The sequence below is a fragment of the Rutilus rutilus genome (genome assembly GCF_951802725.1).
Source record: "Rutilus rutilus genome assembly, chromosome: 16".
NCBI classification, from domain to species: domain Eukaryota; kingdom Metazoa; phylum Chordata; class Actinopteri; order Cypriniformes; family Leuciscidae; genus Rutilus; species Rutilus rutilus.
In genome coordinates, this window is record NC_140224.1 from 29,894,220 (window position 1) to 30,024,826 (window position 130,607).

At 38.6% G+C, this 130,607-nt stretch overlaps 6 protein-coding genes across 9 annotated transcripts; all 6 read right to left on the reverse strand.

Moving 5' to 3' along the window:
* Positions 1–1,234: 1,234 nt before the first annotated feature.
* st6galnac (ST6 (alpha-N-acetyl-neuraminyl-2,3-beta-galactosyl-1,3)-N-acetylgalactosaminide alpha-2,6-sialyltransferase) lies at positions 1,235–20,439 on the reverse strand. The gene is made up of 10 exons (XM_084433918.1): positions 20,329–20,439; positions 18,685–19,050; positions 11,036–11,300; positions 9,449–9,614; positions 5,563–5,737; positions 4,480–4,618; positions 3,786–3,889; positions 3,508–3,591; positions 3,013–3,112; positions 1,235–2,364 (listed from the first exon to the last, which is right to left on the reverse strand). Exons 2-10 carry the CDS (start codon positions 18,834–18,836, stop codon positions 2,197–2,199), a joined length of 1,353 nt encoding a protein of 450 aa, XP_084290044.1. The 5' UTR covers positions 18,837–19,050; positions 20,329–20,439; the 3' UTR covers positions 1,235–2,196.
* Positions 20,440–23,984: 3,545 nt separating this feature from the next.
* cep131 (centrosomal protein 131) lies at positions 23,985–48,490 on the reverse strand. Of its 2 annotated transcripts, XM_084434040.1 has the most exons (27): positions 48,334–48,490; positions 47,309–47,497; positions 46,465–46,559; positions 44,409–44,520; positions 44,091–44,218; positions 42,202–42,306; positions 41,891–42,067; positions 41,614–41,731; positions 39,273–39,389; positions 39,028–39,181; positions 38,792–38,889; positions 38,522–38,701; positions 37,741–37,932; positions 37,515–37,652; positions 37,228–37,353; positions 36,507–36,623; positions 36,091–36,120; positions 34,253–34,355; positions 33,456–33,657; positions 32,436–32,543; positions 31,462–31,579; positions 30,815–30,889; positions 29,593–29,735; positions 28,921–29,098; positions 25,819–26,015; positions 25,616–25,676; positions 23,985–25,507 (listed from the first exon to the last, which is right to left on the reverse strand). In XM_084434040.1, the coding sequence occupies exons 2-27, from the start codon at positions 47,495–47,497 to the stop codon at positions 25,436–25,438; spliced, it is 3,333 nt and encodes a 1,110-aa protein (XP_084290166.1). In that variant the 5' UTR covers positions 48,334–48,490; the 3' UTR covers positions 23,985–25,435. The 2 variants fall into 2 exon arrangements, with proteins under 2 accessions (XP_084290166.1, XP_084290167.1); XM_084434041.1 differs by lacking the exon at positions 36,091–36,120.
* Positions 48,491–48,815: 325 nt separating this feature from the next.
* Positions 48,816–81,736, reverse strand: rnf213b (ring finger protein 213b). 3 transcript variants are annotated; one of them, XM_084434151.1, is made up of 63 exons: positions 81,511–81,736; positions 80,014–80,762; positions 79,741–79,896; positions 79,415–79,575; positions 79,043–79,326; positions 78,714–78,952; positions 78,382–78,600; positions 78,070–78,277; positions 77,917–77,972; positions 77,672–77,834; positions 77,456–77,599; positions 77,218–77,316; positions 77,005–77,133; positions 76,673–76,829; positions 76,353–76,520; positions 75,769–75,918; positions 74,493–75,109; positions 74,243–74,402; positions 73,935–74,152; positions 73,521–73,664; positions 73,182–73,334; positions 71,824–73,000; positions 71,321–71,505; positions 71,040–71,189; positions 67,011–70,922; positions 66,791–66,927; positions 66,588–66,686; positions 66,292–66,425; positions 66,094–66,210; positions 65,617–65,666; positions 65,353–65,509; positions 65,084–65,219; positions 64,482–64,670; positions 64,248–64,381; positions 63,929–64,104; positions 63,618–63,821; positions 63,215–63,402; positions 62,943–63,063; positions 62,652–62,752; positions 62,299–62,481; positions 62,079–62,224; positions 60,804–60,903; positions 60,522–60,633; positions 59,945–60,143; positions 59,645–59,835; positions 59,207–59,329; positions 57,334–57,444; positions 56,863–57,105; positions 56,687–56,768; positions 56,557–56,591; positions 56,216–56,464; positions 55,862–56,027; positions 55,072–55,157; positions 54,728–54,964; positions 54,465–54,597; positions 54,275–54,358; positions 53,927–54,107; positions 52,857–53,058; positions 52,680–52,757; positions 52,289–52,486; positions 52,077–52,166; positions 50,273–50,448; positions 48,816–49,422 (listed from the first exon to the last, which is right to left on the reverse strand). In XM_084434151.1, the coding sequence occupies exons 2-63, from the start codon at positions 80,727–80,729 to the stop codon at positions 49,287–49,289; spliced, it is 15,249 nt and encodes a 5,082-aa protein (XP_084290277.1). In that variant the 5' UTR covers positions 80,730–80,762; positions 81,511–81,736; the 3' UTR covers positions 48,816–49,286. The 3 variants fall into 3 exon arrangements, with proteins under 3 accessions (XP_084290277.1, XP_084290278.1, XP_084290279.1); XM_084434152.1 differs by having other exon boundaries at positions 80,014–80,756; positions 81,511–81,707; XM_084434153.1 differs by lacking the exons at positions 77,672–77,834; positions 77,917–77,972; positions 78,070–78,277; ... (5 more) ...; positions 80,014–80,762; positions 81,511–81,736 and having other exon boundaries at positions 77,218–77,276.
* Positions 81,737–88,156: 6,420 nt separating this feature from the next.
* Positions 88,157–89,233, reverse strand: LOC311305698 (uncharacterized protein). Its single transcript, XM_084433507.1, has 4 exons — positions 89,213–89,233; positions 88,952–89,044; positions 88,635–88,764; positions 88,157–88,456 (listed from the first exon to the last, which is right to left on the reverse strand). Exons 2-4 carry the CDS (start codon positions 89,040–89,042, stop codon positions 88,186–88,188), a joined length of 492 nt encoding a protein of 163 aa, XP_084289633.1. The 5' UTR covers positions 89,043–89,044; positions 89,213–89,233; the 3' UTR covers positions 88,157–88,185.
* Positions 89,234–90,471: 1,238 nt separating this feature from the next.
* On the reverse strand, positions 90,472–105,770 carry nploc4 (NPL4 homolog, ubiquitin recognition factor). Its single transcript, XM_084433919.1, has 17 exons — positions 105,612–105,770; positions 104,521–104,601; positions 98,901–99,010; positions 98,550–98,777; positions 98,309–98,357; positions 97,455–97,549; positions 97,247–97,370; positions 96,912–97,091; positions 95,892–95,978; positions 95,265–95,336; positions 95,053–95,179; positions 94,687–94,847; positions 93,690–93,761; positions 93,285–93,377; positions 92,805–92,924; positions 92,436–92,538; positions 90,472–92,299 (listed from the first exon to the last, which is right to left on the reverse strand). Exons 1-17 carry the CDS (start codon positions 105,624–105,626, stop codon positions 92,142–92,144), a joined length of 1,875 nt encoding a protein of 624 aa, XP_084290045.1. The 5' UTR covers positions 105,627–105,770; the 3' UTR covers positions 90,472–92,141.
* A 1,513-nt stretch (positions 105,771–107,283) lies between these two features.
* On the reverse strand, positions 107,284–110,739 carry pde6gb (phosphodiesterase 6G, cGMP-specific, rod, gamma, paralog b). Its single transcript, XM_084433899.1, has 4 exons — positions 110,528–110,739; positions 109,268–109,454; positions 109,060–109,100; positions 107,284–108,791 (listed from the first exon to the last, which is right to left on the reverse strand). The coding sequence occupies exons 2-4, from the start codon at positions 109,411–109,413 to the stop codon at positions 108,715–108,717; spliced, it is 264 nt and encodes an 87-aa protein (XP_084290025.1). The 5' UTR covers positions 109,414–109,454; positions 110,528–110,739; the 3' UTR covers positions 107,284–108,714.
* Positions 110,740–130,607: the final 19,868 nt, after the last annotated feature.

Here is a 130,607-nt window from a genome sequence, read left to right on the forward strand (position 1 = left end):
AATATCTTCCTTTGCTTTGAACTTTGAGCTTCATAACTTTGCAGATGCTGTTTATGCTCAAACAGCAACATTACACACTAACTAAATTTAAAAAAGTTAAATCATAATCAACCACCCCTTTAACAGAATTATAAGAGACCAACACTAAGTTTCAGTTACTTTAGAAACTTTACAGTTAAGCACTTTGTCTCAATTACTTTAGAAACAACAATTCCAATACAACTCCCACACCACTCTGCTTCGGGCTCATTCAGTTACGTTAGAATCTTAAACAAAATCGTACGGAATAGGCTTAACATCTCCTGCTAATACTGAATAAACCAAATTCTCTTCTGTCCTTAAAATTTTCCTTTCAAGATTTTTTTAAATGAGGGGGTTTCCAGACAAAAACCAGCATAAATGAAAGAAAACAGCTTTTTCTTACCTTTCCCCACTTTTTGTTTGGAATTCCTCGATGTGTGGCTCGCCAAAGTAAGAAAAAATGATGTGGACGTCGAAGATCTCAGTTTATTACAGCATAGCAGTGGCAAGGTACACAAAGCACCTTGGGTTCACCGGCGTTAGAATGAACCCAGAACATCCAAATCTTAATCCTGTTCTTAATGTAAATTAAGTTGCTCTTGTTGCAACAACTGTGGTCTGTATGTTAATGAAGTTGTGACACCCCATTGTCTGAGAAGGTTCTCTGTGTCCAACACCCAGTCCCATTCTACAATTGACTACCATTTGTTCAGGATGTGATCAACCCAAATGGTGAAGAAACAATATAACTTGACTTTCTTTCATCTCTATGATAATTAAGCCATTTAGGGGATGAGCTCTTTCTAAAATATATTTTGGAGTGGAATCTGGGTCGAGGCAGACTACAATTTCTTACACCTGTAAACACTGTAAAGTGGTGCAAATATTTAGCTCCAATAAGCAAATTGACATTACATTTTGTCAGCTCACACCATAGGTACATAGATACTTAAAATGAAGATGATGAAAAGTAAAATAATACCGGGATGGATGCTGAACAGTAGATTTGTAAATCTCTAGAGACATCTCTCTAAACACACAAGCACCTTCTTTTTTCATTTTAAAGGGTTAATTGAGTTAACTAACCAAAGTTCTTTTAAACCAAAAAAATAATATAAAATTTACTTAAAAAAAAAAAAAAAACACTATACAAGTGAGGGCATATCCAATGCATTGTGAACAAAATGGAGGCATATCATTTATAACCAACAAGACTATTTTAAAAGATTTATTCTGAGCTTAAAAACCTGTAGGACCATCTTTCCATTTTCGGCCAGTTTCCAAAAACCCTTAACCGTTTTATAAAAGTGAAGCAATTTTTAAACTCTAAACATGAGTGTGGTGAATCACTAAACCAGTTAATTTGACCAGAATGAACATAAGTTAAATTATTCGGTAATAAAAATTATTAAATACAATCAAGAGATAGCATCAAGTGACCAAACAGACCTTAACAGGATAGATACAATAAATCATAAAAGAAATTCACATTTTGATTCAAAAAGCTTGTGAAGTCAACATAAGATATTGCACTTTAAAACTTCCAAGTAAAGCAAATTCCTTTGAAAAACAGAAAACCCTTCTTGATTTCCACATGATGCAACACGAAGTGCATTTTGGATGAACCATATATAAACACATACCTGATTAAAGGAATATGATTAAGAATATGAAATGTAAAATATTTCTCTTTGGTTGATTACTTTTGATTTAGTGTGATGCTCTGAAGCCTTTAAACTCTGTTTCTCTCACACACAATGGTAGTCCATCGTTTGAGAAGTCCTAAGGCACGTATTACATTAATTCTTGTACGTGGTCGAAAGCAACATCTCGATTAATCTCGCCCAGCCTTTATCTGAAATGAATTCATATCTGTGAACAAATAACGGCCAAGAACAAAGAGTTACTTCTGAACTTTAACCATGTTTACAAGGCCTCTCCTCATGACACATTAGCCAGTTATTTGTCTCTTGTGAATTGACTTAAAAGATAAGCAATCCAGAGCGTTCACTACGTAGCTGTTGTACGTAGTTCCTTGTTGAACAACAATATATGATCTTTACCGTACAAAGCAAAAATGCCTCGTACAGAGGGTAGAATAACAGGTTTGTACTGCACACGCTTTCCACAGTAAAACATCTCATACAAAGTGTGACGTACATCCATTTGTGCTCACTAGCGCATGAAAAGATTCATCAGTCCAGCCTGATGCAGCTCTTGCCACAACTTCATTTCCATGCGCATGTCATGGTTGGCATAAAAACGCACTGGTTTTTTCTGTTTGTCATAGTAGTGGTCTGAATACAAGCTGTAGTCAGGGGTCATGAACCCATAAGCATCAACCTGTTAAAAACACAAACATCATATAATCACAAACTTTCACAAAGACAAATAAAGTATGTTTTATGCAACCCAAGCTCATTGGAAATACAAGCAAAGTGGCATTTCTGTAAAAAGATGTTTCAAAGTGAAATGTACAGTAAGTGGAGCTAAAAGCGCAGTTGACCGTAAATCTGGCAACATTTTATTATTTTGGTTTTGTGCATTTTGCAGCAATTCTTTAGTGTTCATTTTTAGCTTGAAACTGCAGGGAATTGTATATTGTACAACAATGCAAGTAGAGGGATGCACTTCCAATAAGCCTGAGTTTTTTTTTTTATGACGCCAATACAGCCTGTCAGGTGAGTCTTTAATATGTAGTTACGGCGGTCAGCTGTCTGGTTAGACCACACATCTAACATATGTGAAACAAATGTCACTAAAACAGCGTTCAAACTTTTTACAACTTTTGCTACTGAAGGTGTTTCCATACAATTTGAGGTATAATGTTTTACTCACTGTACTAAACTGTCATTAGGTTCTTCTCAATTGTGACCTCCTCTAAATGGATGGATGAGGATATATGGGTGTTTCTACTCATTTTACAGCAGGGCACACTCATAAGACACATATTTGATGTCATTAAAATCTCAATAAAAAGATTAAACAAACCTGGTCACATGTATGAATGGCAGCCAGGAGCATTACTGCTCCTGTGGACGGCCTGTAAATTCTTCTCGCACCTGTTTTCAGAAGATTCGAATGCAGGAACCTTGATGATGAAAAAGAAAAAGTTATACACTTAGATATTTACATAGAAATGAAGACAAAACTAAACAAAATATACAACATTTATAACATGCCGCTTTCAGTTGATTGCAGCATTCTGTGGTCATATGTGTGTGTATAATGACCACTGAACTATATAATTGACCGCTGTCTCCTGCAACGGATTTCCGCTATAGCTGTGCCAGATTAATGCGTCTCGTTTCACTCTGCGGGATCTTTCTTCTCATATAATTTCAACTCAGATCAAGCAGTCATGTAATAAGCAGGATAATGTGCAGTCAGCCGCTTTGTGTTTCTTGATCTCCCTGTCTGGGATTAATTTTGCAATAACGACTGGCTGAGTGTACCTTATCCGTAGTCTCTGTTTGCAAAGCTTACCTGTTTCGGAGGTAACGGATAAAGTCTGGGTGGTAGATTTTGAATTTTTCTACTGTCACATCTTCACCAAAGTATGTAGGGGGGCTGAGAGAGATATACATTACAATTAAATTGAGTCTTAATTGTGTATACAATGTACTGTATTATTTAAACCCAACTAACATTGTTTATTTTGACTATTTATTTTCAATAATGAATAAAAACATTTGTATTTAGGTTGGACTGTATCTGTTATAGCGATCAAGGATACGTTTAAGGAACTTCTTTTTTATATTTACTTTTTGCTGCGCTCAGGGCCTTTATCAATTACTGTGTGTGTCGAAGCCGCCCTCATAAGAATGTAATCTCGGTCATGATCTGGGAGGAATATATATCTGGTCTCCTGAACAGATGGAGATCAAGATAAAGAGAGAGTTAGCAAACAACAACGTGACAACTCAACATACACATCCGGGTGTTGGATGAACTTGATCAGATTGTAGTCAAATGACTATTTAACGCTATAATAATTTTGACAAACAGTGGAGTTACTTTATCTGGTCAGTGTAATTCTAGATGTAATTACAGAAATTAATTTCATACGTTTTTTTTTTTTTTAGGTTACACTTTATTTTAAGGTGTCTTTGTTACAGTGTAATTTTATATTTAAGTACTGAGTAATATTAACAACTACATGTACTTACTATAGGGTTAGGGTAGGATTAGGATTTGGTTGAGGGTTAGTTGCATGTAATATGCCTAATTTACAGTTAATACTATGGCAAGTACATATAACATATGTAACAAGGACACTAAAATAAAGTGTTACCTTTTTTAAAATACAAGTACAGTGTAAAAACATGCATGTACACAAGTCCATTGTATCAAATTATTAATTTAAATGTTAGTACATGTGTAAAGATACTTAATAATAAGCGGAGCACTGCGTCTTATCATTGTGTGGACATATAATAGTCTGACATCATTGGTTACCTTTGAAATGGGTGGACCTCTGTAGCCTACGCCAGCATAGCTACGCATGGAGTTTCGCATGGTGTTGGTTGAGAACGTGTAGAATGATGTCCGGGATCCCACATCTATCTCAAACCCCTTAAGAGCCGCACCATTCACCCTGAAGATGGGAGACAGAAAAAGAGAAGCATTGGGATATTGATCAATAAACCGTTATTTTCTCCCAAAATAAATAGCCAATTTTAAATTGCCTGAAATGATTCGTCATTAATTCCAGTCTTATTTTCTGCCTATGGCCTTCATTGGTTGTCCGCGAACAATGTCTACTTTGACCCGCCCTTAAACACTGTAGTTGTAGTTGAGGCCAGGAAGAGTTTAGTTTATGTTGTAGAATAGGCTTGCAGCAGTAGTCGGTGTTACCGGAGTTACACTGTGTTCGGCCATACAATTATTACATTACTTGGCCACCACGGCACGCCACTGTCATAAACTCTCCCCCTCCCCCTGCTCTTATCGGTAATACAGGTGTTGTCTTAGGTTTATATACCCGTGTGAAAATGTCCTCACTGTGACATCCCTATTGTCAACATGTTGAGAAGATGCTGTTTCTATGCTGTGAAAGCAAATCCACTTTGTTGGCATTACCAAAGGATGAGGGCTCGCGCTCAAATTGACACGGTTAAACCAAAGGCATCTTAACTGTGTGTCAAGTTCTGAGGAAGCCTCTGGAGCTGAAATTCAGATATGGTAATGAGCGTTTTGTTTCCGACATGCGCTGTAAGTAGTAGACCAATCACAACAGACTAAGCCATCTGACCAATCAGAGCAGAGTTGGAAAGGAGGGGTTAAGCGAGACCAGATCCTTGATCGAACCGTTTCAGACATTGTGAGAAAAAAGGTGATTCTGCAGTGTATATTATGAGAAAATTTGCTTTTGACCGTGGATGCATGTAACCTATTGTAGAAGACCTCCAATGCAAAAAAAATATACAAATTAGTAAAAGACTACCAGACATGCAAACTGCTTTCTTTATAAGATTTGCATCACTCTGAGGAGCACTGATATAATAAACATCTGTATCTCTTAATGATCAACCTCCTCACCTGAAGACATAGTCATGTTCATCGATCTCCTTGCCTTTTCTTGAATCATTCAGTATTCCGCCGTTTCCCACCACAGCACAGCGGATACACTGGGATCTGTTCTTTCTGTTCTCCCAGTCATCAAACATCAACCGATTTGCGGTTGTATTTAAAATTCCCAGTGAGCTCTTCAAAACTGTGAACAACACACACACACACAACTAATCGTTTTGGTCCAGCATGTTACACACATCACCTTAATCTAATCACTATAGAAATTACATTAAATAATTACAAGTAACACCACAAATCAATTACACATTAAATATATTTACTTCATGAGTATGAAGTCAGAAGAGTCAAAAGGAAATTAAATCAATAAATCTTTTAAATATTCAAAAGAAAATGACAATTTAAAATCAATTGAAAAACAATTGAAAAAAAAAGTAATAATTAATTAGTCATATTTAATGTAAATGATTATCTTTTAAAACATTTCATATAATTTGGCACAAAACTAGGTTGACACTGGATTTTTCAAATAATAATAACAATAAAAAATACATGTAATAAGTTTAATTTCTTATTTCTTATTGATTCTAGAAATGTTTTATTCTATGCAGTCTGTATAAAATGTACCATCAGAAATGTAACAAGTTTTTTCCCTCTATAATGCCATGTTACAAGTGCTTTTTTTTTTTTTTTATGAGCAGTGGCATTTTCCATCCTGTTTTCATGTTTGCAACAAATATGCAATCAAAACAGCTAAATAATTACACTGTAATCTGAACAATTAAATTTTATATATATATATATAATAAATGATTCAAAATACCGTCAATACCCAAGCACAAAAGTAATGGCTAATGGTTATATCCTCCTGAGACCCATAGAATTTTTTTTTTTTTTTTTACATCAATACATTGTTTGGAGTGTAAGAAACAAATGGAGATTTTTTTATTATTATATATATATACATATATATATATATATATATATATATATATATATATATATATATATATATATATATATATATATATATATATATTAGTATATATCCAATGTAAGGAACATGAAAACAATAATAATAATAATAATAATAAACATTTATTTATATAGCACTTTTCACACATGGAATGCAACGCAAAGTGCTTCACAAACACAAAAACAAATTCACACAATGTCAATATAAAAAGAAAATACATATAAATAACAGTTTAAAATAAAAGACTTATACACAACTTCACATAATATTATTGTACTCATAAGCAACTTTAAAAAGGTATGTCTTAACCTGACTTTTAAAAATATGAATGCTAGTAGCCTCTTTCACTTCATTTGGTAAAGCATTCCAAATTTTTCCAGCATAGTGGCTAAAAGAAGCACCACCTGATCTTTTGTGTTTAACTGTACAATGTTCCAGAAGATTAGCATTAGAGGATCTTAATCTACGGTTAGGAACATATCTTGACAAACAGTCTGAAATGTATAAAGGTGCCAAATTGTGCTGAGATTTATAAACAAATAAAAGAACCTTAAAATCAATCCTTTGGTGAACTGGTAACCAATGTAATTCCATTAAAACCGGTGTAATATGTTGTCTCCTTTTTAATTTCATTAGTACTCTGGCTGCTGCATTTTGTATCAATTGTAACTTTGCTATAGAGCCCTTAGGAAGGCCAGTGTACATAGCATTACAATAATCAAGATGAGAGAAAATAAAAGCATGAATGAGTCTCTTCGCATCATCCAAAGACAAAAAAGGACGAATCTTGGCTATATTTCTCAGATGATAAAAACAATTTTTTGTCACTTGATTAATATGAGACTTAAAATTCAGGTCACAGTCCAAAATGACACCTAGGCTTTTTACTTCTTTCTTAGATTGTATGGCTAAGGGACCCAATCCAGCTTCTATCCTCGCCCGCTCATGGTTTGGGCCCACAATAAGAATTTCAGTTTTGTCTTCATTCAATTTAAAAAAAACATTTGTTCATCCACTTTACAATGCTGGACACAGGCAATCAGCCAGCCTCTCTAATACAACAGTATCTCTTAGCTCAACTGAGATGTATAACTGTATATCATCAGCATAAAGATGATAATTCATGTCGTATTCCTGAATTATGCTGCCCAAAGGGAGCATGTATAATGAAAATAAAACAGGCCCAAGAATTGATCCTTGTGGAACACCATGTGTTATTTCATGCGTCTTTGATATACAGTCACCTATATTAACTAAAAAGTTCCTTTGTGTTATGTATGTTTTGAGCCAATTTAAAACATTACCAGAGAGACCGACAAGCTTTTCCAGTCTGTTTAGCAGAAGACAATGATCAATTGTGTCGAATGCTACACTTTATACAAAACTGAGGCATTGCCTTTGTCTGTATTTAATCTCAGATCATTTATTACTTTTAATATTGCAGTTTCCGTATTATGACCTTGTCTGAAACCTGACTGATATTTCTCCCGAATATTATATTCATCTAAATAATTATTAAGCTGCTGCAATACAACTTTTTCTAGAATCTTACTTAAAAATGGTATGTTAGAAATTGGTCTGTAATTATGAAAGAGAGAACAATCCAGGTTTCTTTTCTTTAGAAGTGGCTTCACAACAGCACATTTAAAAGCATTAGGAAAAATGCCTGTCTCCAGCGAACAATTAACTATATCAAGGATGTGGTTTATCAGACAGTGCGATACCTCTTTAAAAAATACTGTTGGTATAGGGTCAAGATAGCTGGAAGAGGAATTTAGCTGAGAGATAATTTGGAGAAGATTTTCTTTATTAACTGTCCTGAATATTTCAATTTTGTGGTTTGGAGGACTTCCCAGTTCATCCATAGGTAAATTATCAGTATGATCAATGGCAGATCTGATCTGTATTATTTTATTATTAAAAAACGTAGCAAAATCTTCACACATAGTTACCGAGGGCTGATCTAGCCAAAACAAGACTCTATAACCAAAACAAAACTGTATATTCAGTATACTAGTTATTGTTTTCTATAACTTGCTCTCTGTAAAACAGATATGAGAATAACGTTGGAGAAGATTTTTCGAAAATGTTTATATTTTCATTTTGTATGCCTACTAGTGCCTGCATTTAATAGGCGTTTTATGTAAATCAGGGTTTTCAGGACTTCGACAGCTCCAGGAAACTTTTACCTGAACCAAACTATGCACAAAGATTTCGACAAAGATTTTCAACTATGGTATGAAAGATATTCTATTAATATCTAAAATAACCTATTCATTGTCTCTAATTAGCATATGAATTAGCATATTATTTGGGCAACATGTAACAAAAACGAAGTAGCTATAATTATTTGAGTAATAACTTGGCAACATTTTCATAATATCTCATATCATGAAAATAAATAAATAATTTCTTCCCTAAAATGCCTAATAAGCTTGCAGTAAGTCCTGGTGTCCTCTACAATGGACATGTGAACTGATGCATGCCTCATAACAGAAAGTCATAATCTGATTTGAAACCCCACTAGAGTTGTCTTGAGAGGTTAATTTACGACAAACAACATGAAAATTAGTCAGGTTTAAATAATTACAAAACATCATATTCCCATAAGCATGCTGAATTTAGTCATTCAGTCAATGTCAGTCAAAGACCAAGTAGAGGGAGTTGTCATGGTGAAACCTCCAAATATTTTGTATCTGTATAAAAAGCATTTGAATGGTTTTCTTTACAGGAGATCTAGACTTAAAATTGTGGCTGATATGGTCTAAAAAGATTTTTTGTCAAAACAATGTCCTCTACAAAGGAAAAAACTCCATTGCTGGGTCTCGGGAGGATAAAACACCTTGGACAATAAAAATACTCTAGGCAAGTACATTTGAACTTTTTGGAAGACTAGCAGATTCTTAAAAGACAACACACCTTCAATATCAACGCTTCCCCAGCCATGTGCACCACCGTAGTGACTCAAGCGTTGGTACTGGTCTGGGGTGAAATGTTTTGCCCATTGAAGCACTGGAATCGTGTGTAGAAACATCTCAGCAAACTGAGTCTGAGGCACACGATTCCTAATGTTGTTGGGACAGTTCTGAGAGAGAGAGAGAGAGGGGGAGAGGGAGAGGGAGAGAGTGTGTTAATATTGTTAACATTGACAATCTTCAAAGTTACTTCTAGGCTGTGGTAAGTTGCTGCATTTCTTTATGAATTGGAAAGACAATAGCCAGGGTTCCATGTATTTTTACATGTCTTGTTAAAATAAAATGAATATATATTTTTTTTAATGAAACATGATTGCTTGAGATAAAACATGTTTGCAAAGGGCACTGGTGCACTACCATTCAAGTTTAGGGTCAAGTTTTTGTGAATGTTCTTTTTTTTTTATCCAGTAAAAACTGTCGTTTTCTCAAAACATCAAGATAATACGTTCTTTCTCTGAAGGAGAGCTACATTTTAGTCTAACTGGAAAGTAAGGCTTTAACAAGGAAATGGTCCCTTAAATTATCGGCTTCAATGACCCCTACATGTTTTAACACGTTGAAGACCTTCCTCAAACACAAAAAGGCACTATTTCATTTCTGGAAGCCGGCCTAAATAAGCAAGCACTGTTACTGCATTCAGATATCAAATACAGACATTAAAGAATACATGAAAATAATATTTCAGTAATCACACTTGTAACTTCTATAACAAAGTAAAATCTCCAGAGAAGTCATTCAACTCATTTGATATTTAGAAGGAAAAATATTGATTAATACCTTGATTATAATCACTCATTACATATACATTGAAGCAGCAGTGGATCCCTTCACTGTAATATAGTGACATTTTATTACAACTTAAAATACGTTTTTTTATTTTAATATATAGTATTTTAAAGTGTAATTTGTTACGGTGATGACAAAGCTGAATTTTCAGCATAATTTCTCCAGTCTTCAGCGTCACACGATCCTTCAGAAATCATTCTAATATGTTGCTGATTTGGTGCTGCACAAACATTTCATATTATACATTTTGGAAACAGTTGTGCTGTTATTTTTGTGTAAACCACACCAAAATTTTTCAAGATTCTTTAATGAAAAGAATTCAAAAGAACAGCATTTATTTTAAATACTTTTAAAGTCTTTACTGTAATTTTTTATTTAAAGTCAAATGCATCCTTGCTTAATAAAAGTATTATTTAAAACTTTTGAATGGTAGTGTATGTATTTTTTTTATTATAGAGCATAGATGGGTTTCACCGGTCACAGATATTTTATTTTGGGTCATTTATTTTAGTATTTTTAATCTGAATAAAATACTGCCGTTTTGTTGTGATAAACTAACCTTTACTTACTACAAACTTCCGCTGGCTCTTCGCTGAATTTGAATGACCATTAAATTTGATTGACCACTGCATTTGTACAAACACTTGAATAAAACAGGTTCTTCTGGAAATTGCACTCACTCACAATACTAACACAGGCACGATAGTTCACAATACTAGGCCAAAAACCACAAATAGACACTCACTGTTTGTGATGGAAGGTCATCCGTGGCATACCGGTCACCAAAAAAGTCTGGTTCAGTGGGTTTTATATCATTTTTTGGCATTGGCTTTAAGGAGTTTGTGTTTAAATTAGATTGATCAGACTTTGCGCTGTTTTCTAACACCGATGAATCCTCAAGATCTGATTGCTGGGCTGATTTTCGCTCCAGTTCTTCAGCAGTGTCTAGTTCATTCTCAGCAGACTGTTGATATTCCATAGAGCTGTTGTCACTCTTGACAGAATATAACCTGCGGGCAAGAAAGAAAAAAAAGCAATGTTTTTCACTTTCTAACAGTAAGAATGAAGCTAAGAACAACCAGCTCAAGGCCATTAGTAACAGCCCATCCACTAAATCATACATCAATATTCCACTGTTTTCCATGGAAAGACAGAATAGAGCTTTTATCACCTGTCTTGATATCTGATACATCAGCAAACACATCCTGAACAAACATGCAGCATATGGCTGCCAATGACTTCATAACTGGGGCAAGCATAATTGTTCAAGACAACAAAAAGCAAATTACTGATGAGAGAAATGTAATCAAACTAAATGCATATTAATATCTCGCAGAGGTTTAAATCAAATGACAACACAAGAAAGAGAAAATATCTGTAAATGTCTGAATGCCTTTTTTCATTATTGCTTTACTGTGTGTAATCATGTAAATGTGTTGGGAAATTATTACTTTCATCATACTTCAAAATCCTAAAGATCTTTCTGAAAAAAACAAAAAAACAGTGATTAGAAGCAGTACTATGGAAGCTTGTTTCCACCACTGAATAAAAAATAAAAAAGGTAATTGCGACTTTACTGTATCTCACAATTCTGACTTTTTTTCCCTCACAATTGCGAATTTACATCTCGAGTTATGAACTCAGAATTATGAACTATAAAGTCAGTCTTTTTTGCTTCAGAATTTGTTGAATTTGCTCACAGTTCTGAAGAAGTCAGAATTGCGAGATAAAACTTGCAATTGCAAGGAAATAAAGTCAGAATTGTGAGATATAAATTTGCAATAAAAAGTTGCTATTTTCTTTTACATTTTTCTTACTCCTTGGCGGAAACAAGCTTCCATATAATACTAACACTTCACTAAATAATAATAATAATAATAATAAATCAATTACAAACACTGTCACATTATTGAACACTTAACAAGAGCTCAATATCTATCCATCATTCTCACACTTGAGTTGTTATTATTATGACGTGGCTACTGGCTCAACAGGTTTTCAAAGTGCAATTTTAAAAGGCCCAAAATAACTTCTACAGAATCACAAGTTGTAATGCCAGCTAGTATAATGTGTAATTTCCTGACATTCTGTTTTTTTTTTTCTTCAACCATGTCTGTGTTAAAATTAAGAGCTTTGCCCTTTTAAAAGCATCTGGGCTACATTTCACATAACAGACTCTACTTTCAGAGCAATGATTGTGCACTTCTCTAGAGAATCAAGCCAAACCATGATTCTATGCCTGACTGATTTAAAGGAGCAGCAGTAAATCTCAGGTTGTTTGTTTCTGTCCCTTACTGGAGAACAAAGTAGAAAACTTAGGAAAAGGGATATCCAAACTCAAACTCTGTCTCTAATGCTTTTAGCTGCTCGCTTGAGGGCTTATAAGTCGCTATTCTCTGAGAAGCTGTTTTTTGGAACAATACCTATTTTGGAAAGCGCTGTGCAAATAAATTGAAATCCAAAAACCTCCCCCTCCCCCTCACTACAGAAAACAAGGGCCGAGAGAGCAAAAGGACATGAAATCACTTTCTTAGCTTCTGACACCCGTCTCCATAGCAATAGCGAACATGCTGAAATAATTAGCAGAGGAGGAGCACTGTGATCATGGCTCTCTAGAGATAACATGCGGACTGTGACATGGCACATTTGAAATTAGTCCGAGAGTGCTCAACTTTCCCAATTATATTTTATGGATTTGACATGCATTAAAATAGGGCTGTCAGTCAATATATTTATTTTATATATATATATAGTATACATATTATTATTCTATAGTTTTAGGTCTTTAAGCCAGGATTAGGCCTTTGTTCAATTAGGACATTTAAGTAGCTTTTATAAATGTGTATTAGAAAAACACATTACTTTATTTTAAGTTATGTCACTGCAAGCTTTTTTCAGTTAAAACAGCTCAAACATGCATTTTAGTCTGAAACTAGGTGTAAGCCTTGTGTTACGCTGCGGCTGAGACAAGGAGGAAGCAGGATCCAAATGCAGCGTACTTTATTCAATAGACTCTAGACTTTACAAACACAGATTTAGGGAACAGTACTCAGGACAGGACAACCAACAATAGCACTCAACAGAACCAAGAACTCACAATGACTGAACTCAAACACAGGGCTTAAAGGCAGGGTAGGTAGAAATGGTCTAAAAATTCTATTTTTCAAATTTGTTTAAACTTTATGTACATATCAATACATAATTAAAATGTAAGTACTCTGAAAAAGAAAGTATCAAAATCGAGTGTCTGTAGACCTCTCACGACTGTTTTAAAGACATCTCATTATTTCCATTCACTCCACCCCCTCATTTCTGTGCTTCTTCCAAAGCCACGTCCCCAAAACACATGAACGCGCGACTCCGACCGCTGAGCTAGAGGACGCATTATTTACCTGAGACAAGCGGAGGGGAAGGGGCATTTTTTTGCCTGGTTTGCCTTCACTAACTGCATATGCCGGGACTGTAAATTTAGATTGCTCTTTCTCTGCCATTGTTTTGGTATTCCTAGGTTCAGTGCCTTCTTCTTCTTCTTCGATAGATTTTATTGGCAGCTTGCAAACATAGTGCATTACCGCCATCTACTGGACGGAGGTGTGATCAGGTTCCGTGCCTCTCGCACTCCTCAAATCAAACGGTCGCGCGCAAGTGGGCAGGTGCTGTGTGGCAAAAGGGTGGTTGCCATGGTTGCGAGAGAGTGACAGTCGCCTAAGCTAATCCTTTGATTCGTCCCGAATCGAAATAATGAGCTGTGTTTAATACAGATTAAACGGTCTAGAGTCACTTGATTTTTATACTCTTTTTTTCAGAGTTCTTACATTTTAATTATGTATTGATATATATAGAAAGTTTTAACAAATTTGGATCTTTAATTTTTAATAAATCCTACCTACCCTGCCTTTAAAGGGTAGGTAGGATTTTTCTAAAAAAAAAACATTCCAAATTTGTTTAAACTGTCTTTATATACCAATACATAATTAAAATGTAAGTACTCTGAAAAAAGAAAATATAAAAATCGAGTGACTGTAGACCTTTTAATCTGCAATAAACACAGCTCATTATTTCAATTCACTCCCACCCCCTCCCTTCTGAGCTGCTTCCAAAGCGACGCCCCCAAAACACATGAACGCGCGACGCCAAACGCTCAGGCTCAGCTGGAAGACGCATTTATTACCTGAGACGAGTGGAGAGGAAGGAGCGCAGTACATACAGTGACATCATGTCAGAATCACATGTAATAAAATACCTAACTTTATCACTATGAATATAAACAAATAAGATTTCTTTTAGTACTCACTATCAAGCTAGCATATCGATAATGGTAAAGTTTCATTCGGTAACGAGCTATATTTATAAGGCAAAACTAAAAACAGGTTGCATTGATACACGTTTTTCCATTACCATCAGTTACACTGTGATGAAGGTGAATTTCGTGTAAGATTCATAACATATACGGTGTTTTGCATGTAAGAGTTTCCATGATGAAAACATTGTTGACTCTAATGAAGATTAACGTACACTCCGAGTCCGGAGACAAGTACCGCATCGTCGGTTCGAGGACAGGTCCGGGGTTGAGGGCGAAGCAGAGGAGGTCGTTCAAGAGGTGCGGGCAGGGTCCGAGGAAGTAGTTTTTGCCTTGTTTGCCTTCGCTGACTGCATATGCAGGTGCTTTGAGCTGAATATTTCCGGGAACGGTGACATGTGATGAGTGCACGCAGGGCAGCGCGCGCAGTGGGGCTCGGGCACGAGACATGAAGGCATCTGATTGGTTCTTTACATTCGCACCGAATGGCAGTGATTGGTCAGAGTTTTTACTGTCCTGCAACTGCTACAGAGGTCTGATTTTTTTCATTCCTTTTTCAGAACACATAATGTATTGACTACTCTCAGGATGGAAGGACCATTTCACCCAGTATAAAAAAAAGTGTTTCTGAACAGGATTACCTACCCTACCTTTAAATACAAGGACAAACAAGCTAAACAAGATAAAAAGGGGGCGTGGTCAATCTGAAACACCTGGGGAGACTAATCAACATAATGGGGAACAGATGAACACGGGACATGACAGAGGAACACAGACCTGAATCATTACATAACCCCCCCCCCCCCTTAAGAGTGGCTTCCAGACACTCCCCAGAAAACAAAAGTCCAGGAGGGTGGTGAAGCGGAGGCGGTCCCGGGGGAGGGATGGAGGGCCAGACCCGCGCAGGGAATGGGACCAGGGCATTGCAATGGCGGGCCTGGGCCGTGAAACGGAAGGGGGACCAGGGCCTTGCAATGGCGGGCCTGGGCCATGAAACGGAAGGGCGACCAGGGCGGAGCAGGCGACCCTTCGGGCGGCCACGGCGGAGAAGACCCTTCTGGTGGCCATGGCGCAGGAACAGACACATGCTCAGAAATCGACAACGGCTCAGGAATAGGAACAGACACCGGCACCGGCTCAGGAACAGGAACAGATACCGGCTCAGATGTCCATGGCTCAGGGACAGGAACGGACACTGTGGCAGTGGCTATCTCTGCTGAGGGCTCAGGTTCAGGCATGTCGGCGGCCATCTCTGCTGAGGGCTCAGGCGACTTGGCGGCGGCCATCTTGTCCGGAGACACTGGCTCGGCGGCAGCCATCTTGTCCGGAGACACTGGCTCGGCGGCGGCCATCTTGTCCGGAGACACTGGCTCGGCGGCGCCCATCTTGTCCGGAGACACTGGCTCGGCGGCGGCCATCTTGTCCGGAGACACTGGCTCGTCGGCAGACGTGGCATGAAGAGACTCAGACTTGGCAGGCATGACACGAAGAGACTCAGACTTGGCAGGCATGACGTGGAGAGACATGATATGAAGCGCCTCTGGCTCGGCAGGACTGACGTGAACAGTCTCTGGCTCGGCAGACGTGACGTGAACAGTCTCTGGCTCGACAGACGTGACGTGAACAGTCTCTGGCTCGACAGACGTGACGTGAACAGTCTCTGGCTCGACAGACGTGACGTGAACAGTCTCTGGCTCGACAGACGTGACGTGAACAGTCTCTGGCTCGACAGACGTGACGTGAACAGTCTCTGGCTCGACAGACGTGACGTGAACAGTCTCTGGCTCGGCAGGCATGACGTGTGCAGGCTCGGCTGGACTGGCGTGAAGTGCAGGTTCGGCGGGACTGGCGTGAAGTGCAGGTTCAGCTGGACTGGCGTGAAGTGCAGGCTCGGCGGGACTGGCGTGAAGTGCAGGCTCGGCTGGAAGATACTCAGGCAGGACGGTCTCGGCAAAACAAGATTTAGGCTGGATAGTCTCGGCGGGACGAGACTCATGCACGATGACCCTTAAGGCAACACGTGCTGACCTCAGCGGGGAATCGGCCACGCTGGATACCAGTCCTTGACGGTAATAGACCGATCTGGTGACTAGCTTGATGGTTGGCATGATGAGAAGCTTCTCAGGCTGGACGGACGGGACGTGAACTGACTCAGGCTCGGGGGGTACTGTGAGCTTGCAGGGTTCTTCATCAGCCAAGCACACAGTAAATGCCGAACTGCTCAAGGAAAGGGCCAGGTTGATATACCCTTCTAGGGTCCAGCTGGTATTGTCATCCGGCATCCTCTGAGCGATCTCCTCATCCAGTCCACTCCAAAACAGGTCCATGAGCTGGGTGTCATCTAATGACGCTAAATGACAGCAAGCCAGAAAATCCTGCACATACCTCTCAATAGGTTGACCATCCTGATACTTGGAAGATAGCCATCTTATTAGAGCTCCATTACTGACAGCTGCTGGATCCATATTTTGGTGAGTTCTTCTGTTACGCTGTGGCTGAGACAAGGAGGAAGCAGGATCCAAATGCAGCGTACTTTATTCAATAGACTCTAGACTTTACAAACACAGATTTAGGGAACAGTACTCAGGACAGGACAACCAACAACAGAACCAAGAACTCACAATGACTGAACTCAAACACAGGGCTTAAATACAAGGACAAACAAGCTAAACAAGATAACAAGGGGGCGTGGTCAATCTGAAACACCTGGGGAGACTAATCAGCATAATGGGGAACAGATGAACACGGGACATGACAGAGGAACACAGACCTGAATCATTACACCTTGTCTGTGAAACTGGGGGATAAACATTTTAAAGAAAGAAAACAAAATATTTTGTGTGGATTACACATGTAGCAGAATATATGCACATATACAAGGAAACCAGACAGGGGGGTGGCAATGTCAAATAGCTTGTTACTCATCTGACTAGGGGAAATAAAATCTATACACGAACATTTAAAAAAGTTTAGGGTTAAAAGTCTTTTATGCTTGCCAAGGCTGCATTTAATTTAACAAAAATACTGTAAAAATAGTAATATTGTGAAATATTATTACAATTTAAAAGAACTGTTTTCAGTTTTAAAACATTTAAAAAAAAAATGTATTTATGCAACTGCAAAGCTGAATCTTCCGTGTCACACGATCCTTCAGAAATCAATCTATTATGCTGATTTGCTGCTCAAGACACATTCCTTATTATCAAGCTTTGAAACAGTAGTGTATAACAACAACAACAACAACAACAGTGTTTCTCAAAAAGAAATAAACCAAAATGCAACTGAGCAACTTTTTCACCACATTGCACGCCACTTAAGTGTACATAGAAAAATTTAAAGGCGCATGCACGAAAACAGCCTTCATAAGTGATCTATGAGGTATTGTATGTGTAGTAGTAGACGAAACTGCAGCGCTCATTCCCACAGACACGGCAGAACATACAGACTTCAGATTTCAATAGCAGTCTTTTTGAGCTTTAATATTCAGACACTAGTCCGTATCGATAACTGATTTATTGTACAGTCCTACTTTTGATTTAATCATCCAAAACTTGCCAAATTCTGTGATGTTCCACTTTATATACTAAGTTCCATTTGTGATTTTTTTTTTTCGTTATTTATTGTTGTGTTATAAAGTTGTTACCATTAGTGTAAGAAGGGTATGCAGTTAATAGAAGTCCGCTCTTTATACACTCTTCATGGCCATTGAATAGATACAGCAGCTGTTTCACAACGTATGACGTTTTTTGAAAAATAAAAATCAGTCTCGAAATTGAAACCGGTTTACATTTTATATATATATATATATATATATATATATATATATATAGTGCTGGGCGGTAAACCGGTTTCAATTTCGAGATTATATGTATGTATGTATGTATGTATGTATGTATGTATGTATGTATGTATGTATGTATGTATATATATATATATATATATATATATATATATAATCTCGAAATTGAAACCGGTATATTGAAACAACATATATGTATGTTTGTATGTATGTATATATATATATATAAATAAACAACCTTTATTTTTAAGAGTGTAAAGAAGTCCATATGGCATTTTAAGAGATCTGTCTTTACCTGTAATGTTTCATGGTGAAGCTTTGGAGGGTCATCATGTGCCATGGCACTTGGATCTGCAAAGCCACGCACACCACGATTAACGTCAGTATCGCGATTCCCAACAACCCAATGAACCACAGCAGAAGCCTCTGAGGCAGCTGGCCTATCATCGTGCTACTTTCCTCGCGCACAAGTTGCTGAGAGTTCCCCAGAACGTCTGGCTACCATGTAAGCACATGAGCGTTCTCCTGAGGAAGTGGAGCTTTGATGAAATAGGGGTTTGAAAGCGCTCCTCGAGGGGAAGGGTTGGGAGGCTCGCTGCTAGTTAACTCATTTTGAGCTCCGGCTTTCACACGTGGGAATCTCCAGCACCACCGAGGATATCTGTGAGAGGAAGAAAATAAATACAATGGAGTAAAACTCCACATGGCGGTTTCTATGCTATTAATCCTGTTTTAATTAAAGGGTAAACCAGGAAGATGTGATCCTAGTTTCAAAGTGCACCTTTGCTCAAAGAGCATTTCAGATGCTAATTAATGGTGTCAGAAAGACTGCAGGATTTGACAAAGGAAGAAACGAGAGGGAACGGGTGAAAGACGGAAAGAGAGAGCGAGAAAATACCATACAGACAGAAAATGGCTGTTTTCGGAGTTGTGTACAGAAGAGGGCGAGGAAAAGCCTGAGCTATTGTGGCAAAATTGCTTGTTAGCAACTCTCCCCCGAGTATAGGATTTTTTTCTAGGAAACCAGCATTACTCCCTCAGGAAATATTTCCTCATGACCACATCTCCTGCTGATGAGTCTGGAAACACGTAACTTCACAAATCATTTTGTATGCCGACCACCAAATATGCAACAAGTAGGCCTCGGTTTTAGCACATACATTTCTTTTAAAACATCTGAAAACCAGTTTTCTCTAGAGTTCACAGTCAGGCTTTGTTATTCACTAAAAATAAACCGCATTAATACAAATAGAACTACATTAACAACTATTTGAAAGTTGACTTGCATTGACCTTATGCTATTCAACATTGATGAACTAGTCATTATCATACCTTGAAGGTTCACCAACCACATCTAGAGTGAAAAATCTGAATAAGGAAAGAAGTTTCACTTGGGTTGTTTAACAAAGTTTAATTCTCCAATTCCGTCTCAAAAACGAGAGAATAAAGCTGAATTCAGAGGCACAAAGCCTTACATTTTTCTTTTCTTTTGAGAATTCCTGCTTTTCTTTTTCTGACATTTGTGGAATGACAAGAATGCTAGTTGTGTGAACCAGTGTTTTAGTGAATAGAAATGCCCCAGAAACGTGCTGTGCTTATAAACTCAGTCTGAGTAATGTCTAAAGATTAACTTATAAACTAAAATCCATCTCCTTTAGGAAACTGCATACATTTCTCTTTAAATGCATTAAAGGTAGAATTAAATAAAGAAAAGAATACAAAATCTCTCCCAAAATGCATAAAAGCCAATGAAACTTTTAAAAAGTTGTCAAAGCACAAAAATAGCCATTTTCCCACTACATCAGACAAAGTAACTGTCACCATAAGTAACGTTCAAAGACAGCCGACTCGCTGCAGTACTTAAACTCAAGAAGAACTGACAGAATATGTCAACAGACAGAGGAAAGAAGAACTGTAAAAGAAGTCAAAAAAGTCGTACCTGAAGGGAAACTCCTGTCAAGCGATGAGAGGGGAAGTCGAGCTGCAATGTGCCTAGTTTAACAACACAACTCTCAGTCACTCTCACACACACACACACACAGGGCTGGAGAGGCGGGCCTATTGTGAAATGAGTAACAGCTGCTAGCAATTGGTCAACTCCCCTACCCCCTCCCCCAAAGGAAGACATAAAATACGAGGAAGAGAGATGGCTACTTCAACTCAGAGCTTGGTGATAACAGACAACAGCAAACAAAACAAAGTCAGCTGACGTTCAAAGACAGACCCTGGAATGTGCAAACGTGAGCGTTCAGGCATCAAGGAACAGACATAAGGATGCATGCACCAGTGCAAAAACTACCCAAAAAACAACATGCAGTGACATGCTGAAGGCACCCCATGTTCAAAGAGCCTGATAGTCTGCCTTATCACAACTTACAGCTGCTTCATTTACATACAAGGCAGTTGTCATCACACCGTCTCACAGCGGGCCCTCGGGAGGGCAAAAACAGTCACATTAGACTGATACAGAAGTAAATAGGCGTCTCACACAGCGGGCCCTCGGGAGGGCAAAAACAGTCACATTAGACTGATACAGAAGTAAATAGGCTGCATGCAACTTGTGGTTAGCAAGAAGCTGCAGAAAACAAATGCAGTGCAAAATGGGAAACACCATATGAGGGAGTAAGAGATAAAACAGGGGTAAGAAATGTGGGTCAGACTTTCCTGCAAATGGATGTGACTCGGATTGACATTCACATGATTTATTTCGCAGACACTTGTATACAAAGTAACTTACAAATGACAAAGCTGAAACGATTTGAATTGGGGAGAAAACAGCACAAGAATAGCACAGCTCTAAAGCTGAAGTGAAAGTGTTAGGTGAGATGAAATGCCTGTGAAGTTTTTTTTTGTGTGTGAATGTTTGGTGTCAGTAAGATTTTTTTTTAATTATTTTATTAAATAGATCAAAAGTGATAGTAAAGATATTTAGGCTTGTTACAAAAGTTTCAGACAAATGCCGTTCTTATGAACTTCCTATTAAGCAAAGAATCCTTAAAAAATGCATCACAAAAATATTAAGCAGCACAACGGTTTACAACATTGATAATATGTTTTTCTTGATCACCGAATAAGCAAATTAAAATGATTTCTGAAGAATCGTGTGACACTTATGACTATAATATTACTGCTGACTCTAAAAGACTTTCCAAACTTTTGAACGGTAGAGTATGTATAGGGAAAGAACATAATTGATGTGCCATAACTGGTTTTTCATATTCACTTGATCATTTTAAAAAGACAGAGGTGTGTCAAATACATTTTTACAAGTATAAATATTCCTGAACTTGTTTCATGCACAATGTAGACAAGAAAAATGATGACTACACTGTAAAAAATTTGCTGTAGTTATGCAGCTGTTTGCCAGTAACTTACTGTAGATTTAAACTTATGCTATTTACTGGCAACAGTTTGTTCAAAGTTAAATGAACATTAAACATTAACAAGTCTTTGTCTTTACAGAATAAAACTATAAAATAACAATCTAATGCAAAGCATTCTGGGAACCAGAAATCTTCATCAACCTTTTTCTGTTTTTCCTTCAGATTTTGGTTCCCAGAATGCTTTGCATGAGGCTGTTATTTTAGTTTTATTCTGTAAAGATAAAGACTTGTTAATGTTTAATGTTCATTTAATGTTCATGTTTCCAGTAAATAACATCAATTTAAATCTACAGTAAGTTACTGGCAAGTAGCTGCCAGTAATACTGTAATTTCTACAGATTTTTCTAACAGTGTAATATTTAGTCAACTATCAGAAGTGCAGAACAGTAGCAAAAGGACTTTTATGTGCAATTAAAGTAGGTTAGTTTGGAAGTTCATTCCACCAATCATTGTGGAACAATTTGAATCAACAGTTTCACATGGAACGAGCTTTAAATGTGAAGAAAAGAGCTGGTTGAAAGAGGACAATTTCTGCAGGGGATAAAAACCAAGCAAAAAGCACCAGATCGGAATGCTCAGGGAGTGGACTGTGGAGAACGGGAGTGATTATGTAATTGCTGGCTTTTGCCAGAGAGAAAAAAAAGAAGTCAAACAAACTAATTTTCAAGATTTATTTTCATACTGACAAAATTCGTTACTTCACTGTACGAAAAAAAAAAAAAAAAAAAAAAAACCAGCTATTAAACTCAATGATGAAAATACAACATGTGTGTAAAGAAATCAAATTAAGAGCTACATGTTAAAGGGCACATTTAATTTATTTAAAAGCTCAGACATGCAAAAACAAACATTTTAAAAACACAGAGGGAGAGTAGTTTGAAGGCGAAATGATCCGGACATTATTTAAGATAATAAAAGTAGTGTTTTTTTCAGACCACAGTTACAAAAGGCCAGGAAAATGGCGACCGGCGCTTGGCTATTAAACACTACACACAAAAGAATGGTTCATTGGCACGAGTGGGACTGACACGCACTGGCCATGCCAACCACGCTGCCATTCAAAGGCAGAAAGTCAGCCAAGGACCTGCATCTGCTGCCAATCTGCATCTGACCTTCACCAAACGCATCTGAAACATTCTCAGAATGTTTTAACGCTTTGAACCTCACACTAGGGTTCGCATAAATTGCATCCAACTGACTTTGGATACATACATTTAAGTGTGATGTCTCATGAAATTATGCCTCAGAGAAATCTCAGCATTTACGCTTGAGCCACATGACAGAGCCTCCTGTATTCTGCAATGGGTCTGCAGTTTAAGCTTACTCTGGCGTTCCCTCTCTGTCCTCAAATGAGACACCTGATCCTCTCATTAGAGAACAGGAATGAGGCACTTTTCACTCTGACCTTTTCGATGTGGTTCCGTTGACTTAACAGCTCACAAATCAGTAAGAATCTGATATACAAAATCCATCAAACAATGGTACAAGAAAGCATTGTCTAACATTGGACAGGAAGTTACGGCTCGCACGTGTAGTTCAACTTTCGATAAGCAATTTAATTTGCCACATAAATCAACTTCTCTGACAAGGGTTGTGTTTTGTAGATAAAGAGAAGTTTTTAAATAGAAGTTCTCTTTTGAATACAAAACCTAAAGTTGCCCAAACGGGATAAACATCTGGGTCAAACATTCCCAAGATAATAGGCCAAACATTCAATGATTTTCTGGACTGTGCCATTTTCATTGGCTCTAAATGTTTTAGATAAGTGGCTTCTAATAAAACCAAAAGGAAGGGACCTTGTAGGAAGAAACAATGGAGACTTGTGGTAGTTTTGAAGCACCACCCCCCAACCTGCCACCTCAACTCCTGCTGAATTGCATTCATCTCTGTTCCTCTCTTGGATCGACCGCTTGGTATACATTGCAGTGAGAGAAAGTGATTGGAGGATTGGCGTTTAGTTGTGCTTGAAACCACAGACTGAATAACATGCATGCTAGGTCTCCCCCGACTCAAAGGAATTTCACCAAGAGAGAAGTGTTCCAAGATCAACATTACAGTACATTCGTGGAAGAACAACACTCCTGTAAATTTCCTGGCTTTCCACGACTGTGGGAACCCTGTATGTTGATTCAGGAACATCCTTCTTGGCAAATCACAGTCATCCAGAAACCCAGCTCTGATATCCCAAATTATACTCTTCATTTTCTATCCATCTGATATTTTTATCTACCCAACTTTCTACATCCATCTCAACTCAACCTCATCCAGGTCTCTCACTTCAGTATGTGCAAAATGAATGCATATATACGTTCCGTGAGAGCCGCTAAATCTACTGTCAGTCCCTATCAATCTAAAGAGACACTCCATACTTAACTTCTCCACTTACTGCTTTACTGTCAACAAACCTTCGAAAATCTCTATCGCCTAGCTGTGCTGCCATCATTCACTGACATCCGAACCAGAACTGGGCTTCACTGAGGGCTCTGTGCGAGCATGTTTGGGTGTCCTGGGGGCTTCTGGGAAATCTCCTGTAATTTAGAGATAGCCTTGAGGGGGATCGGGACAAAAGGCATCTGTATGCAACACACAAAAGGCAGGGGAGTGGGGATGTTTGTGTCAGTGGGGGGGGACAGGCCTCTCCTCTTTAATGTGAAGAGTTAACTTCTCTGCTCAGTATCAAAGCCTTTGCTCTTCCCACTTCTCCTGTCCACTGTAATCTCCACCCATTCCAGCGCTGGAGAGAGACGGGAAGAGGGTATGAAGTAACAGAAACATCTGGAACAGTTTACTGTGAATGCCTTTGTGCCCAGCAAAAGGGGCTTTTCCACTTCTTGGGTAATCTCACAAATGCATACAGATTTTACCCTCAAATCAAAATAATAAATGCTAGAAAAGCTTATTTTTAGGACCATTTTGCAGTGACAATTTCCATGACAATCAATGACATTTTCCCACAATGTGAACCGTCATTATTGTTTTACTTTTGAGGGTTTTGCAATTCACATTAATCTCGATTGTGATTCTCATCAGATTTCCATTTTTACTATATTATTATAAAATGACTATTATAAAAGCATAAATTAAAGTTAAAATAACATAAAAACACCATGTTGTATAAATACTTTACAACTTAAATAATATATTATTGTTTTGAAACTTTTTTTGTTGTTGTTGGTTAATGAGCCTAATTTTTTTAATGAAAATAAAGAAATTTGTCATTTATATATTTTGATTCTGAGGTGAAATATGCATGAGTTTATGAGGTGAGGTTTTGTAAGATTCAACAACATAATAGATCTAAACTCTAGTGAGAAAATGTTTCAATGAGTTCATTTGTCTGGCTGTGTGAAAACAGTGGCTGAAAGGAATCTGTAATTTGGTCATATCCATGCAAGAGAGACCCACAAAAGCCTCTCCTGGAATCCCGGAGAAGATTAAATTCCTCTCTTATTTCTTGCCTTGTTCCCATGGGAATGCCAAAGGCCACCTTTCTGGATGAAAAATCTGGTGGAACTAAAATGTCCACCTAGAATCCATCAGTTCATCCAAACAAGCAAAAAAAAAAAAAAAAAAAAAAGGTGGATGTTTCTTTGTGCAGGAGGACGGTATAACACAAGTGACGGGGTTATGATGGTGGGAGGGGTCAATGCCCTAACTTGTCAATCATTTCCCTAACAGCTGTTTTCTCTGCTGTTCCAACAAAGACTCAAGATGATCTGCTCTCTTCACCGCAGCCTAAAAGACAGAGGAAAAGACAAGTTAGTTGTGAATCAAAATGTATGCACAACAAGCATTGCATTTACTGCAAGGCAAATATATTGAATCAAATGTGTTGCGCTATACCTCATGCTGCTTCCGCAAGTTATTAACAGTCTCTTCCTTCTTCAAAATAGCTGACTTTACTCTATTAAAAGAAGAGAGAACTATTTTTAATGTGGATGAGACCAGAACCTTAATTCAAACATAGTAAAACACCTCATCTGAAGGTTTAAAGCTAATCATATCAATGACACGGCACTAAAGGAAAAATACTCTTTGCCTCTGACCTCTGATGCACTTCTGCAAGCTCCTCTTCTTTCTCTCTGCTCACTCGCTCCACCTCTAAGCGGAGTCGTGCTTTGGCTTCAGAGATTTCCATCTTCATTCTCCTATTCTCTTCCTCTGTTTCTACAAGGCGCTCAGCAAACTCTTGTCTGATCACTTCTGCTAGGCTGCGGCGCTCATCTGACAACTTATCACGAGCCTGTAGCCATTTCATGAAAAGAGACAGAGGCAAAGCATGAGGAGGGTAGTTGATTGAAAACCCAGCTAAACAAATCACAACACTCACTGATGCTTTTAGACATTTCATTCCAAAATAAATAAATATGCAAATAAAACAGTTTAAAAGTATTAAAATAGGCTTAAATTATAATATAAATTATAATGTTGGGGTAAAAAAAATGACTCTTCTTGGCAAAAAAGACATTTCTTGGCAGTTCTGTGACATTCTCTGCTGTAGTTAAAGAGTGAAGCAACTGGCCTTGTGTGTCATGTGCAAACTCTAATCTTGGACATCTTATATAACTACAATGGGTAATCTATTTTCAGTCGTTTCACACACATGCATTTACAGTTAGGTGTAACATTAAATAGAAAGTGTCAAAGGTCAACCAGTTTATCACACTTTTAGAGAAACAAGTAGCCTAGCTTTTTACCTGAATGATCACTGAATCCGTCTGAGGACTTCCTGTCTTACTAAACTCAAGTTATTATTTTTATAAAGTCCAACTCAAAAATATATCATTTTTGAGTATATCATACCATCTATATATCTATATATCATACCATCTATATATCTATATATCATATCATACTATATACCATACCAACTCATCAATATATCAGGGGCCAAGCCCCTGAATCAACTCAAAATGAATAATTTTTATATGCACATGTCTTATTTATTGAGTTCCTTCTCAGATAGACACCATATGTCTGGAACCGAAGCATCTTTTGCACCACTTCTGGCCACAGTACCTATTGCGGCCTGGGCATGTGCCACACAGGATTCGAACCCACGACCTGAATGGTTCGGAGCTCGTGGCACGTGGTTTAGCAGCTTGCGTCACTCAGTTGACGCTGAATTACCAAACTGCCAAGGAGAGGCTTTAGTATAAGAATTAGCACACAAAAGCATGTTAACCAGATTAGCATGCTAAGCTTTCTTAATGTTAATGTAGCTTATGGTTAACCTGATAGCTGAAGAGCCACAATGCATTCGTAAAGTGTAGCATTTAATATCATGATATTATATTGTAATTAATGGCAATGTCCTTGTTTTGTTCTATTATAGCACCACCAAGTGGTGCAGTTCCACTGCTTTTTTTTATGTGTTCTCAGAGAGCGCCCATACATGTGTATGTCAAATTTGGTGAAAATATCTCATTTTGTTTTAGAGTTATAGACATTTATATGTATGAGACCATAAAAAATGCCCCATGGGCGACTTTGATTGGATTTTTTTTTGCCACTTACTATAAATTTTTTGACATTTGGGCATTGGCATGTAGCCAACAACCTATGTTTCCAAACTTCCTACGGTGGTTTTGTCTCGATCGGTCTAACGGTTTCGAAGATATTGGCAAATGTTTTTTTTAAGCGCTAAATCACAACGCTACACAAACAGTAAGGCGAAACCTAGCATGTTTGGTATCATTGGACTCGGCAAGGATTCAGGAACCAAAGGAGATGACTTGCGTGAAAAGAATTTTTGGACAAATCGTTCAGAAGTTATAAGCAAAAATAGCAATTTTTCTTATCTCCGGACCAGTAGGTGGCGCTGCGCCGAAACGCAGCATGTCGTCTAAGGTCATGCTTGTGATGACATGTACCAAGTTTTGTCTGAATACGATAAAGCGTTGCGGACATACAGCCTTAAGTCTGTTTTCGCAAGCGCTATGTAAAATTAGTTTGAGAGTATTCGAGAATGGTTTGACGAATCAACTTGAATTCCATAACTTTTTTTCGGCATGGTCTGAAGATGATCTGGTAAAATTTTTGTGAAAATCCGAGCAACCGTCTAGGAGGAGTTCAAAAAGTAGGTTTTTCTGAGAATTCAAAATGGTGGAAAGATTTCCATGACAGAAAATGACTTCATAGGGTGCAATCGAATCGTCTTGAGCCACGTAATCAGAGGAAACAAGATTGTTTGTTTCTAGCCTTTACGGTTCAAAAGTTATTAGCATAAACATGAGTGAAACTTTGGACAGTTGGTGGCGCTAGAGGGATTGAGTTAGAGACTACAAATTTGCTATGGTGACTGTTCAGACTGTCCTCTATCAGTGTGCCAAATTTCATAACATTCCCGCAAGCGATTCTATGGGCTGCCATAGACTTGGAAGAATAATAGGAACGCCAACAATTTCAAAAGGTGCATATGCACTTTCAGTGCTTGGCCCCTAATAACTGAGAATTGTTACAGTGTTGTGTATTTAGAGCTTGTGAAACGTGGTGCTTTCACACTAGCACTTTAGGTGCGCTCTCGAGTTCGATTGACGTCAGGGTTCGTTTGTTTGGATGATGTGAGCGGTGTTTTCCGAACTTGGGTGCAAACCGTACCCGAGTCTGCATAAAAAGGTTGGTGTGGGGTACGGTTCATGTGATCTCCGGTAGGGTTCGCTGCTGATATGAACACAATCGTACAAAATCGTAGAAGTAAACCGCCATTGATGACATATGATTCAATAAAACTGTGTGAAGCAGAGAGAATCTATCTCATTTCTGCTCGCCTTTTGCAGAAATGGACTCCCGTGTTCTTTAGAACATTTGCAGTACATTCGTGGCAGATAGACGCAAGTGCCGATATGTGAAAACAAAACCAAAGGTAGAAATACCAAAATATAAAAGAGTTGTGAGAAACAAAATACATTTTTAAACTTTATTACCCAATACAGTGGAATTAGAAGTACTGACTGTTTTTGTTTAGTATAAAGTTAGGACCAATTATCACTAATAAAATGTTAGGGAGCCGGAATCGTTACGTGAAAATGGAATCCTTATGATTCCCATCTCTGCCGAGAAATCTACAATGGAGTCTGTAGATTTATAAGTCACCTATTAACTATGAGTGAGGACAAACAAGGCAGCGTCCCCGTGACGGCGGTTACCTGGGTGAGGTCGCTTATCTCTTGCTCTCGTTGTCGTAACAGTGACTGCAGTCGGAGGAGCTCTGCCTCCATCTCACTGTGTTTCTCTCTCATCTCTTGCTGTTTCTGCAGTGCCGCCCGCTCCGAACGCTCCAGATCTCTGATCTCGGCCTCGTATTTCTCCCTCACGCGCTTTATCCTGCACACGACATACACATTTACATTCAGGTTGTAAAAACCACAGTTCTTCTGCCATATATGTTAAATGGATGGGCTTCAGTGACTTAAATGTAAATGGCCACATATCCTAAATTCAAACTATCCAGGAAGAGCCTAAATATGTGGCCCACAAGGATATTGTTTTATTCAAAACCCTGCTGGAAAAAAAAATCAGCATATGAGCTGAATGTAAATTTTTTTTCAGATTTGAAATTTGAATTACACACACAGTATATATACTATACATATATATATATATATATATATATATATTTTTTTATAATTTAAACTCATGATGAACAGTATGGCTGCACTGGTCAACCAGCAAGTTACTGGTCAGCAGGGACATTTGTAGCACATACCAAGTCTTACCATCAGTGGAAATAAACTGATGTGAGCAAAACTGTAACATCCTGTGCTATCCAGCTCTCCACAGACACACAAGTTCACATAAACAGGAAGGTGGAAACACACCGGTTGTCAGCCGCTCTCTCACACTCCTCTCTTGACCCTCTGGTCTCCTCCTCTAGTCTCTGAATGGCCAGCTCAATCTCTTTGTCTCTCCCTCGGCGCACTTCCTCTTTAAGCTCCCTCTCTCTGCTCAGCAGCCACGCTTCCTGTGAGAGGAAACACCATGTTTTGAGAGGACCTTAGAGACTTTGTAACCGTTGTAAAACTTTTTTGACTTTGTTAATACAGAGATGGTATGGTTGGTATCAGGGGTGGGTAAACACACTAAACCTGAAAACTTACACCATAGCAAACTACTCTGTTATCACCTTTAATTCTTGGGACAGGTGGATTATTACTAACCTCGACCAGTCCAAATAGCCTATTAGTGGTACACAGAGGTTAGCCAATCAGGTAATTTGCATTTGCTATGAAATTCTGACTGGTTTAGAGCAAAAAAGCTTAATGCACAAAAGAGATATTTGGAATCTGTCATTTTTTTTATGTTTTTGAAATAAGTCTCTTATGATCACCAAGTCTGCACTTATTTAAAAAAAAAAGTTTTACTTTACATTTTATTTACATTACTCCAGTCTTTAGTGTCACATTATCTTTCAGAAATCATTCTAATATGCTGATTTGCCACTCAAGAAACATTTAATATTTTTTATTATCAATGTTGAAAACAGTTGTGCTGCGTAATATTTTGTGGATACATTATTTTCAGGATTTTTTGATGAATATCGTAGAAAGTTAAGAACAAAGAATAGAACAGCATTTATTTGAAACAGACATATTTTGTAACAATAAATGTCTTCACTATCACTTTTGATCAGTTGAAAGCATCCTTGCTGAATAAAAGTGTAATTTCCTAAAAAACATATATACTGCCCCCAAATTGTTGAAACGTAGTGAAAAATGAATCGATTAGCATTAATGATAAACCTCAAAGCCAAGAAAATTCAGTATATAGTATTTTCTTGTTGAATAATAATGAACTAAATGTAATCATAACAACTGTTAGTGATCTTAGACGAGATCTTTATGTGAGATCACCTGACATTAATCATGAGAGAATGAAATTGATAAGTAGATGTACATTTAGGCACAACTATAACATATGCATATGTTCTAAACATATGCATACATCCATACAATTGCGTCTTACTCTGTAAACATGTAAATAAGTGTAGTACAAGATAAAATATATAAACTAATTTCAAAACATGTATACATAAACACTTACCTCTTTTTTCATATAATTTTCTTCCCATGTCTGTTTCTCAATTTCGAGCCTTTCCTTCAGGGCCTTAACTTCAACCTAATGAAAAATACAGACAAAAACACAATTAAAAGAACCAAAAGAATGAGACCCAACATTCTATATTGCCACAAAAATGTGCTTTCTTGTGACCTCTGCAAATATTGCACCACCAAATACAAGACAGGCAATTTGAGTTCTGGTCTGAAAGTCTCAGGCAAAAAAACAGCATGACAGGTTAGACAAGGAATGATGTACGAAGGGCAGGAGATGAATGCTGCACAGAATGACATCTTTAATCAAAAGACATTTCCTGAGAATGCTAAAAACGTATCAGTAATACTTGGTATCAATTCAATAATACTGAAAGTTGCATTTACTGCTGGCTTCCTTTGTTCATTGTTCTTACATTTCTTTGGTACTACTCACAAGAAAGTATCAGTTATACACACAGAACTGTAACCAAAGCATGTGGCTGGTTGCAGCATCTGATGTTACAATTTCTGATTGCTAAACATCTCCTTTTGTGTTCGATGCAATTAAGAAGAGGCAGAGTCAAATGATGGAAGAATGCTTTACTTGAATACATAACAGTTTGTGTGGACTAACATGACTAGATGTGAGTGTGTTACCTGGTGACGTCTCTCCTGCTCATCTCTGCTCTTCTCCAGTTCTTCTCTTAACGCTCTTCCTGCCAATGAGCTGTTGTCTTCCAACTGCTTCCTTAAGTCTTCCAGCTCAGCATGCTGCCTATATCACACACACACATTCACATTTAGTTTTAACGTAACTTGAATGTTTCATCTCGTCCCTCTCTTTTGAAAGCAACTAAAAAAAAATAATAATAATATAAAAAAAAGGTAACACTTTACTTAAAGCCTTTATTTATAATGCATTATAAAGATCTCCATAATAAACATTACATAAAAATGCATTATATTATTTGCAGATCCCTTGTTGCATCTGAAATTTGTTGTTTGCCATGTGTTTTAATGCTTTACACTTTATAAAGGTGTGTTCAGGGAATAGACAAGTATTATAATGTATTATCATTTAATTATATATACGGTGAATGGTTATGATTGTAACTGTGGTTTCAATTATTCATGAGACCATACAATGCAACATAAGGCATAATTAATGCATTAAAATACTTTTAGAATGCATGATATATAAAGGTTTTAAGTAAAGTGTTAAATATTTTCAAATCAGTATTTTTTTAGTCTACTAAAAATCACTTGAAAAGAGTCACTTGAGAAGCAAAATAATTTTGTTTTAAGTAATATACTTTTATTTTGCTTCATGTAATATATCTTATAGCTATTACTCCATTGGATTTTTTTCTTGTTTTAAGCATTAATCAGATCATTTTTTTGTGATTTTTAATAAAAAGGACAAATAAACTCAAAAGACTCAAGATGCATTCTCTGAAAATAATGTAAAATTGTTTTGTTGATATTTTTACTTGAACAAAAATCAACCATCCCAACAAGGAAAAGTATTGAAGTTTCTTAGTGTAATTATTTATGACAATTCCTAGCTAGCAACTTTTGGCACCCAATGGTTCAGCCAGATAATGTGACCTTAAACATCCTTTAAACCTGACCTGGCTCCCAGCTGTGTGATTCGCTCTTTCTCCTCGGACACTTCCTTATACAGGCGCCTCCTCTGCTGCTGCAGCGCGTTCTCCTCTTCCTGCAGCTGTTTCTCAAACCTGACACACAAACACACATTCATTTACTCAGTTGTGTTCTCATAATTCAATGCAGGTGAAATTAAGACTTCATCTTTGTCTTACGTATACACAAGGATCTGAGGGATGAAATTACTGTCATTGTGAGAATATGTAATCCTGTAATCAATAAAAAAGTAACTTTAATCTGATTAAGAGTATTTTAAAAATGTAATATAATCTAATTGTAAGTATGTATATATCGTTTTATAATCAGATAAATGCAGCCTTGGTGATCTTACCAACCCCAAACTTTTGAACGCTATCCAAAACTGTATTTCAGTCTGATCTTCACACAAAGCTATCATGTGGCTTCAGCATCATATGGGCCACGTTTATGGTGCTTTTATTGTATTTACATGTCTTTTTAGGAGCTTGACCGATGTGGTAATTATGAACTGTTGTTGTAGAGAAAGAGCTGCATGAGAAGTGTATGACAGAAGTTTGTGTGTGAAATAAAATGATCTTTGTAGCAAATTATGGTTCACAGATATAAACCAATGGTTATTGGTAATTTAAAAAAGAGATAAGGCCTTTGACATGTTCTACTTCAACATCCTGTTTTAACAGGAAATACATAAACACAGGGAAGAAAACTACAATTTCACAGAACAGCAGGGTTAGTCTGAAATAATTATAATTAGCTTTATATAAAAACAGCACTCTATATTCTTTATTCTCATAACTAATTAAATGTGTGTGTGTGTGTGTTCAAAAGCTGTATTTAGCTTTGAGCTCATGTCTAGCCAGTTTCCTCTGTCACACTTTCCAGGCCAGTTTGAGTGTGTTTGTGTTTTCTAACATCTGTGAACACATCGTCTTGGCTGCCCATCTCTGTCACTGGTTTGATCTCTGATGAACAGATGTGCACTGGACACATGTGAGTGTGTGTACCTTTGCTTAGCCAGTTCTCTCTCTCTCTGGCACTGTTCATCTCTTTCTCTTTCCAACTGCTGTCGTAACTCCTCGCTCTGCCTGACGTAGCGCTGAGCGGCCCTCTCGTCCGCCTGAAGCAGCTCTGCCTCGTGAAGAACTCTCAGTTTCTTCAGCTCCTGCTTGTGTTTGGAGATCAGCTTCTGAATCTCTGGCTCCAGACCTGGAAGAGTCAGTAATCAAACATTATAAAGAACTAACATAAATATTTGCAGTATAGCATTCAAATAATCATGGGAGTTCCAACAGAATTTAAAGGAGGAAAAGAATAAAACAATCACACTATTTGCTGATGCAAATGTTTGAATTACAATGGGATACAAAAGCCTACATTGAAAATCTGGGATTTCTGGTGTCACATTATTGCGGAAAGGTATATATATATATATACACACATACATACATATACATGTACTGTATATATTAAAATCAAAACGGGTGTCAGATGAGTGATATGCAGTTTGACCAGCTTGAAAGTCTTGAAAGTCTATTCTCATTATTATGTTAGCAATTAAAAACCAGTTTGCTCTGTCTCCAGGTTACGCACAAAGGAAATTATAGAACGTGAATACATGTTTCACAGGTGTGTCATATACAGTAACAGCCATTTTATTTTTGTCTTTAGGGCACAGAGACAAATCATACACATGTGACACATTTTGGCAGAAACATGCAGACTGGGCTGAAATGGATACTGTTGAAGCATCTGGTGATGTGGCACTGGTACAGACAGACACTTGTTGTTGAACTCTGCTGACCTTTCACAGTGATCTCCTTGATCTTTTTGGTCTTCTCATCGATCCATTTCTCCCGGCGGATCTTTTCTGTGGCACTCATTAACTCTTTTAGCTTCTTAATCTCCTGTGTGGAGGAAGAGAGGGATAGAAGGATGGTTAAACAGAAAGAGAAAACGTCACCAGCACCAGAAAGAGCGCACAGAGACGGCTACATCTTGAGACAGGCTCTTAAAATAACTATTTTAACTTGACACGATGCTGAGTGATTAACTCCCGCCAGGCCAGTCACGATGAAAATAAAATAGTCTGCGCGCTTATTACGATAACTACGGTAATCTACAGGCAGCGCAAAAAGATGAGCCTGTCATTTTCTTCTTACTGCCCACAAACCTTTGTGTACAGTAGATCTAAATATATATTGTCATACACAGAACATCCTGACATCCACTTTAGCCCTGCATTTATAAAAGTTCATGAGAGAAGTAGTGATGACTGATTTGTTAACAAATTGTTTAAATGTTCTTTGTGAACTGGATCAATTGAGTCAATAAAAAGATCCACAAAGAATAATTAGCTCATGAATCGGACATCACTACTTCTCTCATTGATGTGCCAAGGTGACCATAGCCGATGTTTGAAGATTTTCAGTGCATTACATTTCTGAATACTGTGCAGTGTATTCAGTGTAATATTTTATAATGCTTTTGTCTTTTTAAAAGCTCCATTCCATATTCACTGTAACTGCATTAAAGAGAGTGACCAGCACATTATTCATAATTTCTTCTTTTAGTGGTCCATGGGGGAAAAAAGGAAACTTTGGAACAACATGACGGTGAGTAATTGATAGCACAGAATACTTGTTTATTGGATGAGAACGAAAATGATAACTATGAGGATGTTCTCATTTACTACTGCATCTAAAAAGAAACTAAACAACTGAAGTCACTGAATAGGTTTATACATCAACCACTGGCTGGTTGCATACACCGCTTAGACCAGTTGTACATGTAAATCAACTATTTTTCCTCTTTAAGACTGGTCATAACTTCATGAAGTCATTTACATTGGCCTAATTTGAATCTGATTTAAATTAGACAGATTACCCATGGCTAACTGCTAGTTGGTCAGACTAGTTCTTAAGGCACAGTCTTCACATGATGACGGTTGTGTTTATACAACAGGCCAACTCATGCTACAGTTTTTATAATGTTATAATTTGTTCTGCATCTTTCCATGTTGTTGGGGATTCACTAGAGCAAGCAGTGGAACAGAATGATGAATAATGAATGAATGGAACATGAAAGTAAAAGTATTAAACTTCTGTAATTAATTAATTACATTAAATGTGCAGTCGACATTACATCTTTACGGTACATGTTTATTTTATCTTTTCTGTTTGGCCATTTCTGTATTTTGTTTGTGAATGCATGACAGATCAATATAACAAGTGCCAAAGCAATGGAAACTCACTGGAATATAGATGGTCTCACACACCAAATTTGCATACTGAATCGAAACTCATCTTATTCAGCAAATATTTAACCATTTATATGCAGCCACTTGCACTGCACAGTGATGCGTTTATTACAGACTGAACACAAGACACATTGCAGAGGGTTATGACAATGGCAAAGCAGCTCTAATTTAGCGTTTCTTTTATCCTAAATCTGAAAATAAACACTGCATGTTTGCTGCCTTACAAGAACTGCTGGTTCCTTGAAGTTTAAAAAAAGAATGCAAGGTTAATGGCTCCAAGCAAAATACAGCTGTCTCTGTGAGTCAGCGTTGAGAGAAGAATAAAAGAATGGAAATGACAGAACAATGGAGTGATGAGGGTTAGAGAGAAAAACAAGAGTTACCTCGCACATGGGACCCAGAATTTGCCACACCTACAAGGCAGACGGAAGGACAGAGAAAGAGATAAACGCACAACAAATGCAGAAAGAGAAACAGTTAGCAGTGGCAAAAGCAACTGAGCAGGCGAACATGCATTTGATGGTGTGCACAAGTTAATACAAACATTCTCACGATTGTGTGCAGAAACACAGCTAATGACAGCAGCAGAGAAAACCACAAACCACAGTGAAAATAAGAAATGTAGAAACCAGTACACGTTTGAGACTGAGGCACTACAAGATACACTTGAACAGACATTTAAAGGTCGATCGCCCCCTTGTGGCCAAAGCTGATGCAAAAACTGCTCAGACCCTGAGGCACCTCCTCTGCAGCAGGTCCTGATAGGATCACTGCACCACTTCATTAAAACTCAACTCACCAGCTCATGTTGCTCCTGCATCTGAGCGATCTTCTTAGTGTATTTCTGGTCCACCTGCTTGAGTTCTCCTACTACTTCCTCACACTTTTCACTCAGGGCCTTTTTATCATCAATCAGCTGAGAGAAAGAGAGAGAGAGAGAGACACATTAATACAAGCACAACCTCATCTAACAGTAAGACTAGAATGTCACAATATTTCACGTTGTTTGATTTTATTTGATAAAAAACACAGTAAAACAGTGTTATTATGTATTATATATTATTATATTATATAATATATATTATTACAATTTAAAATAAAAATTTGAATCAACTAAAAGCTATTTTATAATGTTACTGTGATGACAAAGTAATTAAACTTTAAAAATAAAAGTATTAATTTCTTTAAAAACAAAACAAAAAAAACCCTTATAAACATTTGTAAATTTTGCAATTGCATATATTTTTTTTAATTATGACATGATTTTCATGACAACTAAACATCTGTTTTCTCCTGATCCCTGTAATCCATCCAAATATTTTATTCTAGATTTTGTTTGTTTTGTTTTTGTAATTCTCACTATTCTCAATGATGAATTTTATTACTGTAAAACAATAATTAGGGAAGAGAAGTTCGTAAAGACAAATTTGATGATTGATGAAAGTTGCTGAATAGATGCTGTATAGAGGCTATTGTCTTGTCTTTAAATGTCTTTGTGTCTCTATGCTCGAGATTAATACCTGGTCTATAAACGTCAGGTGTCTCTGTATCGTAGCTTCATACTGCTGTTTCTGTAACTGGGACGTATGACTGAGCTCTTTCTCGGTCTCCTTCACATGCCGGATCGTCAGCTCCCTCTGCTGGGCCTAAAGACACACATTCATATTTACAAATTAGTCTCAGGCAGCACTATGCACAGATCTGCGGTTGCATATTTCACGTAAACATTGGTAAAAGTCATCTGAGGTTGTGCAGAGTATTCTGAAACATACAGATGATAATATATGCATATGTGTGTTTGTTTTACCAGCGCTGTTTGTAGCATATTGACGGTGCGTTTTTTCTCATCTAGCTCCAGTTTGAGTCTCATCATAGAGCCGGTGACCTCAGCAGCTGTGGCCGACGCTTGTTCCACAACTGCTAGATCTTCCTCTGACAACACCACCTACACACACACACACATATGAATATAAAATTCAGTGCTGATATAACATAAAACTTAATAACTTCATATAGTCCGTTCAAATGTTTACCTCTCTATGTGATCCAGAGGTGACCGAGCGTGGTCTCTCCTGCTCGGACTTCTCCATCTCATCCAGGAAGCTCATAATGGTCTGCAGTTTAGCTTCTGAAAGCAGAGCGCCCCCATCTGGAAGGACTGGAGTCTGACTCAGCTGCCTGTGCCGTTCCACGTTATCAGTCGTCAGAGAGTTGGCGTCTCCATCCTAAGAAGAAAATGTATGTGAAGGTTAGCCAATCATAAAAAGGTCATTTACATTGCTGTTCAAAAGTTTGTGGTCTTTAAAGAAATGAAATTGTATTCAGCAATGATGCATTAAATTGATCAAAGGTACAGTAAAGACATTCATAATTTTACTAAATATTTCTTTTTCAATAAATGCTGTTCTTTTCAACTTTCTATTCACCAAAGAATCCTAAAATATGTATCACAGTTTCCACAAAAATATTAAGCAGCCCAACTAATAAGAATAATAATAAATGTTTTTGAGCAACAAATCAGCATTTCAGAATGATTTCTGAAGGATCATGTGACACTGAAGACTGGAGTAATGATGCTGAAAATTCAGCTTTGCCGTCAAAGGAATAAGTTAGATTTCGATATATATTAAAATAAAATAAAAAGTTGTAATAATATTTCATAATATTAGTTTTACTGTATTTTTAATCAAATAAATGCAGCCTTGGTGAGCTTAATAAACTTCTTTCAAAAACATTAAAAATAAACCTTACCACCCCCAAACTTTTGAACAGTAGTGTATATACAGAACTGAAGATAGGAAAGTGTCAATCCACCTTGTCAATCCACGCATACTTGTCCTTCCTGTAGCTCTTGGGCTCTGACAGTCTCTCTGGCTCCTCTTCTAAGAGCTTCAGTGTGTCTAGCAGGTCATTCAGAGTGGTTTTTGACTGCGTCCTGCTCGATGGCGCGCCCTGCCGCTGGTCCTCCATGCTCACAGATCTCTGGAGGATCTCCTTAGGGCATGAAGCAATGTGATAAGTAAAAGCTTTAAAATAAAAATTCACAGCTGGTGAAAATAGGGCCAGTTTGTTGTAAGTGGTTACCTGTGAACACTGAGATCCTCTGCACACAGAACCAACAGGTGACGCGGCCCTCAAATTTGTCACATCATCCAGATCAGGCACCACATTTACATTAGAATCTGAAGAATAAATGGCAAAGATTGTGACTACTTAAGAGTGACTTATGTGACCTCATGAAATTCACCCACAAAGTATAAAAGGACACAGAATAAGGTAGAGGAAATCGAGTTTGATCAGAGACCCAGAGTAGTGCACACCTGTGTTCATAGCCTTGACGTCAGTGGGAGAAGTGGGTGAACTCTTGGTGAGTTTTTTACGGCCCACTTTCCCAGCATGTCTTATTGCCTCTACCTCCTCCTCTGCGATCTGTTGTACCTCTGCAGCACGTTGGGCTCTTTTCTGCTGAAGCTCCTGTTTGGATGCACAATTGATGCAATAATACGTCAGAAAACAATGAAAGCAGCCAACACAAACTACAATAGCATTGCAAACTACACTCTACCTGTATGGCGGTATGCCGAGCCAGACGAGCTTTCTCCTCCCTGATGCGTTTTCGATCATCTTCTTTCTTCTTCAATGACTCTGTGGTTTTTTCCTCCTCTGCTCTTTGCTCCCTCTCCTAGGGAAAATACACAGAATCACCCACAAGAATGGAGTGATACCTTTGAAATAGGCTAGATACCATCAAAGTGAAAGTGATGTGTAGCCAAGTATGGTGTCCCATACTCGGAATCTGTGCTCAGCATTTCACCCATACAAGTTAACACACACACCGTGAACACACATTTTTACTGTAGTGCCCTGGGAGCAATTGACCTATCCGTAAGCCCCTCCCCTCGAACGCAGATTAGCCAATGGCAGTTAAGTATCAATTGCATGGGGACCAGAACTTGGACATCTTTAGGTTTCAGCGCCATATAGAAACATCGGTTTTATGGTGTTTATGTTACAAAAATGGTAAAACGATGTGCCTGGGGTACTTGTAACACTGATTCCAGGTATCCTGAGATGATGGGCATTGGTATTCATGTACTGAATCACCGTACTGTGCGCGTTCACCAGCACGTTTCAAAAGTGTGATAAGATTTGCGCGAACGAACCAATTATCAGCGCAATACGACTGAAGCCCAGTTTATTTATAATATCAGTGATGTGAGCGCAGTAACCTGATTCCCTAAGGATTCAACCCCAATCCCAATTAGGGGTGGGGTAAAAAATCGATTCTTAGATGCATCGCGATGCGGTCGGACGTGGACGTAGGAATTTTTTTTCCTAATAACATAATATTGACGGATCGCAAAAGGCGTAACTCTAAAGCGGACGTGCAGTGTGCGAACAGACTGTGGCGTGCACATAACAGAGACGAATGATGGTTGAGCGCCAAATTCGAACGGCACCCTCTTCGTTAAAAGCTAACGTATGGAAAATTGCCAATTTCATTGTGACCTATTTAGTATTTTTTGTATGAGAGCTGCTTTCTGTATTGTTTAGTTTTCACATCAATATGCAGTAAACCGATCTGTTATACGTACGTTATACTGCCCTCCACAGTCATAACTCTTTATTATTTAGTTGTGTATAAGAGCGGCTTTGTATGTTACTAATTATTCAGAATATGCGTAAGTCCACAAGCATTATGTTTGTATGAGAGCTGCTGGTACATAATTCTGTATTTTTGAACGAAACCTGTTTGTGATTTTGCTACAGCAAAATGTTTTTTTTGTCTGAAGGATTATATTGCTCATTGGAAATAACAGGAGGATGTTGGTTAGAAGTCTATTATTAAATGCTAGAGATTCAGAATATGCTTAAGTTTGTAATCATTTACTACAAGTATGCTGCTAGTACAGGCACACGTTTATTTTCCTGTTGGTTCTTTGCAATGTTGGGACAAATGCTGGCAAATTTAACCTTACAGTTGACTTGCCAAATCACTTCCATTTGTTTTATTAATAAAATGAATATAGGAAGTAAATTCTTTATGAGTCATACATTTAAAAGTACCAAGTAGTTTAAAAAAACAAAAAAAAAACATTGATAATCGTTACCCTCTGAATCATAATCGAATCAAGCCTAGAGATTCCTACCCCTAATCCCAATGAAGACAAAAACGTTCATTTTCTGGTTGTCATACTCTCATTAAGTTACAATTAAAGTTAGGGAGTCCATGCTAACGTACAAACCTAAATAGCTAACTGTTCTCACGTCATGTACAGTTTAGGTCAAAAACACCCGATGGCTCAAAAAACAGCCATCTGCGATCTTGACGACCGTAACACGAGGCTTCTCCCGGTTGCATTGTGATCTATAAACCCTCGCTTCCAAATGAATCGTGTTACGTACCATATTTATTTTGAAATCTTTTATATATCCCTCCATGGCATATTTAAGTCCCACTTGAATGCTCCTCGACAAGAGGTGGTCCTTCTGTGTCCAAAATTGATCAAAAGCATCTTGTGACAAGGTTTTCACACGGACAGCTGTCATTGTAAGATAGTTAGCAACTCTGTTTGTTTGTCCGAGACAGCAACAATAACTAAGGGGGGCGGGGCTTACCGGTCAATTGGGGTTTAGGTGCTTTGCTCAAGGGCACCTCAGTTGTGGGTAATGAGGGTGGAAGAGAGTGGTCATCTTAAAGACATTTTCTAAATGTCTATGTAACATCTAAGGGACATATGATGAGCAAACACTCTGCATCTTGCAGATGTAAATGCAGACATCAAATAGACGTCTCTGTGATGTACATGTGCTATCAGGGATATAATATACTATAATATAATACAATACAATAAAATTTTATATAATTCAAGGTATTATAAACCTTCTTGGGTGAAATACATTACCTTCTTTTTAGATGTGAGGAGGTGTTTGATTGTATTCTCATTGGCTCTCTTTCTGTTGGTATGGCGACGATACCAACGCTGGATGATAATAGCAGCATGGTTCACCTGCTGAATATACCTGTAATTTTTTTTTTTAAATGTGTTTAACCATGTACAAACAAAGGCCATTTTTGAAAAGTCTGAAATGTCTAAAGGCCAATCAAACATTTGTACGGAGATGATTACGTAAAAAAACAACTCAAGTGCAAACATATGAGGGCTGGAAAACACTGCTGACCTTTCGGCCTCCTCCTCGGTCACCTCTCGTCTGCGTGGCTGACCTGGGCTTCGGGGACTACGGGGGGCGTTGTTGTTGGAGCTCGATGACGCAGAAGAGAAATTCTTCTGAGACTTAGTAAGAGAACCACTCACATCCAGAGTCGAATCATCGTTTACGGTGGCTTTGATTATGTTACTGTTAAAACAGAAAGAGGGAGAAAACTGTAAATGTGTAAGCCTGGAAACAGCATACTCTAGCAAAAATAGAGCCTTATGTCTAAGATTAGTTCACAGAGCTGTGCAATCATTTAACGGTCATTATGAACCTACTTGAAGGAGGGTTTCTGATTGGAGCTCTTGGGAGTGAGGGGTTTCTCTGAGTGGTTGTTGTGGAGGATGGTGGTCACAGAGTTTCCCACAGCTGCTTTATTGCTCCTGAAAGTCAACACACAGACATCCTACATATTCAAATACATTTTTGCATAATATAATAATTCATTATATTAATATATATATCAATATAATCTGCTGTATATTGAAAGAAGTATTTTTGAAAGTCTCTTACGCTCACCAAGGCTGCATTTATTTGATTAAAAACAGTTAAAACTATGGCTGCATGATTCATTGAAATAAAACCAAAATCACGATTTTGCTTAGTGCGAATATGAAATCAAAAAGGTTGTGATTTTTAATTAAATATATGGAACACTGCGATCAGAGCGGCTTGTTCGGTTCAGTAAATGCTGCTCTATCTCTGCAAACGCTGAGTTCGAGTCACTTATAATGTGCATTTCAAAAGTAAAATGCACCAAACATTAAGTTTTCACTTCATAACGTTTGAAATAACTTCCATTTGGGATCTGAAGTGGCTTCTGATCACAGAATGAGGCAGACAATATGTTACTTTGTAGTATTCTATACTGTAATTAATGCTAAGTCGATTAGCACGGCTTTATAATTATACTTTATTCTTATGAAAATACCTGATATGACTTAAACACAGATAAACCACGTTTACTGTCTTCATGTTTAATAAGTCAAAGCCTTTCTATCTTTTTTTTTATTCAGCTACCTACAGTGATAGCTGGATGCCTTTGTCCATATTAGGAATTTCCTGGAAGTTTTATTACTTCTGTGAGGCATATTTGGACTTTCTGCACAAGGGCGCCCTTCAGCTTCCAGTATCAATGAAACATACATTACATGTGTTTATAACGCTCAATAATGCTCACACCACCCTATTTTGGGCAAAAATATGAAAAATAATACTTCTCTCTAAAGAATGTTTTTTTTTTCCTCCGGTGTAGTGTACAGAAAAGCTCCTTTCTAATGATTTATAGTTATAGGCCTGCATGTTAACAGGACACCCTGCAGTTTTCCATAAAATAAAATTTCTCTTAAAAATTATATTATTGGTATAATGTTAATTATTACATTATTATATTTATTCTTAAATGTATTGTATTTTTTATTTTTAATAATTAAATAGTAATAATTATTATTTTTGTTAATATTTTTATTTAGTATTAATAATTATTATTAGTCATATTGATGTCATTAGTCAATATTAGTCATATTGATCCAGAAAATATGATTTTTTCCTCCCAAATTGTGCGGCGTTAGTGAAAACAGTAATATTGTGAAATATAATGGCAATTTAAAATAACCATTTTATATTTTAATATTTTTTTTAAATTGTATTTATTCCTGTGATGGCGAATCTGAATTTTCAGCAGCCATTTCTGTTATTTCAGTGTTACATGATCTTTCAGAAATCATTCTAATATGATGATTTGGTGCTCAAGAAACATTTTTAGGATTTTTTGATGAATAGAAAGTTCAAAAGAAGAGCATTTATTTGAAATAGAAATGTCTTTACTGTCACTTTTGGTCAATTTAATGTTTCACAATAAAAATGCATAAAAATTTAATCTTACTGATACCAAACAGAAGAAACTCACAATTTAGGAGCAATTTATATTTGTCTACCAAACAAAATTCTGTCAAGTGTATCAAAACATTCTGGTTCTGTATATTTAAAAGCCATAAAGTCTAAAGGAATCGAAGCAATCTTCTCCCCAGGACATGCTCATGCTTTAATTGACAAGCACAAAAAAAGGCATAAAGTTGTCAGTGACACTGTTGTCATGGCAACAGCAGAGTTGGAAAGCTAAACCATGAGGACAGTGTCTACGCTGTCGGAGAAAATGGCCTCCCACCTGTTGTTGGCAGTGAAGTTGGCAGCCAGAGAGACGCCAGCTTCCCTCTTCTTCAGCCCTGTAGGAGAATCCATACTGCAGGTACTGTGAGAGCTGCTGGGCACAGGGAACACTCTCTGCTGATCATCCTGAAAGCAAGACAAACCACATGACTTTTAATCTTGCCACTGTTTAAGGCCTTTTGAGTTCATACATTCTAGTTAAGTTACTTTTCATGGCATAACAATCAGAAGGGCCAGTTACCCATAAAAAACGTTTAATAAGATCTGACGATCACAATGGCATGAGACATAAAGTAGTGGATGAGTTGGACTTTACCAGGATGTTCCAAGTGGTACGGTCTTTGGACATCTTGGAGAGGCCGGCCAGTTTTCTACGTCCATCAGAGCTGCTGTTGAACAGAGCCAGGAAGTCTTCTGTGTGGCCTTCACTGCAATCAGACGCAGAGAGAGAGAGAGACAGGAAGGAAGGAAAGAAAGAAAGGTCAGAGTATTACACACCAAACACACGAGGAACATATAAACACAACACTAGACCAATAATACTGACACTTCTCGTAATGTTTTTAAAAGAAGTCTCTTTTAACCCCAAGGCTGAATTTATTTGATCAAAAGTACAGTAAAAACAGTACTATTGTGAAATATTCTTAGAAATTAAAACAACCGTTTTCTATTTTAATGTAATTTAAAATATAATTTATTAAAGGGATATATTTATTGTATTATATAATTATATTATTGCTATTGGTACATGCTATAAATTAATAGTTGTTGTATAGGGTTTGTTCAAATGCTTCTTATAAACATTAGGAATACCTAGCATGTGTTTCCTTTCTTTAGAACAAAAATAAAGGCAAATCCAGTGCATGACCTGAGATTCAGCTCCAGTAAAACCAACCAGACTATTTAAGCTAAACATATCAGACGAGCATATAAAAAAAAAAACTTTCCTTTTTCTGAGGTGACAACAGCTGCACTGGGCTCCCAGCAGAGGAATGCTACAGCAGAGGGGCAGATGTCCATAAGCATATGGCAATCGCACCCCTTAACATTTAAATTGCATCAAATGTTTAACATGATGTCCACCCCTATGTCTGACCCACCGGCATCTGTGCTGCTAGCAACTTCAGTATGCATATGTGAGTGTTTTGGGGGTGTGAGGGGCGCCTAGCGTCAGCTGCTCCAATGAAAAGCAATTCAAGGTACCGCATTCCTCCACATTTCCTCTTTTTAAGTGATTCAGAGGAACGAGGGGTCACGGAATGACAGTTATTAAACACCAGAAGGAAGGGGGAAGGGGTATTGGGTCGTTCCTTCATTTAAACCCCTCTGTGGCATCCCAGGATGCAGTGGGAGGGGAGGGGAGGGCAGGACTGGCAGCTGCCGGACAAAAGAATTTCAGCACGCACACTTCTCCTTTCACTGAGTCCTCATTCGAGCGAAACCGGAGACCCCGGCTCCCCTCTTGACAAAGCTGAACCCGGCCTCCTCTTGCTTGTCTAGTGTTGCAGCCAGCAGGCCACAATGGCTATTGTCTGGGGAAAACCAAATTCACTCAAACCCCCAGCTGTTGCTGCTTTAAGGGTATAAATCCCCAACCTCCACGTCTAGGAGGTGATCAACCAAGCATACCACAGCTTGGGTGAAGCGAGTGCATGAAGGCATGTGCACTAGACATGTGCGTGCACAAACATGCCATCATTGCTTTAAAAAAAAAAAATCATACATGTTGAATAACCTCTCACTCATGTCCCTTGGGGATTATCCATTCTCAAGGTCTGAATAGGACAGCTGGCAGTGAATCTCACAAAACATCTTATTTCATCGCAAAATCAAAAGAAATCAATCAGAAATTATATGTTTCATAAAAGCCATTTTAAGTCCCTTTAGGACCAAGATTTTTTTTTTATAAATTTTTTTGCATTGAGACATCATTTTAATTATAATGAAACAGATTTTTCCCCTCAAATTCTCATTACCGTAATGCAAAATATCTTAATACTTTAATAATAATATAATCCCATTAGATTCTAGTATTTTTTAAAACAGTATTATAAAAGCAAACACTACATTTTGTAAAGTAACTCAGCATAAACTACAGAAAGCACAACATATGATGTATAAATACTATACAACTTAATATATAAGTATAGTTTTGTGCAATATCCTTCTTTTTTTTTGCACCACGGTAATGAGAATTGGAAAGAAAATGTTTCATTGTAATAAAAATAATAATGTCACAAACAACCCTAAACCTATAGATCCTAAAAACAGGCTTAATTTTATTAAATGGGATTTAATTCTTTTTCTTTTTGAGATTCATCAGCACCAGAAGAGTCAAATGGCATGCAAATGAATGACAGATGGTTCTGTACCTGGGGCTCGTGTTGGCCTGCTGGTTCACCTGTGTGGTGCTGTTAGACCGACGCAGGTTCTTAATTGCCCGTGAGCTTCCCAATCCAGCATCAGCCTGCCAAGAAGAAGGAGTGCAAAACAGTTATACTACTAGGCCTGCTGCAGACTAAGAACAGGTTTAAAATGGCGCATCTCTCACTTTAAAGGAGCAGTTTTTACACCCAACATTTGGTTACAAGACAATCAATGATGTTATTGATGTCCAAACTGCACAGTAATATTATATTACTTTCAGTCTGTTCTTACACATAAAGTTATCACATGGCTTTAGGCGATGTGAAATGTAGTGCAAGAGTCATATGTATTAATTTACTTATATGGAGCTTTTATAGTATGAAAGAATCTATATGGAGGTGTATTAAAAAGTATATTTTTGTTTTCCAAAAAATATGATGGTGAGTAAATAATGACAGAATTGGGTGATTTATTGCTGTACTTTAAACAAAGAAAGAATGGTGATATTAAATATCCTCATTTTCATTAGCCCAAATCTTAATAAATGAGTCAAATGGTGAAGACAAACACATGCACGACAGAAACGTTTCCTTTATGACAAATGCAAGTCTCCAAGGGAAGATGGTGGCGTCAAGAGTCCAATTTTATACTTTCATTTAATGGTTATCTCAATAGTGGCAATGAAAACACATAATAACACTTAACTGCTGTGCATAAAATAAAGCATAACCTGCTTTGTCTGAATCACTCTGAAGTGCTATGTATATACACAGTTATGACCGGCATTGTTTATTTGATTCCCCTTATACAAGAGACACCTACTACAATATTGTAGCCAAACAGACTCACCAAAGTGTTTCGCTTCCCCCGGCCGTCACTGGCCACAGACACAGATATGGATCGAGAGAAGTGTTTTCCAGGTGAAGCACTGCTGGGTCTGCGGCCCATTGCGAGCTGAGAGCCGGTCAGGCTGAGGTCCAGCACGTCTCCAGCTGCTCCTGTCTGGATCGATGCGGACGGACTGCGAGTTGTATGCATCTTAAAATGATGAGCATAGAAGAGCTCAAAAACCAAGATCTAACCACAGGTAGTGCTGGATACTGTCAGGATTCCCACAACTTTTGTCTATTGAATTTCCAATGTGATTACCAAATCACTATTATTTTATACACATTGTATTTAACGTTACACTGATTTTATATTTTAGAGCTAAGCATAACTAGAAACATCTATATTGACTATAAAAATTTCCATCACTTTGAAATCTCAATGTTCAGTTTCTCTATTATTTCATGGTTTTCCCATGACCGTTAGATCTTATAGATCAGAAGAAGGTGGAATACCACAGTTAATAGTATTGTATGTCAACACGAATACTGTAAAAGATGCTGTTGAACAGCACAAGTAAAGTCATCCATGGGTCAGTCTCTATGGTAACAGATTCAAAGCATCAATACCGTCCATCATATATCAAAACATTTCCAAACACTGTTTGGGTTCCCTAAATAGTTTATATTATCTGTAAATTGGAAACTAGATATAAAACTAGATATCAATATGACAGTCTAGAACTTTCTATTACAATTGTCTACAGTTTAAACACATAAAAACAAGGACATTTTTAAAACCAAAGGCCTCCTTCGGTATCAGCTCAAACCTGATGAAGGTCAAAAGAAACACAATACACTGCCTCTGAGAAACATTGCAAAAAAATATGAACAGATGTTTTATTGAATAGTTACTGGATACTACCACAGGATTGCATTGACTTGGTTCAGCTATGGCGAAACTGTCTTTCTTGCACCACTTCTTGCTAGCTTCACTTGATAAACACGACGAATACAGTAGGATTAAACTGTCAATCCACTGCTTACCTTCTCTAAATCGTCCACATCAGATGAAGCAACTGTCTTTATTCAAATAAGAGCGTTGTTATTCCCGTTTGGAGCGTCTGACAGTGATTTCTCATCTGTCTCCAACTCCACAGCGCAACATCTTCTCATTGGCAACCAGAAAACACACACGAGCGCCGCCCATTATGAGTTTTGATTGGTGGAGATACGAGCAATCCGATTATCTGATTGGCTATTTCGATGTGTATTTTAGACTTGATGGCTGCAAGAGGCGTGACGTAAAGGTAAGATAGGTAGGCGTGCTGCACAGGCGGCAGATGTGGTGTCAATTTGAGCTACTGGGATAAATAATTTACTATGACTTCTAGTAAGGGAGTTTTAAATGTGACACACTAATTAAACTAATAACTATAACTATCAACCATGGCAAAAATGTATTTATTTATTGAACGTTGCATTTTATAAATATAATTTTATTACATGAAACTGAAACTATGCACCCGTTAAGTGTAGAAACTGTTTATTTTCTAAAATAATTGTACAAGTTTTTGTATCTTTTGTATACAAATCAAATTGGTCACAATGTAAATGCACTGTAGATCAGTAATACAACTTTAGTTGTCCCTGATTAATAGCAAAAGTAGAACGAAGCAAAATAAATGAGACAATGTCTCACAACAATACAGTACTGGTCAATTAATTCTTGGTCTCTGAATCCTAGTCTAAACAAATCTCTAAACAATAAAGTGCTTAACAATTCGAAGACACATTCGAAGTCCTAAAAGATTAAACACAGATTATTTTTAATCAATTGAATAAACAATAAAAAAGACAAGAAAGATTTAGGGCGTTGGAATGAGTCCTATACAACTAAAATGACCAAACGCAAGCAACATCTGACAACAAAATCAACAAAAGTAGTCCAGATCTTTTCACACATTATTCATTTGGTCCGACTCATTGAGAAGAACATTTCAATGTTTGAACTCCACTGCAAGCCTCCAGACGTCTACTGCTTTAGCCAAAGTAATTTCCACTGGAAGAGTGTCTAGACCAGGAAGAGAAGTGATGTTCTTCTCCTCCAAATGTGATTCCATGCTGGAGCTGATGCTGTGGTGGAACACAGAAAGAGAAAGGAGGAAGGGTGTTCAGTGGTGTGGTTTAGGATCAACAGTTAGCTTTGGATGCTATTGTTCTCAACACACGCATTCCTATTCTTTCCGACCAGCTGCCTGCTCAGTAGGTGACCAGAACAGGGCATACTGACAGATGGGAGCCTGGAGGGGTCAAAGTGTGCCTCTCTTGGGTCTGAAAGCCCACAGGTCTCCAGGGAATGACTAGGTCTAGGAGGTCTGCATTGTTGTGATTGAAAGTGCTCATTCTGGGTAAAACTTAAAAGACCCTTATGTCACTTTGTGTTGTAGGACTTGGTATTAAATGCTCTAGGGTCTTTTTTAAGTGTATTTGCTTGGGATGCCAGAACATTTCCTGACTTTTTATTTTGACAATAATTACCCTGAACAATGACATTAAGGTGCAAGTCATTTGGAATTGGATTGATGTTTTCAATTACAAGCCATATATCAAAATGTTCCAGTGTCATCCAGTTTTAAAACAAATTACTATTCAGATCTTTAAAATACTTGACTGGCATTTTGCAGTATATTTCTTCATGCCATTCCCTTCATGCTTTGTCCTAGGGTCCTGGACATTCTGTAAAGGTTTATAATGAATGGCTGACTGTGGTTATCCCTTATGAAATGTACATTTAAAAAGTCTGCTAATCAAATGCCTAGCATTATGTGAAAAATGGTCAGGACATTTTTGTGAGCATTTTGCCTTTTGTAGCTAGTTTGCCTCATTAAAACTCACTCTCACAAATGGTGAGCCCAGCAGTCCAGATGGCTAAAATGCAGGGGAAATAAAAATAAAAAGGTAAAAAAATAAGATCAGTTCTTACTCCCAGTGCGGAGCGAAGCCGTCTTCCAAAGTGCTGTTGGTCCTGAGCTGAAGGATCTCATGTAATTCCAAAGAGAAAATGTCAACATCTGTGAGGTCAAGGAAAACCTTCACCTGCTTTCTTTCCTCTGATTTCAGATTATCTCTGAATTCTTTGGACAACTGCTGGAATGGATCCTGTAAAATTGTAAAAGATTTACATTAAAAAAACGTAATACACCGGATCAATAAAGATGAAAACATCATTAGTATGTTCTGGAATGAAGCGTGAAAAAAAATAATCAATATTGTCCAGCTATTCAGAAGAGTATGGGTTAAAAGTCTTTGAACTGTTGTTTGTGGCACACGCTCTCTTGTTAAAAGCTTGGCACACTCGGACCCAAACTCTCCCTTGGATTTACAACCCTCGTTTGTCCACTCTCTCTGTTGTTTAGGGTCAATCAGAGGAGGTCAACAGAGGTTACTAGTAATGGGGTCAGTTTAGTGACAGGCTAAATAGCTGAGCAGAAGTAGTAGATGCCTGTACAAAGAATGCACTGTGAAAACATTCTTTTTAACAGAAATCATTTATGCATATACAACCATTCAAAATTTGGGGATTTTTCTTTAAGTTTTTGAAAGAAGTCTCTTATGCTGAAAAAGGCTGCATTTAATATTCAGTAAAAACAGTAATATTCTAAAATATTATTAACGGTTTTCTTTTTTAATACATTTTAAAATTGACTTTATTCCTGAGATGACAAAGCTGAATTTTCAGCATCATTACTCCAGTCTTCAGTGTCAGACAGTTCTTCAGAAATCATCTAATATGCTGATTTACTGCTCAAGAAACATTTTGGATTATTATCGGTTGTGCAGCTTAACATTTTGTTTTTGTAGAGACAGTGACGCATTTTTGTCAGGATTCTTTGATAAACAAAGTAAGAAAGTACAGCATTTATTTGAACAAGAAATTTTGCAACATTATAAATGCATTTACTGTCTCTTTTGCTCAATTTAATGCAGCCTTGCTGAATAAAACTATCAATTTCTTTAAAAAAAATCTTACCTAGCCCAAACTTTTACACAGCAGTGTATTTTAAACTAAGGCACCGGCAAAGTGTAAATATTTGTTAGATGCTATTTATACTTAGTGCAAATAGTGGCAGAAACTATTTGCACCTGTATTGTAGTATATTATAAAACATTATGTAATAATAACATATTCAGAGTATATTATCATATTTATTAAAATAATAAATGGATGCTGCTTTATTGGGACATTACTTGTACAGTACTTGTCATTACCTTCCCTACACCTACTTCTAACCCTACCCGTTAAACACTTCATTCCCACTATTAAATACCCGTTATAGGTAATTTATTTCCATGTTTTCATAATTTTCATTTCAAATAAACGCTACTCTGAGCTGATACGAACCTGGGTCGGTCATGTTAAAAGCTAACGCCACCCGCCTTATTCTACAGTACATGTCAACGATTATGTTGTCAGTGAGATTTATTTTGTAATTTTGTCTAGCTCATTCAGATTAATGGTTAGTGTAACAAGGCAGACTATTTGCACTTGTAAATAGACACTCAATTTTTTGAGAACTATACTGAGGAAATGTTGTTATGGTCAAAACCTGTGTTAATGCACGCTTCCTATTGGCTTAGTGTAGGTAGATCAGAAGTAAACGTAATTCATCGCTTAGATGTAAAAATACTATGTGATAGCTATGTGTCTTAATGATGTACAATACTATGTGTCTCAAAACAACCTTCTTGTATGTTCCACATCACAGCTAGGCTGAATGTCAAATTACCTGTCCTTTCCTCATCATCTGTTCACTTTTCCAGCAAGTCAGGAGCTGCCAGGTGGCTGTGCACTGACTGAGCCGGTTCTCTTTTAAAGCCTGAAACCAAGAAGTGTGGATTTGAATTACAGAAGAACACAGGTGATACGCACTGAGACTAGTGGTGAAATACCTGTTTGGTTAAACTTCCTTGAAGTTACTGCTTTAAATACATGCCTCACCTCAGCTATGTTATTTGAGATGTGTTGGTCCATTTTCAAAGAGTCTGTCAGATAGGACAGCAGCAGGGCCTGTGGGTCTCCTCCAGTTTTACCTAGGAAACGAAGTCCAATCTCCACGACATACACTGCATCACACACATCAGTGAATGAACGTAACATTGATCTCATGGAGCTGAGCAGAGAGCCCTTTAGAGGTTCCTGTCAATCAAATGGGAAAAATGAGGATTCCTTAAGAAGAAAAAATGCTTTCATTTAAAGAAATATTCAAGTGGACTTTGAATTAAATAAAAATGTATTCATAAATAATTATATGAATTATATTATATTTTAGGCATTTTGCTTACTGTTTTTGATAAAATGAATGAAGTGCAAAGAGACTGAAGGAAATTACCTGAGGTATTTTGGCTCCGACCTCCTTGAGGACTTCTATAAAATTCTGATGGTGTCTTCTCAGATATTTATCAGTGTCCTGCAATACATTTATAATTATGAAGTCTCAAGTAACCAATGAATCTGGTCATATATTGAACACCAGTATGATAACAAGGTTTAAAATGAGTGGACTCACTGTTTGAATGCGTGGCTTGCTTGCAAAAAATCGCCTGCTGAGTTCTCTTTCAATAGCCTGATGATCATAGGAGCTCATAGTCTGCTGACCCTTCTTTAGTGTGTAATGGCAGTTAGCTAACACCAGAGGGAGCAACTCCCTCTCTGGGTGACACAGGGCAAGTTGGCTCTTGGACAGTGCCGCCAATGGAACTTTATAGTCACTGTAAGATAAAATACAACTAATGCATTAAGATGTTGAAACACATTTAGTGTGCTTCTCAAACAGAAGGCTGCATAATTCTAGTAAGCGCTGCTGAAGGCTATCTTAATTTGAAGGATCCTTGGAAAGCTGCCTACATTTAGTGCCCTTTATTCAGTTTATTTTGAAGGATGCATCAAGTATATCCTTTAAATCACCAACAATCCTTTGCACACATTCCAATTCATAAAAAGAACTGATGGAAAATGAGTCGGCACTGAGCTTGTCTGAGTTCGGAGATGAAGGCATAAATGTGTGACGTAGCCATGTGCATTTACTAGATTGTTTCATTCTAGCATTTAATGCTAAGGAGGGCTCTAGCTTACACGTCTCCAAAGGACTGGACTAAGAAGGACAAAGCCTCACTAGGATGCAGCCTTCTTTTTGAGCAGCATGTAAACGTGTACTTATAGTCATGTAAACATATACTCTTTGCTTAAAATGGTCACAACTAATATGTGCTTATACTCTTACATAATAGGATGCAATAAATTGATCAAAAGTGACAGTAAAAAAGTTTCATTTTCAAGACATTTTCGCAAATTTACAAATCCTGGCAAAAGAGGACGTATGGTATGGTCACTCTATGTAATGGCTCATGAAATTCAGCTTTGCCATTCCAGGAACAAATTACATTTTGAAATATATTAAAATAATAATAAAAAACAGTTCTTTTAAATTAATAATATTTCACAATATTTCTTTTTGCAGTAATTTTAATTCAAATAAACGCAGCCTTAATGAGCATAAAATACTTCATTAACATAAAAAAAAATCTTACCAACCCCAAATTTTTGAACAGTAGTATACATTCATTCTCAAATACACACCTGTCTTCCTGGTGACAGAGTTTTCTTGCTTCCCGCACAAGACTGTTGTGGGTCTCAGACAGAAGATCTATGATTGCGTGGAGACATGAGCCTGGTCCACGACGACTCAGGGACAGAAACTGCCCGGAGCTTTCCTTAGTTAGGTCTTTTTCACAAAGTGCATGATCCAAACCCACTGAAGCTGAAATAATAAAACAATTCAGCAGGTTAGCCAAATTATTGTGTTTTCTACATAGGGATGCACAAAATATCGGTCCTTTATCCATTTTTCATTCTATACATTATAATGTTGTGCTGTTATAATGATGACTAAATTCACTTGTAAAGTTATAACCTCTAACAGCTTACTGTTGTTGGATATTTCCATTCTGAGTTGGTTCCACACCTTCATGAAGATCTCTACTCTTTCCGACAATAATTTCTTCTGGTGGCCTATATTCAGTAACACAAATTAGAGTACAGTAATGTAACATGTATACAAAAGCTTCATAATTCAGTCAACTAGCTCTCTCCACCAGTGAGTATAAGCATGACAGACCAGCAGGAATACTGTGCAGAAGTGAAGCGATGGTGTGGGTTTGGGTCTCAGAGCCTGAAGGAAGCACTTTCATTAGATCAGACAACAGGGCAGCAAGAGCCGGCAAATGGATCAGCTGTCGTATGCAGTGCACCTGAAAAAGACAAACACACACATGTGCATATATGTTTGGGAATATGATTAAAGACTACTATAAACCATGTTTGCAACTTCTGTAATGTGACGCAAGGACCTGGATAATTATATGTCTTTGGTTAACGAACCTTATTGACAAAAAGCTTAAGCAGGGCTGCTTGACTCTGGTCTATTTGCTGCGATAAGCTTTCCACCGTTAGGACAGGTGAGGGGGTCCAGAAGGCAGAGTGGTGGGTGGGGCAGTTAGTGGGGAGATTAAGGATTTGTTGAGGGTTTCCCCTCATCATCTTTATCAGGGGGCTGTTAGAAAGTCGATTATCAGCTGTAATTTGCTCCTGTGCACAGCCCAACATTCTGTTCATACCCTGAAAACAGAAACAAAGGTTGACAGAAGCAAGGACATGCGGTTATATGACTTAATATTTACACTTTTAATGTATCCCCTTGATATTTAACAAGTATCAAGACTGACCTGTAAAACAGGACTGATGACTGTTTTACACACTGTACTCTCCCACTGCTCTCTGGACTTCCGTGAAGACAGATCCACACCAGCACCTGATTTAGAGAGGGAAAAAATATCAAACATACGCTCTCTGACTGCACAATTTTTTCCCCAGTGCTGTTACTGTCAATTACAACTAAAACTATTAAAAATAGTAATTAAAGCAAAGCTGAAATAAAATATAAATATAAGATGAAAAACTTGCACAAAAATTTGAAATGTTGCTGTGGCAACTAACTGAAAAAAAATTAGTAACAAAATTACTAAACCTAAAATAAAAAATTTAAATAAAAATGACAAGCACATGACAAAATGACACTTCACAATAAGGTTTCATTAGTTAACATTAGTTAACTACTTTCAGGTTGGCTACTTGAACTAAGAATGAACAATACTTCTACAGCATTAATCTTAGTTAATGTTAATTTTAACATTTAATAATACATTATTAAAATCAAATGTTGTTTGTGTTAACATTAATTAATGCACTGTGAACTAACTTGAACAATGAACTGTATTTTTATTAACTAGCATTTACAAAGATGTAACAAATGTATTGCTGATTGTTAGTTCATGTTAGTCAATACATTAACTAATGTTAACAAATGAGACCTTGTTGTAAAGTGTAACCATAAATACTATAATAGTAAATAAATAATACTAAAATAACATTCTTTGTTACTACTGTAAGTAAAATGCATGCAACACTGTCAAAACTTCAAGAAGGTTTAACTTTAGTCAAGATTAATATGGATACCTGAGGTGGTCTGTAGAGCCTTGCTGAAGATCAGATGAATTATAATGGCACAGTCATCCATGTTAAGATTCAAAGTCTTCCCAAGAACCTCCATGTCCTTCTCAAGATGTTGCCAAAGGAATTCTTCGACATCATAAACATTTGGTTTGATCATATTTCTGATGCCCTGTGAAGAACCAAGGCCTTTAGAAAACAGTGCTTTGATTCTCTAATGCTAGTGGCCAACTTACTAAGTAGTTGGCATTATTTAGATATGGTTTCCAAAAACCAAGGGAGTTAGCATGTAAAACCACATCTAATAAGTCATCTTTTACTCACACATATTGCCATTAGTGTTCCTTTCAACCTTTTTACCTGTTGTTGATGAATGGCTCCTTGTAACATGGCCAGGTGAAGACATAGACGTAGGACACAAGACTGTGCTAGAGTGAGATTCCTGTTTGGGGCTTCAAACCGGTTTTCAGCCCGCCCCAGTATATGGCCAGGTTTTGTCAGGTCTGTGATACTATTGACTTGAGTAAAACCTTCCACTGGTTTATGATTATGGCCTCCTATAGGCACTCTACAAGTGGCACAATGTGAAAAAGCCACTGGTTTACCACACTAAACAGGTGGAGAGAAATAAACAATCATAATCATTTCCCAGACTACAGTATCAAAATTCACTCAACTGAAAATGAAAGAAAATATCTCACCTCTCCCACAAAGCATGCATGACCATTAGAACAATCTATAAGGTCGGAATGAAAAACAAATTATTTTAGTTAGGTGGCATTTAAAGAAATATTATTATTTTCATTGACTTCATGAACAAGTCACACTCACAGTACATCTGCAGTTTTCCCTCTTTGAGCCACTGCCGGGCCTCACTGGTATGGTCGTCAGGCATTGTGGGAAGAAAGGCTTCCTGAGGATGAGTAGAGAAGCATGGCTATTTTAATTATCATCCTGATCCATTCAAAAATCTAAATCTGTATAATTCCTTAAGTAGTGGTCCTCACTGTCATGTTCTGAGGTTGAGAGGCGATGTTGTAGAGGGGACTGAACAGTCTGGTTCCACTGTAAAACACCGCGCTAGCATGCACTAGGAGCTCCAGTACAGGACGACGCTGAGCAGGTACACCTGCACTGAGACTCAGGTTAGATCCTGGACCTCCGATCTGATTGGATAAGAGAGCAGTGCAGAGCTCTCTGGCATGTCCTGAGATGTTCTCTCTAATAACGTCCTCCAAGAGCCTGATCTCCTGTTCACAGAGAGGAAAATTTAGTCTGCCAGGAGTGTTTTGCCATTTTTTGAGAATCTCATAAAGGCATTCATGCTCAAACATGTTACTATTACAGGTTGGATACATTTAAAACATCAGAATGATAAGTATGTGAAACTTTGTTCCAATTTCAAATATAGTCCTACTGTGTATTGATTCCAATTGATATCTGGGTTAATAAACTCATGAAACCTAACCAACACTTACCTGTGCCTGAGGATATATAGCTCTTTCAGTTGACATGAAGCGACAGGTGACCTGCCTGAACACAGCTAGAGTCAGCAGGATGTTTTTCAGTGGGCCAGAACCACCCATTGTCTGAAAAAGTTTTTTATAAAACTGTTTACACTCCAGCTCCAAGTACATTATACACCACTGTTCAGAAGTTTGGGATCAAGATTTTCTTTTTTTTTAAAGAAAATTATACTTTTGTTCAGCAAGGATGCATTAAATTGATTAAATGTGACAAATACATTCTTTACTGACATTCAAATGCTGTTTTTTATACTTTCTCAAAGAATCCTAAAAAATGCAAAATCATTTCTATAAAAATATTAAGCAGCACAACCGTTTTCAACATTGACAATAATAAGAAATGTTGGTTGAGTATCAAATCAGCATATTATAATTATTTCTGAAGAATCATGTGACAATGAAGACTGGAGTAATGATACTGAACCTTCAGCTTCGCCTTCACATGAATAAATTACATTTTAAAATACAATAAAATAGAAAACACTTCAAATACATGCATCCCTGGTAAGCATTAGGAAAATTAAAAAAAATACATATATCTTACCACAAACTTTTGAAAAGTAGTGTAACATTATACAGTGCATCAACAAACAACTTGGCACTCTCAAATGTGTCCTTAAAGGGACACTTCACCCATTTGCATTAAGCTTTGTATTGTTAGAAACCCAGTCATATATTATAATAAATGTGGATTTTTCATCCATTTTTCCCTGAGATGGGAGAAATAAGGATTTAAGTGTTTTACTTCCTGCTTATTATGACGTAAAAATCATCATTTTGCGTCATAATAAGCAGGAAGTCACATTTCATTGAAAAGTGTAGAGACTACAGACACTCGTTCCTCATCTTTCCCAGGGGGCGGGAACCGCTCACGCTACAGGCCTATTACAGATCAGTGGGTGGGACTTGACTTTCTGAAACTAAAAGCAATATCCTCCATCTTGTTTGGAAGCTAAGCTAACAGGCGCTGTGGAGACAGATGTAAAGTTATGACAATAGCGGAGGAGAGTACTCAATATGATATAGAGGAAGAGGATTTCGGAAGTCTGATGCTTGAATCAGGTGTTTGTGGCTACCTTTACAAGCCGCATTATAGCGAAGAGCAGCCGAGGCAGAAGACCTGCCTGCCACGGACGAGGAGCCCGGACTGGCTCGGGTTAGGGCGGACTGGTGGCGCCGGTGATCTCACTATGCAACTACGAACCGCTACGAACACAGAGATAGAGTCCGACTGTGGCAAAGAATTTCAACAATGACAACTTCTCCTGGATGAAATCTCTGAATCAGACGAGGACACGGACGTTTGTGTTGTGAATCAGACGAGGACACAGACGTTTGTGTTGTGAACTATCCTAGTTTCGCACCGCATCTGACTGAACATCCAGGTAACGTTACAATGCAATAATTCACCACTTCGAAAGAAATACAAATGAAGAGTAATTCACTAATGAGTTCGCCAACTAACTAGACATTTTGTGTGAAATTAATTTCAAGCTCTGGTGGTAGCTAGCCTTGTAGACGGAAGAGTTATTTCTCTTAGGCAGATATGCGCTTTCTGGATTAGTGGGAGTGGCTTGCGCAGCTGTGCAATGTGGTGCATTGTGGGAGTTGGTGTCTTTCATACAAATGCGTCCTGAAGTTACTTTCTTTCTTTCCTCGGCCAAGAAGGCACCAAATTCAAAATTAATTTTACATTTCGACTACATATATGACCCACTTTCAATAAAGATCAATGTTCCCATGGGTGAAATGCTCCTTTAATAAGACATCTGACATAATTTTTTTTTAAATACTTTTTTTTTTTTAAACAGATGTAGACACTGACCCGTAGAGCATCTTTGAGTCCATTTGTGGTGCCTTCCTGCAGTGCTTCTCCCACTCCATCTCTAAGAATGTGGTATGACTGACCACAACACAAAAAACGATCCACCTCTGCAGGAATCAACCTCTGTAAAAGAGAAAATAATAATGATAATGTGTAACGGAGGCCAGCTAGTAGTTGCTGTGCGAGTAAACCTCACTCCCCTAATCTCAATTGGCGCTCTAGCGACAGATGCTAGGGGCTGCAGCCTTTAGCCTCCTTGCTAGAGTGCCAGACTCTCATGCCGGAGACCCGGGTTCGAGACCCGCACGGAGCGGGGTGTGAAGGAGCCGGTGAGAGGGGTTACAAATGGAACAGCTACAATTTTTCCAAACCTAATTTTATACTAACTATATAATACTGTAAACACCCTAAAAACAACATAATTTTGAATGTCCATACATGAAGGCGTAGTATCTCCGCAGGAAATATCCATTCATAATCAGTGCTGTTGATCAGTGCTTGCAGACAGTCCATGCCAGCCTGCCTGTTGAGTGCTCGAAGCAGGTAAACTCTGTACCAGTCGTTGTCACAGTATTCACACACAGCCTTCACCTGCTCCAAAAGCTTTATCTCCACTTCATCAAAATTATCTGAAAGACATCAAAAGGATTGCACACAGTTTTGCAAATGTTATCTACTGTTATTCATTAATTTGCAATATAACTGCCATGAATCAGTCAGACCAGAAGACCCTCTTACCGGTTCTTTGGCTGACAGCTCTAGACAGGATACGGGCAGCAGAGTCCAGACACATTCTGAGGTGAGCCATAGACAGCAGAAACTCAGCTGGGTCATTCTGTCTGGAAGGTGTCTGTTTACGAGCCAGTCGGCTAAGGAAGCTTGAGTTGTCCTTCAGATGTCTATGATCTCCATTTAATCCAGAACAAAACAGGGAATCCTGAATAAACATAATTCTGCTTTTAGAGAGACATATGCAGACTTTAGATAAAAATGTATGTGGCTGAAATCGGAATACAGCCATTGGTGATTATACTACATGAAAAAAAACACGTTTTTAGTGCATTGTTGGGCATTTGCTAAGGTACTCTGGATGGTGCTAAGGCAATGATAGAAGGTTGCTTACTGGCCCAAAACAAAAGAGTCAGAAGAGTCCACCCTGGGATTTTTCTGTATGATCACATTTAATAAATCATTCATGGTACAAAACAGATTAAGAGCCAAAGTTTAGTACTCATACAATAGTAAAAGTGATACTTGCCTAACCAAGTGCCATTATTGAGTAAATACAAGACAAAAGGGTGAGATTATGACACACCTGGAAACAGTTAACAAAGAGTCGATAGAGTTCAGTTCCGTCCTCCTGGTCCAGAATATTGTTCTCCAGGTCTTCTAAGTACCTTTGAATATGCTTCTTCACCTGTTTGAAACTGAAGAGATTATCTTATTTAATACCGCTCTTAATAAAAAATGACCAAAACTCACAAGACAACTTTGAACAGAACAAGTCACTATATACTGCATATTTAAAGACATACATAAAAAGTCACATATGCCTGGTGTGTTAAAGTGTATGTATGTGTTGTCAGTATTGCAACACCTGTATTGCAGAAGGAGTTTAGGCAGCACAGAGCGCACCACAGGACTCTGGTCAACACATTCCAAAAATGGGGTGAGCTCTCTGGTCTTATAAACATCTCCTGTAATGTTAGACATGTAAACATAAACATTAAAAAGATAACATATTATAATTCATATTATAGAATAAATCATTCTTTCTAGATCTTTGTAATGATTTGGTTGACCTGTTTCTCAAAACTCAATCATCCGTTCATAGCAGTTCTCATGTTATTAGCATATTGGAGGGGGAAATTATTATGTTTTAAAGGGGTTGTATAATGCCCTTTTCACATGATGTAAAATATATCTCTGATGTCCCCAGAGTGTGTGTGTGAAGTTTTAGCTCAAAATACCCCACAGATATTTTTATATAGCATGTTGAAGTTGTCAATTTTTGAGGGTGAGCAAAAACGCACTGTTTTGTGCCTGGCCCTTTAAATGCAAATGAGCTGCTGCAGGGGGCGGAGCTTCAAGAGCTCGTGTGTGTTAGCAGCTGCAATTACCTCACGCAGACACACTAAAATGATAGAAACTGTTCTGCCTTTAATGTTAAAACGGAGTCAGACAAAGATGGAGAAACTCAAGAAGAAGTGACAACATGTAGAATGCAACAGGACGTCTCTGAATGGTTAGTTGATGAATTTATGTTGCTGATGTGGAGTTAACTATCTTCAATTAGCATATTCTGTCATGATGATCTATAAATCGCTCATATAGGAACTGTTGTGAGATGCCTACAGAGTGACATGCTATTGCATGTGAAAAGATGGATGCTACAGTTTGAGCTGACTCACAAATGTACTCTTATACAACAACTTTTCCTCTTCTCAACATGGACTGCGTGTTCCCGGGGGCGGGGTTTATGTATATTTTAGGGTTAGTGATGTCACTAACCCTGGAGGAATGTCGTGTAGTCCCTTCCAGCCATTTGTTGTAGTCCTTTTCTTTAAAAGCAAATATCTCCCTTTGCTTTGAACTTTAAGCGTTGTAACTTTGCAGGTGTTGTTTATGCTCAAACAGCAACATTACACACTAACTAAAGTTAGAAAAGTGAAATCATAATCAACCACCCCTTTAAACTTCGGCCTGTTTTTCACACAAAGCTATTGTATGATTTCAGAAGACTTGGAATACAGAACATCGCATATTTGAATGCAATTTTTTTTTTCTTTTTGAAGCTTGAAAGTTCCAGTCCTTATTTATTGTACAGAAATAAAATTTTGAGATGGAAAATTCCACAATGAAATTCACCCACCTTGTGCCAAGATGAGGAGAGAGAAAAGCAGTTCCACCAGGTCCTCTGTGGGGTCTTGATCATCAGTCAGACAGAAGCGAGAAACCACCTCCAGGAAAAATGTGTTACAGCATTTTCTTATCTCTCTATGCTGCTTCAGGGCTAAGCTGTAACAGACAAAAACTCAGACTTTACAGACTATATATATCAGAAGTTACCAAGAACAAGAAATTAAACTCACTCTATGGTTGTGGAGACAATGGGCCGGTAATTGTTCGATAGAGGTGCCCTGCACTTGGGACAGTACTTCGCTTCTTCTCTCTCTGTGGATCTCCTCAGACAGGACAGACAAAACACATGCTCACAAGGAAGAGAAGTGGGCTCTGACAAATCTAACAGACACACAGAGCACTTCAAACCATATCTGTGAAGAAAGAGTATACAGAAATAAACAAAGGTTATAAATCATTCAGTAATGCTTAGTAAAGTAAAATGCAGATTTAAATATATTACAATAAAATATTGTTACATAGTTTCAAATAAAATCAAACATATCATCTCAAATTATACAGCTCAAAAGAAATTCAAGTGTACCTCAGTTCTCTGATGATGGACTCATCGTGGTAATCATTGAGTATGCGGATGATTTTCCGAAGATTGTCTGTGGTCCTCAAATCAGGAGACCCTTCCATTAGCTGTGAGAAAGGAAATATAAGCAGCATATATGCTAAGAGCTTGTAGGGTTCTAAAATCAAATGTGTCACTTTGATTTAGCATCTATCCTGAGAAAATTTGCTATAAGCACTCAAATTTTACTACAGCACAAATGGCTTCAATGTCTCGTACAAAAGTAATAAACAGAGCAGACAATAAGCCTAGACTGACCCCATGGAACTGACTGCAGTGTTTCAGAGTCAGTGCTTTTATCCGCTCATCTCCAACTTTCATTTTGATGACCACCTTTTCAATGAAAGCAGCCACTAGCAGCAACCCCTGCCACACTGACCTAAGAAAAAAAAAAAAAAAAATTACGATATGAATTGAATAAGAATTCATTACATAAATATGTCATAATATATATAAAAATCTTTGTTAATATAAAATCAAGTTTTCAAATTATCCTATTTTCTAATTCTGGAGCATTCTTTATAACTCACTTTATAGTATTTAGGTGTTTGAGACAGCCAGGGCTGCAGAGGGCGCTGTAGTCTGGACTAAGCACTCTCTCTAAACATGGCTGAAGTTTCTCAACTCCTTGCAAGAAGGTCTGGCATTCAGGTAGTGATGTTACGGGTAGGAGCTTTGTTTCTTCAACACAGATACCAACAGCTAGAATGTCTTCACACTGTAATGAAACAGTCTCATTAGTCATCATTTAGTAGTTTAACTGCACACTGAAGGTTATATTGCTACATAGCAGTAGTTTAAATAGGCACTGGAATCTAAGTCACCAGCATGTGTTGACCAACTAACTAAGTTTTGCTGATGAACAGCATAACCAGACTAGCATAAACAATCCTAAATCAACATGAAAATCCATGCTACACTCCTGCTCCTCACCATTTCAGGGCTTTCTCTTTTTGATCTTTCTCGCTGGATGATGTGAACCAGCTGAGGGTTGAGCTGAAGGGTATGTGATAATGTGTCCATGCGTGGGGCGTAGATTTGGGCTGCTGCAAGGATCCATGATGGAGAGAGCTCGGGAGTTACTGACATCTCCATTTGCAGAGCAAACACACAACCCAGCACTGCAGTACGAAAGACCTGCAAAAAAATAATAATACATACACACACTCAAAGACGCCCACATTAAAATGAGAGTCATGTGAAAACAAATTGGTTGCCATAAAGACAAAACATTTGTATCTCACCCAAAGCTCTTCCTCAGAGCGGACTTTGAATGACAAAAGAACATGATCAGTCAAGTAACGCTGACCCAAATGAACTTTCTCTTCCTCTGAGAGTTTCTGAATATAGCTGCCCAGTCCACTGTCTGAAACAGCACTAACAAACTGTAGAATCATTGCTTTGCTGCCTTTCTCAGTGCCTGAGAGAAAATGAAAAAGCATTAAGTATAAAGTTTAGCATGACTTTGCATTCCAAAGATAAAGGTGTTTTAAGTACAAGTGTATTTGGTATCTGGTTAGCTAACAGGCCAACTTTAGCCAAACGCAAAGCAAGAGAACTCACTTCGCACAAACTCTGATTCCTCCCACAAACTCTGGCAGTATGCTTTTATCCGCCAGCTAAAAGGAGCAGCACAGCGTCGTTCCACTTCTCCAACAAACAGCTGACACTGCACATTAATCTCCTGTTCTGGAGCGCTGAAAGACGTAAAAATCCACCTCATCAGTTAAAGTCAGATATTCAAAACCAATTGAATGCCGCATTTAATCATAAGCAGGTTTCATGCATTGAAGATACCTTGCATTTTGAAAGAGAGTTAGGTCAAGGAGCTGTTGATCTTCAAAGATATCCAGCCAGAACTGAGACAGACCCTCACTGAGCCCTTCTCCATACAGTAGGTTCAAGTTGCAGTCTCTGTCTAACACTTCTAACACTTGGGCCAACACTGGGGTCACAACACCCTGTAGACAGCGCCACATAGTGTGCCTGAACACAAACACAGAAATGTTATGCTCGCTAATTGTTAGTTATCTCTAATTATGGCTGATCATTCAGTGGAATAAACTTTAATTATCTTATGTTTTGATTGCTTGTATAACAGACACACAGAGTCACAATAGGCCTTAGTAGGGATGAAGCTTGAGATTATTTTAAAGGCATTTTTGCTTTGTGAAATGCTAGATATGCAAAGCTTCCAAATCATAATTCTACAGTCATTTTTTAACAGTTCAAAGTAGTTACCGTTATTTTCTCCCCACAAGTTTTAACTGTCTGAGATTTTTATCTACCCCCTTTTGATTGACATGATATAATTGGCCCTGAGCATCGGCTGTTTTTGACCATCTGGGATATATAGATGATAGATTGTTAATGCTAGTTGCATTATAGTACTGCAGTACCGAAGTGTTCCACCTTCCTGCAGAGCTTTATGGTTCTTTGCCACTTTATAAGCCCAGTCTTCTGGATTATGAACCATCTCCTCCTTCCGCATCAGTGCAAACTCCAGCCTCCTTAGCAACACTTCCTGGAACCGTACTGTAAATGTATATAAACAAATATTTGTAACTTAAGCTAATAATTTCGGACAGTTTCTAGTTTCAGTAGGACTTGTAGCATACATATAAAAAAAAAAAAATAAGGCGGGGGGGGGGGGGGTGGGCAAACTGACCTCCTATCCGCCCAGGGTCACCTCCCAGAAGACCAAGCAATATGTTCATGCGCTCCATACTCCTGGAGGTTTTTTTGCCTACATCTCTCAGCAATGAAGCAGCTTTCTGGGTGCAGGCTCTTATTAGGGACAAACTGTGTAGATGTACTGAATCTCCCTGACAACAAATTAATTATGTTTTAGTCAGAATAATGCAATTTCTTCCCATATGGCACATCAAAATATATGTTTAAACTTATCTGTTGCAAGCTTAAAGCATTTTACCCTCTCACTTTCTGGTCCACTTGTATCCATTTCTTCTGATTGCTTGACATCTGTAAAAGAATACTGTTTTTCTTGCATCTTGTAAAAGGTTTTCAATTAGTTTTAAATCAAATATTAATGGTGCTTGCTTGGGCAAAGCTTGCCACAATGATACTGTCGTGGGTGGTTTCCAGGGTGTTGTGTTCTTGGTGTTTATAGACCCTTGATATGGCTTGGGTCTCTTCTTCAGTGCAAGTCTATAGGATTTTTATCATCTACCAGGTAGAAACTGTAAGACCAACCACTTACACTTCTCCTCAATAAGTTGCACAATTTGAGGGATAATTCATGTTTGTTGAGTTTAATATTAAGTGTTAGGGGATTGTTTAAAAATATATTGTTGCCTTAGCCAGCACCACTAATAAATCTGAAAAATATTTTTCAATTTTAGCAATTAGTGGATGTACAAATTGCAGGCAGCATTTGGTCCTTACATACCTGACTGGATTGTCTGAGAGATGAGTTTACTTATAGGTATTCCACAAAAAGCCTGAAGATTTAAGCTCATGTCATCAGAATCTCTGAGGTCATCAATATGAGCAGACAGCCAAACTCCTTTAGTAAAAAAGATAAAGATACTTGTTATTTGACAATAATATCTAAACACGTTTCACCAACCAAAATAGGTCCACTTACCTCCTTGAAAGCCAATGTACTTGTTGCCACTTGTTGTACATTGCTCCCCAATTCGGGAGAGCTTTGTTATGAACACAGTATAGACATTGCATTCATCCGACTTTAAGGATAATATTTCATTCATGGTACAGTACCTGAGGTAAGAGGAATAAAAGATGAAATGTGATGACTGACTGTTACTAAACTGAAATCTGATGCAAGTATACTGTAAAATGTGAGTAACGTAATCCACTTTTTTCTAAAAGTCTTTCTCAGAGATTTCATTGTTTTTTAGCCACCAACATCAAAAGACTCACTTCGCTGAAGCAATAAGTTCATTTTTGCACAACGACTCTTCCATGTCCATCTGAACCAAGAGAATGTGTAGAGACAGCCCAGATTCCATCAGGAATGACCTGTGGAAAAAGAGATAACATACAACAAATTGTTGACCATTTGTTACTAAAGTGAAAGGTACTGAATAAATTAAATATATAATTAAAAAAATTATCAAATTAACCGTATTTTGCTGCAAAAAGAAACTTCTGTGTCAAATTGGTGTAAAGAGAGCAGAAGAAACCGCTTGGTGGACAAACCCAAGGCTGGAGCAAGATTTCTCACATCAGCCCCAGTGAGAAGATTAGAGAATGTGGTTACCTAGCAGAAAACATGAGCATTGTTAAGTCTCTTAAAAGTCTTAGGAAAAGTGCATCTATTGTCTGTCATCTGTAAAACATTACCTCTAAGAATTTGCTCTTGTCCTTATCGGTTTGGTTCAGATGGTTTTTTAATAGGTCTCTGAGAGACTGATGGCTTTGCTGATGGAAATACATTATCTGAAGTTTGTTTTTCTCCTGATTTCCCAATTCGGAATACTTCAACCTAAGTACAGAGTCTGGTGTGGAACAATTCAAGAGAAAGCTTTTGGCAGTTTCATAGGCCTCCTCTTCCTCATCCATGGTTTTGTTTGACTCCATGGTTTTGATTGACTCCATGCTGTCTCTTGTTTCAACATCAACAGGATCTTCATCCATTTTCACAAGACCAAAATCATCTCCAAGAGTCACAATTTCTTCATGAACCTCTGCATCCTGTACCTTACTGTCAACTTCCATTGAGGCATCTCCTTGTGCCTCATCAAGAAATTTGTTAATTTCCTCTTGAGACTCTGTTATATCTTCAATGTGATGAGCCACAGTTTCCTCTCTTTTCATGCATATGTCCATGGCCACATTAATGTTAGATCCCTCTTCACTTAGTTCATTGATTTCATTCTTGTAAATGGGAATGCATTGGAGTTCATCATTTTGAGTAGCTTTATCGTGGCCCAATTTTTGTATTTTCTCTAAAGCCTGCAGGAGTGCACTGGCACAAGCATCGCCATGGAAACCAACAAAGGCATCTGATAAGCTGAAATTTGCTTCAGTAGATTCAGACTGCTGAACTTTTGAGAACTCTTGCACCCACTGTTTGAGTTTTCCCAAAACTCTGTGCTGCCAAGGAGTCAAATCTGTACTTCTGTCCACTTTGTGTTTCTCCAGTCTATTTTTAAGAGGAACAGGAAACTTTCTGTAGACTTTTTCCTGGTCTTCCACCACAACTAGTCTGAAGTCTGTGTGAACTCGACACTTTACTCTATGTGAACCAAGTCCCAAATCAACATACTGCTGTCCACTGAAGTACACATAGTATTGATTCAAAGCATCATACAGGCTTTCATATAGATTAAGAAGATTCAAAAGGATGACCGTTCGACCTGTCTCCATGCATGCCTTTATTCTACTCACATTGCGGCATATCTGGGCATACTCCTGGTCTTTGGGAAATCCTGATCCAAAGACAATTTCTGGGCATGTATAGTTCTCCTTGGAGAAAATATGGTGTTGGATTATGTGTAAGGCAGCATTGTTAGTTGTAAGCAAAAGAAGGTATCGACATTCTTTGTCACTGTGGTGGTTAAGACTTTTTTCAATCATTGTCAATGTACTTGGCCTTTGGACATCTTGAATGTTTTGGAAAATTTCCAAGAAATAATCAAGTGGATCAAAATCATCCCTTTGTCCACTGAAGTTTCTCAACACAGCCTCTGCCAACTCACTGTCACATGGCTCTTGATCTGAATCGCTGACTGTTGCAAAAAGCATTTTTATCAAGCTATAATAATCTCGGAGTCCAAAGAACTGCTCTCTGTCAGTTTTACAGATGTTTAGGAAGCCTTTTGCCAATTTTGGCAGAAGGTGCTTGATTTTGAGAAGAACGGGTGATGAGGATTCGCAGATGCCTTCAGCTGTCTCAACTAAGTCTTTTTCACTTGGGTCCCAACGGGACACAAAAATACCCCTGTTCATTTTTGCTGGATCGAGAGCCCAGTTTGAGATTCCAACAAATCCAACCTTCATGTATGGTTGTGGGTTGTCACTGTCTATGCATCCATCCTCTAGAAGAGGATGCAATGTCTTTAATGGCATCTGAGGAGAGTCCTCTGCAAGTCCTATTTCATCCAGTACAACTACTGACACATACTCTTCTAAGTTCTTATCCTTTTGGAACCGGGCACAGTTCCAGAAGGTTCCAATGATTCCTTCAGGGCTTGAGTGAGGACTGCACTGAAAGGACACCATGTGAACCTCCTTGAGTTTCTTGAATAAGTCACAGTGAGAGGCCTGGCGCTGCATTGCATCTGCTACGACAGTCTTAGCAAGAGATTTTGAGCTCCCTGGCTTGCCAACCAGAAAGAGTGGGATTCTCAACTCAATGCAGACCACCATAAGGAAGACATTCTCTTTCAAAGCCAGATTTTTGGCAATCGTTTTTCTTGTTTGGATGTTCTTAAGAAAGAAGTCTTGGCATGAAGCTATCTCCAGCTCCAGTGACTCTTTAGAGTTAAACTCATCAGGAAAGTATTTGCTGATAGTCTGTAGGTATGGACTTTTGTCTTCAAGTGATGGGTAATAGCAAACACCAACTGCAAGCACCAAGCATTTCAAGATCATCTGCTTAATTTCAATCAAGCGGAAACTTGGAAAAAAATCATCTCTGTGGTTGTAAAACCAAACCAGGACACCCATTGATCTCTCCACATCCCTAAGGCTTACGAAGCTGCATTCATCTGCTTGGCTGCGCATGTATTTCTGAGAGGCAGCCAAAACTTCTGTGATCACACGTTGGCATGCTAGGGGCAATTCATGATCTCTCATTTGTTTTTGCACAATCTGACGAATGTAAGAGAGTTCAGCTGAATCACTTAACTGTCCAAAATCCCATACCAGAGGCACCATGCTTGGGGGTAACGGGTGAACACGGTACACAAGCTGTCTCATGGGAACTTTACCAAGGCGATCCTCAGTTTCCTCAGCTTTCACTCTGTATCCTAAACCAGCTTGCTCCAAGCGATCAACCATTTTGGGGGTGTGTCTCCTGTATGGATTGCAAGCAGCAATTATTTTCAGGCCAGAGTTTTTCTTCAGAGGGTATCCCTGTACAGTTTTGTCACATAGCACTTCCTTAATGGCAAAGATTGCTTCGGTTGTGTTAGCTTCATCAAAAAACAAAACGGTGTCGAGTTCATAATTTTGCCAATTGTTCTGAGCAAGTTCTTCTGCTTCCCGCACCTTCTTATAGATGATGTCAGAAGTAGTACCTCCATGAACTTTGACTAATTTCATGTTTTCAACATCTCTGTCTTCACGTTGCAGATCACAGAGAAAGCGCACAAGCCGCGTTTTCCCACAGCCAGTTTCTCCCATGATGATCACAGGAATCTCACATCTGAATCTCATATGAATAGCCAACATCTTCATAACATTGTCAGTAGTGAGTTCATACGTTGGATCTGGATCAAACTCTCCTTTTACCCAGCCTTTTTTAGCACCAACAACAAAGGAAATTCTTCGTATCTTGTCTTCTCTGGACAGGTCATCAAAGTCCTCAGAAAGGTTAATTCTTTGTCGCTCAATGTCTGTAAACAGGTCTTGTGTCATCACATTTTCCATTAACACTTTGCCACTTTTTGGATCGACTGCATTAAGAATTGTCCCATTTTTCTTTACGTGGAATCCTAAGAAAGACATGGTGTAATGATCTGCATTGAAAAAGATGTATGGGTGAGATTCATTTTCCCATTGTTTTCGAATAGATAGGATGTCTTCCTCATCTTCATTCTCAGAGAAAAAGGAGGGGCTCTGGTCAGAGATGTCAATGGAAGGAGAGGCAAAGTCTCGAGCCATGTGAATCATGAATTTTACTATGAAGCCCTTAAAGCCACTTAAATTGTCAGCAAGGAAGTCTGGATCACAGAACAAGGAATTCTCACAGTCTTTAAGCTGCAGGTTAAGAAACCAAGTAAAGTGCTTTAATTCTGCCCATGATGGGTCCTTCAAGCCGTAGTTTGACAAAAGATGATGGAGACAGTCAACTGGATCACCTTCTACAAAATGAGCTTGATATTTGAAGCGATCCAAGTTGAAATTACTGTTGAACCTCTTTAGGTATTGGTAGGGTCTCTGAATGTCTTCACTTTTAAACTCTCCATTATCCATCAGTGGATCCAAGGATGTGTACCTCCCTTTTTTTCTCAAGATCTCCAAATCCCTGATGTCTTTAGGGGGCCTGCAGAAGATAGTAGGCAGTGCATTCAAAAACCCATGGGTTGTCTGTAAAACAAAGAAATGCAGAATTCCAGGTTAGTCCCACAATCAAAACGTTTTAATTATGACTCAAGGAGCAAAAAGTTAATAAAATGGAGAAAATGTACAAAGCAAACATTCTACCTGCTTTTGGGTTTTACTCTTTTGACCCTGCTGAAGTACTTCAATTGCCACTAAGTGAGCTGCATTTCTCCTCCATATAGTTCCCTTGCTGTCACTAAGACATCCTAGAATTAGAAATTTGAATAGGAATTCCTCCAAGCCATGACGCACCTGTAGAGTCAAGAAATCCATTAATAGCAATCCAAAATGTAAAAGAAAATGTAGTGAGACACCCAAAAATAGTATATAATAGTGCACGCTATGATAGCTAAAATGATTAAGATATTTTTTGAAAAACATACGGCTGCAGCATCAATGTGCAACAGCAAAGGGTCCTGCTCTCTCAGTGGATCTAGTCTCTCAGACAGAGTTTGGACAAATCCATGCATGTCAACGTAAGGCTCGATGAGTCTGATTGTTTGAAAAGTGGCTGTTGGAACTTCTCTTCTGAACTGCTCAAAAAGACGCTTGACATAGAGAGACTTTCCTGCAACAAGTGTAGGGAGAAATTCCAAAGAAAGAAGAGTATCAGCATGTCTAGTCTTGTCTACAAGAGAATATTATCACCATATTTAAAGCCAAGATAAAACATAACCCTTTTTATTTCCACAATGTGGAAATACATTTTTGTTCCACAATTTTTTATTGCACATATTTGGAGGGAATATCAGCCTGAAATCAAAATAGCTTCAGAAGCAACGATGAAGCAAATTATTACAATTTGGTGATACCTAGAACATGTGTTAAGAAAGTAAGAGTACATTTTTTATTTCATGTTGACTTATATAATATATCCAATGCTTACCAACAGCTGGACGTTCAGATGCAATCATCCAGACGGAGAGTTGCTCTGGATAGACTTTTGAGTTTGTGACCAGCTTAGACGGTATATGGAAGTGATGGCGAATATAATTTTTCATTCTTTCTGCAGATATATTCATACCAGTTTGCACCTTATAGTTGCTGAAGAAGGAAGGAATATATCTATCCTGGTTTACAGGACAGACCATCACTAGACGGTAATGAGGCCCAGCACACCGTTCATGTGTCTCAAAGTATTCCACCAGAGCCACACTCACATCATAGGTCAGTAATCCTGGATTGACTAGAGTGTAAATCTTCTTATGACCGTTTGCAGTACCCTGTAATAGGCATCGGCGGAGGAAGATCTCCACCTCCTCTTTAGTTGTCTCCTCCTGGCACATTAATACCTCATCAGTTGTTGGAAGAGGATGCTGTGGACTCTCCGCATAAAAAGACAGAGTGGTGCTAATCAGTTCCGCATCAGAGCATTGGACGAGGTTCGGCCTTCCCTCTTGTATAATCGGAGGAATCTTGCGTTTGATGTGCATTTGATTCATGTCAGAGAGATTGGAGAGAAACCGCCCAAGTGTTTCAACATCCACATGGTGGGTAAGGAATCTGGACATGTTCTCCTTAAATTGCTGCCACAGGTCCTCCAAGCATTCCATTCCAACGTGTAGTAAAGGCAGGCCAAATTCACTATTCTGTTCGGATTCCTCTGCCGTGTCACATTGAAACATAGATTCAGTCTCAGTTGCTTTTTCAAAGGCCTCTCTGATCTCATTTAGGGTGCAATCTGGTTTAATAGGAGTCAAAAGATGCCACATATGTTGTGGCACAGGTTTCCTTCTGATAGTGACACCGTTGATCCATTCGCAAAGATAGACTACTTGCTCTGAAGTGTAGTGATTCAGTGCGTAGTACTGAGAGCGCATCTTAGTCAGGTGGCTACACCACTCTTTATGGAAGTCCTCCAGGGAGCGACACAGCTTTTGAAGCTCCTCTGTAACCTCACCCCGATATTCAACACACTTGCTTAAAAGGGAAAAGCTAACTTGAATGCAGGGTTGATCTTGGTGGTTGCATGTTATCTGTGCTCCCCAGTTTCGGAAAAGCATATTACCCGATGTACGCAACTGCAGAAGGATGTGGCCCATCCTCTGAACTCCTTCAAAAACCTACAGAATGAAAACAGAGGTAAGTCTCTACAAAACATACTTTAATTTCCTTTCAAAAAAAAGTGATGCAAATAGAGAGATGATTGTATCTGGTCTTTTATTGGGAATTTATGTTTTCAGACATTGTTAGTGTAATATTTTGTGCAAAATGTTGGTGGACAATGGTGATAATGGACCCAACCTGAGTAAACTTGTTGACTTGATCCCTTCCATGCTCCCCTTTAGATGACATCAACATGAGCTTATTCTGCAGCTCTAAGAGTTCATTAAGTTTGTATCTCTTTGTTTGTTTGTTCTTCGTCACTTTTACATGAAAGACATTCTCCAAACCTGTCTATAAACAAATCACAACTTATTGTTACCAAACGGATGCTCACAAACTCAAATATTCTACAGAATGTCTGTTTAGTAGAATAGTATCATTGATTTAAGGAAGCTTTTCAAAGGTAAAAGTCTGATTTTAAGCCACAGAGCATTTGTGTTTTAGGCATTTAACATTTCTATACTAGTGTCTACTCACTTTCCCATTGAAATCTTCAGGCCAGCCCACATGATACACGCCTCCAGTGTTGATAGCTGAGGCCAGGGACAAAGATGATTGCTCTACAGAGCCATGAGTGTCCCTTAAACCTTTTAGCCAATCCAACCACCGAGCGGAGTCTTTCTGTATATAAGATTTATAGATATAGATATAGTCAACACTTCATTGAAAGCATGTATGGACATGCTTATGGACATGATATTGATTAGCCAGTTTTAAATTGCATTAAAAATAAGCATAATTCGGCACCTATTCATTGAAAGAAAATAGACAATTTATAATACTTATAAAAGTAGAAAATAAAATAAAAAAGGTGTGCATTTACTCATTTAACTTCTCAAGCAATCTATCATAAGATTCATATTTATGAATTAGGTGTTTACAGAAACTAACCAGTTTATCCAGGAGTTTCTCATCTTTGTCTTGGGTGTCCCATACTTGCTTAGCATGGTCCATAAACTCTTCAAATCCTGCATCTTCTGATATTGAGTAAAGCAAAGGGCCATAGCCCATCACAGCAGTTTCAAAACTGGCTAGCCTATCAATGTCTACATCATTCTCTCCAGCAGAAATTGATGCCAGTTCCATAAAAACTTTCAGGTCCCTTAAACCTGGATGAAATAAGAAGTAAATTGACAGAAATGTATTGAATATGAAGAATTTTTCCACAGTATAAAATAGATAAATCTGGAAAATCTTACTTTGAATTTGCATTTTGACCCATTTAAGCAGAGTATCACTTTCCAAGAATGCCTTCAGACAGGCTGTGTGCTGGGGTTTGACATCTGGCAGCTTTTGCCTGGCGCTGATGAGATCATCACTCAGCGAACCCAGAGTGTTTTGTTTGAATGAGTCGTCTCTCTATACATAAAACAAAAAATGTTCACAAATCTAAACAAAAACACATACATGCTAAATTTAATGTGATCACAATAAAGATTGGTCTCTTACCACTTGAGTCAGGCAGTGTATTTGACTGAAGTCTCCTTGCAATCCCAACCTATCTTTAATTTTCAGTATGACCTCAGCAGATTCTGCAGCATGGTGAAGGCGGCTATATTCCTGAATCTGATTGAGACGATTCTCTGGCCAGTTCTCATCCTGAAAATGATGGCTTTTCAGCATAGTGGCCATCAAAGTAAACTCTTTCTTTAGACGATCTCCTTCACCCCGATCCCCACACCATTTCAAAGCCTGGTCCACCTCTTTAAAACAAGTTTCTCCAATTGCAATCCGTTTGCCAAGGTTAAGGAAGTCAGTAAGACAAGGCCTCCAGATTCTTTCATGGACTTCTGTAAAGTCTAGTGACAAAAGCTGAGGACCAGGCATTAAATATTCTGCTGCCTTTTCTCGCCATAAACTTAGAAGAATGTTGCTGGTTTTCACTTCATACATCTCCCGTGCCATTTTTTGGACTTGCAGATCAGAAGTGTAGAATAACACTTGCCTTGTGCTGCTTTTGTTGATATCGTCTTTGGAGAAATATGTTTGCACTTCAACCAGTTTGTGCAGTGGTTCCGCCTGAAGGTTGGTTTTGACCATGTCTTCAAGGGAAGAAACCTCCGGTACTGATGTGCCCACATGGCAGGAATGGAAAACAAAATGTTATTATAAAAATCTTCAGAGAGCTTCATAAAAGTCTTGGCAGGGGATTTCAAACTGGGGTCCACAAAACATTTGAGATAAATTGTTTTTTTTTCACAATAGTATTTTATTTTAATTTTTTTTGTGTGTAATGCAATTAGTGTAAGTAAACACATTTACTGGATCTGATATTATCTCATTCTGCTATCTAAGGACTGCTAAGAAATCATGAGATTAATCATGATTTTTTTTTAACTTTATTGACAGCTTTAGATTGTGATAGAAAGAAATAACAACAAATGTGTGTACAATTTTGTGAAGAGAATATATATATATATATATATATATATATATATATATAGATAGATAGATAGATAGATAGATATAGATATAAACATATATATATATTTACTTTATACAAAGTAAATATTTTCCAGAAAATATTTTTATAATTTGCTTTGTTTCTAGGAAATGCAACAATATAAATACCAATAATTTTATATTTGGAAACAGCATGTTGTCTTTATAATATCACACTTGTTATTTATCAGACACAGTATAATGGGTCTTTCATCTTCATCGTATTTTCGGGTGCCTGGCAACAAAAAGTTTGAAAACCACTGTCCTAAGGTATCTTCCTTACCATCTATGACATCTTCAATCTTCCCCAGCATATTTATAAAGTTGGTCATGTACTCCTTCTGTTGCACAAGGGCTTTCAAGTCATTTTCTCTTTGACTGAGTAGCTCGGACACATCGACTGAGATATTCTCTTCTTTCTTGTTGCTCTTATCTAAAGCCAAAATAAACAAAATAAGCTGGTGCCTAATGAAGACTCTAAAAGTAATTATAGTAATAAAGTAATAAAGTAATTCAGAAATTAAGTGAATAAAGGACTGTTCACACCAAGTACTATAACTATAAAGATAACTATTATGATATCTATCTTAGCATCATTTGCCGTTTCAAATGCTCAAGCTCTTTAAAAGTCAGGTCGATTCTGATTGGCTGTCAATGTTTTTACTATTTATCAGCTGTAAAAATAATAATAATAATGATAATGATAATAATAATATTTCTGAAAGTGATCCAGTGATATAATTCCTCTGCGTTGTTTGTCCTTATAGTTGTGGTGTGGACTTCCCTATTATCATGGAATTGTAATGATTCATTTTATAGTTATTCTTATAGCTATTGTCCTTGGCATGAACGTCCGTTAAGACTTACACTGGCTGAAAAGCTTCTGAAATTGACTCTTATATTTAAAGATAGTCTTAAGGTGACCCAGGGGTAAACTTCCCCGGCAAAGTGTCTGAATCAGACTACCCAAGAATGACTGACTATCTGCTATTAAACGACTGGCATCATCTTCTAACTTCCACTGATTCCAATTGTCTGTGAAAATGAAACAAGCCACAATGTTAATGAACAACTGCTGCCCCTACTGTATTTATATACAAGGATTCTTAAATTGCGTCCAAGTGTTCTTTCTCTGAATAGTCACATTGTTGTTAAACCATGAAACTTGTGAGACATAGTCACTGCACCTTGAGACAAAAGGAAGTTGATTGCTGATTGTGGGTCCAGTAGTGATTCGTGATTCTCCTCAAAGCGAGCTGCTGACTCCACGATAATGGAGGACACGACAGACCATGAAATATACTTGGAAAAGAGAGAGCGTAAAAGGCCTCCTTCCTTCTTTGCCTGCAAGAAAAAGGCAAAAAGACACAAAAATGTTTTACAAAAAAGTACCAGAACAAGATGTACAAATACACCAATCTACCTAATATTCTTTAAAGAAAAGAAAAAAGAGTGAGTGATACATAAAACAAAACTGCATAAACAACATAATTCTATCAGCTTCAAAAGGTGACATTACCTGACACTGGTTCTTAATAGCAGCCTGACACAACTCTCTGAAACAAGACTGAAGGTTTCCATGACTATTCTCAATAGCCTTTGCTGACGTCTCCAAAAAGTACATACCAATCTTGTCAGTGTCAGAGGTCTGAAAAACAAAAGGAGGATGGCTACATACATTATCTACAATTCCAATGTACTGTATACTTCTAAAATAAGGTTCATATCTTACCTGGGACGCTCTCTGTTTCAGGTCTCGGTCTAATAAATCCATCCAGCTTTCAGAGATGCCTGGTATTGAACAGTCAATCCCATACAATTCATTCCACAACTAAAATGAAGAATATATAAAGTACTATTTTATAGACCCAGCCACAAGGTCAAGAACTCTGACCTGCAGATCTGCATAGCGCAATTCAACTGTGGCTTAAGACCGTCATGCAGTTGATTAATTGTGCTGATTACTCCACCTGTATTTCTCTTGAGTAAGTGAATCTGGAGGTCCGCATCAGAGGTTCGAGGAGCAACCCATCTCTCCACTTAGTGAAATCCCTTTGAATGTCCCTAAGTTTGGACAAAAGCTCTTTCTGCTGTTGTTTCATTTCCTCTCCACCCTGCAAAATAAAATGATTTACTTAAAAAGACAGAATACCATGACTGACAAGAAGACCTCAATGATACAGTACCTTTGAAAACGTATCATGAAGAATTTCAGCCACTTTGAGCAGGAGCTGGAAAGAGAGCACTGTGACTTTGTAATGTGAGACAAGTCGAGCATTCTTGCAAGCACTCTTGTGAACACTTATGCAACGCTGAAGGATTAAATCCGACGACTTGGCCTCCATGATTCTATTGATTAAAGAAATTCTGCATTAATACCTGCTCAATATCAAAATTGTCAATGAATCCCACATGTAATGAACTTCCATACCGCCCTCTGTCCTCCTCAACCTTCTTCAACAAGAAGTTCAGGACCTTTTCAGTTGCCTGCAATTTAAAAAACAAACACCGGTTGGTATGAAAGTGCTCTCTCTGTGCCAAATGTAAAACCTGTAGAGCAAGCGAAGTGCCCTTAATCAAATACCTCCAGATATTTCAGATCAGTGTTAGTCTTTTGTTCAGTCTCCTTCATTCTGTATATCAGACTCTGGATCAGGATTTCAAAACCACTTCCAGTCATCTTGGCAAACTCAGGGACATCCTCAAATGCCACAATGGAAAGCCAGCTTTTCAACAAGTAAGGCTTATCTCTGGTTATTGATAAGTGATCTCTGATCATCTGAAGGACCATCCTACAAAATTAAGAACACCACATGTAATCTCACACATATCTATGTTCAAGTCATTATGAAATTTTGAGAATTAAAAGTGCTCCTCTAAAGGTATTCGGACAAACCTCCTTTTGTCAGCGAATCCTCTAATTCCCTCCCTAAAAGATCGATACTCTATGTTTTCAAGCCCTGCCCAACTCTGTTCGTCCATAGCAGAGCCTGGATCTGACTTTGCCCCTTTGCCCTGTGCATTGAGCTTTCTCAATAAATGAAGGGCAGGAACAAGTAACACCACTTCAGAGATCAGATTCCTTGAACATTTGTTCATCAGTCCCATCACAGTGCTGCAAAGAAACCAAAGTTATGATGATAATTGTGGTGTCTTTAAAGACATACCCATTCAAAATGTAAACAATAAATAAGTATTCAGTAAGAAAGTCCAATAAATCTTACTCACAACACATCAATTGAAGGAAGGGCTGTTAGGGTTGTTTGCATTTCTCCAAGAGAAGCAGTCCTTTCAGAGACAACACGGCAGAGTTTGCCCCAGTCTTTTGGGCTGAGATTCACACTGCAGCCACAGCACACCTGGAACACTGAGAGGGCAACTTCCAAAGATATGAAGCTCTCTGAAGTTTTCCCTCCAGATTGTCCGTTTAAAATCCAACTCAGTTTATCAGAAATCAGTCTAGAGACCTAAAACAAAGAGGGCAGATCTATAGTCCTTCTAATCTTTTAGGATAGTGTTTTGAAAAGGAAATAAAGTTACAGAAAGCCCACACTTACGTTTATTTGAGAAGGGGAGAAATTCTCTGGAAATTTCAAACGTCCTATGACTGACTGAAAACCTTCTCGCCATCTGTTTAGGTGTTCAATAAGTGTCTTGTTGTCTTCATTATTAAATGACCCAAATTTCTGAAACACTCTGTCCAGCAGTACATGAGCAGAGGTCTCCCAGTGTTTGCAAATTTCTTCTCGTTCGTTCTGAAACCAGTTCTGAAACCAGTTCTTCACTCTTTCTTTAACAGATCTTGAACTTGAACTTATATAACCTTCATAAAGGTGCAGTTCTTGAGAGGAAATACAATATAGATCAGGCATGAGACACACAATGTTCAATGACTTACCAAAAAACTTATTTAACACTTTTAACAGTACCTGTTTTTTCAGTGGGGACGAAAACACATCTAAATGCTATTTCGTCAATGGGGCCATGTTGTTTCTGCACTGCATACTTGTATTCTATTGGAACACCCCTTTCAATGCTTCCCAAAACTGAACATTTTGCTTCAATCAAATAGCCTTTCTGTCGTAGGTCCCTAAGCAACAAGAAATTACATGACAGCAAAAAACACTTTACAATACAAAGATCACATATAACTTTCACATCAGTTATATGTTCTTGCACAATTAATTTTGTATTTGCTACCTGTAGGCTGTAATATAGTGACTATGCTGTCATTATAAATTAATAAGGAACTTACACAAAATATGTAATTTGTAGTTCAACGCATTCATTCTCAGTAAGCAGCAAAAGGATGTCATGCTGTTTGTCAAATGTGAATCTTTTGTCCAGAACAGCATAAATGTAGAAAGTGAACATTGGCTGTTCATCTGGAGCCCTCACTGGGGAAGGTTTTCTATGAAAAAATAAAACATTATTTAAATAAATCTTTAAACAATAAGAGGTCATATACTGTATCTATTTAGGCCAAACATTTGATATGATAAGAGCATTATTTTATAATGTTGCAAACCTTTTTTTACTATCGACCTTATCCGCTGCGGTCTGCTGCTTCTCCTCCTTAGACTCTTTAGTCTTTCCTGCTGCAGCAGCCGCTGCGTACGATTTTGGCTCTTCTGTTCCTGACTTGAGGTTAGTGTCTTCTTGTGAATCTCCTTCTAAATGTTTTTCATTTGTGTCTTTATCTTTTTGATGATCTCCATCTTGTTCTCTGCAACCATCTGATAGTTCAGTCCTTTCTTTTGTCTCCTTAGTAGGTTCCCTTGATTCACTCATTCTCCTTTTCTTCCTCTCTACACTTTCCTTCTTTTCTCCATCACTTTCATTTCCTTTGCTCCTTGGCAGCCCAGTTTCCACCTCCATCCTAACATCGTCAGGACTGGGGTCTGTTGGCTGTGACACTTCTGTGGTCTTTGGGTTGCCATTTGTCTCTGTTTGTGTCTGCTGTGTTGCATGACTGACAGTCTCTGTCTGAGTCTCCTTGTTTTCCAACCTACTTGAGCCTGTTTGAGTCTGAGCCTCTTTGCTCAGCGGCTCAGGCTCTGTTGCGCCTGTGCTGTGCTGTCCATGGCCTCTGGATCTGGATCTGCTTGGGTGACTTGTATGCTTGCCTTTTGGTTGATTTTGTGAATTCGTTCTAAATGAAGATGTGCTGCCATCTCTTTTTCGAGTCCCCTTCTTCTGTTCACCTGCATTTCCTTTCGCTCTACCCTTTCCCTTCTTTGGCATTTCTACCTTCTTACAGCTTGTGGCTTCCTGGTTCTTGGAAAAGAGGTTCAAATGTAAAAGATCTTCAAAAATAAATATTTTGTAAATATGTATGTAATATAAAGGCTATGGAACAAGGACACTAAAGGCACTGCATAAAATAAAAAAAGGTTTGTATTGAACATTGATGGATCAACACATTTTGTGAAGAAATCATGTGTGTGTGTGTGTGTGTGTGTGTGTGTGTGTCTTCAAAAATGCACTATGGTTTCTAAAATGGGTTTCAGAATGCGTTTAAATTATGAATTTGTATAAAGAAAAATGCCATAGTTTGCCATAGAGACTATTGCCTAATCATGGAAGTAGTGAGGAGACATCCATGATTTTGCCTGTGGCTATTATGGTTAGGCTGCAAAAACCACAGTTTAAACACGGTTAGGCTACTACACAATGACTTTTACATTTTTCATAAGGGATCAGGACATTGCATCGCCCCGCAAATTCATAACAATGTTTTATGTTTTTTCCACAGCGCATCGTCAACATAATCTCATAACCATCTCTGTTCACAATTAACAACTTCCTCATTACTTCTTTTAGGTTTAGTTAATGAGAAATGATACTGCCTCACATATTTCTAGAAAAGGGAAATGCAAAACATTTCGAAATACAGTTGTTTGGTAAATTTAAGTGAAATCTAAAATTAAAAACTGCTCATCATTAACCACAAACCTCTATGAGAATCGTTTACAACAAACCGAGAGGATACATAACAACAAAATATATCACGGCATAGGCCTACCTGAATTGATCCTTGGCTTTGTAAAAAGATGACAGTTTTGGATACATGTTTTGGAGATTCACTCTCCCTGGACAGTTTTCACTCCTGAGTCCTGTCAGCAAACCGAACACTATTCCTTGCAGTTCCGCTCTCTTCGCTTCTTATAGCATTTGGTACATAACTTTCAGTTTCGTTTCGCCAGCTGGTTTCTATGCACTGGCCGTTCCCTCGTCATTACAACGAACGCAAGTATGAAGGTAATATGATGCCATAAATACATCCACTACACTTACGAATAACAGTAAAATGCTGCAAATATTTTTTTCTTAAACTTAAAAAACGATTTAAACCTTTACAAACCTTCTCTTGCACACGCAAATTGTATTTACGCTTGCAATCTTATGTACACTTTCACAAATCTTACCTTGCACATGCGATTCTTTATGGCATCATATTAGCTTCATACGCAAGCTTAACTCATGAATATTAATTAGACCCCAAACTGACGTTGCTTGACCATCATTTCTTTACTTTATTACTGTATTTGAGAGAATAATGGTATTATTATTAAATGGTATTAATACGTGTTGCAATATCTAATAATTATTTCTTTCTAGGATTTATGGAATAGTGCACTTCAAAGGGATCAAGTTGTTTCTGGGTTATTTCATGCTGAAAGATGGATTAATATTTCATTCTCACATCCGCAAAAGTCAAGTCTTAACATCCACAAATGTAGAGATGGGTTACTTCACAAGAAATAGTACCAAGGTGTGCATTATACAATGCTTAAGCAAGTGGACACTCTATTTTCAATAGCTGTTTAATGTGGTTCATTTATATGCATTTATTTACTGTATGGAGGCATCATTTCTTATGGTCTTAAAATTTCAATAACTTGACATATGACATACTCATTTCTCTGTAATCAAGCGTAATGAGTTTTTTAGTAAAATAAATACTTAAGAGATTAAAGGAAGCTTTCACATTTCACATTTAATTTCCAGGCTTGTCTTAAACTTATAACAGCAGAGTTGATATGTGTACAATTGTCTATGCTAAAGTTATGACCTTCAAAAAAATAAATGTTCAACAAACTGATGTGGAGTAATTCATCGTGGATGCTTGTTTCAATTTACTTTAGACAGAACTGATTTAAAGTCTTTTTGCACTTGGAAAAACGTCCTCGTTTTGACATGTTTGGAAGCAGTGTTCTACTTGGATGTCTCCTCACACAATGTTTTCCTGCAGGGGACAAGAATCAACTTTAGAAAAAATAGATCCCAAACTTTGAGACTAGCCAAACTACATTTCTTTTGTAGTTTGTCTGGTATATGATTATTGATATATTTTACACAACATGTTATTGACAGTGAAACAGTTAACTATTTAAAATATTATTAAGAATGAAACTCGACCAAGTAAAAACTGTTTAAGTTTTGCACATGTAACGGGGCAAGCTAGTAAGAGTTGTGCATATAAACTTCACTCTGACGGATTCAAATTTTAGCGTCCTGGTTAGCACGTCCTCCTATCATGCCAGACACAGCGGTTCGAAGCCCGTTCGGAGCGGGTACCCGTTACATTGGTGCATTGGGAGTGAGGTTTAAGGGGTTGAGTGTAGTGGATGCATGCTAGTAAGGCCTTGTCCCAAATGGCACACTTCATATGCACTTTCGGCCTTGTGGACTTACAATGGCTGCCGCATGCGTGCGTCCGTTAAGTCCATGAGACCGTAAGGGGTGCTTCTCCATATCCCTCCCTCGTTTCCTCCGTCCTCCATCCTATCACCCGGAAACTGATCGAGCTCAGCCATCTTTGAAGGACATCTCAATTCTCTAATTGCACTGCGAGGAGGTGAAGAATGAGGAGTGACGAAGCTTCCAGAGGAGCTATGAGCTATAAGGTAGATCCTGTGAGCGCAGCTGAGGACGCAGTGAAGTGGCGCTCGAATGATCAAGAATATTCCAATATACAAATTAGCTTTCCTTCGATCCCTCCGTCCTCGCCTCTTTTTTTCTTGCGTCCTTCCCTCTTAATCTGAAGGGGTGGAGCTAAGATGCAAGTAAAGGAAGCGAGGAAAGGAAACGAGGATGCACAAATAAGAATTGAAAAGCACCCAGGGTGTCCCATTTGTCATTTTAGGTTTCAGAAGGGTGCTCGTGAGCAACCCCTTTGCGGTTGATATGTGCCCTTGATGCGCACTTTTGCCGAACTGATGCGAGCTCCGCAGCAAACTTCTTCCCAACAGTCAAAGCGGCGTTACGTCATGAAAGTGCAGACACGTAGGAAGACCGCAAGTGCTTAGGGTGCCATTTGGGACAGGGCCTAAGAGCTGTGCATGTAAACTTCAATCCCCTAGCCTCAAGAGCCACGCTGGCGCCTGACATCTTTAGGGGCCGTTCACGTCACGTCTAAAAACATGTGGAAAAAGCTGGCCGTGCCACTTCTCCTCTTTTCAAAAGCACCTGGAAGCACTGCTGTCGCTAAGCAATCATGAGCCGCGTTCTCCATGAAGGCGAAGAAGTTTCAGCAAAGGGCTAATGCAAGGGCTGGATTTCCATTAGCTCTACTACTAGTTATATTTATGAGATGAGAAATAAAAAACCTGCCCCGTACAGCTATGATCAGTTGTTCGTCCATCTTGGCTGAGCTTTCGATGTTGTTAAGGAAAGGCTGAAGCTGATCGGTTGGTTCTTGTCATGACCTGCAGTGCGTTTGCAGCATTCTGAAAAGTTGAGATATTTTCATCCTACTGCAGTGTAGACGTTCCCGGGAAAAACAAGCATGTTGCGCATCGCTCTCTATTTGTGCTTGTCATGATCTATATTTAAGATCACAAATTGAGCATGCAAAAGACGCAACATGTGAGCTGCCCCTTAGACTGCAGTCCTTGTTAGTACGCTGCCTCACATGCCAGAGACACCGGTTCGAATCCCACTCTGAGCGGGTCGAGTAGGACCGGTTACATTGGTTCCTTGACCAGGATGGAAGTGTGGAAAAGATAACATTCTCTATTCCTAACCTTCTCTCTTTCTCCTCATCCTCTATTTTCTACTCAAAATCCTCGTTCTCAAAAACCTCCATCTCTATTCAGGCCAGCAGTTCCTCAATGTCCTCAATTACTCAAATTTCATGTCAATATGAATATTAAAGAGTGAATGTGTTTGCACATGTGAAGGAAGGTGTATTTGTGTCTCACCTCTGAGACCAAGGCCTTCTCATTGTTCTTCAGTCTGAACAGGCTTGGTGACATCCTCAGCAGTTTGACGGTTCCCAGCTGAGATCCACAGCACACCAAACTGTCTTTATTTTGTACACGGATGCTGTACAAAGCTTCGTCACAAACCTGAGGAAGAAAAAAAACACAAACAGTGGACATTTAAGTGGAAGACATTCTCAGTATGAAAAGGAGATATTTAGGACTGACTTTGAGACTGAGAGTAAGGTCCTTCTGTTTAAATAGTATGTCTCATACATCCAAGGTCCCATCCATCTTCACCGTAAAGAAGACAGAGGGTCTGAATGGACTGCAACAGCCATCTAACAGATACGTCATGTGATTTCTGTAGAAACAGATAAGAAATATTGTCTCCTTTGAAAGTAGATGCACCAAACAAGACCTTTTTGACTTTTCAGACATTTTTTTTTGATATATTAAATCAATTTGCTTAATTACTTTAATATATTAACAATAATTAATTCTGTAATTCCAGAAGTTATGTTCTATATACCAGTAACCATTGTAATTTCATTTAGGAAATATAACTTTTTTAAAATATTATTAAGTCAATAATTAAGATCTCTGTAATACAGCCCCGTATCTGTTCATTCTTTAATAAAAACAGATTTTATTGAGGGCAAATAAAAAGATTTTTACATGTTGATTTGATGTGTTTTTTAGCTTTTTAAAATTAGAGTTAAATTATTTTAGATTTTAGAACTTTTTTGAGAACCAATAACTTAAAGTATAATTGATCTAAATTTACATCACACATAATAAAATACAACCCATTATTTATCTTTGGGGTTGTACTCCAGACAAACAAGTGGAGATACAGGTTTCAGAGTCATCTCCGGTTTATTCCTTTTTTTTCTGTAGGTGGGAATAAATAAATAAAATTATTACCAAGAGTGGCATGTGTGCCAGAATAATATTTATGTGCATGACATACCAGTGTTCCATATATATACGAGTCAAAGCTCACATTTTTAGGTGCTCTAGAGAAAATCACAAAGCATTTTAGTTATATTAGTGGGACAGAAATTACATACTACGTCTACCTACCTATGTCTAAACAAAGTGCTCTAATGCGTGTGCTCACATTGATTGTTCTCGCTGATGGCTCGGCTTCGTTTTCTTCACCACCCTCTTAGCTTGATATAAATCTGAGTAGATGTCAGCTTGCTCTGCTTGACACAGTGTTCCATGACCTGCAGTGGACAGGAAGACAATACTCCGACTCAGAATTACAATCACTTCATGAACTCTACTGAGGACCCTATGGGTACCTACTGCCTCTGTGAGATTTAAAGAGCTGTTCTGAGAAAGATGGAGATAAAATCTGAAACCAAAACCAAATTCAATTTAATTATCTCCCATGCTGTCTTAAAGGACTTGTTCACCTTGAAATTAAAAATCTGTCATTCTTTACTCTCACGTTGTTCCAACTTCCAAAACTGTGACTTTCTTTCTTCCATTGAACACAAAAGTAGTCCTGAAGATTGTAATTTATCTATGCAATTGCTTCAAATGCTTTATATATCTTGAATTAAGTTTATTTTTTGTATCTAATTGGTAATTAGATTTTCCATGTAGTAGTTTATGCTTTAAAAAAAGGAAATGGGGCATGAAAATATAGTCTGAAAAAATGTATAATTAAGATTTTTTTTAAAGCCATTTAGCATGTATCATGTTTAGTTATGATTAAGACAATAATTTTGCATGTAACCTATAGTAAAAGACAAAACAGTCATATTTGACAAATCTCATTGCTGTTCACATCATTGTTGCTCTTCTTACCTCATTCTGTGACAATTCCTTGTGGAATTGTGTGCCTAGAACTAGAGATTATGCAGAGTAGCCTACTCTTACTATTAAGTCGGTGGCCAGAGAAGGGTCAGGTGGGATGTCCTCCTGCACCACCATACTTTCTGAAATGTTACGTGACTCAATGCACTCGGTGTCCATTTTGAAAGCTCAAGGAAAAAATGGGATAGGGAGGGACATGTAAATAGGGCCAGGGAGGAGCATGAAGAGGCACATTAGATGTACAAAAATCAACATTAAATAATATGATTTAATTCTGTGATTTCTTTTTTGTACTACTTGATTTCTTCTTTTTTTATATAAATTTGATTTATTAAATAAAAACAATTAAAAAAATAAGTTTGTTGACACCCTCACATAACTGGAAATCTTTTAATGGCCAGTCCATACCCTTCCCTTCTACATTACTCACATCACTGGGCAATAGCTAACTTCTACTCTTTATTTCCACAGAGTTTAAGGGTAGGCTACATCATAACAAGAGTGACCCATAAAACCATAGACAGTATAAAACAGACAATTTGGTAACTTAGTACGACTGTGTGAAGATCTTGCTGTAGGGAACAATATCCGCCACTAGAGAGCGCTAAACTATGGAAGCTTGTTTCAGCCACAGAATAAAACGTTTTTAGATAATTGCGACTTTTTATCTCACAGTTGAGAGTTTACATCTCGCATTTCTCGTTATTTTTTGGTTTATTCTGTGGCGGAAACAACCTTCCTAAACACTAAACGTTCAAATCTGATGTCTCGGCAAACATGGCACATTTTAAAGCAAATAATTACTGAATCTCGTCTTATTTTTAGTTCTTCTCCACACATTTCTATAATTATTGAGATGTAACCCTTTTAAGATATTTTAGGTTTGAAAAATCTGCCGTTGACTTACCTTGACACTGACAGAATGTGCAAGACTATAAGCGACACTGATAACGTCATTCTAAAAAAAAGAAACACAAAAACCATTGACATAGCCTAAACTTCGGGCCAGAGGAAACCCATTAATATTGTCACGGGACTGTGTATTTAAGCTATTTTTTATATAGGTAACGTTATTGAAGCAGAGTTTTTTTTTTTTTACTTCAGTTCATAGTAGGCTACTGTAGATAAAAACGTACGTGCCTCGATCATGAATATTAATTAGATTATGCTGACATCGGGTAGCCTACTGGGGCGAACACACAACCTAATTAATATTCAATAGCCATTTCATTACCATAGCATAACAACGGTGTATTAGCGTTTGTAAAGCAGGCGCGTTTTGCATTCTTTGTAAAATACCACCGACTACTGTAGGAACAAATAAATATAGCTTTAATATTTGTATTTGTTTTATTAATGTTATACAATGTATTCACAAGTTAAAAGGAAAAATTAACAGACCTACAGAACATAATACAACAAAAGCAGCTGCTGCCACTGTTCATCATCACATTATTTGAATGCAATTACAATGAATAAAAGTGAAAAGAGCACCAAAAAGAGTAAAGCCTGACATTGACTCATACATTGTCTAAATATTCTAAAAAGCTTACATTTTCTCACCTAAGAAACTTGGTAAAGAGACATTAAATATATATATTTAAATCTAGATATAATGTACAATACATCTTGTCTTGTTTATACAGAAGATACCTGAATCAGTCCTAAAGTTGTGAATTATCAGGTTTCTTAACTCTTCGCACCACCACCCTGCTCCTGCGCCCCTGTCTTACGCCAGGCTGAGGCTCAGCTGGATTTCCCTCTCCCTCAGGAGGTGGGCGCTCCACTCGAGGAGGTGAGTGACTCCTGCCGGTTCGGGCTTCATCCACAAACAACTCTATGCCCTCAAACTTTGTGGTCAGCTCTGCAAGTCTCTCTTTCAAGGAGTTAAATTCCTTGTAGAGGTCATTTAGGGCTTCAGATAATGGCTGAATCCTGAAAAGACCACATTAAATGGGACAAGAACAGTGTGAAAAGAGACACGATTCCACACTTTAGTTCTGTTTCAAAGGTAACTTTTCTTTGTCTGATTTTCTTCTCTTTAGTAAAAGGTCCAGTTGTACACCTCTCTCTCTCTATTTTATACATATAAAATCATAGGCATTTATCGTACCTTCCATAGTCTGGTAGCACTGTATTGTGATCATTCAGAAGGAGGTCTTTGACTTGGGTCATGATGGCATATTTCCAGTTATCCAAGACTAAGGTGAGATTGGCACATCCTCTCAAGTTCACTTTCTCAGCTAACAAATGGAGGGGGGATATGAGTGATCATATATATATACAAAAATAAACATTTGTATTTTTTCATTTAAATAAAAATGTTATCATGATATTTTCAAAGATGTTTGACAATATAACTTACATTTGCAGCAATTAACATTTCAAAAGCTTTTAAAGGAAAATAGTAGTACATATTCAGTATTTCACCTTCAGCTTTGTCCCACTCTGAAGTCTGTCTTTGGCTTTTCTGAGCAGCTCCCATGGAGAGCACAAAAAGTATCGCTATGAGACAATTCATTCCTGTGTAAACAAATAAATTCACATGATCACAAACATTTGTGATTGTTTACACTGGATAAGAGATGATGGGGTAAAATAATATATTCATATATTGAAGTACTGCCAATATGAAATATAAAACAATATTTTGTGAAATTACCCTTTTATTGCCAGAAAAAAAGTGCTTACCTGAGGTTGGTCTGGTCTCACGAGCCAATGAAATAATACTACTAATAATAAATAAGTGTAAAATGTATCTTTCTGGCTTTATATATTCATCCCGACCTAATCCCGCCCACTGGCTAGGGTTGTGTCTAAAAGCGGAGTTATGTTTCAGTTTCAATGACACACTTTATTTTATAAGACCCATCTGCCTTTTTCATGTATATTCAATAAACATAACCAACAGTTTAATTGGATACACAACTACGGTATAGGCAAGTCTCTAGAAATCTGTACAGGGTAAAAAAAAAAAAAAAAAAAAATAGGGTCAAACATCCCAGGAAACACCTGAGAGAAAATAATGGTAAAGGAATAATAATAATAACAATATAAAATTATTTAATGTTAAATTAAGATAAGTTATGACGTATAAGGTTTCCATATATACCTACTTTCACTGGTGTGGATGTGTTCACATCGCTAAAACCATACTGACAGCGACAACAACATGCCCATCACCTCTTCCAAAGTTCAAAGGTAAAAAATGAAACCTTTCAAGGACCTACAACAGTCCCATAAAATTGGTCATCACTTCTGTGGAGTGAAGGGTTAGAGAGAGATAAAGAGTTATGTTGAGAGGACTAGATAGGATCCAGATGTGTCTGGGGTTATAGATTGAACTTCAGAGAGCTTCAGGTAAGATGTTTGATGTCGAGTTCACTTTACCTCAGCATTCCAGCGACTCATCTGCCACACACATGAGGTCCTTCTGATTGGCTGGAGGTAAAACTTCAGGTCTATTCTTCAACCATTGTTTTTGTATTTAAGAAACACAAAAATATTCTTTAAAGTATCCCACCTCAGGTTACACTCATATTTATTCTAAAAATAACTGGTTTGTTAAAACAATTTGAACAATCAAAGTTCAGGTGCAGCTTTCATAAATTAACCTAGAATGGAAGCGGTAGGTATTATGATGTCCATGCATCTCCACTCAGCAGAAGACCTATTTTAAAACCAAACCTGGTCCATATGCTTCATTTGTTTGGGATCTACTGTATGTAGAGCCGTTGAAGTACATGTAAAGCGATACATCAAGCAGCACAGGGCCCCATCTTGTCTCTCTTATCTAGGAAATTAATCATTAGGACAAAAACTATAGAATTTTGTACAACCAAAATTTGTTGTTGAATGAAACGAATGCATGAGTATTGTAAGAACAAAAACATTTAATTAAATAAAAATCAAGCAAAAAAAAAGAAAGAAAAGAAGACAAGACCACAGCATCCAAAGTAATCTGTTTTATTGTTGAACTATTCTCTTATTTAAAAACCCAAAACCAATTGAAAGCATACAACTCAGGGCACCTGTGTTTTGTGACAATGTAAGTACAGCTATCCGCGGCTCGGAGGAAAGACTGTGTACAACCTCAAATCTCACATTTTTAAACCAAAAATAGACTTTATCCTGTGGACAAAGATCAATGTGTGCCTATTTAAGTGAACCAATAGCCTGAAATTTTAGTGTCGGAAATTATGGGTGAGTTTGGGAATCAAGAGATTTGAGGAAACTCTACAAAATATAACGCAATGTAAACATCTAGATCATTTTCAGAAGGCTGAAATTCTCCTGAATGCATATTTAAGAGATCATGTCTTTGGGCTGGTTTCTAAAACATTAAGGAAGTCATGACCAAATGGAAAAAAGTCTGTCAAAAGACAGTATAACCCTGTGTCCAGCCAGTAAAATCTGTCCAGATTACACAGACCAATCTAAAAGATCTATGAGGCTGGTTTACGTCCAAGGACAAAGATGTCAATCAAGTGGACTAAGTTTAGACTTTTGCTTTTATATTTGTAGCTCTGTTCCTTCCCGCATCAATCAATCTCTCTATTTCCACCAGATGTGGAGCCGACAGGTGGGTGAGCGTGTTCAGAGATGGCCCTGACGGATCTCTTTGAAGGGGCAATGATACAGGCTCCTCAAGGGCTGAATGCTGGAAATAAAATTGAAATCTGGACAAGCGTCAAGGGGACGAAGGGGAAATTGAAAATGAAAGGGTGATGACAGTGAAATGGTGCAGAAAAGGGTACCAGCGCCAAAGTTGAGTGGCTAGAGTTTTCACGACGCAAACGTAAACCAATCAAAGCACAGATTCTTAAGCCTTCAGAAGTCAATGGTCAATTACAATCTTAAGGAAAAGGAGCCACACTCTGGGTCTGCAGCCAATCAACCATTCAAACTCCAATCTAATCAAGTGTTTAGAACTGATGCTTAAGGAAACTCCAAACAAAGTGAAGGATTATGTGAAGGAAATGAATGGATGTGTATCAAGAAAGCATGCATGTTGGGTGAAGAAAGTGTTCTGAACTTGCAACACTATGGATGAAGGTCTAAGAAACCGTGGTGAGGTGAAAGATCTTTCAGCTGCACATCCACCTCATAATGGGCTTGAAAAAGTCATTTCTCTCAACATATAAAATCTTTTGAAATTAAATAACAGCATTATTCCTTCTCTGTTTATTATTTACACAACATCCTCAGTGAGAGTTGGGGAAAGACGTTTAATATCAGAGAAATTGATCATGTTTCACCAATGGCGCTGAAAGATTATATTGGACCGCAAAGGGAGATGAGTGTGGTGAAAGGAGCTTCGCCCAAGTGCTTTGTCAAAATAAAAGTCCCAGAATGCACTGGGCTCACACAGAGAGTGCTACATGGGTACAACCCGTCATCTTCGGCCATCATTCATCATCCAAGTGATGCAGCTCACAGCGTTGGATTGGGCGCATATTCAAGCACGCGACTGGCATAGGCGTTTAGATCCGACACAGTCACTGAAGGAGGGGAGGAGTTAAGGATTAGGCATTCTAAAACGGCAGGAATACAGGGAAGCACGCCCACTCTCACTGCTGTTCCTGGTGGGATGTACGGTTCAGCCCGAATTCTTGTGGTTTTAGCTGCGAGGCAAACTGCACATCTCGCAGTGCTCGGTGCCAGGTTGGTTCATGAAGGTGCAGTGGAGGCAGGACCACACAGCCGAAGAGGACTGTGGGAGAGCTTGGCCACCCATGGCATAATCCATAGATCCCGATGGCTGCCCACCAACTGTGTCTGGGATAAAGAATAAAAAAAAATTTTTTTTTAAAAAGAACAAGACCCATCTTTGATCATAATATCAAAATGGAGATGCTCTCAACAATGAACTCCTTAACAAAAACACTAAATAATACTGCGCATGACTACTCACTGCAGAGCTGATCGATTGTGGCCCATTGCTCTGATTTCTTCCAGGTCTGAGCCAATTCCTCATTGGATGTCTTCACTGCATCCAGCAGAAGTCCGATACTGTCCTGTAGATATAAGAGAGAAGGGGATGAGGTTGTCAGGCAAAAGAAATAAACTTTTTATAAGATTAAGTTCACACAACAAAGCCAAAAACAAGTGTAGTATAGTAGTATAGTACAACAAACAACAAGTATCAGTTGTGCCAACACAGGAACTAAATAAAAACTAAGCATGATAACCTGAAGAACCAAAAAAAGTGGAAGGAATTACAGGATTAAGTAGGAGAGTGTGTTGTGTGTGTGTATATAGATAAACACAATGAAAAACTCACCTCTAAGGGCATGACCTCATTGGTGACGAGAAAGAGAAGCAGGTGGAAATCTGAGACGATGCCCAGGAAGGAGGAGGAGGAAGAACACTGGGAAAGATACGTCGCTAAACTGTGGAAGTCCTGCACACACACATTTTTAAGTTAATATTTAACAAAGAACAATACTTCCAGAGGTAGGACTCTACTTTGACCACAGTCAAAAAAATGTAAAAAGTAACATTTTAAAATAAAAGCTGTGCTGCACTAGTCAATTTACTGGTATTTGCACTATTATTTAACTTCCAAAAAAAAAACATGCTGATTTGCGCTGCTCTTGGTAGATTGCGTTGGTCATTATGAAAATGATCCGGCTGCGTCTGTGTTCTTTAATGTGCACATCGTCAGTAGATCACGTGCAGAATTTTCCACTTCCATCTGTGCTTTCATAGGATTTTACTCACGCTAATTTGCCATTTAGTAAATCCGGCCCTAAATGTGTACCTGAGTCTCTCCCAAAGCGTCTCTGTTTTCAATGGGGAAGCGAAAAGTAGAGGAGAAGGTGAACACAGGGTCTTTTGGGAAAGTGGTGGTGATCTGAAAAAAAAAGAGCAATGCAAAACAAAAGACTATGATAGCATTCATTTATTTTCATAGCATTAAATGAAGGAAAGTTTACAGGGTCAGTAAGGAATGGGCCATTTGTTTACAGCCAGTTTGATGCCATGTACCATAATTGGCACATGGCTCTCTTTTGGGTCTTAAAGACAGGCTATCCACTTGAGTCTTTGTATCAAGGACAACAATTGTATAAATCTACTGCCCTACACCATTGGCTTTTTGACTGGCATATGTAGGTTGAGTATGATCAGTGCAAAAGTATGTGGTTGTAACATGACAACTACTCACGTCAATGATCAAGTACTCCACTGGCAGTGGTCGGGCTAAATGCGTGATGTCATTGCCGAATTTGTCTGTATCCTGAAGGTGAAGAAAAAGATCAGAAAATGTTAACCTTTTTATGCCTCACTGACAACTAATCCCCTTCATTCCTGTGGCAGAAGTGATGTTGATAAGATGGTTTATGCCCAAAACACTAGACATATTAAAGAAATGTGACAAGCTCAGGTAAAAGGAAAGCTCATATTGTTAAGAGGCATCAGTTAAAACCTGCAAGTGATATGATCATGGGTACAGTTACATGCTGAAACAGAAATGAAAATGTAAAGAGAGAGGCAAAAAACCTGAAACCACTTAAAAGCTGTGTGACTATGACTATACTGAAAATGTGCGTTTATACTTCTGTTCAAAGGTTTGGGGTCAGTAAGATACTTTTTAAAGAAAATTAATACTTTTATTCACCAATGATGCATTAAATTGATCCAAAGTAACAGCAAAGACTCGGATTGTTACAAAGAAAATCTATTTTTGCTCTTTCAAACTTTCTATCCATTAAAGAATACTGGGGGAAAAAGTATAATAGTTTCAACAAAAATGTTAGGCAGCAAATCGTTGTTTCTTGAGCACCAAATCAGCGTGTTAGAATGATTTTTCAAGGATCATGTGACTGAAGACTGGAGTAATGATGCTGAAAGGTCAGCTTTGCCATCACAAAATGAAATTAAGCTTTAAAATATATAAAAATACAAATAACAAATAATAAGTAACATTATTTCTGTAGTTTGTGTAGTTTTTTTGTAGTTATTTCTGTAGTTTTTACTGTATTTTTGATCAAATAAACGCATCCTTGGTGAGCCTTCTTTTACATTTTTTTAATAATTTTTTTTTAAATCTTTCCGACCCAAACTTTTGAACGTAGTGTATTGTATGTGCATGCATCGTGACTGTATGCATTTAGCATCTGTGTTTCATAACATGATGTGTGAGGAGCGTTTTAGTCCAGTACCTTATAGAAGACATCAGGGACGTACTGCTCCGTGCTGGACTCTTTGGCATAGCCCAGTTCAGGAGCATCTCTGCAGGGAAGTAGACACTCATCCCTCACCAGAGCCATGCACTGATTGGACACCTGATACCCCTCAAAGTGCACCTGGTTATCGGGACCACCTGCCGACACACAAATATTACTAAACCTTTATTTTTCAAACTTGGTACCAAAAAAATGCTCTGTGCTAAAAAACAGCATGAAACAGACAGTGATTTATCAGCCTTGAAGCAAATACCAAACAGGCATTTGACACAACCAAAGGCCTTAATTTATCACCTCACTGGATAACAGAACAGCAGCAGTAAATCTCGTGTAAAGGAGTACCTGTTGCCACCACTGTGACAAACTTGGATCCAAAATGGCCATCTGGAGAAAGCCGACACGCATTGGATTGTTGGTTCTGGAAGTGTCCAGCTGTGATGCATTCCTCTGCACTAAGGAAGTATGAATCCTGAACAGGTGAAACATATCCATTGGTCAATAATGAAATTAGAACACACCATGTAGTTAGTCTCATCTTTCATTTGTCAACTCACCTTGTTTCTGGTGTAGCGAACGGTGCCTATCCTGGTGTCCTCTGACAGCAGATCTGTGAAAATCCACCCCACCTGAAAAAAAAAAAAATAGCTGATATTACTAATCAAAAACAGCTTTACAGTTTCTGTGTGCCAAAACTACATTTGGAAGCTGTTCCACATGCTCAGGCACAAACAAGGGACACTTCTATCATCCATCAGCAAGTAACTTGAAAGTATCATATGGAAGTCATAGAGGTGTGGAGAGAGAGGAACTCAATAAATCCCATTAGAGCCTCATGGGATGAATGACTACACTATGGCAGATCTTCACTAAAAGCATCCAGCCTCCCACCAATATATATATATATATATATATATATATATATATATATATATATATATATATATATATATATATATATATATATAAAAAAAAGAGAAAATTGGCGTAATTTAGCTTATTGGTCCTGATGGGAGCCACCTGTGATATGTTGTGCTTTTGTCATTAAAGCAACCCTTCTCTCTCCTCTCCCTCAAGCAGACCATTTTAAATCCGGTTGTCTTTAATAATTTGGGTAAAATGTTATTTCTTTGATAAACTACTATTTACCCAATTTTTTAAGAGGCATGGAAAAGGTCTCTCACCTTCCGTAGGCCCAGTTTTGCAGCCATCTCCTCAACTGCTTCTGCCTTGGGATCTTCAATCAATTCCAAGCTATTCTGGGTTCCAATCTGAGTCAGAGCACACGGGTGGCAAAGGAAGAGAATATGAAGCCGCAAAATAATACTTGACCTTTTTAAATCAAATAGTTCCAAACATGCATGACTAAGGAACAACAGCAATGAAGTGCAATACTGCATAACTTGAATAATCATCGAGTGTCAATTTGGATGAAATGGCAGACATGGTGAATTACATTTTTTTATTTAATTGATTCATTCAACAAATGTAATTTATATAAAATAAAATAAAGGATATAAACAGTTTTGGAAATCCTGGATATATGAGGGAATTTTAAAAGTGCGAGTTCTTGAATTTTTTGGAAGGAATTTTTTTGGCATTTTTATAATGCATATACATTTTTGTGAAGTTCTAAAATTTGATTGGGTAGAAATGTAATCACAAATTGCAAGAAAAATCCCATAAATTAATTGGTCTAAAATTGTAAAACCTAAAGAACATTCATTATTGAAACTAATTGTTATAATTTAATTATTTTAATATATTATGAATAAAGTTTGAAAATGTGCTTATTTGTCATTTCAGCAGAAGTCCCAGAAATACCTTTTGTCTGAGAATGGGAGCCTAACTATAAAAGTTAGTCTTTTATTGCCCTCTTGTGTTTATCTGGACATGTGCAGATAACACACAAGAGCTTAGAGCAGGGTTCCTCAAATCCAATCCTGGAAGGCCACTGCCCTGCAGAGTTAAGTCCAACCCTAATCAAACACATCTGAACAAGCTAGTCAAGGTCTTCAGTTACTAGAAAATTGCAGGTAAGTGAGTTTGATCATGGTTTAAGATAAACTCTGCAGGACCGGATTTGAGGAACCCTGGCATAGAGAATCAGTCACTAAAATCATGAAAACATACTTAGTGCAATTGTTGTATTTGCAGTAAAGGATGATGGGCCACTGATTCTGTGTCAGGTCTGAGTCTCTCACCTGAGGAGGTTCATAAATGGCGGCAACCTCTGCTCGAAGGCCGAGAGGGATGTCTTTGTGCTCAGTGTAGCGTCCGTACAGGTACCCCATCCGCTGGTTACCCGTCTTCCTCCAAAAGTCAAGGAAACGGTCAGCAATGGTGTGGTTCTCAAACATGATGTTGTCCACATGTCGATATTTCTGCAACAAGAATTTTTTGCAGGTTCAATACGACACTGATTTACCCAACCAGGCATGAAACAGAGAAGCAGAGGGTGAACAGTTTGTCTGTATGTAATGTTGGAGTTAGATGAAATTAAGGGTGTTCGTGATACAGACTGAGAGTAGCTTGGTACCTGTCTGTTGAGAGTGATGGCGCTGGGTTGGCACTTGGTACAGATGCCCTCTGGCCATGGCGGATGACCCTCACAGCCAGATTTAATCTTACAGCTGATATTCTCAAGTGCCACAAACTTTCCCCTGAGAGACAGGAAAACTTCATTAAGTCACTTTATTTCCACAGTCTTATTCAGGTAAGAGTGGAGAGTTCCCAGAAGCACTAACTTGTCTGCTCCGCCCGTGAGTTTCCGGATGTAGGCGTGGAAGGACATGTGCTTGACCGGTGGGTCGAGGTGGTTCAGATAGTCTTCATCAAAAGGCTATTAAAACAGAAAATGGAAGATGAAATAGCAAATGTACTTCCGTGCCATGTGGATCAGTCTGCAGTATTGTAATCAGTACTCTCTGTGATGCACATCTAGGTTAGACCAGTGGTCCTCAACCGTTTTGAATTCAAGGCCCCTCATTATTCAAGACAATATTCCATGTAGACCAAGATATTTATTTAAGGTACTTTTGCTGTAATGACAAATCTGCTTGTTTTCAAACTACAGAAAATACGAGTGTCAATATTAAAATAATAGTAATGAATACACATACACACAATAATATATTTCATACATATATATATATATATATATATATATAATATGAAATGTCCACTTGCTTGTAATTGAGATAAATTATTACAATACTTTTAAGCTCACAAATTTGGCAGTGTCTCAGCAATTTGTACTCAAAATATTTTTAGGCAAAAAATTTTTTATCAGATTTGATTATTTTCCAGGACTTTTCCATGTCTAAAAAAAAACACTTTTAAAAATTCCTCATATTTCCTGGTTTTTCTAGACTGTGGGGACCCTGGTTCTTATATAAAAATTATAGTTGTAAAGGAACACTTGAAATAATAAATAATATGTGAGCTTTCATCTTGATTTGTATTTGCTTATTTTGGCTTATTTTAAGTCATCTTGGGGCCCCCTGGAAGTTTTCTGAGGGACCCTGGTTGAGAACCACTGGGTTAGACTCATTTTCCAATCAGTACTCTGTTGTTCCAAAGGAGGATCACAAGTTTATACCTCTAAAGGTACGCAGTGCACACATTTCCCCATGAGACCATGCCGGCACCTGAGAAACAATGACAAAGAATGCCATACAAATATGTCTTGAGTACTCTGTAGTCCTCATATTACAATGAATTATTCAATAAGCTGCATACTGCAATAGCTCCAAAGTATGGTATGAAAATACTCTAGAAATTGAGAACAATATAGATTAAAAACTGTTTCCGAGGTAGTGTGGAAAGAAAAGCCGACTCACAGCTGGGGGTCTCTGTTTCTGTAGATCTTTCCCTCCTGTTTGGACAGATACTGGTCAATCTCATCCTCTGGGATCTGTGGTGCAGAGTGTGAGCGGGATAAGGAAGATGATGAGGAGGAGGAAGAAGGGAAGGAGGGGTATGAAGAAGAAGTGTGAGGCTGAGCTGTGTCCATGTTCTCACTGGAGGGTCCAGCTGAGGATGGGTACAGAAAAAGCATGTCCCCATGCCTAAAAGACAAAGAAAAACAACTCAAGTCACGTTTACTTGAGCACAATGTTATGCTCTTGCCAAGACACAAGCCCACACGTGCACAACAGAGTAAACCCAATCTCTCACAACGGCACACTTACTTGATTTTCAGCAGGCTGAGAGTCTTGTTCTGTGACAGGATCTCTCCAGTCTTGTTCCGGTTCAGGTAGATCGAAAAACCATTTGAACTGAAGCCAAACTCTTCGGCAACCTGTAAAGAAGGCAAAAAAGGATGTCAGAAACAAGAAGTTAACAAGTTTAAAAAAAAAAAATCCTGAAACTGATGGAATTAATATAACTGCAGTACAGTTGTTCTCATTCTTGGTCAATTTTGGATGTCTAATCCACCTTTTGGAGTCTCTACTAATAAGATAATAAAGTTTTGATGAGTTAAATAAGGGGTGCATCCAAAATGTGTGGTGTCAGTCATGATTATTTGACTTTTTAGAGACTGTGCAGTGATGACTGCAGGACTGTGAGTCTCTCTCTAATGCCATGCAGATACAATTCCTCAAACTCTAATGAAGTTATGAGAGTAGAGTGCTTAAAAGAAAGAATTTGAGACGATGATGCAACAAAATGAGAGAGATGCAACTCATTCCCAAAAGAAATTAAGGCTTTACACCAGGGTTTCTCAAACTCGGTCCTGGAGGGCCGCTGTCCTGCACAGTTTAGCTCCAACCCTGATCAAACACACCTGAGCAAGCTAATCAATGTCTTCAGGATCACTAGAAACCAGAGAATGTCTAATAAGGCGAGAAGTTTCACTCTCAGTACACTTCCGGCTTCTGAAATGGTTGCAGTTCCACTTTGATTCAGAATGAATGGAGGTCTATGGCAGTATACCCCTCAAAATCCACTTTTCTCAGGATATAATTTTTTGTCTAGTAATTTGAATGTTGTATTCGAAAGGAGATGCAAAGAAATTACACATTGCGGGGTGTTAGATTTTTTAGTCACTTATTTGCTTTAAAAAGTATTTTAAAGTGTCAATGACGTCATACACATCGTACGACCAGAGATACTGCTTTACGGCAATCGTTCAGTCACTTTGGTGCTTTCGCGCTCTGCACTCTCTTTTCTCTCGAGGCATCGACAACACAGCTGACACAGGTAAATACACGTGCTTGAAGAGTTTTTGTTTTGTTTGTTTCTGGTCCTGCTTCGGATGCCACGATGCCATCAAGCGGTATCTCTGGTCGTAATCAGTCCTTCACTGACCAATCAGCGTTCATTAGCAGAATGCTAGCGTGTTATGGGCAACAACAACTCAACCTGTAAGAAATCGAAAGGACATAAGTACTCGTTCATTCAACTTTCGACCTATAACCCATGTTGAACTTGCAAAACCTACTATCAAATCTGAGATTTCTCAACGGCAATCGGGTGAAAGAGACAAATTTAGCCGTCTAGCCCCATAGACTCCCATTCATTTTGCACTCATGGGCGATCGCCCCCAGTGGAGCTCTGGTGGAACTACAACCAAAATTCGGTACTTAATAGGGAGTGGCCAGAATCTCCGTAGACGGGCTCTGCTAGAAACTCACAGCTAGGTGTGTTTGATCAGGGTTAGAGCTAAACTGTGTAGGACAGTGGCCCTCCAGGACCGAGTTTGAGAAACCCTGCTTTACACATAGAGACATACATAATGCCAAAGCCTAATAACCAATTAATAAGTTACTCGATCGAAACTTGAAAATTATATGTGGTCAGACTCCCTGCATGGTAAAGACAAAATCAGGATAAAATACTACCAAGAATGTTCATTCAAAAGCTTGGGGTCAGTAAGTTTAGGTTTTTTAAAGGAATCTTTTATGCTAACCAAGGCTGCATTTTTTTATTTAAAATACAGAAAATATGTATCAATTTAATGCATTCTCACTGAATGAAAGTATTCATTTCCATCAATAAAAAAATAAATCTTACCCAAACTTTTAAAAGTTACTCTGACCAGGAAAATAATGTAGGTACTCATGGATATCTAGCTTACTTGCTGTTAAGTTCCTCAGACATAGACCCTGAGTATCTTTCAAAGATGTTATGCCGCTAACATGCCAAATGCAGTCATTCATTTCATAATCAAAAGCACCTTTTACAATCACTTATAAGGGGCCATTCACACAGAAAGCATCTATGCAGTTAAAAATGGAGCAGAAAATAAAATCAAGGTCTAAAGACGCATTTTTTAAAAGTCAAACTTATTTTAACTTGAGCGTATAACTCGACAAGTGTAACTTACTACCCAGTTAATTACATATTCAACATAGAAATGTTTTCCAACCGTCTCCATTGACTTTGTATCGCGTGAAGGGTCATTTCTGACTTATAACAACTTATAATCTATAACAACTTATGACTAACTTACAGGTGTGGGCGTGGCCTAAATGCGCTCTCTCTCTCTATGCATTTCTTTTGCTCGAAGCACCAGAACACAAGATGAACAAGCACACATTTCTCACTCAGAGGCAATAGCTAGACTTTTCTCTGTCCCTTTTCTGCCATTTAATGGCGAAATCAAACAGTGAGACGGTCTCAACTGATCGCTGACTCACTCTCCGCTCTCCTGCTGAGAGACATTAATCTTTAATGGGCCCTGAAGTGTCTACATCAGGCAAACACAAACCCTCTGCCTCAAAACAGCCTTAACTAAAAACATCCAAAATCCTCTCTGACATATATATTTCTATATCCTAATGACAATTTAAGCTATCAAAATCAAGATTTAGATAAGACATGAAGTTGCCATGAAGTAACATGTTGAAACCATTTTCCTGCACTTACTACTGAATATTGATCACTTACTACTACTTTTCTACTAAATGTATAACTAGATAGACCTAGAAATGTAATACAATGAAATATATATCTATGTTAGACAACAAATAAAAAAAGAGAAATAGACTATAGGGCAGTGTTATTTTAGTGTCATGCAAACACTTATAGCTTTTAATTAATATTTTGAACAGCTTTTTTGTTTAAATTTTAATTGTAGTTAAAGGTGCCCTTGCATGGATTATTTTAGAATGTTTCCTGGGGTGCCCTTATAAATGTTAGTATGTTTTTTAGATCAAAATTTGTTATAATTTAGAAATAAAAGCCATTTTTCCTAGCCTGATTTTAGCCTCTGATTTGAACGCTCTGTTTGAAGGGGCGTGTCTGTGTGAGACTTCAGTGTAAACGCCCACTGCTGTGATTGGCTGCTGTGAGACTTCATGGTAAACGCCCACTGCTGTGATTGGCTGCTGTGAGACTTCAGTGTAAGCCTGTTGTTCACGTGAATGAAGATCTTATCATTGCAACACAGTTTCTGCACTCTCACTAATGATTTCACCAATGCAAACATGATGTAGGCTACGTACAGTAAGAGCTTTGTTGTGCAGTGTAACAGCATCATTGATTTCATAACAAGTTTTGGCAAGTGTCCAGATAAACTCGCGCTGTGTGATTGACAGCTTGGGCGACTGGAAAGGGATTGTTCTTTGATCGCTATCTGTATATTAATCACAGTTTAAGTAAGATTATTTTCATCCTACTAAGAGAAACGACGTGAAGTTGATCGTTTAGTCACTGGCTTGATTTACTGATGCATAAACAGTATTGAACGACTTTGAGAGAAAGATTATCTGTCTGAACTTGAACAATTACACATCAGACATTCACATAACCCACTGGTTCTTCAGAGGCTCGGATGAAATACCTTTGTGTTCATTTCTACATCCAAACACTGAGCAACTGCCATGCTTCGCTCGTTTGCAAGCCATGATGTCTCTCGAAGAAAAATGATTCGGACGATGATTCGGCTGCGCAGTTCCGCCTGGCCTTGAACATGGGCTGGCATATGCAAATTTTTGGAGGCGTACATATTAATGATCCCGACTGTTGCGTCACAGTAGGTGTTATGTGGAGATTTGCCTATTTTTCAGGGGTGTTTTTCAAAAACGAGATTTAAATAAGGAGAAAACAATGGGGTTTGAGACTCACTGTATTATTTTTTTAAAGCAATTTATTAAAGCTAAAAAAAATTTATTTATTTTTATTTTTTTGAGTTTCAGCTACTGTAGTCTCACATAGCCAGACCTTCAGAGTGTCAGTAAAGGTCTGGACTCCATCGCAGCTTTCATTGGCCAAGGACCGCCCAAGACAACGTCTGATCAACATGTAAAGCAACCAATAACATTTAGTTTTTTTTCTGCGTTATGTTTAAGAAAAAAAAGAAAAAAAAGAAATGAAAATGTGTAAAATGTCCCTGAGATAGCAGACCGGTGTGCATCTAATAAATGACTTTTCTCCAACAATGGCACCACGAACTTCACATAGTAAAAAAAAAAACAGTGTTTAGTTGATCCTGATAAGCGCTTATTGTCACAGTTGTAAACATGACGGCTTTCTTCTTCTGACACCAAACTTTTGAACAGCAGTGTATAATATGTATTTGCTTTTAGAATGGAATGTAACTTTTATTAAAAAGCCTTTGTAGCCAAGCAGATTAAGTCACAACGACTTTGTTTCCAGACAGACCGTTCAAGAATGCGACACACACACACATCTTCTGGAAATCCTGTATAATTCAACCAATCAGATGACGAGCTCGAAATTCATGAAGTGTTTTCCATTTTGTGTGCATTAGACGTTCAGCAAACATCAGCCCGTGGGCACGATGTCTGAGGTTTCAGCTAACTATAATAACCCTGATATAGGTGCCCTTTTATATTTTGCATTTTACATTTTATATTTTGGCCTTTCGGTGGCATTTTGGCCCCAAGCCCTGCTTCATTCCTGACTCTGCAGCAAACACACCACCCATCAAGCTTTGCACCACAGCGGCCCACATCTGTGAGCCTGCAGCATATGGACATACAGTAGGTCTCCTTTTTCAGAGCCGCCTCATTAATTAATCAACATTCAGCACTCAGCAGGAGAAGGAGTCTGTGCTGCCACTTTTACTGACTCAGGATCTGATGCTGTGCATTTGTTGTAGTGCTATTCTCAGCTTCTTTATTGGCAGGCTATGAATGTAACCAGTGCAGAGGCATGACAATGGATACAATCTGTGGTGAATAGTAACACCTATTCTGTCATAGGGAAGGGTGAGCAAATACATTTGACAGTATATTTAATATTCATTTAAATGATTTTTCTGCAGATAAAAAAACCACCACTTGCAACAGCAAATACATATTATACACTGCCGTTCAAAAGTTTGAGGTCAGTGAGATTTTTTAATGCTTTTGAAAGAAGTCTTTTATGCTCACCAAGGTTGCATTCATTTGATACAGTAATATGAAATATAATTACAAAATAAAATAACATTAAAATTTAAATTTATTCTTGTGATGGCAAAGCCACGATTCTTCAGAAATCATTATAATATGCTGATTTGGTGATCAAGAAACACTTCTTAGTATCATCAATGTTCAAAACAGATGTGCTGGTTAAAAATCTTGTAGAAACCCGAATACAAAAATTTCTGGATTCTTTGATGAATAGAAAGTTCAAAAGAACAGCATTTATTGGAAATAGAAATATGCTGTAACATTATAAATGTCCTTACATTACACACTTTTGAATATACAATATTATTTGCTATCTTGCAGTGCAGCGATACTGTCAATAAGAGGTTTAAAGGAGATCATTGTACAGCTTTTATCTTTTAATTACATATATGAGAAAGAAAATTATAGCACAGAGAGAGATATAGAGCAAAATTTTAATTCCCTTTACCTTCTTAAGGAAAGCTGCAGCTGTCTCACGCTTTGTTGAGGGGATTTTTTTCATTCCATCTGGAGATTGGACACGGATGATCTGTCAATGAGCAAATATAAGGGAAGGGAATTTTACGGTTAGTGCAACAGGTATGACATACAAACAAGCAAACGTACACATTTTCAATAGACAATCAATCTCTATTAGAGGCATAATGCAAGTTACAAGTTAAAAGAGAGGCTGCTCACTGCAGAGCCAAGGGTGGACATCCAGCTCCCCCTGTCTGGATGTAATAATGGATGGAGCTAGAAGGTCCAAACACACCCTAACCCTACCCATAACTCTATCCCTCCGCCCATTAGATCCACAGAGGTGGAGCCGGACTAGGTCAAACTCAAGCCATGGCGTCCAGAGAGGTGGAGCTGGATGTCATTTGGCTCTGCAATGAGCACCACTTAGGTTAAAACAGAACGAGAGCACAACTGTTAATCAGCCCAAAACAAGACAGTGGTACAAATAAGAGAAAACAGGTGGCTGCTGGAGGGCAAACCATTGACATTTGACACTCAAAGCGGTACAGAGGTCTACGCATGCCACACGTCTCCACGTCCAAACATCTGATATATTATTATTACATATTATCATATGAACACTGAGCTGCACTCCTGGTCTCGCCGTTTTCTCTTAATACAAAAGCTAAACAAAATAAAATGTGCCATTCAAAACACCTGAATAAGTTACTCAATGTCAATTCACTTCCCAGATATAAAACTATCAGAAACACAACAGTTCAAAACAATCCTAACTTAACTGAGGTCATAGCGTAATATCTCAACTATTAATTTAAGTTAGATGAAATCTTGTCTTCATTTACCGGTGCCAAGCCAAATAAAGTCAACCTCAGCAGAAATAACAAGCCCTAGCTGTAAATCATAAGTTAACGAGTCAGATGAGTGGTGAACACAAATGTTGTTTTTATTGTTTAATGCGTTTCTGGACGATTCTGGTTGAGTCTGATCATTAGCATCATGCTAACAATTCTGCTGCCTCATCACTGGATGACAGACTTCACTTAAACTGCCAACATACACACGCAGACTGACACTTACTATGTTTTCTGCCATGTTGATGGTATGAACCGTCCCTCTTGATGTCGCCGAAATGAGACTTGACGTATTTTAATATCGCTGTTTATGTGATCTGCTCGGGTCTATGCAGCGATGCCAAACTCACAGAGCCGGTGCTACATCTATATGAGTCCGGACTCCGGGCTATGACGGGATCATGTTTAAAGTCACCGGATAGAAACTAGGAGATATGTGTTATGTTCCTGTATATCTTCATAAAAAAAAAAAAAAAAAGTTGGCAACATATAGCATTTTTTTCCCCCAAAAAAGATAATGAATTTTATATATTATATGTTACTATATAGGTGTTTTTATTTTTTTATAATTAAATTTTTTAATATAGCTTTTGCCAGAGATCTTATTAAAGTTTATGACACTTTAATTTATACTGTAATGTAACCCTTATTTGCATGCTTATTTGTGGTGGCCTATGTGTGTGTGTGTGTGTGTGTGTGTGTGTGTGTGTGTGTGTGTGTGTTATTATTATTTAGTATTTTATTTTGAATAGATGCAGTTTTACACTGGATCTAGTACAAAAGTTGAAATCAAAACTTAAACTGCAATTGTGATGACAGTTTAATGACACTGCTAATATGTTTATTCATTTATAGGCTATATTTTACTTTAAATATTCAGAGGTGGACAGTAACAAAGTAGGCTACATTTACTTGAGTAAATGTACTTTTTAAAAAGGTGGCTGATTTTACTTGATTTTTTTCTGGAAACCTTTTACTTTAACTTCATTTGAAAGACAAATATCGTACTTTTTACTCCACTACATTTCTGTCAAGGTCCTTGAGTAGAAAGTAGTAACGTCAGTCAGGGGATGATTTTGGTTGACGTCAGCATCCTACTTCGGACAGACGTTGGATTTTGGTTGTAAATGAAAGTCGGTTTGATGTCAGAACCCGACTGATGTTGGTTTCTGACGTCAACGCGATTTTCATTTTCAACCGCAATACAACGTCTGTCCGACGTTCCAACTGTCCAACGTGGAGATTAAAGTCAATCTGACGTTGGATTCTGACATCAACCTGATTTTCATTTTCAGCGTTGAAACCCAACCAAGACCAAACCGGTCTTCTAAACACGAATTGTGTCATTGTTTTGGAACACACTAGCTTATAGATAACAGCAAGGCAGTAATAACATATTCATTCTAAAAGCCCAAAAACTTTAAATAGGGCACTATTTGAGGGAACAGATATTTGGGTGTCCAAAACCATTGTGGACTTTACTGAGTGCACTTATTCAATCTCACATTCAATCCCACTACTGGAACTGTGTTATAGAAATAAATTTGATATTGATATGAAGGTAGGTAGGCAGGCAGGCATAGATTCAAAGGTATAATGTACTCTAAGTATTAGATACAACAATAATAAAACAATGCATTGACATTTACTTTTACTTTTGATACTTAAGTACTTTTAAAAAACTTTTTTTTTTACTTTTTACAACTTCTACTTGTAATGGAGGGATATTTACAGTAGTATCTGTACTTTCAGTCTGTATATATTAGGCCTATATTATACCAGTTTATATTTTTGTATATCTTAATCTTACAATTAATCTTATTTATTTCCCAACCCACTGACTATTATACTGATATCAGAAGCATGAAAAATAAACAAACAAATATTTTTTTTCTCTTTTTTTTCAAGCTTTATTTTGATCTCATCCTGTAGAGGGAAAACTTTCACTTTAGTCACTGATGTTATGAAACTTCAAAAATCTGTGAAATACAGGCCAAAACAACACAGGAGACCTTCACTTAATACATAAGAATCTGTGTGAAAATTAAAAATGTGCATGCTTGTACAAATGAGGAATTTACTTTGGATTTTGGATAAATGAGGAGCTGACTGTGTGGGAAATGGGCTTTTTCTATTAGAATTCGTTCAATTAAATTAGATTAGAACTACAATGTGACAAAACTAATGGTTAAACAAATCAATGAATGAAAACATAATGGTGAATAACAGAGCATGCAACAAAAATAAATATAGGGAAATAACACATACTTGACACAATGACAAAAGGGAAAGAAAATGAATGAAATAAATCTATGAAAGATACAGGACATTTAAATGGAGCATTATATGGTGAGTAGATCAAATTATAATGAATATACAAATGGAAAGAATTGAATACATTACTACTAAACTAAAATGGGACACAATGATAAAGTGGGACGTGATGATGAAGATGATAAATGATGCTGATGAAAAACAACTACATGGATGAAGGACACAGAAGACATGCCAGCCCACCACTGCTCCCTAACAGTCACCTGAGAGAAACCGAGAATTATATCCCAAAATGAATTCTAATGATCTAGTTGTGCCTGTATACAGTATGTGTTAACGTACGCATGCGTTGAATGAGGGGGTTGCAAAAGCACAAAGCCAATATGATATTTAAAAAAGTAACCGTTCCTGAGGATATCCTTACGCAGAATACACCGACATTAACGGAGTGGAAAGGTTGAAATGTCAAATTCTGCATTTATTAATGGGGAAAGAGTGGGCTGAAATAAAGTTTTGGTGGTCTAACTGAAGTGTCGGCCAGCAGGGTGTTTCATCTCTACAGGACTTTGATCTTTTCTTATGAACTCGGCGAAGATGGACAGAAGAGGCAACGAGGCACGTGAAATGAGAAGCCAGGCATTTCACGGGTACGTCTCTTGTTTTTACTCACTCTGAGGCTGTCTTGCTTGCGTATGTTTCGTGTTCCAGAAGAAAACGGAGGAGGGGAGAGTAGAAAAGAGCAAAGAAAAGGAGCAGCAGTTTTTCTAGGCAAACAGAACGCAATCTGACGGGATCATATAGACTTTTCTGTTCTATAGTTTGAGCAGAATGTGTTCTCGGACTGCAAGAAAAAAGAGAAACCGGAGGAATGGATAGTCAGATTTTTTTTTTTTTTGGTAGAAATCTTTTCTTAGTTTTTCCATTTTTATAAATGTTGCTCTTTTGTGTTTTTATTCTATTATAAAAGATGGAATGGTCCACTTGGAGCTGATGGCCAGGATGGAGACGGGTGGTTTGGAGACCGTGGCAGGGAGGATGATGGGAAGGTGAAACGCTCAGATGATACCATACTGAGCCAACTCGTGAAGCTCCAGATGGTTGAAGGCCTCCCAGGGGCAGATGACAGTGATGTCTGTAGGTAGAAACACAGCAACATGAGTTCATCTATCATCCGAAGGGTTAACTTAAGCAGCTTGAAGGCCAGGTAGCATTCAGTTCTGTTTAATCATAGTGATGTCATAATGTTATTGATGATACTCAGTATGAGAGGATTGTCTGACATACATGCACTGTCTGATCAGACTAACCCTGTCAGACAAGGGCGGCTTAGAATAGATGGTAGGTGATGCTGTCCCAATGGCAAAACACGTGAGGAAAAATGTAAAGCAGATTATGCTTACCAGTGCCTAAACCTTCCATGCCAGGGATGTCATCTCCAAAACTGTCAGATAAAATAAGATAAAAAGTACAATTAATTGGATATATTCAATTGAACTATTGAATTATTCAATATTATCATTTAAAAAAATGTTCCCATTTTTATCATTATCACTGCTGTATAATAGAATATGACTGACACAAAGCCATTATCATAAAAGTGCGGCTTACCCTTGGATCCCCTTCTTTGGTGGCTTGCTCTTGAACTGGCGGGTCTGCCTCTGCTTGAACTTGGGTGGCCCTTTGCGTGGTGTGGCGGGACCACCAGAGACACGGGTGGCTGATTTGATCTCTGTTTTGGGCAGCTCAAGATTCATGGCTGTCTCTTCTCTTTGTATTCACTCTCCGTGATGTGGTGCTGATGTAAAAATATCAGAAATAACTGGAGTGAGTTTTCTTGATTTTTCTATAACATGGATTTTGGCAAATTTACACGTTAGGCCAGGAAGGTTAGACTAGATCAAGGTCAAAGCAGCACCTAATAAACATCTATGGCATCCACCTCAGGCTGAGAAAACTTTACCCATAATCCTCTTACTGATGAGTAATACGCAAATCCAAATACATATTCTCCTCTAATTGAATGTATGTCATGGCCCGTGTTCCTTGAAATGAGCTCTGGGAATGAGTGATGGGTAGGGTGACCCATTTTGTGTAATCCAGAGCTTGGATTAATAAATGTCCCCCCCTTCTAATGGTGGCAATCTGCACATGGGTTAATCTTATTAAAGCAGGGATAACACAAAACATGCTGAGCAAACAGAAAAGATAAGAGTCAAAATATGACCTTCAGGTATATTCCTCAAAGACTAATGAGAATAGATGAAATGATTAAATTTATAATCACATAATATTTATATTAATAAGGTCAATGGTTTGTATACATATTTTGCAAAAAAAAAAAAAAAAAAACTATACTCAGTGCATACAATTTGTAAATGATGTATATATACAGTATATTATGCATTATTGAATGCATATGGCCAACTATCCACTCTAAATAAATGTTAATGAAAATAAACCATTTGTCATTATTTAAAATAGTTACATTGAACGTTTCGACACTTTACAGATGAAATTATTATAGAGCGTTATACATTCTGTAATCAAATAATTTTGCATAATGACCACTAAACTATATAAATTAGGCTACTTGTCCCAGGCAACCATTCATGTCCATTTCTCTTTTCGCATAATGAAATAATTTAACCTCAAATAAATTTTTCATTCTGTTTATTTATGTATTCAATAAGTATAGCCATATAATACGCAAGATAATATACGGTCAGCTATCACAGAAAAAGCCCTTCAAGACTCATAATATATTTTTGACATTATTTTATTTCAGCCACATTGTTACTTTACTATATTATATTATTACAGAACAACTCATCCCATACTGATGATTAAATATTCAATGGTTCTACTCACCGGTTGATTGACAGGCTGTTGACTGGGTGCAGCTGCAGCACCGTTCCCCTTACGTATCTCTCTCCTGAGGAGGAGTGGATGTCAACGCTCGGCTTTCCTTGGGAGCGGTGCAGGGTTTACAGGCTTTTATACTCTCTGGCCCCCTCAGAAGATTAGGAGAGGGACGCCTCGCGCCCCTGATCCCCTCAGCTGCAGATGAACACAATATGTGTGTATTTGTTTAATGGGGCATTTGTATTTGTGTAACACCATAAGCTTTTAGCAACTTGTTTATATATTTTTTTACATAATAAAACAACATATATCTGTAGCAAATTGCATATACAATGGTCTCAAACAATTTTTGGACATTTGATGAGGCCACATTATATAGGCCTAGTACTGAATCAACCAAAATAATTAAGAAAAGTGCTTTTATTGTTTAACAGAAAAACATTTTTACAAAGCTCTGCCGCCTTATACATATATAATATAATATAATATTTGTTTTGGTTTATTTAGCTTATTTATATTATATATTCATATTCATGTTATGAATTAATGCAATTATTATAATAATTCATGCATAACATAAATATGAATAATTAATATGAATGTACTGTATTGTTCAATAATAATGGTCAAATGCTTTTCCTATTGTCCATTGTATATATAATGTTTCTGAACTCAATCTGCACACAATTTAGTAATACCGTTAAAAAAAAAAAGTTGCTGCCTTACATTTTTAAGTACAATCAACTTGGATGTTTGAGTCAATTCAACTTAAATTACATTAAACTGACTTAAAACCATGAGCTGAGAAATGTTTAAGGAGAATAATTACATATATATTACATATATATATCCTAGAAAGGTGACAGGCAGGAATCTTTTCCAGAAGGTTTCTAGAATGGGCTAATTCTGCTTGAGACTGGATTTGCTGATCAAATAACACCGGATAATATCATAATGGAAATGTCCAGAAAAGGATCATAACCACTGTTTGACAGAGAGCGCTCTTCTAGGGTTTGTTTGTTCTGCAACTTTCTATCATTGTTATGCAACAGGCTCACATCTGTGGCGGTCAAGTGGAGCGATTAGCGATTCATCCTGTAGTTTTTATAGCATTTTCAGTGACCGACTCCAGCCAAGACATGAACCCAAATCCCTGTTTCGCACCTGCATGCTTTATTTTGAGACTAACAGCGCAAAAATAATTACTGAAGACACTAGATTAAAGGTTGGAGGTTTAATTAGTTGATTACATGATCTAGATCTGCGGTCAGGATTACAGGCGCCTGGCCATCTGTATTGTAATAGGAGTCTTTGTTATTGACAGGCTGTTGACAGTTAAATAATATGAAATCTGTGATTAGGATTAACTATAACTCAAAGAGTATTTTGTTGTGCATTACTACGGGTGGGTAAATGTAATAACGTTTTGCAAAATATCTCAAGATGTCTTCTGTCTTCTTTCAATAATATAATATAATATATATATATATATATATATATATATATATATATATATATATTAGTAAATTATTAGTTTTTAAATATTGGGTTGTTTTGTATGACAAAATACAGAAACCAAAACAAAAATGTCTGCATTGACAGGCTTGGGAGAATCTAATTTTTGTAGAAAAAAAAAAAAAAAAATCGAATTAGATGTGTTAAAAAGGGATTTATGGGTCATTGGTTGCTCGTTCTTGTCTTTGTGTCAGAATTTGCCCCCACAACCTCAGCGCAAGGTCATGGGGTCGAACGTGCCCCTTGCTCCGTCTGTGTGTAATGAGATATGAAGACACAACAGAGGAATCGATCAATTATATACAAAGCCAGTGGGTTACTGCGTCCATGCTCTGACAATTGATAACTAGCTTGTGAGATTACTGTGATGACCCAGTTCAAACAATAAACCTGTGACCAAACTGTTATCCCTGGTAGTTATCTGAACCATTTAACCACTCGTAACACTGACCCTTTGATTTGAAGTTACAAGTGTATTATTAGTTTTAAAATACAATATCTGGAATTTAAAATCTGTAATCTATAATCTATCTTATATATATATATATATATATATACATATATATATATATGTGTGTGTGTGTGTGTGTGTGTGTGAGTGAGATATGTTTTGTTAGTGTGTATATATATATATATATATGTGTGTGTGTGTGTGTGTGTGTGAGTGTATATGTTTTGTTAGTGTATATATATATATATATATATATATCGGCATGTTAGTATTTTCACCCCTCAAAAAAGGTCAGTAGGATATATCAATTTACATTTCCAAAGATTTATTTTGCCATTAATTACAACAGCTTGCATCTACAACAGGAGTTGCATCTCAAACTTCAATATGTCATTAATGACCTCCATGAACCAGTGTCACATTGTCTTCTGTACATCTTGTTCACAGAATACCTAACCACTATTCACGTCATTCATCACAAATCCTTCAAGCATCTGGATCACAGCCCTGCTTCCAGGCACACGGCATCAAGCCCTCACATGCTGACTCACAGGTAGACAGATCAGGATGGCTGTCGTCAAAGAAACCACTCATACAAGTGCCAGCCAATGCCATGACCAAGCTAAGCTGCTAGACAACTCTGATGACTAGAGTCAGCCAATGTGGGTTCTAACGCCACAAGAGCTGATCAGATAGGGAAACCGTATGACCTATGTCATTTAAATCAGCATTTGGGTCATAAATAATTAGTTATGATACTGCACAGACTCACTAACCCCCCCTTAAAGTTGATCATAAAGGCCTTTTGTTACCTCTCTTTAGTCCTTCTCCAAGAAAACATTTAGACAAAAAAAGACATGCATATACTACGCAAGGCCACTGAACCTAGACAAATTATTGTGTTTACATGCTGTCCCTTGGTTTTTAATATTGTGTCATCCCGGGACTGTCCTGATTGGTAAAGCCTTTTTTTTATTTTTTTTGCAAAAAGCCTCGAGGTTCTGTATGCTAAGATCTGGTTAAGTTGAAAGCACTGAGTTGTTCCCCATGCACAGTGACTCAATGATGTTGAGATCGTTTACACTCTGGTGATCTTCGGTCTATTTTTGACTGAATTTCAAAAATTCAATTCCCCCCAATATATATATATATATGTATAATACTGTATGTGTAAGTATAAAAACCCTTCAGATGAGCCTGTAGGGCAACTTTCCTCATTAACAAGAACATGGGTCAACTACAATGCTTTGCATTTCATCAGGAACAAATGTCCTTTGACCCTGTCCCCCTTATTTTTTCTTTTTCCCTCCTCTTTCTCTTTGTCTCCCACCATTAGGATTCATTTTCCAAAGCACATAATCACAGGTGGCCCTATTTATATTATTCGGAGTTTCTGATTGGTGTCTGATTGTGTTAATGTTTACACATGGATAAATGTATGCTATTTGAGTTCACTTTTTGCTATTTGAGTTCACAGTGTGACACTTGAGGTAATTATAGTGTGTACTTGTGTTTCCTGAATAAGAACATGGTTAAACCTGTGCAAAAAGACGACATTTTTGTGTAGCGTTTTGCTGAAAAAATTGGAACGTTTGAGAAAAAAGGTGAAATGTGTAAAACGTCTTTGTTTCAAGAACTGAATGAATGGTCTGAGAAATCGGGCCAACCGAATATTTCTTTGAGAATGATTTCTGAAGGATCATGTGACACTGAAGACTGGAGTAATGATGCTGAAAATCCAGCTTTGCCACCACAGGAATAAATTACATTTTAAAAATATATTAAAACAGCTACTTTAAAGGTATAGCGGAGGATTTTTTACTTCCGGGTGGGTGACCTATACTATTGGTCCTCCTAATTGTCAATCATTCTGGTGAATCAATCAAACTTTTCAAAAAGTGGAGAGGGCGGGTCTTATCTAAAATTCGGAAAGATCCTCCGACCTCCGCTATACCTTTAAATTGTAATGATTTATCACAACATTACTCTTTTTACAGTCACTTTTAAATTAACAGTGAGACTTCTTTCAAAAACATTAATAATCTTACAGAGAATTGATAATGATAAATAAGAAATTGTGCACTTTCTCCTAATATTATATTAAATATACATATGAAATTATAAAACATAGCTATCTATAAATACATAACAGCAATTGATATCTTTTTTTTTTCTTTTTACTGCAGAAGTGTACATATTAAAAACATACTTCTTTAGATAAGGTGTCATCATGGGTGTAGTCTGACATCTGTCAGTTCTGTAATATTGAACATGCCCTTAACAATTTTCACAACACACTTTGATGTGTATTTCAATTATAATAAAATGCACTATATTTTGTGAAAAGTCCTATAAACATTACAAAAAACTCAAAAGCAAAACATCCACATGGATTTTGATTGTCATGCTTAATTGTCATGATAGGATTTATTGCCTTTGTGCAATAAACATATATTTTCCTACTGATTTTGAGGTGAAATATGAACCAGACATGTTCTTGAAAGATTTAGTGAGACTCACCCATTAAAAACGTGCAATTAGTTGCTGCTATGAAACACTGTGTACTCTCAATAAATACCCCCCCACCCCCAAGTCCATTGTCATCAAGGCTTCGTCAGTAACTTGATCTCCATTTTAAGATAAGCCTTTAGGTTGTCATCGAGAACGTTCTCCTCAATGGCCGCCAGAGCTCTCTCTCCACCGTTGCTGTAATACTTCAGCAGTTTTTCAGCGTGTTCGATCCACACACAGTTATGACAGCCGCTCATGCAGCAGTGGGTGGGTGGAGATGGAGGGCCCTCGTCCGCTGGTTCTGAGGCAGTCGGTGTCTGGTTTACACTGCTGACAGAGGAGGAAGAGTCTGGGCTTGAACACTGCAGTTCACAGGCAGTGTAGTGCAAAGCTCTGTTCTGAGAGAGCACAGTCCAGTGACGCGGTCTGGTCCTGAGGAGAGCCATGTAGCAGATGCACAGCTGTAGAAAAGTGTTACAAATAGATTGATGCAGTTTATGTGGGAATTTATATGTGGAGCAGTGACCATGTTTATAGTTGAACAGCCTTTTCTTCCTCTGAACTTTTTTTTAAAACTTCAACTTTTTAAAATGCTAAATAGTAAGAATTGATAAATAGTATGATACACACACACACACACAGTACCAGTCAAACGTTTGGAAACATTACTACTGCATTTTTTGTTTCTCTTAAGTCTCTTATGCTCATCAAGCCTACATTTATTTGCTCAAAAAAACAAAACAGTAATATTGTGAAATATTATTATAATTTAAAATAATGGTTTTCTATTTTAATATACTTTAAATATAATTAATTTCTGTGATGCAAAACTGAATTTTCATCAAACATTACTCCAGTCTTCAGTGTCACAGGATGATGTGTAAAATTGTAAAAAGATGATTAAGTATATGTATATTGATATTTAGATCACATATTATATATTTCATTTTCTTTTTTTTTCACCTTTAAATTGTAAGTGTATCAAGTGCATGATATTAATAAATATTATTTAATAAAATGTTAGCTTATAGAATAATAATTTTTATATGGTGGTTCTTCAATATTATTTCTCATGAATTTTCATGAAAATTCAAGGGACAGTTACCAAATTTCGAGAATGACTCTTTGTAACATGTCAATCTTTAAATAAATAAACACGAGAGACTCGGACCTCGATGTATTTTGCTGTTAGCAATTTTATCTGATTTGTATTTTATCACATTATAATTCAGATACAAAATAATCGGCCTTTGTTTTTAGAATAATTTTAAACCCACCCTTTGTAAACCAGCATGTGAAGGCATCGCAGGAGTAGACAGCTCACACAGTCTCTTCAGGAAGCTCCATATTTTCCATATGATTCAGTGTTTTCGCTTCAAAATATCTGAAATAATAAAAAAACATTCACAGCAGACAGCGTTTCAACAGGACGCGTCCATTTTTTAGTCATGTGTGACCTCTGTTGTGAGTGACGACAATGGCGAAACCAGGTAGCGAATCAGATTGAAGAGAGACAATTCCTTGAACCAATTAGAAGTTGAGAGAGATTTTCGGAGGCGGGGTTTATACAGAGAGCAAACAAGCTGCACTACCAAGTATATCCATTAGATGGCAGACATTGACTATAATCCAACACTAGTCATGGAAAACCTGTGAAGGCAGTGGCACCATTGCCACACACACTTGACGTTGTGGTAAGATACAAAATAACAAGATATGCACTATTACTACTACTACTACGACTACTACTACTAATAATAATAATAACAACGATGATTGGTGTTCATTGATGATAATACAAATACATAATTAAATAAGCACATTTTACATGTTAGAGTTAGAGTGAAATAAATACTCTGTTAATTACATTTTATTAATGTATAGTGAATGTTTGTGATGTTGTGTGTTAGGTCTATGTGTATTAATGCCGTGAGTGTGAGTAACAAACTTTAACAAAGTTTTTTTTGTTCAAGTCTGCCTTTATTTCATTTTGATGGTCAACTTTTTATGGTCAGTTGTCCCTACATTTTCATTAATATTAAATTATAGACACTAAAGTACCAGTAATATGACAGGTCAAGAAAAATAGCTTTAAAGTAAATGTATTAAAAGTAGCTTTAAAGTATGGATGGCACTTTTATGGTCAGCCAGGTTGTAAAATATCAGTGATGCATGTAATCATCCAGCCATTCCCACAGGACTGTGTGTTTTAGAGGCACGTCCATAGAAACAGAACACACAGCACCCCATGAGACCTACTGTACATAAAATATGAATGCATGCATGGAAAATATTCATTTTCATATGGGCTGATGTCTTAACCCTCTGTTTTAGTTCATAATGAAACAATATTTATCGCAGCTAATTTGGTGGATACTGTACATCTTTCAGATAACCGATACTGATGACTCACAATCACTTACAAGTTCCCAAGAACAAAACCAGTTTGACTCTCTGGAGAAAAACAAGGCTTGGTTTTCCTGTGATTACGCCTGGAAAAACAAGGCATGCCTTTCAAATGATCGGCTGAGAATATTTTACCCTAAAAGGGTGGAATTTCCTTGTTCATAAGACAAGTTTACTCATGTTTTGTTAGGTGGGAACACACTGATATCAAAAATATTCGTTAAGGCAACTGGCCTGACAAGTTAAACTTAAAAATTGTGCAATACTATTATGTCATATAACATACACACGCCTGTCCTCAGTGACACCGTTAGCAAGGAGACAGGTATGCAATCTGGGGTCTGAAAAATGTCTGATACACAACATTATCAGAACAGAGATTGGAGTGGCTTGAATATAACATTTTTAGGTGTGTCTATGTTGGAAGATCTTATTATACACTGTTAGTCATTCCATACAGATAATTACAGAATTATATAGGGATATATATATGTTCCATGCACAGATGAAAGAATGTCATACGGGGAACGACATGAGGGTAAATGATGACACAACTTTCATTTTTGTGTAACTATCCCTTAAAGCAGCTAAAAGATCCATAATAAATTATAAAATCACTGAATCATTCAATTCAAAAGTTTCTGAAATGTTTTACATCAAGTAAATAGTTGAAAACAGAGATATATTTGCATGTGACATTTATTCTTGCCCTTTTATGGGCAATGGATATCATATCAGTATGTAAAACAGTAATGATATTTTGGAAGCGATGAGCTACTGTCTGGACAGAACACTTGTGATGGCTCCTCTGACTGTATGAATCAGTAACCATGCATGGCATGCGAGCATGTCCTGAGTTCGAGAAGAGGAAAGGTCCTTGAACATGCTTTCACACACATATTTGAATAAATAACCGAGCATTTACGTGCACTCGCACACACACACACACACACACACACACACACACACACACACACACACACACACACACACACACACACACACACACACACACACACACACACACATTCTTGTACATCTATCTTTATGAGGACATTCATTGACACAATGCAATCTCTAGCCACTTACCCTAACCTTACCCATCACAACTAAGTGCCTAACCCGAACCCTGACCCTAAACCTACCCTTAACCTCATTATAACCTTATCCCTAAAACCAAGTCTTGACCCTCAAACAGGGCTTTAAAGGGGTCTCAGAAAGTGAGGACCGGCCAAAATGTCCTTACTTTACTCTCTTGGTCCTCACTCCAATGGTCTAAAACTCAAACTGGTCCACACACACACATTGGGTTTTCATGCTTTGAGGCGACTTTCCATAGACCCACTCATCACAGAAAACTCTGCATTTTTACATTTTCAAAAACATCACTTAGTATGATTTATAAGCTGTTTTCCACATGCCGGGGACCAAAAAATTTCCTCACAAGGACAAGGATTTTGGATATCACCATCTTTGTAGGGACATTTTGTTCCCATTATGTAGGGTTTACCAGGCCACACACACATTCGATTCTACCTACGGGCAAATACGTTGGACATGTTTCAAACTCAGACAAATGTGAAAACAAGGCATTAGAAGATTTACCTAACAGAGCGTCACACACACAAATGCATAAAAGCGTCTCTTTCATTTAGACCCGAATCAGACTGGGACATTTTAAATACATTAATCCCAGCGACAGAAATGCTCTTTGCAGCACAATAAGCCCCTGGCATATTTTCTGCCAAGGTCTGCACATTCCTGACCCTCAGTAATGCCTTCCTGCTCTGTGTAACTGCCTGTGCTAGAAACAGCCATGAGAACAAAAATTCTGCATTATTGTCAGGTATTTAATTGTGTAAAAGTGTGCTCTGTATTACAGTTTTTTTTTTTTTTTACAATCGCTAGACACATACTTAGGTCACTTTTTCATAACTCTTCCCACAGTGAGCACAACAGAAGTCTATGTGTGGGCTAAACTGTTGATAATTTATCATTGCTTTGGCACAAAATGCATTCAATTACTACATCTTTCAAATTACATGAATTCTTTTCTCACTTCCACACAACAACCGCCAAAACTCTGTGTACCAACAGGTCAATTTGCACATGCATACATACTGTTTTCAAAACTTAAGTTCAAAACAACACTACATTTACACGGTAATATTGTAATGAAATATATTTTGAATCTAAAAATGAAATAATTGGACCAACCACAGCTGATTCCCATTGTAGATGAACACCTACACAGGTGTTACTCTTTCAATTTCATGGAGCCAACCTCAGAATAGTTTTGTATTGTGATGTAAACACGGACCCAGCCAGAGATAGAGAAGAAGATGAAGCCAGAGACGAAGGCTGAAAGAGGAAGAAGAGTGGCTGGGAGAGGGAGAAGAATACTTATGCGTGGTTGAAGAAGACTAAGAGGAAGATCAAGAGCTCTCAGATGAGATCGGAGCTACTGTAATTGATCATGTAATAAATCAGGCTGGTCTGAGAGCGCAGCCAAATCTGCAACGCTTATCAATGGCATCTATTGTTAGAGTTTTTCGGCAAACCAACAGGTAATCTGACTGAGCTGCGCATTACAGTAAAGAAGTAAATAGAACAAAGCCTCCAAACCTACTTGTGTGTAATTGCTTTTGCATTTCTGCTTAGGACTCAACGGTTACCTCACACATGTGGGAGAGGTAGGATGTTCACTGATGTGGAGGAAACTGCAATCGCTGATATGGTCAGAAACAATGGCCAAAAACTCTCAGACATTCGAGACAGAGTGTTGGCAGCCAAGTAAACAATTACCGTCTTTCAACGTTGAAATTTGGTAATAAGTCGGTCCGCCTTGGACTGGTTTTTGACGTGATTTCAACTAAGTAGTTTTGGCCGGACTGTTTGACTACGTGTTTTCAACTGCATCGAAGATACCACATGTTTTCAACTGATAATCTAAGACAGCCCGATCTCACGGGAAAACTAAAATTCTACGAGGTGGCTGATTCGTACGAATTCATACGACCTGACTCGTATTTTTGCAAAATCGTACATATTTTACGAATTGGCCAATTCGTATGAATTCATACGAATGACCTACCCCTGACCCCGCCCCCGCCCCTGCCCTAAACCTACCCATCACGTGGGTTTAGACAAATCGTACAAATTCGTATGAGTGAGGTCTTACGAATTAGTACGAATTAGCCAACTTTTTATCATTCGTACGAATTCGTACGAATTGGTCGTGAGATAGCGTTGGTTATACATGCTAAAATAACGGAGAAAAACAAACTACCAAACCATGTTCATTATTATCTCAAATAAATTTAAAGAGCTTTACATATTCCATCAAGACGTTGAAAATCGACCTGTTTTCAACGTTGAAAAGTCGTAATTAGACGTTAAAGATTTACGTCTATTCAACGTCTAATAGACGACTTTTTGCTAGCTGGGAGACAGTGTTACTTTTCCAAATACACACACAAAGACGCATTTTTTAGGTATAATTTATGCTTCTGTAATAGCCTAACTGTTATGTTGCCTTGTGGATTATTTTAGAGAGTCATGGAGATTGGAGGCAGGCAAACACCCCACATATTCATCTTTGTGAATGAGGCTGGTTTCAACTTGGCCAAAACATGGCAACGAGGAAGGAACGTGATTGGGAAGAGAGCCACAGTGGATGTCCCGGGTCAGAGGGGTGTCAACATCCCAATGTGTGCAGCAATATCCACTGGTGGACCGCTGTTACACAAACCTCTAATTGGGCGTCTCCTTGCGTTCCTGCATGACCTCTATGGAACGGCTGTGCTAGGTGAGGAAAGAGATGCAGTGAGCAGAAATCAGCCAACATTTATAATTGTATGGGACACTGTGACATTTCACCACTCCCGTGCAAACACTGAGTGGTTTGCTGCCCATCCCAGGATGGTGTCACATTTCCTCCCACCTTACTCTCCATTCCTCAACGCCATAGAGGAATTCTTTTCTTCGTGGAGGTGGAAGGTTTATGACTGCCATCCACGTGATCAAATGTCCCTCCTGGACGCAATGAATGCTGGATGCCTGGACATATCAGCAGGAGATTGCCAGGGCTGGATAATGGGCATGCCAGAAGATTCTTTACTAAATGTAGATAAGATGACATAAAATGTGACATAAGACCGAGTAGATTAGCATTGCTGTATCGGTGGATGATGTGTATACAAGTTCTTGTATTTTGGAATTACTGAGTGACAAAACAAACCCTCATAAAATATATTGAAGCATACTGCATCATGTCTGATTCACTCCAGTGACATAAATGACAGTGCATTCTAAACAGGTGCCCTTGTTTTACAGAAGAAAACATTGTATATTGCTACCTGTTAGTGTTTTTAGGTCATTTGTATGGGTGACAAAGTGTGTTCTCTTACGAGAGGTTCTCTCGTATTGCGTAAGCTAGCTTACGCTGCGGGAAAGTCTCCTTTCTCGAGATACTGAAGCCAAAAATTATCCTTAATTTTTTAAATCTTGTCAACGCAGTGCGGCAGCCTGCAGACCTAGGGCAGGCGAATCGCGTGCCCATTGGCTGCTCTGCGGCAACTGCAGCAGCCTATGGCTGAGCCTTGCGCGTGACGTCACGTCCAATGAGGGACGTGACCAATGAGTCCATTGATGCGTCACAGCCCGTCATTAGGGGTGTGGCTTAGCGTATATAGGCAAGGTACAGAGGCTGCTTCGCTGATTTCTGTCTCTTCAGCGAAGCTCTTCGCATCGCTGATCTCCGAGGAAGCCGCCGTCGAATCAAGCGACCAGCACGCCGAGGATTCAGCCTGAGGACGCCGGCCGCTCGCCGCCTTCAGCCTTCCCTGCCTGCTGCGCCATCCGGCATATATATCCTTTCCTTGCTCTGTGTTGTGTGTTTTGTGTGTCCGCCGCGACACACTTGCATCTAAAAGAGCGCGAGGCGTTGTTGCAAATGCCTCGCTCATCCTGTGGCTCGTTCAGAGCCGCGCTCAGCGACAGAGACCGCCACGTGGTGTGCGCTCTCTGCCTGGGCTTCTATGACAGCTGAGCGCTCGCCGGAGCCCCTCCCGCGAGCCTCGCTATTTCCTTCTCCCCACCTCCCGACGCGCAGCGGCCGGTTCGCCCGCACTGCCGTCGCCTCAGGGGATGAAGCAGACAGCGCTGTTTTCTTAGACAGCTGCTTCTCCCCTCTGTCAAGCCGCGCAAACGGCGCCGCTCACAAGGGATGTCAGAAACGGACGGTCTCGGGCTATAGCTTCCTTTACGTTACAAGAAAGCTACCCCCCGGACGACGCACGCCCCTCCCTGCGCTCTCCCCCTCTGTTCGAGCCGCGCAAACGCGCCGCTCACAAGGGATGTCAGGAGTAGACGGTCACGGGCTGGCTTCCTTTACGTTATAAGAAAGCTACCCCGCGTCTCGGTCGCGCGCGTCACTCTCCGGCCACCTCCGTTTCTCACACATTTCTCAGTCCCCTCCTAAGCTCAGGCGACTAGAAATATCAATATTGCAGTAAACGAGCCTGTTTTATTACACGCACGCCTGCAAACATACGATGTCATAGCACATGATGACATCTTCCCGCTCTCTCTCCCTTGTTCGAGCCGCGCAACTGCGCCGTTCTCAAGGGACATCAGAGCGGACGTCACGAGCACCGGCGATAAGAGGAAGAGAGAGTGTTCTCGTCCTCGTATATTCTCAGTCCCCTCCAAGTTCAGGCGGCTGGAAATACTATACTGCAGTAACGAGCCTGTTTTATTACACGCGCGCGTCTGCAAACAAACGCCGAAACGAAACATCGCTCGGTCATATGCTCGCACTAACTAAAAGTTTATGTGTGCTCCTGTGGCTCAGTGGCAGAGCATTGGATTTCCACACGGGAGTCCCGTGTTCGAATCCTGCTCTGGCGGCAGATAAATATTTTTTTTCTGCTGGCTTCTCCGAGCTCGCGGCCAGCTTTCTCACATACAGAAAGCGAACCCGTATCCCGCAGGATGGTGCTTGAGTATTTATGAGCGTCTAAACTTATGAGCCATCAAAGCTTCTCGCTCTATCAGTTTCCTATTACACCGATGGTGTTATACGTGTAGAAAATGTGCCCACTCCCACGTGCTCACTGCTACACACAAACACGGTCTCCTCGGTAACGTCCACAGAGCGCACTCTCTTAAAGCGGTCACACGCCGCTTGAGTACTAAGTGTAGGAAATGTGCCCACAACTCTGTGCTCACACCTACCCGTTGCCCGCTCTGCCACTCAGTTACCCCGGGTTGCAGATCCTCTAAAGCTCACTACATTCCAGCTCTAGCCGAAGATAAGTGTAGAAAATGTGCCCACTCTCATGTGCTCACTGCTTCACACAAACACGGTCCCCATGGTAACGCGCTCAGAGCGCTCTCTCTCTTAAAGCGGACACGCGCCGCTCGAGTATTAAGTGTAGTAAATGTGCCCACAACTCTGTGCTCACACATACCCGCTGCTCGCTCTGCCATCCAGTTACCTCGGGTTACAGACCCTCTAAAGCCCCGAAACACTCAGGGTGTCATAAGTGTAGAAATGTGCCCACTCCCATGTGCTCACTGCTTCGCACAAACACGGTCCCCATGGTTACGCGCTCAGAGCGCTCTCTCATAGGCGGACACTCACCGCTCGAGTATTAAGTGTAGTAAATGTGCCCACAACTCTGTGATCACACCTACCCGCTGCTCGAGTTGCAACGGCTCAGGCCGAGGGGATATTAAGTATAGAAAATGTGCCCACTCCCATGTGTTCACTGCTTCACACAACATGGTTCCCACGGTAATGCGCTCAGAGCGCTCTCATAAAGCGGAAACACGCCGCTCGAGTATTAAGTGTAGTAAATGTGCCCACAACTCTGTGCTCACACCTACTCGCTGCTCGCTCTGCCATACGGTTACCCCGGGTTACAGACCCTCTAAAGCTTCCAAAACACTGGCCGTGTTATAAGTGTAAACCCTGCGCCCGCTCACGAGCACGCGCACTCACTTTCAGACACTATATCCCCCACGCCGCTCTCGCGCCAGGGGTGTTTGACAGCAAAACGCGCTCCATCCTTCAGGACCGAGCTACTGATGCAGACGGAGACGAAAGTCGGTTTAGAAGCAGCGCATCTGCTTCGAGCAGAAATAGCGAAGCTGCTGCGCAAAGGGGCCATAGAACAGGTTCATCCTTCCTTGAGCGAGTCAGGCTTTTTACAGCCGTTACTTCCTCGTTCCCAAGAAGGACGGAGCTTTAAGACCTATTTTAGATCTGAGACATCTGAACACGGCTCTCATGAGACGGCCGTTCAGGATGATTACAACCAGACAGATCCTTGCGCAGATCCGCCCAGGAGACTGGTTTATCTCTCTCGATCTGAAAGACGCGTATTTCCAGATCCAGATAACCCCCCGTCACAGGCCATTCTTGAGATTCGCCTTCGACGGTCGAGCTTATCAATACGCAGTCCTGCCGTTCGGCCTGTCTTTAGCACACCGTACATTTACGAAATGCATGGACACGGCTCTCGCGCCCCTGAAAAGTCAGGGAATGCGAATTCTGAACTATCTGGACGACTGGCTTGTTATAGCGCAGTCAGAGACAGAACTTGTGTCTCACTGAACAGCGCTTCTCAGCCATCTGGAAGGTCTGGGTCTAGCGGTCAATTGGACCAAGAGCTCGCTCTCGCCCCGTCAGTCAATTTCCTTTCTCGGAATAGAACTGGACTCGGTGGCGATGACGGCCAGATTGTCGGAGCAGCGCGCGCGCCGCATCCGGCGCCTCGCCGCATCCTTCATAGAAGGCAATCGGGTTCCTCTGAAAGCATTTCAGCGCATCCTGGGGCATATGGCCTCAGCTGCAGCAGTGCTTCAGTTGGGTTTACTGCGCATGCGCCCGCTTCAACGCTGGCTAAGAGCACGCGTATCCCATCGAGCCTGGGCGACCGGTGGCTCGCTAATCAGAGTGACTCAGGGCTGTGTCTCAGCCCTGCAGCCCTGGCTAGCAGCTGAATGGTATCACACTGGAGTGATTATGGGAGTGATTTCACACCGGAAAGTTGTCTCAACAGACGCGTCCAACCTAGGTTGGGGAGCGCTCTTCGAAGGCAGACCGGTCTATGGCCGCTGGTCAGACCAGGAGAATCTCCTACACATAAACTGTCTAGAGATGCTCGCGGTCGAGAAAGCGCTCATGCACTTCCTCCTATTCCTCCATGGTCACCATGTTCTAGTCCGCACGGACAACACATCAGTAGTGGCCTATGTGAACCACCAGGGCGGTGTCAGATCAAAAAAAAAAAAAAAAAAGCTCTGCGCCCTGACGGAACGCCTCCTCGTATGGGCTCAGCACTCTCGGCGCTCTCTGAGAGCATCGCATGTGCCTGGCCATCTGAACGAGGGCCCCGACAGACTGTCCAGGGACAACGTTCCCCTGGGGAGTGGTCTCTACACCTCCAAACAGTCCAGTCGCTGTGGCGCCGCTTTGGCAGAGCGAAAGTCGACCTCTTTGCGTCAAAAGACAACGCACACTGCCCAGTATTCTTTTTAAGAGCGAGGACGCGCTGGCCCAGACGTGGCCCAGCGGCCCGCTATATGCTTCTCCCCCGGTCTCTCTGCTGCCTCAGGTCATCGAGAGAGCCAGGAAAGCGCGCCACACAGTGCTCTTCATAGTGATTTACCAGAAGGGGTGATAAACACGATCATACAATCTAGAGCTCCCTCCACGAGGCGGCTCTACACGTCTAAATGGTCGGTGTTTAACAAATGGTGCACTGCCAGAGGGCTCGATCCACAGACATGTGGGGTCTCGCAAGTATTGTGCTTCCTTCAAGAGCTACTGGACGCGGGCAGGTCCTCCTCCACGCTCAAAGTCTATGTCGCGGCCTTTTCAGCGCTCTCTGTCTCAGAGCCGGGCCGCGCATTAGGAAGGAACGAGTTTGTCATCCGCTTCCTTAGAGGAGCGAGAAGGATGAACCTAGCGACCCCCTTCGGTTCCTATGTGGGATTTTTCACTGGTCTTAGACGCCCTGAAAGCACATCCCTTTGAACCCCTGGAAACTGTGGATATGAAATGCCTCACGCTCAAAACCGTTTTTCTGATAGCACTGTCTTCAGTAAAACGTGTGGGAGACCTTCACGCGTTATCCACTAACGCTGCGTGCCTCGAGTTCGGACCCAATGACTCTAAAGTTATTCTCAGACCGAGGCATGGGTATGTCCCCAAAATTTTGGGCACTCCCTTCAGAGCGCAGGTCATTTCCCTTTCAGCCCGGCCGAATGCTGGCTGCGAGGCAGATAGTAATCTCCTCTGCCCAGTCAGGGCGCTGAGAAGCTATATTTCACGCTCCGCCGCCTTCAGGCGTTCAGAGCAGCTCTTTGTTTCGTTTGGTGGGCGCACCAAGGGTCTCGCCGCCTCGAAACACACCCTATCCAGATGTATAGTTGACGCTATCGCAGCTGCTTACGCATCTAAAAACCTGCAGTGCCCTTTGGGCATTCGGGCGCACTCCACCAGAGGCATGGCCTCATCGTGGGTGTGGTCCAGTGGGATTCCCATTCATGACATTTGTGCAGCGGCAGGCTGGGCCTCCCCTTCCACATTTGTTAGGTTTTACAACCTGGAAGTTCCCGCTTTGCAGGCCAAAGTGTTATCAGCCTAAGTCTCGCGTAGCCAGCCCACTGTCTGTGCGCGGGCTATGTTGCTGATTTAGCTCTACTGGTTGAGCTGCACTATGTGGAAAGTGTCAGTTGGACCGGCTGTGCCGCTCCCTGCCCCATATTATGTGCTTGTGTACTGTGGTATCTTGGCCGCCCAGCTCCACTTCGCGTTCCCTGGGCTCCCCATGGGATTCATTCAGGATGCTGGGCGCGCGCACGGCGTTGACAAGGGTGTTCCCGCAGCGTAAGCTAGCTTACGCAATACGAGAGAACCTCTCGTAAGAGAACGTACTCGGTTACTAACGTAACCTCTGTTCTCTCTAGAGAGGGAACGAGTATTGCGTAACCCGCCGTGCTCTCGCCACGAGCTCATTTCGCTTCATGCGACAGAAACCAGCGAAGCAGCCTCTGTACCTTGCCTATATACGCTAAGCCACACCCCTAATGACGGGCTGTGACGCATCAAGCGCGCCAAGCGCGCTCATTGGACGTGACGTCACGCGCAAGGCTCAGCCATAGGCTGCTGCAGTTGCCGCAGAGCAGCCAATGGGCACGCGATTCGCCTGCCCTAGGTCTGCAGGCTGCCGCACTGCGTTGACAAGATTTAAAAAATTAAGGATAATTTTTGGCTTCAGTATCTCGAGAAAGGAGACTTTCCCGCAGCGTAAGCTAGCTTACGCAATACTCGTTCCCTCTCTAGAGAGAACAGAGGTTACGTTAGTAACCGAGTACGTTTTTTGGCTGACAACCTTTAGTGTAATGAAATAATGGCTTGATTTGAGACATGTATGAAGCGTTTTGGTAGTTTTAGTACATTTTGAATGTGAAATGAACATGCTGTGCCGAGCTGAAAGTTGGTTAGGAGAACTGGGTGAAGTTTTGAAAAGGTGTATGCCCTACGATTGTAAAAAAACCTGTAAAATGTTAATAACCTCATATTGGTTCATATTAATTTTTTATATGAAAATATTGTTCTTGGCACAAGAACACCATTCATGTAATTGTTTACACACACACACACACACACACACACACACATATATATACCATTATATATAAACGGAAGGAGTATTATCATATTTTCATTTCAACAACTATAACTACATAAATATTCTTAAGAAATTACATTTTCGGTATACATTACAGTAACAGGAGTTAAACAGAGTTAAATCTGTCAAATAAATTTAAGTGAATGTCATTCAGGCATTCACAATACACAAGTACACAATATAAGAACACAAACGGCACCATTTGTTATCCGTAAGTAGTACTCAAAGCGATGATGTCATGAAAGATAAAGTAAACATCGTGGAACTATAGTCCAGCTCAGCTTGTGCGCGCGTCTGTTTTTATCATCTTTATTAACAAAGTTCTGTCCTTTACTCTTTTAGGACTAATTCACTTGCTGATATAAGACAGCACACTGGACAAACACCTGGAATCCTCTGGGACTCTCTTTCTTGTGCATGGCGTCCTGTTTCACTGCCTAGTCATTACGCTTTCTCTGCCACCCACACACACGTCACATGTGTCAACAGTTCTTAAGCAATTCTAAGAAGTTGAAAATTGTCTGCACAATTGTGTGTGTAAGTGTGTTATTTATAGCTCTCCACACCCCACTTGAACACACAGTAGGACCGTTATACAGCACACACCTCTGTTATACTGAGATATTTTCTTATGAATTGGATCTTTTTGTACTGCCTTTTGTTCAAATACTGCATGTTGGGAGTTTTTTACTTGCTTTGTTTAGGGTTTTGTTGCGTGTTTGCATTGTGTCTCTCACTGGAGGTGTTAGAGAGCGAGAGCAGAATCCAAAGGCGGGTTTGGATGAGTGTGTGTGAGGGTCCTTCAGATGTCCTTGGCTTCCAAACCTGTAGAGGAACATTAACCTGCTTTCACACAGGTCCAGCTTTGTCCAGCTCACACAAAGACGTCACTGTTCCTCTCTTTTCCTAACAGGCTCACTGAGACGGTCACAGAATGACACCTTTGTGACAGGCTGTGCTGCTTTTCTATCTTGTCCAACAGCAGAATGAAATGAACATGGATAGTGCTATTGATGTATATATCTCTTTTGCAAATATATTGAACTATATAAAAAAGACATTGACTTTTCTGGGAAAGCACTTTTTTTATAAAGTCATGATTTAGAGTGTAAGCTAATGAAGTAACTGCTAATAATTGTGCAGCAGCTTTCTGTGTTGTGAGGCTGTTGTGTGTAATGAAAAGTCACGACTGACAAGGTACAACAAATTGAATCCCAGCAGGGATCCCGAAAGGTTAACAAGACAAACAATACATAGGAGTCATGAGAACGGTCCAATTAAGACCAAAGCCAGTCAACTCTTGTGGGAATTTCGGTATTCTCTCTAAAATCGGTTCGAGGCACTTCTTTCCAGAGACAAATAATCTGATTTATAGGGCACATAATGTTTCTTTTTTATTTTGTTCTTTCACTGTAAAAGCTTTGACTCATCAACATAAGATAAGCAATTTTCAACTTTTTAATAAGTTATATATGATTCAACTTATTTTTTAAAGTCAGTTTAATGTATTTTAAGTTGAAATTGAACTATGGCTAAGCCACGCCCCCTCCACTCACTCGGACAAACAGTCAACATTGGGTAACAGGCGCTATGGCAGCTGTCACAGTAGGAGACATTTCACAGGAGGCAATTGATGATTTTTGGAGACAGAAAGATTATATATCATCTCGAAGTCACCAAAGGGGCCTTAAATATGCATTGGAGGGTTAAATTAATAATTGTATTGTTGAGAAGGTCGATAAGCTTCAGCTCCAGACAAAGATACAGTTCACAGTGTAAACGTTATAGTTTGGTGCTATTTCGCTTCAAACGCTCGCTTTATACGCGCGTCCTATTATGGCAAGCCACTAGGGCCAAATACACGTGAATATTAACGCGTATTTCACAAATTCACGTGTATTTGGCCCTAGTGGCTTTCCATATCCTATTCGCTTTGAACGCGCGAATGGATTCAAAATGTTCAAGTGTCGAACTAGACGCGATACGCGCGAATTTGACGCTCTATTCGCGTTTGGTGTGAACGCAGCGATGTCAAGATTGCAATGCTGGAATGTGTGTGTGTGTGTGTGTCAGAGAGAGAGAGGCGCGGGCGCCATTGAACAGTGGAAACATAAAAACATACTCCATTTTGTTCATACAGGACATCATTAAAACTGCAGAGTGTTTAGCCTACTTATATTTGTGTAAAACACAACATTGTGCTTTTGTCAAACTAAACTCTTGTCAAACTGTAACCTACAACTGTCACCCAACCAAAATCACACACACACACACACACACACACACACACACACACACACACACACACACACACACACACACACACACACACACACACACACACACACACACACTGTTTAAAAGCAAAAATGACAAGAAAAAACATATAAAAACGAATGAAAACTGACTAGCACTGACTGCAATGCATTTCAATGGACGTGGAAGCAGCGAATGTCCGAGTGTATTGGGTTAGCTATGCGCACTATGATTGGCTCAT

Coding starts and splice junctions, on each gene's coding strand:
- pde6gb (XM_084433899.1), bottom strand. CDS start 109,413: ATGAATCTTGAGCTGCCCAAAACAGAGATCAAATCAGCCACCCGTGTC. Junction 109,101..109,267: donor CCAAAGAAGGGGATCCAAGG/GTAAGCCGCACT, acceptor TTTATCTGACAG/TTTTGGAGATGACATCCCTG. Junction 108,792..109,059: donor CATGGAAGGTTTAGGCACTG/GTAAGCATAATC, acceptor TTCTACCTACAG/ACATCACTGTCATCTGCCCC.
- LOC311305698 (XM_084433507.1), bottom strand. CDS start 89,042: ATGAATTGTCTCATAGCGATACTTTTTGTGCTCTCCATGGGAGCTGCT. Junction 88,765..88,951: donor AGAGTGGGACAAAGCTGAAG/GTGAAATACTGA, acceptor TCCATTTGTTAG/CTGAGAAAGTGAACTTGAGA. Junction 88,457..88,634: donor GTGCTACCAGACTATGGAAG/GTACGATAAATG, acceptor TGGTCTTTTCAG/GATTCAGCCATTATCTGAAG.
- cep131 (XM_084434040.1), bottom strand. CDS start 47,497: ATGCATACAACTCGCAGTCCGTCCGCATCGATCCAGACAGGAGCAGCT. Junction 36,624..37,227: donor ACCTGACGTTTATAGACCAG/GTATTAATCTCG, acceptor TCTTTCTCTCAG/CTGATTGATGATAAAAAGGC. Junction 33,658..34,252: donor CAAGGAGATCACTGTGAAAG/GTCAGCAGAGTT, acceptor TGACTCTTCCAG/GTCTGGAGCCAGAGATTCAG.
- rnf213b (XM_084434151.1), bottom strand. CDS start 80,729: ATGCCAAAGAAGGGAAAGGGTAGAGCGAAAGGAAATGCAGGTGAACAG. Junction 77,600..77,671: donor TTCATGATACGTTTTCAAAG/GTACTGTATCAT, acceptor TTTATTTTGCAG/GGTGGAGAGGAAATGAAACA. Junction 54,598..54,727: donor TTAAGCTTTTTGTCAATAAG/GTTCGTTAACCA, acceptor TGTCTTTTTCAG/GTGCACTGCATACGACAGCT.
- nploc4 (XM_084433919.1), bottom strand. Junction 95,979..96,911: donor CCATTTATGAACCTCCTCAG/GTGAGAGACTCA, acceptor GCTCTGACTCAG/ATTGGAACCCAGAATAGCTT. Junction 95,337..95,891: donor CAAAACTGGGCCTACGGAAG/GTGAGAGACCTT, acceptor TTTTTTTTTCAG/GTGGGGTGGATTTTCACAGA.
- st6galnac (XM_084433918.1), bottom strand. CDS start 18,836: ATGATAGGCCAGCTGCCTCAGAGGCTTCTGCTGTGGTTCATTGGGTTG. Junction 9,615..11,035: donor ATGACCTTCCATCACAAACA/GTGAGTGTCTAT, acceptor TCTCTCTCTCAG/AACTGTCCCAACAACATTAG. Junction 5,738..9,448: donor GGGAAGCGTTGATATTGAAG/GTGTGTTGTCTT, acceptor TGTTGTTCACAG/TTTTGAAGAGCTCACTGGGA.